The sequence below is a fragment of the Malus domestica genome, chromosome 10 (assembly GCF_042453785.1).
Source record: "Malus domestica chromosome 10, GDT2T_hap1".
Lineage (NCBI taxonomy): Eukaryota > Viridiplantae > Streptophyta > Magnoliopsida > Rosales > Rosaceae > Malus > Malus domestica.
The window spans coordinates 23,799,353-23,943,531 of NC_091670.1; the positions used below are offsets into that span (position 1 = coordinate 23,799,353).

At 38.0% G+C, this 144,179-nt stretch overlaps 7 protein-coding genes and 5 long non-coding RNA genes across 26 annotated transcripts; 4 read left to right on the top strand and 8 right to left on the bottom strand.

Moving 5' to 3' along the window:
* Positions 1 to 1,619: 1,619 nt before the first annotated feature.
* LOC139188617 (uncharacterized) lies at positions 1,620 to 2,210 on the bottom strand. Its single transcript, XM_070806243.1, has 2 exons — positions 1,992 to 2,210; positions 1,620 to 1,859 (listed from the first exon to the last, which is right to left on the bottom strand). The coding sequence occupies exons 1-2, from the start codon at positions 2,208 to 2,210 to the stop codon at positions 1,620 to 1,622; spliced, it is 459 nt and encodes a 152-aa protein (XP_070662344.1).
* Positions 2,211 to 46,824: 44,614 nt separating this feature from the next.
* On the bottom strand, positions 46,825 to 48,190 carry LOC114827646 (uncharacterized). Its single transcript, XR_003776758.2, has 3 exons — positions 48,007 to 48,190; positions 47,808 to 47,915; positions 46,825 to 47,568 (listed from the first exon to the last, which is right to left on the bottom strand). It is a non-coding gene; the product is annotated as an uncharacterized lncRNA (long non-coding RNA).
* LOC103429518 (TMV resistance protein N-like) lies at positions 46,971 to 55,866 on the top strand. Of its 4 annotated transcripts, XR_011572474.1 has the most exons (8): positions 46,971 to 47,596; positions 49,441 to 50,551; positions 50,698 to 51,033; positions 51,136 to 52,377; positions 52,456 to 53,119; positions 53,767 to 53,892; positions 54,686 to 54,945; positions 55,494 to 55,866. XR_011572474.1 is itself a non-coding variant. In XM_070807200.1 (6 exons), the coding sequence occupies exons 1-5, from the start codon at positions 46,971 to 46,973 to the stop codon at positions 53,116 to 53,118; spliced, it is 3,978 nt and encodes a 1,325-aa protein (XP_070663301.1). In that variant the 3' UTR covers position 53,119; positions 55,494 to 55,866. The 4 variants fall into 4 exon arrangements, 2 of the variants coding, with proteins under 2 accessions (XP_070663301.1, XP_028965617.2); XR_011572475.1 differs by lacking the exon at positions 54,686 to 54,945; XM_070807200.1 differs by lacking the exons at positions 53,767 to 53,892; positions 54,686 to 54,945.
* Positions 52,731 to 58,076, bottom strand: LOC108175205 (protein HIGH CHLOROPHYLL FLUORESCENCE PHENOTYPE 244, chloroplastic-like). Of its 3 annotated transcripts, XR_011572478.1 has the most exons (7): positions 57,525 to 58,076; positions 57,318 to 57,430; positions 56,510 to 56,700; positions 55,492 to 55,657; positions 55,296 to 55,340; positions 53,765 to 53,841; positions 52,731 to 53,087 (listed from the first exon to the last, which is right to left on the bottom strand). XR_011572478.1 is itself a non-coding variant. In XM_070807209.1 (6 exons), exons 2-5 carry the CDS (start codon positions 57,408 to 57,410, stop codon positions 53,788 to 53,790), a joined length of 387 nt encoding a protein of 128 aa, XP_070663310.1. In that variant the 5' UTR covers positions 57,411 to 57,430; positions 57,525 to 58,076; the 3' UTR covers positions 52,731 to 53,087; positions 53,765 to 53,787. The 3 variants fall into 3 exon arrangements, 1 of the variants encoding a protein (XP_070663310.1); XR_011572479.1 differs by lacking the exon at positions 53,765 to 53,841; XM_070807209.1 differs by lacking the exon at positions 55,492 to 55,657 and having other exon boundaries at positions 56,510 to 56,704.
* Positions 58,077 to 65,655: 7,579 nt separating this feature from the next.
* LOC103415068 (uncharacterized) lies at positions 65,656 to 68,881 on the top strand. The gene is made up of 4 exons (XR_011572536.1): positions 65,656 to 65,856; positions 66,004 to 66,171; positions 66,250 to 66,610; positions 67,844 to 68,881. It is a non-coding gene; the product is annotated as an uncharacterized lncRNA (long non-coding RNA).
* Positions 68,882 to 73,691: 4,810 nt separating this feature from the next.
* On the top strand, positions 73,692 to 86,599 carry LOC103424396 (disease resistance-like protein DSC1). Of its 6 annotated transcripts, XM_029109786.2 has the most exons (10): positions 73,692 to 73,901; positions 74,054 to 75,574; positions 75,928 to 75,982; positions 76,764 to 76,826; positions 77,007 to 77,072; positions 78,864 to 79,488; positions 82,863 to 83,973; positions 84,177 to 84,485; positions 84,586 to 85,587; positions 85,664 to 86,599. In XM_029109786.2, the coding sequence occupies exons 6-10, from the start codon at positions 78,872 to 78,874 to the stop codon at positions 86,198 to 86,200; spliced, it is 3,576 nt and encodes a 1,191-aa protein (XP_028965619.2). In that variant the 5' UTR covers positions 73,692 to 73,901; positions 74,054 to 75,574; positions 75,928 to 75,982; positions 76,764 to 76,826; positions 77,007 to 77,072; positions 78,864 to 78,871; the 3' UTR covers positions 86,201 to 86,599. The 6 variants fall into 6 exon arrangements, with proteins under 6 accessions (XP_028965619.2, XP_070663302.1, XP_070663303.1 ...); XM_070807201.1 differs by having other exon boundaries at positions 73,757 to 75,574; positions 76,764 to 76,822; positions 77,005 to 77,072; XM_070807202.1 differs by lacking the exons at positions 73,692 to 73,901; positions 74,054 to 75,574 and adding an exon at positions 75,722 to 75,842.
* Positions 74,321 to 74,908, bottom strand: LOC139188618 (uncharacterized). Its single transcript, XM_070806244.1, has 2 exons — positions 74,618 to 74,908; positions 74,321 to 74,515 (listed from the first exon to the last, which is right to left on the bottom strand). The coding sequence occupies exons 1-2, from the start codon at positions 74,906 to 74,908 to the stop codon at positions 74,321 to 74,323; spliced, it is 486 nt and encodes a 161-aa protein (XP_070662345.1).
* Positions 81,760 to 117,267, bottom strand: LOC139189016 (uncharacterized). Its single transcript, XR_011572480.1, has 2 exons — positions 117,109 to 117,267; positions 81,760 to 82,206 (listed from the first exon to the last, which is right to left on the bottom strand). It is a non-coding gene; the product is annotated as an uncharacterized lncRNA (long non-coding RNA).
* LOC103424389 (uncharacterized) lies at positions 87,417 to 92,475 on the bottom strand. 5 transcript variants are annotated; one of them, XR_011572477.1, is made up of 7 exons: positions 91,810 to 92,475; positions 90,035 to 91,686; positions 89,880 to 89,937; positions 89,698 to 89,764; positions 88,009 to 88,144; positions 87,726 to 87,774; positions 87,417 to 87,643 (listed from the first exon to the last, which is right to left on the bottom strand). XR_011572477.1 is itself a non-coding variant. In XM_070807208.1 (6 exons), the coding sequence occupies exons 3-6, from the start codon at positions 90,275 to 90,277 to the stop codon at positions 87,511 to 87,513; spliced, it is 501 nt and encodes a 166-aa protein (XP_070663309.1). In that variant the 5' UTR covers positions 90,278 to 91,527; positions 91,621 to 91,686; positions 91,810 to 92,465; the 3' UTR covers positions 87,417 to 87,510. The 5 variants fall into 5 exon arrangements, 3 of the variants coding, with proteins under 3 accessions (XP_070663309.1, XP_070663308.1, XP_070663307.1); XR_011572476.1 differs by lacking the exon at positions 87,726 to 87,774 and having other exon boundaries at positions 91,810 to 92,474; XM_070807208.1 differs by lacking the exons at positions 87,726 to 87,774; positions 88,009 to 88,144 and having other exon boundaries at positions 90,035 to 91,527; positions 91,621 to 91,686; positions 91,810 to 92,465.
* LOC139189017 (uncharacterized) lies at positions 107,975 to 109,514 on the top strand. Its single transcript, XR_011572481.1, has 2 exons — positions 107,975 to 108,774; positions 109,148 to 109,514. It is a non-coding gene; the product is annotated as an uncharacterized lncRNA (long non-coding RNA).
* On the bottom strand, positions 116,225 to 116,899 carry LOC139189018 (uncharacterized). Its single transcript, XR_011572482.1, has 2 exons — positions 116,549 to 116,899; positions 116,225 to 116,396 (listed from the first exon to the last, which is right to left on the bottom strand). It is a non-coding gene; the product is annotated as an uncharacterized lncRNA (long non-coding RNA).
* A 5,370-nt stretch (positions 117,268 to 122,637) lies between the features above and the next one.
* LOC139188619 (uncharacterized) lies at positions 122,638 to 123,072 on the bottom strand. The gene has a single exon (XM_070806246.1). It carries the CDS (start codon positions 123,070 to 123,072, stop codon positions 122,638 to 122,640), a length of 435 nt encoding a protein of 144 aa, XP_070662347.1.
* Between the last annotated feature and the right edge of the window lie 21,107 nt (positions 123,073 to 144,179).

Genomic DNA, 144,179 nt, shown 5'->3' on the forward strand with positions numbered 1-144,179 from the left:
AATTAATCACAACCGTTATCCACATTCACAATTCATAAACTCACCTGGGGCTTACCTGAGCATCCACAACACCACATTTATATATATATATATATATATATATATATATATATATATATATATATATATATATATATATATATATATATATATATGCAAACATCATATGCATATTCTAAATGTAAAACATTTGGCATGGCAATTTAAATCATAACTCATTTAAATGTATTTTCTGGGAAAGATACCAAGCATATACATATATACTTAAAATCAAAAGCCCACTCACTTGTATGTCGAAGGGTCGTAGCCCCCGAATCATCCTTGACTGCGTTCGTCCTCAGGATAGGTCTCACCTATATGCAAAATAACTGAATAAACGTTATTTAAAGCATATAGACAAAACTAGTTAATAACTTCTCATACATTTCTCAAATGGGGTGTTTAAATATACCAACGTGATCTACACAACCTCACGAACATCCCCATATTTTTAGAAAATTTTTTCGATGTCCCACGCGCCGGTAAGTGCACGGCAACTCGCGCGGCCACGTTCACGGAATCCTAACAGAATCCTTAACTGCCGTTATGAATATTCCGTCAAAATAAAGGAACATTCCATCCAAATTACCTGACGTCGTTACCCTCCGTTAAGAATATTCCGTCAACTTTGACAAAATATTCTTCTCTCTTCTCCGGTGAACATCGTTGGTCGTCGCCGTCGTCGGAAAACTGGAAAATGGTTAAACCTTCATTTCTCTTCCATTTTTAATCAAATTCCATGAAACTTGAACCAAATTGAAACTTAGGACGAATATAACACAATCTTACCAATTTCAAGCTCCAAAAATCATGGGATTTCGTCGGAGAAAGCACAATAATTCCAGCCAAATTTCAAACTTGCCAAACTCGACTTCCCGACGTCCAAAACACCTCGTTTTTCTTCTCCGAGCTTCGTGAAGACGTTCTAAAGCTTCCTAGAGGCTTAAAATCTTTTGAAAACTTCACATTTACATGTGCATGAACAATACCTAGAATTTGGGTTCTCGGGTTCTCGGGAAAACAAGGGTTTAACGTCTAAAGAAAGGTATGGTTGTGATCCTTAGCTTGCCAAGAACTCAAAGACACTAACTTTAGCCTCGATCCATGCCTAAATTGAATGGTTCAAGAATTGTCCGTACGCTTGTACGGACGTTGCAGAAAATCGAGAGAGAGAGTACATAGGGAAATTGATAGGTGTGTGTGTGGTCCTAGTTGGTTACTAACCCACAAAACAAAGTAACAAGCCTAAGTCTCCAAAAACTTAGGAAATATTAGAATTGTCCAACTTAAGTACATAATACACACAACACAGTTTAAAGTCCAAGGGTAATTTAGTAACTTCCATGTTTGAGACCAATTAATATTACAAAATTTCGGAACAGGCTATGACAATCTCCCCACCTTAAAAATTTCGTCCTCAAAATTCATACACAACAATACATCCACTAATAACCATAAAACAATCATGGATACATCTCTCTCATCCGATCTTCTGTCTCCTAGGTAGCCTTTTCCACTGAATGGTTTCTCCATACAACTTTCACCAGGTGCACTGTCTTATTCCTCATCTCCTTATCTTTCTAATCCAAAATAGTCACTGGCTCCTCATCGTAAGTCAAATCCGAATTAATTTCTGATGGTTGAGGAGGAATTACATGTGAAGGATCTGAGACATAATGTCGAAACATAGAAACATGGAATACATCATGTACCTTAGATAATTCTGAAGGCAACTCAAGCCTGTAAGCAACTTCACCGACTTGTTCGATGATCCGATACGGCCCGATGTACCTAGGGTTTAGCTTACCCTTTTTCCCAAACTGTACCACCCCTCTTCACAGTGATAACTTCAAAAATATCCAATCGTCAACTTTATACACTCTATCAGTAGCATGCTTGTCTGCCAGACTCTTCTGACGATCCTGGACCGCTTTCAGGTTAGACTTAATTACCTGAATATTATGAGTAGTTTCATCCACAATCTCCGGGCCCACCAAAACTCCTTCACCAACTTCTAACCAGCATAATGGCGTTCGACAAGACTTGCCATAGAGTGCCTCAAAATGTGCCATACCAATACTCGAATGGTAACTGTTGTTGTAGGCGAACTCCATCAAATTCAAACAATCATGCCAACCATCGCCAAACTGTAGCACTGAAGATCTCAGCATATCTTCTAACGTCTAAATGGTCCTCTCAAATTACCCATCTGTCTGAGGATGATATGCCGTACTATAAAGTAATCTCGTACCAAGAGCTTATTGGAATGTTACGCAGAACTTAGAAGTGAATCTAGGGTCCCGATCTGAGATAATATCAACTGAACACTATGGTACTTCACAATCTTTGATATGAATAACTTAGCTAATCAGCTTAATGAGTATTTTTCCTTCACTGGAATAAAGTGTGCTGACTTAGTAAGCCGATCAACCATCACCCAAATGCTGTCATAACCATTCTGTGTACGAGGAAGTTTGTACACAAAATCCATAGTAATATTTTCCCATTTCCACTGTGGAACGGGAAGTGGCTGCATCAATCCAAAAGGTTTCTTTCTTTCTGCTTTAACTTGCTGACAAATAACACACCTATTCATATACTCAGCAATTTCTCTTTTCATACCCGACCAATAATAAAATGGTCGAATGGTATGATACATCTTGGTACCTCCTGGATGCATTGCATATGCTGAAATATGTGCTTCATCAAGGATTTCTTTCTATAACTCTGCATTATTTTGAACATACATTCTATTCTCTTGCATAAGCATGCCATCAGTTTCTCAAATTTTGAAATATTTCTTCTTGCCTCGATTTCTTTCTTGAATTAACTCCTGGGTCTCTTCATCATCCATTTGGGCTTCAAGCACACGATCAATTAAAATTGGCCTAACTTGAAAATTTACAAGTAAGGCTTCCTCTCGATCTTCCACTCCTAACTCCACTCGAGTGGACCTCAAATCCGCAAGAAGAGGAACATGACAATCATAGATGGCATTAAGTCTAGCTGGAGTCTTCCTACTAAGTGCATCGGCCACTGCATTTGGACGACCAGGGTGATACTCAATCATGCAATCATAATCGCTAAGCAACTCAATCCACCTCCATTGCCGAAGATTTAGATCCCTCTGAGTAAAAAGATACTGAAGACTCTTATGATCAGTGAAGATCTTACATTTTTCACCATAAAGCTAATGCCTCCAAATCTTCAAAGCAAGGATGATAGCCGCTAACTCCAGATTATGAGTAGGGTAATTCTTCTCATGAGGTTCCAACTGTCTTAAAGCATAGGCAATCACCATGCCATGTTGCATCAATACACAACCCAGACCATTCAAAGAAGCATCATTGTAGACTTCAAAATCATCATTATCGTCATAAAACGTCAAAACTGGTGCATGAGTGAGACAATACTTTAACTGCTGAAAATTTTGCTCACAATTATCATCCCACTCAAACTTAACATCCTTCTTGGTTAACCTCGTCAATGGTAAAGCAATAACTGAAAAATCCTTAACAAACTGTCTATAATAGCCTGTTAGGCCAAGAAAACTCCATACCTCAGTGACGGTTCGAGGTTGCTCCCAATTCTCCACAGCTGCCACTTTTTAAGAACCCATTTGAATACCTTGAGCTGATATAACATGTCCCAAAAGTGTCACTTGATCTAACCAGAATTGGCATTTGCTAAACTTAGCATATAGCTGGTGTTCCCTCAAACTTTTCAACACCAATTTAAGATGTCTAACATGCTCTGCTCTAGACTTAGAGTATACCAGAATATCATCAATGAAGACAATGACAAACTTGTCCAAATATGGCTGGAATACTCGATTCATTAAATCCATGAAAGCTGCTGGTGCATTAGTTAACCCGAATGGCATCACAAGAAACTCATAATGACCATATCGAGTCCTAAATGCTGTTTTTGGGACATCTTCACTTTTAATCTTCAACTGGTAGTAACTAGACCTCAAGTCAATCTTAGAGAACACACAGGCACCTCGGAGTTGATCGAACAAATTATCTATACGTGGCAACGGATAACGGTTCTTAATTGTTACCTTATTCAATTGCTTGTAATCGATGCTTAGCCTCAAAGTTCCGTCTTTCTTCCTCACAAATAAAACTGGAGCTCCCCAAGGTGAAGTACTAGGTTGAATAAATCCCTTATCAACCAATTCCTGCAACTGAACTTTTAATTCCCTTAATTCAACAGGAGCCATTCTATATGGAGTCAAAGATATATGATCCGTACCTGGAAGTAAATCAATAGTGAACTTTACGTCTCTATCTGGCGGCAATCCAGGAAAATCATCAGGGAACACATCCGGAAAATGCCTGACCACACGTACATCCTCCACACTATTAGGAGCATTATCATTCAACACCACATGAGCCAAATATCCCTGGCAACCTTTCGATAACAACATTTTTGCTCTCATGGCAAAAATAACACCATGCCTCACCCCGTTAGGCTCTCCTACAAATGTAACTTTAGATAATCCATGGTGATGGAAAGTAACCGTTTTCCTGTAGCAATCTATCTTGGCACGATTGTAGTGTAACCAATTAGTGCCCAAAATCACATTAAAATCAACAATGTCTAACGGAATAAAGTTAGCTAGCATAACAACATCCTCCACCATCACTGGGCATCCTAGATATACCCGATCAACATAACATTTCCCCCCCTCTAGGCATAAAAAACTCTAAATCATATCCTAGAGGTGTAGGATGAGGTTGTGTCACTTGAGCAAATGTATGAGAAACAACAGAATGCGTAGCACCACAGTCAATTAATACTTTAGCAAAATGACCAAGAATATTTAACACACCTATGATTAAATCAGGATTGTTCTGAGCATCCTTCAATGTCATATTGTGGATACGTCTCTGAGCCTGCTATCGTCCATCACGACCTCTGTTAGTATGAATACCTCGTCCTTGTCTTAGCTGACCCGATTGTCTCGAAGATTCTGCACTGCTAGCAGTAATCTCTACCTGCTAGGGCTGTCCTCTCTGGTACCACTGGGATCCACCTGTTGAATGTGGCTGATATGGCATAGAATCTTCCGGATACTGTGGGTAGCCACCCAATAATGAGGGTCATGCGAGTACTGATACTGCCCTGAAGTATAAGGAACGGCGTCACCCAGGTTGTTGGGGCCTCTGCTGATTCTGAGGACAATGTGCAGCCCTATGCCCCATCTGTCCACAAGTATAGTATCCACTGCTGCCTTTCCTACACTCTCCAAAATGCCTATTATTACATCTGCGGCATAAAGGAGCACCTGAACCACCAAAATCCCTTTGCCTCTGAAATCTAGGGCTTTTAGGAAATCTAACACTTCTCTTATGACATTAGAGCTCAAGCCTCCACTGGAAGAACTGGAACTGACGCCACTTCTCTTAAAGCTTTAAGTCTTGCGAGGTCCCTGAGATGATTGACCTTTACCTTTATCATCTCACATTTGGTTCTCGTTCTTTTCTTCTTCATTTTCACTTTCACTGGGCATGTTCTCTGAGTCCTCAATCCGCAGTAAAACCTCATAAAACTCCTAGTAAGTAGCACAGAGGGTCGATGTCGCTATATAACGCCATTTCTTCTTAGTACCCAACTTGAAACGACGGAGCATCTTAACAAGATTAGCAGTAACCTCTGGATGATAGGGAGACAAGTCAGTGAATCTCCTATAATACTCATTCGTCGTCATCTTCCTCTGCTTTAATTGAGTAAATTCTTGCTTTTTGCGATCAATATACTTAGGGGGAATAAACCTTTTCTGAAACAACTGTTTAAACACTTCCCAGTCCGCAATTTCCTCTGGGGTCAGCTGATAGGACTCTTGTCTCCACCAAGATGCAGGTTCCGGACCCAAAAACTAGGTAGTCGTCTCAACCAACCTATCAGGAGGAAGATTCCTCTGACTCTGCATTACACGGAAAGTCTTCTCAATATGATTGATCCATTTCTCCGCTCCTTCATGCCCTTCATTCCCCATAAAATGATTCAGCTTTAGATTATACACGGTCTCAAGAGGTGTCATTTGAGGAGGACAGAGCGAAGATTGAATGACATTAGCTATAACTTCCCCTAATTGAGCAATATCAGGGAAACTAGGCTTAGCTGGGTAACGTGACTCTCTACGAAGCGGCATAGTTCTGATAGAAGACATCATAATGATTAGAATATCCACGAACTATACAGGAATGCAAAACCTAGGCTCTGATACCAAACTGACACACCCCGACCCGAATCAGGGCATGCTGGCCGTCACGTAAGGGTGATGTAGCCATGTGCACAGTGCAGAAGCAATAATGATAATAGAGAATACGAATAGATGAAAACCAACTCACAAGAGTACTAGTTAAGACAAGTACTAGAACATGTGGGAATATACAATTAAAGCGTGAGTAGCCTAAGTTCAGTCCAGAAAAACAAGTACTAAATAGACGAAACCCAAAGATGCCCTACCTGAGTGATAATTTGTCAAAACCTCCAATCAATCCTCGTGAGCCACCAACGAACAAGCTTATCTAAAACTTGGAGGGGCGCAAAACAGAAAGTGTGAGTGGGCAAAAACAAAGCTTTTCAAAACCATTTCATTTATCAAATGCTTTAACCCCTCGCCATAAAACATGTATAACTTTCCCAGATATGGAATATATATATATCAATTCATGCTTCACATACCCATATTCATAAGTATGCCATACCAAAATATAAAACAGAATAAGTAACTCAGGTGAAAATAAATTCATGGAAAATAACATAATAGCCGGAACCTCTGCAAAGGTCTGTACAACTGAATTCATAGTTCATTAGTTAATCTAGCCGGAGTCACTGGAAGTGACCTATACAACATTACACTGCACATGAGTCGGAACCATTGTAATTGTCTATACGACAGGACTGGGTGTAATATAATTATGCTCATTACTACATTCTCATTATAGTTATGCGATAAATTGCTAGTCACCTACGAGTCAAAACCACCTATAATGGTCTGTACGACAAGACTGTGCACCTAAATTGGATCCAATGTGAGCATATAGTGCGGGATGTGACATTATATACAGGCATGTGCCATATCTCTAGCTAAATCACTAACACCGGGGTTTATGAGCTTAATGTTTCTCAATTAATCACAACCGTTATCCACATTCACAATTCATAAACTCACCTGGGGCTTACTTGAGCGTCCACAGCACCATAATGATATATATATGCAAACATCATATGCATATTCTAAATGTAAAACATTTGGCATGGCAATTTAAATCATAACTCATTTAAATGCATTTTCTGGGAAAGATACCAAGCATAAACATATATACTTAAAACCAAAAGCCCACTCACTGGTATGTCGAAGGGTCATAGCCCCTGAGTCGCCCTTGACTGCGCTCGTCCTTGGGATAGGTCTCACCTATATGCGAAATAATTGAATAAACGTTATTTAAAGCACATAGACAAAACTAGTTAATAACTTCTCATACATTGCTCAAATGGGGTGTTTAAATATACCAACGTGATCTACACAACCTCACAAACATCCCAATATTTTTAGAAATAATTTCTGATGTCCCAAGCGCTGGCAAGTGCACGGCAACAAGCTCGGGCACGGGCAGGGAATCCTAACGGAATCCCTAACTGCCGTTAGGAATATTCCGTCAAAATAAAGGAATATTCCATCCAAATTACCTGACGCCGTTACCCTCCGTTAAGAATATTCTGTCAACTTTGACAGAATATTCTTCTTTCTTCTCCGGTGAACCTCGCCGGTCGTCGCCGTTGCCGGAAAACTGGAAAATGTTTAATCCTTCATTTCTCTTCCATTTTTTAATCAAATTCCATGAAACTTGAACCAAATTGAAACTTAGGACGAATAGAACACAATCTTACCAATTTCAAGCTTCAAAAATCACGGGATCTCGCCGGAGAAAGCACGATAATTCCGGCCAAATTTCAAACTTGCCAAACTCGACTTCCTGACGTCCAAAACACCTCGTTTTTCTTCTCCGAGCTTCGTGAAGACGTTCTAAAGCTTCCTAGAGGCTTAAAATCTTCTGAAAATTTCACATTTACGTGTGCATGAACAATACCTCGAATTCGGGTTCTCGGGAAAACAAGGGTTTCACATCTAAAGAAAGTTATGGTTGTGATCCTTAGCTTGCCAAGAACTCAAAGACACTAACTTTAGCCTCGATCCGTGCCTAAATTGAATGGTTCGAGAATTGTCCGTACGCTTGTACAGACATTGCAGAAAATCGAGAGAGGGAGAAGAGAGAGAGTACACAGGGAAAAGGATAGATGTGTGTGTGGTCGTAGTTGGTTACTAACCCACAAAACAAAGTAACAAGCCTAAGTCTCCAAAAACTTAGGAAATATTAGAATTGTCCAACTCAAGTACATAATACACAAAACACACTTTAACGTCCAAGAGTAATTTAGTAACTTCCACGTTCGAGACCAATTAATATTACAAAATTTTAGAACGGGCTGTGATAATTACCATTTTGTCCTCCTTATGTAAATATTGTGTATCAAAAGTGAGGATAAAATTGGAAAAATAAGTATATGATTGTCATTTTCTCAAAAAAAAAGGGTAAAATAGGAAAAATAGGGATATGATTGTTATTTTATCATAAGGTACAAAATTACTATTTTGCCCTCCTTTTGTCAATAGTGTGTGTCAAAAGTGCAAAATAGAAAAAAAAAAGGGAAAAAAGTTGACAATGAGAGTTCTCTTAATAGTATAGATAACTACAAATTTCATTTTTAAGTTAAAATTTTAATAACCTACATAGAAATATATTATTACATTAATGTTAGAGACTTTGATCAAAAACTAAAAATCACAAAGGTTTCAATAAAAGAACATTTGTAGTTAGGGATCGTATCCAAAGTTTCCCTTAAATTAATCATCTTTTAAACACGAAGTCTGAAGTCAAATAAAGCATCAAGTGAGAAGATACCCAGTCCAACCAATCTTTAAAATGAAAACTAATGAAAATGGCTTGAAAACTTTGAGTTTTAACGATAAGGACAAAATAAAGGGTAAAATGAATAGTACCATAATTGACTTTTTAGTGTAAAAATATGATTTTTCGCTAAAGTGAACAGTACCGTGAACTTTTCGTTAAAACTCTCATCTTTAAAGCCTGAAGTATTGGAAACTATCTGCAGAGGGTTTCCGTTCGGATTGAGGATCTCCTTTGATTTCTTCCACTCAGCACAGATATAGAGTCAACAACCATGAATCATACTGTTCTTACAGGAATATGGGAAAGTTAATTTTGTTAGAAACTGTAGAATTCAAATCCCCAAATTCCATGTAAATGCTAAAGCGTATATGTGATGTGAAGGGAGCGGATGATAACTTTTTAATTTTCACGCCATTGGTACCTACGGGTATTTATCAAATATAATAAAAAATTAACCCTTAAGTATATCCAAATCTCACTTAAGTAGACACAAATGCTCTTAAATTTAATATTCAATTAACTAAAAAATAAAAACCCTGTTAGATGAAGAATTAGAGAAAACCCTAGACTTAAGAGATGGTAGAGATCTGTGCATAGGAGAGTGAAGGCAGAAGTTGCTAGTAGGAAACGGTGGAGGCTTGTGCAGCTTAAACGACGGTGAGTGTAAATGGTTCATGTTTTTGCATTGTTCCCCATCTATGTTTTCTCTTTGTTTTTGTAGTTTTTCTTCAATCAAATATTTATGAAAGAATGTACTTTCAATCTTTGTATTGTAATGTTACTTATCTCAACTTTTTTTTTGTACGAAGCAATCTCTTTAGAATCTCTAAGTCTTCGATTATAATTGTTTCATATTGACATATATGCATTTCGTCATATACTGATAATCTTCTATATATGAAATCAGTTTGTGTATCATAGCATTGTTTTTTATTGGTCCTTGTGAGTGCAATTAAAAATTTCTGTAATTACTTGTTTGTGCAAAGGTTCATGTTCCCTGCTAATATTGTACATAATAAACCTCCTCTTTGAATCTTCTAAATATAAATAATAATTAAAAAAAAAGATGAAATAAAGCACCCCGTCAACCCCCCAAACCAAAACCCAGAAACACATAACCCCCCAAAATCAGAAACCCAGAAAGAACCCCCACTCGCCCGCGACCCTCCTTGTGCACCCCCCAACCCGTGGCCCTCCCTCCCTCCACACCAACCTTCGCACCCACCCTCTTCCCTTCTCTACACACCCCCACTCCTTAAATCCGGCGATGGCGAGACGGGATCTGGAGGGGTTTTTTTTTTTTTTTTTTTTTGGGGGTTTGCAAGGAAGAAGAAGAAGATGGGGGAGATGGGTTTGGGGGTTGCGGGGAGAAGAGAGGAGAGATGAGGATGAGGGGGATAAGATTTTGGGGGGGGGGGGGGGAAGCGAGGTGAGGTCGCCGCGGGTGTGGGGGGGGGGGAGGAGGCTGAGGTCGCGGGGGGGGGGGGGAGGTGAAGGAGGGTGAGGGGATTTTTTTTTCCCCTTCTTCCTCCCTCCTTCTCTTCTTCTTGCTACTGCAGCAGGTTTTTGGATTTTGGGTTAAGGATAGGGATTTGGGTCGCTGGGGGGGGGGAGGAACTGGGTTTTGGGATTTTTTTTATTTTATTTTTCCTTCTTCCTCCCTCCTCTTCTTCTTCTTGCTGCTGTTGCAGGTTTTTGGATTCTGGGTTAGGAGGGATTTGGGTCGCTGGGGGGGGGGGGAGGGGTTAGGGAAAGTGGGTTTATTTTTTATTTTTTTTTAAAGAAAATTCAGGTTTAAAAAAAAAAATTTGCCACGTGGCAGACATTTGGCAGCCACGTGGCATACATGTGGCAGCCACGTCAGCATTTAACGGATCAATGGATGAAAAATGTAACGAATGTATTATTTTGAAATAAAATAGTACTTAAGGTATGAAAGTGAAATGTTTTGAAGATGTTGTATGAGGTTGTAATAAACCTCAAAACCTGAGGGGCTACTGTGTAATTTACCCATTAATTATTCATATCAATTGAGAGCAGTTGTGTTTATTTAAGTGAGATTTTGAATATATATGAAAGTTGTTGTGACATATATTCTAATATATATTGTGATTATGTAAATCCTAGGTAGATATAGATTAGGAATCCTTTGGGATCTTGAAGATCTTTCCTAATAGACTTTGTATTATTTGGAGAGCAAGTTTATCTCCTCCTTATTACTATAAATAAAGGCATAAGGACTGGGAAATCAACACACAATTCCTCAAGTCTATTCTCTACTTTCTTTCTCTCCATGCCGCACCCCTCAGTTAAATATAGGCCACAACACATTATCAGCACGCTCTTCATGCTGTGCTAAAGAGAATTTATTCGTCTTCAATCAAAGGAGTATTACATTTCAATTATTTTTAATTGATTAAATTTTTTATTTTATTGAATTCATATGCTTTTATTGATTCAATTTATTTTTATTGTGTTAAACGTGATACAAGCTTTGAAAATGGAAAGACGAAACTGAAGAAAGAATTTTCTGCATCAAACCAGTTCATCAATATTATCACGCAATCAAGTTCTTCCAAAACAATGGTTTTTTATCTCGATATTTTATAGCCCTAATAGCATGAACATTCACCATAATGCATGACCCAACTTTACGTTTTTTGAATTTTAGATTCTACATAAATTGTGTATGCATTATACTCATAATTTTAAATTATGTGAATTGATATTGCTATGAATTAATTGAATTATATATTGTTATATATGCATATAATTGAATTGAAAAAAATAATAATTAAAAATTAGGATTTTGAGAACCCAACCCAGCGAGCCGCAGGTTTTGAGCTGAGCTGCCATGCGAGACACGGAGTTGCGATGCACCGGAGCACAGCTCTGCTGTGCTCCAAACACTAGGAAACAACTCCATTTTGGCATCATCCCCAACCCAGAAAAACCCAACTTCGCCTGAAGCCGAGATTATGGTTTTGCCATCATTCTTTTAGCTACTCGTGGGCTTTGGTCCAATGCTTTGGACCACCAATTATATTGCCTTTTTTTTTTTAGGCCTTATGGGTTTTTATAATTTTTTACCCAACCTTTAATTTTGGCCCGAAGTCCAAATAATTAATCCAATTATAATCCTAGGCCCTGAAGACCTATTCGCATATATTTTTTTTCTTTTGCTTTATATATTTTTGTTTTGTATATATTGCGTTTGTTTGCAGGTATTATGAACTTGAAATTCATACTTCCGAACTTGAAGTTTCGGAAAAGTGCTATAGAAACCTAAAGTTTCTTAACGTGCAACACACATGTTGAGATCCGAAGTTCTCCATGCTTAAATCCATTTAAACCAAACCATGTCTTAGAACCTGAATGTTCTAACTTTGATGTTTATGGAAATTTTATTTCCTAAAGCACTAATCACATTCTTGTTTCCACCATTCAGCGTAACGTCGAACCGTAATAAGTTCGATTTCATTGATTTGGAAGTTTCGAACAAGAAACTACTTTATGTGGATACAAGACGTGACACCCCTCTTGACTACGACTAGTTGCAAAATCATTGTAGCCAGTTATGGTGTGGAGAAGCTAAATAAGCCTCCGCCATAATCTTCATTCAAAGACGTATGCCTGAAGCATATCAAATGGAAGTATCTCACTATCGAGGACTCCATGGCCCTTTGACTCACATTGGACCATTTCAAATCATGCAAAGACAAATTCTTGCCCGAATCAAAACATGATTGAAACCTTTACGTCAATGAATAGGTACAATTTTGAGGTTTATATCCAATCGAATTTTGACTGGAAGAAAATCTTTCTTATCGTTCTATATCTAAATGGCTCCTGAAGTAGCAGTATAGAGAGCGGAGGTTTACCAAATTCTTGGATTTGATTACTACCACACTTGTGAGAGAAAGGTACCCTAACAATTTGGTTGGGAGGTACCGAGCAGTATAGACCCAGTTTCGGCTGGAGATTACCGAATGGTGGTGCCCTGCTTCGGCAGGGATGCACCGAAGGACATGCTTTGCTTCGGCAGAAGTGCACCAACAGTATTCCTCTACTTCAGTAGAGGCCTACCAAACAAACCCCTCCAACTTCGGTTGGAGCCTACCAAACCCAAGTCTGGGTTTGTCTCTCTCTCACAATCTACTTTTAAGTTTGTTTTACAACATATGGTAGAATCAGGGCCTACCAAGAGGTGGTATCACGCCTGAAGCATGACTCTTGGTACCTAAGACCTAAAAACTTCAAGAATAAGGGATGGTATTCCTGAACCTCAACCCTGCAGAATCTAAGTCCGTTTTGACGGAATCGATCATTGGTTATGCACTTTTCTGTGCTTCTACCAATGTTGTTGAGGTACCATTCGTATAGTTAATCCGTGAGACTAATTTTGCTCCACCTAACACATTTAGAAGAGCGAAATTTGACATGGAATGCCTATTAGCCGAACCCCTTGTATATTTGGTTTACTTTGTGAACAATTTATTTTGTTCTCGGATTTAAAATTGGTGTTTGGATGTCACTATTATTCTCGAATAAGAGTTAATTAACGAAAATTACTACATGTGACCAATATAATTAACTCATGCTTAGGTATGCTTTGTGGGGAAGTTAACAGTCTAGTTCTACGCTAACTTCATACTTAATCACCCCATGACAACCTTTCAGGCCTATCCAACCTGATTGTGGGGCATGGCATTGCCTTATATTGTCCAATGGTATTAATTTTACCATAAAGGGAAGCCTTATACTCACTTCGTTCTAGAAGAACGTCTTTTTGAGCTTTAAGGATATTCGAGAGTACTATTACCATTTTGAAACCAACATAGAAAATGGAGTAAAATTCCTTTGCACTTCCTACGAATATAGCCATAAGCGTCTTCTAGAGAAGATGGAACACCTAACGAGTGGATCATACCCATTTAGGGCCGCTATGTGGCCGGCCAGAAGCTTGGGATTCTAAAGGAATTTTCGTTGTGGATGTTTGTTTGGGATATCTAGAATGATATGTGATGAGCCATTTTAGGCATCCTTTTACCAAAAGTAAGGACATCATACCTGGACGCGTACTATACCTTAACACCATTCATCTTTTCTACAAAAGGATTCAAGGGGACATTTGTGGACTGATTTAACCACCCCGCGAAACATTTAGATACTTTATGGTATTGGTTGATGCTTTTACACGTTGGTCACACCTGTGGCTGTTGTCCACAAGCTACATTCTTCACACTGGTAGCTCAAATTAACAAGCTCAGGGCTCACCACCCTGATTATCTGATCAAATTTATTAGATTGGGTAAGTTGGAGAATTTACATCGAAAACCTTCGATGGATATTGCATGTCAGTTGGGTTTTGAAGTTAAACATCTAGTACCTTATATTCATACCCAGAACGACCTAACAAAAGCATTCATTAAACATCTTCAAATGATTACGCAATCGATTGGTCATACATACCAAGTTCCCGATCTCTGCTTGGGCCATGCAATATTGCAAGCAACCATGTTGGTTACCAGATACGAACTCGACTGCGCGATCTCTTTACAAAAATGGGTCATCAAAGAATGCTGAAAATCTATGTCGGTTATGATTATCCTTCTAATATTCGTTACTTAGAACATTTGACAAGTGATCTCTTTACCACTCGTTTTGCGGATTGTCACTCTTATGAGACAATCTTCCCGCCGTTAAGGGGAAATAAAAACGTTAACGTGCCTAAAGAACAACGCGAATTATCGTGGACGTCACCACTATGTCTCATCTCAATTCCAATCTAGATCGTCAGAGTATAACTAGACATTTCCTCTGATCTAACAAAAGTGACGAGATCACATATACCAGCTGCAAATGTGCTTGCAAACATGAATGTACCAAATGTACGACGGACCTTCGTCCCTGAAAGCAGGAATGCCACTACTGTGGCCGACTAGCTAATCAATTTATCCTGTGCTAGAAGCGTGGCAAATCACTCGGTTCGACGATTCACTTCCCAAAAAATGAAGGAACATAACACGAATGAATCTACCCATCGATCGCTGTCTCAATCATTTCCATGTCATGAGATTAATTCCGAATTACTCCAGAGACTTGAAGTCTTTGGTCCAGTATACTAGTTTGAATGAGATATGAAATTAGAATGAGATTATCATAGATGATGTTTCATTTATATGGTAACTACCGACATAAATGAAAAGCGACAATAATGAACAGCGTTCCAATGATTAGTGTCAACGGAGAACTGATCGGTCAACTAAAAGAATCAATCCATGATGAATGAGATGAATGAAATAGGGCGATATGACGTCTTATGGCGCAAGGCTTCTCTCATACGCCCTGTGATTGATTGTAGCATTACAAACGTGGTTGTAATATCTCTGGGATCCTAATACGAAACCTACATGGAGTTTCCAAATGACTTACATGTACTGATCCAAATAGTTCTAGACCACAAGAACACCCTCTCGGTTCTGATGAGGCTTTCACTTTATGGATGCAGAACTATCTGGGCGGATATGGTATACCCGTCTAAGTGAATATTTGATCAATTAAGGATATATGCCCTGTGTGTACAAAATCCGAAATTGCTAGAGTTGAGAAAGTTGAGAAAGTTGACTCGTACCTAAAGTCGGACTTTAAGATGAATGATCTTGGAAAAACTCGACATTACCTCGACCTTAAGTTTCAAGCTAGTTCTAATGGTATTCTGGTCCACCAATTGAACTAGACCCATAAGGTGTTACGTTTGAGTATACCCTGATCGTCTGTACGCTAGATGCAAATGAGACCTTTACAGAAGGTATGGAGCATAAGGTTCCATATTGGAATGTGAGGCAACCGTATCTAAGTACCATTGGAATTTTTTGTACTTAGCTCAATGCACTAGATCATACATCTTATGTGCATATAATCTTTTGGCATAAAACAGCACTGCGCCTACATGCCATCACCAAATTGGTGTTAAAGACGTTTTTTCGTTACTATGGATTTGGGCTTATCTATCCCTATGCATCTTAGAATAGATCACACCCCCTTGATCTTCGGAATGATGCCTACCTTATGGGATTCGCTAAATCAGACTATCTATCTGACCTCACAAGGTACATTCTCGAATGGTTATATCTTTACCATTAAGGAACACCGCAATATCTTGGAGGTCCGTGATATAGAACTTTTGTTGGGAAACCTTTGAATCATTCCAAGACTCACTGTATTTCATCACGTGAAAGATATGGTTGAGAACTCTTGTTGAGCATATTCGACCTCCTTGCAATTTTCATCTATTGTACAATCCCAACAACGTTCCATGAAGACAACGCCATATGTATCGACCAGATCATGATACATCCAACAAGTCAATGTCAAGGATATTGTGTCTACATCAGCATGAGCATTAGAAGATTGAAGTCAAGCAATCCGATCACAGACAACCTTACCAACCTCCACACAATATCACTGCCGAAGTCTACCTTCCAAAAACTTGTCCGAGGAATTATTATGCGTAACTTTCTCACTTGTGATGCTTGTAGTTTCATTTGGAAGTTTTGTCAAACTCAGGGGAAGTATCCAGAAGTATACTCACTTGACTTTAATGTACTCTTTTTCCCTACGATTAGGAGTATTTTTCCCACTGGACTTTTGCTACCTGACAAGGTTTTGACGAGGCACCCATCCTGGGTTGGTCATAGCTTTGTGTACGTTCTACTTGCGTCCCAAAAACGTATAGCTTTGACTTAATGCAACTTCTCAATTTTCTCCTTTGCCTATGGGCTTTTGTCCCACCTTGGGTTTTGCCACAGCAAGGTTTTGTGAGTTTTACTACCCATGCATTCTTCAGTTTGTTTTGAGACTCGTATTCACTACTTGTGCCAACTAGAGATGAGACGACTTCATCAATTGCTTCTACATTTGCCTGAAGATCTGATGCGCCATCTACTTGAGTATTTGCACACTCAAGGGGGAGTGTTGTGACATATGTTCTAATACATATTGTGATTGTGTAAATCCTAAGTATAGATAGATTAGGAATCCTTTGGAACTTCGGGCTTCTTTCCTAATAGACTTTGTATTACTTGGAGAGAAAGTTTCTCTCATCCTTATTACTATAAATAAAGGCATAAGGACTGGAGAATCAACACACAATTCCTCAAGTCTATTATCCACTTTCTTTCTCTCCATGTTGCACCCCTTAGTTAAATATAGGACGCAACAAAAGTTTTATAAAAACTGACATTTTTGAAAGGGAATTGTTATTAGCACTCCAAAAATCTTATTCTACACTCCATACTTTCTATATTAGGAAAGAAAAATACACTTGTGAGGAGTATAGAATGAAATTTTTAAAATGTCAATAACACTTCCCTTTTAAAATTAAAAGTTAAATTTTTACTATATTTGATCAATTCTCGATACCTACTGCACTTAAAATGTGGATCTCATTGTAAAAGGACACACTTAATGGGCTTGGCTCTGGCTGGACCCCTTAGACACATCACATAAAAAGAAGGGAAAACTAATGAAAAGGGCTTGAAAACTTTGAGTTTTAATGATAAGGACAAAATAAAGAGTAAAGTGAATAGTACCAGGATTGACTTTTTAGTGTAAAAATGTGGTTTTTCGTTAAAGTGAACAGTACCGGGTGCTTTTCGTTAAAGTTCCCTAAAAAGAAAGGCAATGTGACCATTTCTGATTCACTGCATCCAATCATGCAAATAATCAACTCAAGTAACAGTAAGTGTTAGTTTGACCTTCGTCACATGCTCAACTAACTTATTTTGCCCAAAATTATAGAAAGTTGTAGATGTAGGCGTAATTATATTGGCTAAAGTGATTGTGTTACTCCTTGTGCTCTCGAGTTTGAATTCTTCTTTCTTCAATTAGATTAATTTGAAGTAGAATACCACTTGTACCAAATAACGAAAGAAATCAACTAATGTTTGTGTGACTTTGCGCTAAAAGTCTATTCCGACATCCTTTACAATTGTGTTACATAATATTTGTAAAGTGACGAGTGGCAACTAGTTCAAATCATGAAGTGGTTTGATATTGCATTATTGAGATAAAACTCGCCACCTAGTTAAATTTTATGCTTAGTTTGTTTTTTTATACAAGTAATATTGAAAGAAGAAATTCGAACACATGACTTCGTTACACACCCCGACCAAGATCAAGGCATGCTGGCCGTCACGTGAGAGTGACGTAGCTATGTGCACAGTGCGGAAGCGATAATGAAAGGAAATATATGAATAATTAAAAACCAAATTACTAAAGTGCACTCCTAATCAGACCATAAAAGTCTAGGTGCAGTCCAGTAGGACAAGTACTAGTTATATAGTACCAGGAATGTCCTACTATTATTTAGATAAGTCAGAACTGCCGAAGTCCTCAAGCCACCAACAACAAGTTTACTTAAAACCTAGAGGGGCGCAAAACAGAAAACGTGAGTGGGCATAAACAAATGTTTTACAAAACCATTTCATTTATCAATATACTAACCCCTCGCTGTAAAACATGTATAATTTTCCCAGAATCAAGATGTAAGCATATACATATATATCTGAAATAATAACAATTCAATTTATGCTTCATATAATCATATTCATATGTATGACATACCAAAATATAACAAAGTAAACATTCCAGGTAAGAATGATTTCATAGAAATATGATATGTTAGCTGGAACCCCTGTGGTAGTCTGTACGGCTAAAGTCATAGCTCAAAAGTCAATCTAGCCGGAGTCACTACAATGACCTATGCGGCAATAAACTGCACATAAATCGGAACCACTAAAAAGGTTTGTACGACAAGATTGGGTGTAATATAATTATGCTCAATTCTATTTTCTCATAATAGCCAGGCAATAAATCGCTAGTCACCTACGAGTCGGAACCATAAATAAGGTATGTACGACAAGACTGTGCACTTAAGTTGGATCCAATATGAGCATATAGTACGGGAAGTGATGTAAATAAATAGGCATGTACTTCATATCTCTGGCTAAATCACAATCACCCTAGGTGCAGTTTTATGAGCTCACCATCATTCAATCACATCATCGATTATTTACATAACCAAACATAACTTACCTGAACTTACTTGTGCCTCCACAGCACCACATTTATATATATGCAACCATGAAATGCATATTCAGAATATAAAAGCATTTGACATATTAATTCAAAGCATACTTTCCTTAAAAATGCATTTCTGGGAAATATATCAAGTATATAAATATATACTAAAAACAAAAGCCCACTCACTGGTATGTCGAAAGGTGGTAGCCCCCGAGTCGCCCGTGGATTAGCTTGTCCTCGAGATAAGTCTCACGTATATGTGAATTAACTATAAAAACGTTATTTTAAAGCACATAAGCAAAACTAACTAATAACTTCTCATACATAGCTCAAAATAGGTATATGAATATACCACAGTGACCTACATAACTCCACAAACATTCCCATATTTTTAGAATATTTTTCCGAGCTCCCACGCACCGCCACGCGCCAGCAAAGGCACGGCAAAACGCGTCGATCACGCACGACCACGTGCCTGGCACGTGTAACGGAATAGAAACAGCGTTAGGAATATTCCCTGGAATATTCCGTTAAAACCCAACGGTAACCGTCCAAACTAACTGACAGCGTCAGCATATTCCATCCAAACTGACGGAATATTCCGTCTTCGTCCCCAGCCGGTCGTCGAAAAAATGGGTAAAACTTTAAACTCACTATTCTCACTCGTTTTTCAACCATTTTTCATGAAATTTGAACCATATGAAAGCTTAGAGTGAGAAGAATGGCATTATACCTATTTGAAGCTTCCAATCTCACAAAATCACGTCGGGGAAGCTTCGAAATTCTGACCAAAACTGTAACTCGACGTTTCTCGTGATCTCGACGTCCAATTTCCTCAAACGAACTACCCCGAGACTCGTGAGGACCTCATTAAGCTTCCTATGAGATTAGATTTCCCTAAAACACAAGGTTTTACGTGAGTATGAACATTGCATGAAAATTGGGTAACAGGTTCACGAGTTTTCAGAGAATTCCCTACCTAAAATTGGTGTCAAACGATTCGTAGCATCACAAGGAACACAATGGTGACAATTACACCCTCGATCTGCAAGGTTTGGGGTGAGTTGAAGCTCGTCCGTACGAAAGAGGGAAGAGAGAGAGTGAAAACCGAGAGAGAGAGAGAGAGTACGGGAGTGAGAGAGAGAAGGGAGGAGTAATGTGTGTGGTCCAAAACTAGCCAACAACCCAATCACAACCAAAGCTTCTTAGTTCCTAAGTGGTTCCAAAAACTTAGGAGAAGCTTAATTAATCGATCTCAGAACAAATCGCACACCACACATTTTAATGTCTAAGGGTAAACTAGTCATTTCACGTCATCGAAACTAATCTTCCGGGACGGGCTGTGACACTTCGTGCGTAAAATAAACTCTCTTAATAACTACTTGAGTTGTAAGCCAATTTTTATTTGGTTAACAGAGTTACAAGCCCTATGATTGTGTATGCTTGGTTTTGCAGTTACTTAGGCATGCAGGTTATATTAATTATTTTTGTTTCAGTAAATTTTGGTTTCTATATACTTAATCTGATTGAGGTACCTGGCCTGCCAATGGACAAAAGCAGACAACAAATATGGAGGCAGGGAATGAGGCTAGTGTTGCTCTAATTAAAACTCCAAAGGAGAGAAGAGAAAAACTTGCTTATAATTGCTTATCCTTTTCTTTATATATACCACTTGAGATTTGAGAAGCATAGGTAAGACAGCAACGGTAAGAAGCGAAAACAAAAAAATAAAAAAAATAATGTGTGTAACGTATGTTCATAATTCATACTAGTACTTGTATTTATAATAAGGAGAGTAACTAAGAAAAGTAAGTGAGGAGAAAAACTTATGTGGGGCTTTGCTTGTCACTGAACTTTGTTGAATGACACTACAATCCAATCAAAACTTGTCATGTCCAATCAAAACTCGTCACATGACAAGTTTTAAATATAATCTTTTATAATTTTTATATTTAATACCCTAATAATTATTTTTCCTACTAAATAACTATATACACCATGAGATCATCTAATGGTTCATTTTTATCCACTTCTACTCTCTCATTTTTCCTCCCAAATTTTCTCTATCGTCTTCTTCCCACTCTGTGTCATTCCTTTCTTCATAAGACTATGGGCCAAAAAAAATTAAGACATTAAATTTTTACTTCCCAAATTTTCTCTACCGCCTTCTTCCCCACTCTCTGTCTTTCCTTTCTTCATAAGAAAATGGGTAAAAAAAATTAATTAAGACATTAAAATTTTCTTCCCAAATTTTGTCTACCATCTTCGTCCCCACTCTGTGGCTTCGCAGGCGCTGTCAGTTGATTTTTCTCTACCAGACCTGCTTGACTTTTCTTATGTTCACGCAACCCCTCCATTAAAGTTTATATATCTAAAGGGTTTTCACCTCTAAAATAAAAAGACCAATTCCTCTAATTTAAATTAAAAAAAAATCCATGTTAAACTAACATAAAAGCTTAACGGTGCCGTTAGGGTTTCTTCTTACTGTTCAATGTTGCAAACTCTCATCAAAGCAGCAGCAGAGCCAGAAATTTAGGCTATGAGGGACCTTTAAATCGTATGAAAAAAAAATTAGACAAAAAAATATAGCAACATAACTAATGAGAGAGAATTAAAGGCTTCTTTTTGTATTAGCATAGAAAGTTTTAATCAAACAAGAGTGGTAGACCCTTAACATGTATGAAAAATTTAGTATTGAGATAATTATATCGTAGAAACATAACTTGTTACGAGCTTTGATAATAAAATTAACATTAATTTCAAACAAAAATTTAAATGCATGACTCAATACTATTATTATGAGGTTTTTCTTCAACATAAATTAACCTTGTTTTGTATCAACAACCAAAAATGGATTGTTGATAAAGAGGGTTAGTTCTTATAAAACACATAAAGGAGGTTTAACTAGCAAGTTTTGTAACATCCCACATCGCCTAGGGAGAGTGATCCTTAAATGTATATTCTCATCCCTACCTAGCATGAGGCCTTTTGGGAGCTCACTAGCTTCGGGTTCCGTTGGAACTCCAAAGTTAAGCGAGAAGGTGGCCAGAGCACTTTCATGATGGGTGACCCATTGGGAAGTTGCTCGTGAGTTCCCAGAAACAAAACCGTGAGGGCGTGGTCAGGGCCCAAAGCGGACAATATCGTGCTACGGTGGTGGAGCGGGCCTGGGAAGTTGTCCGCCCTGAGCCGGGATGTGACAAGTTTCGAACCCCTGGCGTGTAGGAACAGGAAAACCCTAATAACCAACAAATTATATATACTAAAACTCAGTTTCGGTTACTATTCATTAACAGTGATTTGACGAGTATGCCCTTTATTTGCCACTCATCTAAGGTTTTTAACTTGTGTTGCACATTGAATTTACTTATTTACCCCTTCTATACACGTGTTGCTCATCGTGAAGGCAAGAAGGATGGAAAAGCCAGGGCTCTTCCATTTGCTTCCAAAACATATTTCTCCAGTTCTTCCGCTCTCTCGCTCAAGACCCGAACCCCTGGTCTCTGCAAGTAGGTTTGTCTCTGTCTCTCTCACATCTTTTTTTTCAAGTTGATGTCGGATTTCCTTTGCATGAATACTTCTCTGACATATTTGTTTCGGGTTTGGTTGTGGGTTCTCTTTTCTTTGTTCAAATTTTGGTGATTTCAAATTTTAAAATTTGGTTTATCTTTGTCCAATGGTTTGGTCCATCTTTAGTATTTTCACCAGAGATCTCTGCCAATACTACTCCTCTCTCGGACCAGGTACGACTCATCATCAAAAACTGTTTTCAGTTTTTCATCTGGGTTTTCTGAATTGCAGGAGGTTTGCTTCCATTTTTCCTGCTTTGGCTTCAAACGGACGCCTAAACCCCTTTACCACTCTTAGCACTTTCTATTCCATCTCCGAGTAAGAGAATATGATTCCAATAACAATATCTCTAAATTTCAATTTTTTTTTTGTCTCAGATTTTACCTCTTCCTCAGTCCCCTGGTGTTCATTATTTGAATTTTTTTTTTGGATAAATTATTGATATTTCGTTGACTTGAATTGATTGAAGCTCTTCATTTGGATGCAGCCATCCCATTACGTCAAATTACAACCCCAATTGCTTCAGGGTTGTGGAATTTGAACTGTTTTGAACCGAATCAGGTATCTTTTTCTTTTATGGAGAAAATTGTTAATTTGAATTTGGTGGTTCATTTAAGAGGCACTTTTTTCTTAATTGCTTGCAATGATGTTAGGGGTTTGCTGCATATTTGCGTATTTAAATGTATTTGTTATGGTTGTAGTTTCTTTATGTTTCGTAATGGGAATAGGTATTTTAAAGTTATTAGATACATATTATTTGAGCAAGATAGAGGAGATTGTTGATAATTTTAATTTATGATACCTTATGTCATAGGCTATTTTTTTCATCCTTCTAATATTTAAATGTTTTTTAATATGAATGGTTTTAGAAACTTGATTCATATGGGATTTAAAGTTTAGGACCTTTGTTCTTAAATAAGGCAATACTCTTCAACTTATTTTCATTGTTTTTATCTGTAGTTCAAACCACGCCTATATTTTGTCCTCTCATTTGCACTAAGACTCATTTACACTAAGACTCTCATTTATTTACATTAACAACTTCCATTTTCCCAATTTGTAATGTAACAGACAAAAGAAAACTTACATATGAGAAGAAATGCAGAACCCCACCCTTGGACACCTATTTGGTTACTCATGTATGCAATATTACTCCACCCTTGGACTATTTTGTTCCTCATTGTAAATAAGGTTGAAAATGAATTTTCATATCTATGTAAATAGTACCTCAACCTTGGACACCTATTTTGTTCCTCATTATATATATATATCCTTTTACATGTTTTATATTGCTTTAAAACCCGCTGCAACGCGCGGGCATGCTTGCTAGTAGGGTCTATAACTAAGAAACACTTCAGGATGGGCCCGTGCCCATCTTGGTCTTCATGTTGCTCTGCCATTGCATCAAAGGATCTCTATAAAATATATCAGCAAATTTATTTATTTTTATTATTTGAGAATATATGCAAGTGATGTGCTGGGGAATGGAATGTTGCTCATAACTGAAAAAATGAACAAACAGCTAAAAATGAAATATGTGTTGGATTTTTCTTTTTTCATTTCATGATAGTTGGAGAAGAAGGCTTAATTGTTTCTTCTCCTTATTCTTATGAAGAAAGGAAGGATGCAGAGCGGGGAAGAAGACGATAGAGAAAATATGGAAGAAAAGAGAGAGAGGAAAAGAGAAAGAAAAAAAAGAACTATTAGATTAATCTTATGGTGTATATTAATTAGTAGGAAAAATAATTATGAGATTTTAAAATATAAAAATCATTAAAGATTAAATTTAAGACTTATTATGTGTCGGAGTTTTGATTGGATTGTAGTGTCGTTCAACAAAGTCCAGTGGCAAGTAAAACCCTATATAAGTTTTTTTAGTTTGGAAGTGCAAAAACAGTTGTCTCTATGTATTGATTTTTCATTAATTTGTTTTTTTATTTTTTTTGTCAAACATTAATTTGTTTCTTTGACCGATGTGAGTTTTTTTATATACGTAACATTATTTGGACCAAAACCCTAATTTGTGAATTTATATTGGAGTTTGTATATTTTTAGAATTTATATAGTCTATAAAATTGTCACCCGTACATATTTAAGAGGCAAAAAAAAAAAACATTGGCTAAATAATTCTACTACATCACAGATTCACACACATTAGATTGGTTGTCATAACTGAAAAAAGTCTCATTTCCCTTTATCTTTAGTTCTTTGACCAGTAGATAGATAGAGATGAAAAACTCAAAAAAAAGCTCAAAAGAACACAAGCACGCACGCTCACATACAATGCAAAGCAAAAAAGAAGATTAAAACAACACCTGTAAGAAAACAAAACCCTACAAGAACTATAAAATTAAAATTAAAATTACTAGAAAATAATTCAAACACCCTTAACTTTCTCGCATACATAAGAGCAGTTCCACCGTGGTGTTTAGCGCGGTGGACTGGTGATGGAACAAGGCCAAATAGCCTGGCCGACCTGCCCCAGCATGTGCCAGCCCAAGGGAGAGGCATGCCACGAGTTGCCAACTCGAGAGCCCGAAGGCAAGCTAACGCAAGGCTGACGTTGCCTAGACGTCAGCCATTTTTTTTATTTTTTTATGTCAAGCCTCGAACTCCTCCAACATCGCGCCGATCTCGTCCACTATCCCCATCCTTTCCACCTCCAGCGGTGGTCACAGAGGAGGAGGAGAAGGAGTTGACAGAGGATTCGGAGCATGCGATTCCGGTGTCTGCGATGTGAGAGACGAAGACTGCACAGCGGAGGACGTGGCGATGGAGGAGAAGAAGGGGAGGGAAGGATAGGTAGCAGAGTAGTGGTTGGCGAGTAGGGAGAGGGAGAGGGAGAGGAGGGCAATGGCTATAATTTTGATGCAAGTCGGAGTCTTTAGCATGTCGGTGGTGGTGGCCGAGACGGTTGTCATGATCGGATTTGATTTTCTCGGGAATGCGAAGGAAACAACATGAACAATTTGAAGGGAAAACAGGAAAAATTAAGTAATTTAATTAATTAAAAATTAAATGGAAAATTAAATAATCGCCAAGTATACTTTGCGAAATTGCAAATCTTATCCGAAATTACAAATAAAATTATTTTGTATTATTTTATAAATTAAAAAAATAGTAATATTTTATTGTCAATTGCCAGGGTTATTCAGTGTAGGGGTGGAGATGCAAAAGGCGATTACTGTTTATTAAGGGAGATTACTGTTCACTGGGTGGATCGCATAGTGGATAACCCTAGGGGGCCTCCACCACACTGGAACTGCTCTAAGAGGAAAGAAAAATTAAACTTCCACAATGCACATACAGGCACAAGTACATTTTGTTTTTTTGGACCATTGAGGAGTTAATGGTGGGTGGTGATTGATGAGTTGAAACCCTAAAAGTAATTTTGTCTATATTCTCTCTAAGGTTCCTCAAATTTTGCCATTATCTTTTACTTTTGGTTGCTTTTTCTCCAATCTATAATATATCCAAAACACTTGCAGCCAAAATAACTATTTTCATATGGAAAATGATTTCCTCAATTATGTTTTCTCCTTCTACGCTGCTCCCTTTATATTTGTTTTTTAATTTTGCTTTGATTTATTCAATTTGATCTTTTGAAAAAACTAAAAGGATGTGTGAGTTCTACAGAACAGTCTAATTTCAATTTCTCCAACTTCAGTTGGAACTTAGAACCATAAAATCTTGCCACACGGATCCTCTCCGGAGCCTAGGTATCCACACATCGGGGCAGTCGAAATTTGATCTAACGGTTAAAACAAGAGAAGTTAGTAAAAAGTTTTAAAAAGTACAATTGCTTTTGGTCGTTGGATCAAATTTCAAAGGTCCTGATGTGTGGATCCCTAGGCTCCGGAGAGGATCAGTGTCCAAAATCTTGGACAAAAATCTGCCTATCTAATAGAAAGAAATATGGAAACTTTAACGAAAAGTTCCCGGTACTATTCAATTTAACGAAAACCCACATTTTTACACTAAAACGTCAATCCTGGTACTATTCACTTTACCCTTTATTTTGTCCTTATCGTTAAAACTCAAAGTTTTCAAGCCATTTTCATTAGTTTTCCTAAGAAATATAGCCTTCAATTTATGTACATAAATACATTTTGATAACCAAACTGGTCCCTATAAATGGGGGCAATAGTTGCGGCACGAAGTAGTAACATTTTCTACACTAACTTGCTATAACAAAATTTGGTTAATCTCAATTTACTACTTTGAAATTTTCTGATTTTCAACATTTGATATATTAAGTTTTTTTCTTTCCAGTCTGGTATCAAAAGTTATAATTCTAAGACACTTTCATACATCTGTAAAGTTTTCTGTCAGAACCTCCATTAACTGATGACGTGGCATCTGTGGATAATGATTGGGCACCATGTGTAAGTCTACGTCGATATTAAGAAATTTAAAAAATTTTGAAAAAAAAATTCTCTCCCCCATTGATCTCCACTATCGCCTCGACTGCAAAACAACTTCCTTGCGATTAACGAGAAGAAAGAAAGAAGAGTAAATTACATAAAACTACCTTAACTATTGGGTCATTAACAGTTTCATACCTCGTCTTTAAAAAGTTTCAATGTCCTACATTATCTTCGAATTTTATTGCAATGTCATACCTTCTATCAGTTGTCTGTCAATTTCTCTATTAAATGCTGATGTGACACACTTTATATTAAAAAAAACTAATAAAATATTATTAAAAACTAAAATACAATTATTTAAATATTTTTATAATAAGAATGTGGGACCCACCCACCTTCTTCCCTCCCACCCCGTCTCCCCCTTCACTCCAGAACCCCCCATCTGCGCCCTTCTCTCTCGGTCTCTCCCCCTCTCTTCATATCTCCTTCTCGTTCATCTTCCCCCCCCCACCCCTGCAACCCAGAAAGGAAGAAAAAAAAAAAAAACCCAAGTTCGTCTCCCCCTTAACCCCCTGTAACCCAGAAAGGAAGAAGAAGAATAAGGAAAAATAAATAAAATAAAAACCATCTTCATCTTCCCTAACCCCCTTTCCCTGCAACCCACCCCTTTCTTCCCCATCCGGTCTTCCCCTTCCCTTCTCCTTCGCACCCACCCTCTTCCCTCCTCTACACACCCCATTCCTTAAATCCACACCCATTCCCCCCATTTTCTACGTGCCCAATTTCTCCACCCATGGAAACGGTGGAAGATGGGATCTGGGTTGCAGGGAAAGGGGGGTCGGGGTTCGGGGAAAATGAAGATGGGGTTTTTTTTTTTTTTTCTGGGTTGTAGGTAGTGGGTGTGAGGGTGGGTGCAAAGGAGGAGGGAAGGGGAAGACGGGAGGGGGAACAAAGGGGTGGGTTGTAGGGAAGGAGGGGTTGGGGAAGATGAAGTTGGGTGTTTTTTTTTTTCCTTTCTTTCTTTCTGGGTTGCAGGGGCAGGGGGGGAGACGAACTTGGAGTTTTTTTCCTTCTTCTTCTTCTTCCTTTCTGGGTTGCAGGGAAAGACGAACTTGGGTTTTTTTTTCCTTCCTTTCTAGGTTGCAGGGGGTGGGGGGTATGAAGAAGGGGGGAGAGACCGAGAGAGAAAGGGGGAGAGACCGAGAAAGAAGGGCACCGGGGGGTGGTTCTAGAGTGAAAGGGTTGACGGGTGGGAGGGAAGAAGGTGGGTGGGTCCCACCTTCTTTTTATAAAAAAATTTAAATAATTGTATTTTAGTTTTTAATAATATTTTATTAGTTTTTTTAATATAAAGTGTGCCACGTCACAAGTCACGTTAGCATTTAACAAAGGAATTGACAGACAACTGAATGAATGTATGACATTGCAACAAAATTTAAAGATAAAGTATGACATTGAATCTTTTTAAAGACAAGGTATAAAACTGTTAATGACCTAATAGTTGAAGTAGTTTTATGTAATTTAGAACAGAGATAAGAGTGAGGAAAGAGAGAGGGAGAGAGTCTCACAGCTATTTTTTTGGGAGAGATTGTTGCTCAACTAACGCTTCAACGGCATAAAAAAAAAACGCTTTTGAAATCGCCCAAATTTTTTTCTTCTATTTTCTCTCTCTCTCTCTCTCGATTTCCCCCATTTGCCAAAATTAGGGTTAGGGTTTCGTTGAGAATTCGTCCGGATTTCGATCGCGCCACAAATTTGTAATTTGAAGAGGAGGAGGAAGGAGAAAATCGGGTCCTCAGGTTCGAAGGAGATCTGGGCTTTTGTTTTTCTTTTGGGTTGGTTTTTTTTACGAGAAAGTGAGGGAGCAACAAAATGAGCACGTCAAGGTTCATAAAGTGCATCACGGTTGGGGATGGGGCTGTGAGCAAGACGTGTTTGCTTATCTCCTACACCAGCAACACCTTCCCCACCGTAAGTCTTCAATTCCCCAATTCCAAATTTCCTTTGATTGCGACGGCGGTGGGTGGAGACGGGGCAAGCTGAATTAGAAGGAGGGACAGAGATGCGCTGCATGTTGGTGGATGTGGTGGCCGGCGGCTGCAAATTTTTGGCGGTGGCGTTTGTAGCAGAGGCAGAGAAGAAATGGGATAGAAAAGAATTATTTATTTATTTATTTATTATTCTTAATTTTTTACATTTTGAATATTCACATGAACCTATATTGATACGTGACGTTCAATTATTGTCCATATAAGTATCACGTTAATAGTTAACAGAAGTTCTGATGAAAAACTTAACGGATATATGAAGATGGGTCATATGTTGAAAATCAAGAAATTTCATAATAGTAAACTGAAATTAATATAAGAAAATTTTACATCTTAATTTTCACTGCATTTTTTCACCGGATGCTATCAATAGAAAATTATGATAACAAAAGTTGGTCACAGATATTACAGATATAGAAACTTTCAAGCATTGCCCCGAAACTTTGCTCAATGATTGACAAAATAAACAAGTGACGACAAGGAGATGCGATAAAAAAAATACGTGAACCCAATTGAGGTGTGATACATCTGCATGAGTGTTATCGGGTATCATTGGACTTGTCGTTACATACACGGCTTCATTTACAATTATACAATGTCATATTTTTCAGAAGTAAATAGTAAAATGTGCACTCATCAATGATGGAGGTCAGTATTGCCACGCCGTTCTCCGAAGTGGATTAGGATCTTTTGTCACTTTTCACAGCTCATTTATGGACGAGAATCTTAGGGATCAATTCATTTTAGTCGTTCATCGTAAATTGTGCGGCCAGCTTTCGTTAAATACTTTTTATGTTCAATTTTAAATAAAATAATTTAAAATATTTTCTGACTGCATGATAACTGATAAACAGATATGATGAATTGATTCCCACGATTCTACAAAGAGAATCCGCATAAGATCCTATTGCCTCATTTCTATCATCCGACCCACCCTCGCCTTGCAAATATTCAAGGTCACTTTGGGCCGACTTCCAAATGAAGCCCAAATTAGTCGAGACAGGAAGGACTTGCAAATGAGGAAAACGAGTGTTTTTGCGAGAGTTGAGTTGATTTGATCAAATTCAAATCTGTTGTAAATAATGGATGTCCACTCATCCACTCAACAAGTGGATGTCCAAGAAGCTTGCTCAACACTACTCATTTTTTCTATAAAAGCAAACCCCACACAACATCAAGTGGGAGATTCACGGGAGAGAAAGGAAGGAAGAGAGGAAGAGAGATAGGAAGGAAGAGAGAAAAGAGAGGAAGAGGAGAGGAGATAATAGAAAGAGTTATCTTTGTACTCCTATTATTCCAAATTATAATGAAAGCATCACTGCTGCCCCGAGGACGTACTCCAGTCACACTGACTGTAGAGGAACCTCGTAAATTTTATGTCTTGTTTATTTATTCCACTGCACACACCGTCGATTTTACAACACGTTATCAGCACGAAAAGCTCTCATGTCAGTGGAAAGCACAACACCATAAATTCGGTGAAGCATTATCTACCTCTCACCTCCGTCAGCTAAAATCTCACAGAGTAGAGACGGCAAGCCAGACATGTCAAACAGGGAAGATCATTTTGTCAAAAAATTCCATCAACCTTTCTTTTATCACTCTCACTATTGATGCGCTAATCATTATCCCTGCTAAACCTGCAATCTATTTTCTCTCTCGTGGACAAGATAGATGGAGAGATCTTACAGACAAACAAAGGTGAAGCAAAACAAGCAAAGGTATGTCCATTTTTCGTTTCTCCCACCGCGCCAAAAACGCCCCACTGAATTCTGGTGCGGATTGAAATTTACAACGATCTGAAGTCGTCACGAGATAAGAAAACTCGTACCTGACAACTGGTTTCCAGAGATCCAGAAGAATCTCATCAGACTTGGAAACCCAGATCGCGTCGTTTTTTTACGGATCTCGAGGACTCACAGTAATTCTAGCCTTGAGTTTTACATTGCTCGGCCTGGCGCCCATGGCCACCGTCTTTTGATGGCGTTGTAGTCCTTTGAAATAAAGCTTGGCGTTTCAGACCCTATAATTCTTTCTTTGTCTGAATTAAGCTTGAAAATCTCCAGAGCTCACTGTTACCTACAAGAAGTTGAGAGATAAATAAGTAGGATGGTTTCTGCTCAGGGTAAAGAAAAGCCAGCGCCATTAAACTCCAGAAGAGCTCCTTTGATGCGTTGGAATTGTGCACATAAAATAATGAAAAGGGAAATGGGGCCAAAGATTTGGAAAGGTGCATTGCACCATGTAAAAACACTTTCACAAGTTCTATTTATTTAAAGCAATTTATTTACAGTGGGTATAATTATTACCCTTTGCTTTAAAGCTTTGATATTTATGTGCATGGTGTTGGTTTAAAACCCATGTCACAAGTTCTATTTACTTTAAAGCAATTTATTTATCATGGACGGTTTTACCGCCTACTGCTTTAAGTTTGATTTATGTGAATGGTGTTGAATTAAAGCCCTCGTCACAAGCTTTATTTACGTAAATGCAATTTATTCATTATGGCTGGAATTAACGCCTATTGCTTTAATTTATTTATTATACTTATTTTTGTTATGATAAGGACATACTGGACCTGAAGTTCCTTGATCAGATCACAACCTGCAGTTTCTTGATCTTCAACATATAAAAATGATTGGACCTGAAGTTCCATCATGCAAAAGGATCAGGCATGAAGTCCCTTGATCCTGAAGATCAGGACATGAAATTCCTTAATGAGTACCGTAAGTTTGAAGTGCCGTAGTGCCTCAACTTAATTGTAATAAGCGACATAAGAGTCTCAATTTACAGACTATTTAATAAGGACCATAAGTTCCTTATGTCCATACTCAAAATGGTTTAGCAGAAGCATTTATTAAGCGGATGAAATTGATTACCCGCGCTCTGCTCATGAAAACGAAATTGCCAGTTTTTACATGGAAACATGTCATTTTACATAATTCACTATTAGGTTTGGTTGAGACCAGTTACCAAACATCGATATTTCTCAGTACAACTCGTGTTTAGACACCAGCCAAACATTATACATTTACGAGTTTTTGGTTGTGTTATCTATGTGCCTATTGCATTGCCACAACAAACTGAAATGAAGCATCATTGCCAATTGGGCATTTGATGTTGAACACTATCTATCATTCAATATTTGGAATCCTTGACTAGGGATATGTTTACCGCATGATTTGCGGACTGTCATTTTGATAAGACAATTTTCCCGCTGTTAGAGGGAGAAAATAACATCATTCCAGAAGAATAATAAGAAAATATCATTCCAGAAGAATGATAAGAAAAGACTGTTCCAAAATAACGAAGAGAATTTGTCTTATTTTGATTCACGAAGAAATCAACATGAAAATGAAGTAAGAATAATTGAATGATGCAACGATATATCAATCAAATTCCAAATGCATTTAATGATGCAAGAAAGTGATGAAATCACATAGATTTGCTGCAAATGTGCCTACAAGAATTAATGTCCCTGTTGGACAATATAGTGAGGCAGTAAATGATTTCTCTGTTGCACGCCTGAAGCGTGGCAGACTTTTAAACTCAAAAGGTTTAGTTATTTGAAAGAAGAAGAACATAGCACTACTGAACTATTGCATTCCCGAAGCATAATTGTTGCATGCCAGAAGTATGACAGTCGTCGCATGGATACACGTCCCAGATAAGACAATCCGCGGACATGGGAATGTTGATGTCTCATGCATGAAGCATGATAGATGTATAGGTTCCAATGACTCAACTCCCGGAAATGGAGATTAAAATCCAAGCTCTATAACGCTCAAGAGGAGGTTATGATCCACATTCTCTAAATTATGACTATCCTGGAAGAGATAGTGTCATGCCTTTTAAGAGGCAATGGATATCCAAAGAAATGAAAAGCTTTTATGCATGCGCATGCACATGAGGATATGAAATCACGGATTGATGATAACCAATGGTAATTTTGGTTTTTACAAGTAGCTACTAAATTCATCAATGAGCTGTGTTAATATTGAGTCACGTTCTTTTATTTGTCGACAAAAGGAAAATTATTGGCCAAAATGGAGAAAGGCAATTCCATTACAATTTTGTAAGAATGTGGAAAAATGGACCTATATATTTGAATACAATACAAATAGCCAGAAGATGTTGAACCAAGGAGGTTACATATGGGCATTTGTAATACAGTGTAATACACTCACATGATATGACACAAGGTTACTAATTGAAACCTAAAATTATACTCTTGTAAACGAGTTCATATCAATGGAGAATTATATACGAAGGGTTGTGAGTCGCCCACATCATATCTCCATAAGTAAATCCCTCAAGTATACATGGGAGCAAATTGCTCTGTATAAATTCCAAAGGAAAATGTGTCATAAAGTGTAGAAAATCCCTGAAGGATTCAAATTGCTTAAAGTAAGCCCCCGAAGGGTAAAGTATAAAATATGTACTCAATACCAATGAATGGTATAAATTGCCTTAGTGAGTACTATCATTATGATATTGTTGCAACATACTAAAATCTCTTGCAAGAGTCAATGACATTAAATTAGAACTCATGAAGAGTTGATGATATTAAATTTAGACTCCTGAAGAGTCAAGAAAGATTATAAAGTGTTGAGCGAAATATTGTCTCGAGCTGCAGATCGAACAATCTACCAACACGAATCTTATTCATGATGTTAAAGAACCATATGGATTGAAGATTATGAGTTGAATACTCAAATGATGTAGACACTAAGAATAATCATTTATCTTCGGGAGGGTAAAGATAAATTAATATTTGATCTAGAAGTACCACATCTTAGTGAAGTATATACTTTATTGTATTTAGCACAATACATTGAATGAAATAAAGATTATCTATGAATATCTCCGAGAAATTATAGATATGTACATACACATGAGTTAAAACAAACAAATAGGATGGAGCCTTTACAAGGGTTGCTCATGTGAAGCCTCAGTGCTCGGAAGTACCCCAGAAGGGGGAGGCACTGGAGATTGATCATGTGGCACCCCAGTACTTAGTAAAACACCAGAAGAGGAAGGCATCAGTTGCTTTCGAAATCTAGCAACGAACCTCTGGTGATCACTTTGAATCTGACTTTCGAATTCCTGCAGCTGGTCGAGCTTTCTTTTCATGCTCGTCGATTAATTATTTGCAAGCACGTGTAACACTCTATTCTCGTGCTTGAGCCCTCTGATCTCCTGTTTAAGACTTGCCACCTCAGCCATCAATGATTCAACTTGGCGAGTTTGAGCAAGTAGGCATTGGCCCATATTAGAAACAGAGCCAGTACACTGAACACTGAGAGCTAAGGAGTCTTGAACGGCCAACTCGTCAGACCATTTTGAAAGGATTCTGTTATCCTTTGGAGTGAGAAGATTCCTAGCTACCACAGTAGCGATTATGTTATTCTTCATCACAGAGTCTCCAACCGTAAGAGGACCATTAGTAGATAAGAAGGACGGACGCCATATGTTATCCTGACGCTGCTCGTCTATATCACTCCTAAGACTCAAATCTAAGCAAATGTTAGATGGGCAAGTCATTTTCAAAAAAAAAAATGATGAAGGAAAAATAAGGTCAAATAAAATTTCAGAAATGCAAGAAAGGGGAAATTTCTTAGCCAGCAACTTTCTGAGCACACTCTTGAACACAATTGATGTCTCTATAAAAGAAGAGGCAACAGAGCCACTTGTTCAAAGATCGAAGCGCCACGGCTCTCCGAATTTCAAAAGCCAGATTTTCCTGAATAAAGTTCGTTGGCATTTTTCAGACACAATCTCAGCTTTTTCGGATATCGCGTGCAACTTTGTCAAAGATCTCTGACAAGTTGAAAATGCGTAAATCTTACTGGTTCTATTTACACCACTGTTGCTGACAAGAGTAAAAGCACAGCATCACCACTTGCTATTGGGAAATCTCTATATATGTCGACCTCCGTTCTCCATAACAAGGCAGACCTACAATAATGTCCAACTCTTCCTCATCTCCGAGAATGCATCTTCAACAAAGCACCTCGAAATGCTCAGTTTTCTTCCTCTCCGAGAATACCTCTTCAAACAAGTCACACCATAGCAAGATTATCTCATATCTTCAAGGACGAGAGCAAAAGTATCTCATATCATGTAATCTCCCTGTCTTTTCTTTTGTCCTTGTTCTTACATGCAAAGACAATGATAAAGAAAGCAATATGTCGGAACCTCCACTCAAACTCCCAGTAAGGAACCGACTGCCTGGAACCTTTCCTGATTGCTTACCTAGCTCTCGGGTAGTCATCTTCAACTGTTGTTGGAGCTGGGTCTCCAGTCACCAAGAAGTGATGAACCATCCAAATGTAAGGGTTGCATTCCACTCCTGCGTCAGAAGGCAAATACTGTAGGAGAAGATGCCACATATGCATGGGGGAAAAGCAAGGAAAATACTACTTAAGCAAGGGAAGCAAGTAAGGAAAGTGAAAATAATACATTGAAGCATGTGGAGACAAGCGCAACAAACACGTGCTGATTCATCCCCGACAAAGCCGAAGATCACTTGCCACGTGAAGCTCTTCACGATACAACTTCATTCAAGATCAAGCATCGAAGGTCCTTGAAGAAATCACAAGTCCGATTCAAGATCAAGTGTCCACCACCCTTGAATCAAATTCCGCTCCAGATAACAGGAGTAAATTCAGATCTTCGATGCAAGTCTAGCAAAAAGTCCTACAACCCAATTCAAGAAAAAGCCTGTGGAAAGTTAACAACAAGTAAAGCACCTCTTTCGACAACTCTTTTCGCTAAGAGATTGAAGCAGAATGATCAACGATTAGCCTAAATGATTTGAAATCAGGGGGAGTATCCAAGACAGATCAAGATTTTAACAAGACAATCGAAGACTTATGGCCATCCAAGGGGGAGTGTTGTAAATAATGGATGTCCACTCATCCACTCAACAAGTGGATGTCCAAGAAGCTTGCTCAACACTACTAATTTTTTTCTAGAAAAGCAAACGCCACACAACATCAAGTTGGAGATTCACGAGAGAGATAGGAAGGAAGAGAGGAAGAGAGATAGGAAGGAAGAGAGGAAGAAAGAAAAGAAAGGAAAATGAGAAGAGATAATATAGAGAGTTATCTTTGTACTCCTATTATTCCAAATTATAATGAAAGCACCACTGCTGCCCCGAGGACGTACTCCAGTCCTACTAACTGTAGAGGAACCTAGTAAATTTTGTGTCTTGTTTATTTATTCCACTACACACACCGTCAATTTTACAACAAAATCCATTGCATTGGGAATTCTACCTTTTATGTTTTTTTATAATAATATAGAGATGCTAGGCGGACTTGCTTAAAGCGAGTCTGATGCAGAACACACGTCCTTAAGAGTTCCAATGGAACCTGCAATTATTTATAGAATTTATTTCCTTTTTTAACCCTATAATATGTTAGAGCATTAAATACTTGTCTTCTGTTAATTTGTTTGACTTTGTTCTTTCTTACTTTTTCCACTGTCATCTTCCTCACCGCTCCGTTCACAGCCATCAAACCCAGTAACCACCACTGCCGCCTCTCTCTCTCTCTCACCACTGTTAAGAGTTTTAGTTAAGTTTAATTAAGTTTTTTAATTAAATAATGCTGACTGGTTATGTAGAGACCTAGTCAAGCTCAAGTCCTAGTTTGTAGGAGTCATGGTTGAGCATGTTCACCACGACAAGGTTTGCTTCCGTTGCTTAGGATTATAATCTCCACGAAATCTGCATGAGATCATGGGAGAGAAGTTGTTATTTGTGTTCAATATTTTCCCTTTAAAATTGTAATCTTCCTTCAACAAATTAATGAGAAGTACAGTTCAATATTTATGTGAGTTTTCATTCAAAAAGAGATAGCTAGGGTCCTTGAGTTCTGGGATATAGAAACCAACATTTGGTATACGAGCCAGGTTTTAGGGGTCTCAGAAAGAAACAATGTCGAGTGAGAAGGCAACTGAAAGCTTTGTGCAGCCAGCCATTCCTAAGTTCGATGGTCATTAACACCATTGGAGCATGCTGATGGAAATTTTCCTAAGGTCTAAATAGTACTTTGACCTTGTGGAAATGGGAATTGAAATACCTGAAGGTATCTTGACAACGGCACAACAAAAGAAGGTTGATGAACTAAAGCTGAAAGATTTAAAGGTAAAGAATTACCTATTCCAGGCGATTGATAGATCCATTCTCAAAACCATTCTCGAGATGGACACCTCCCACCAAATATAGGAGTCAATGAAGAAGACGTACCAAGGATCCCAAAAGGTGAAGCGAGCACAACTTCAAGCTATAAGAAGAGACTTTGAGACTCTTCAAATGAAGAATGGAGAATCTGTGAATGAGTTTATTGGAAAGGCTATGTTAATGGCTAACAAGATGAGAATCCATGGTCACAAAATTGAAGTTAATGAAGTCATGGAGAAAATCTTGAGATCAATGGATCCTAAGTCTACGTGGCCTACTCCATTGATGAGTCAAATGACATAGAGGATATGTCAATTGATCAGCTACAAAACTCCTTGCTAGTTCATAAGCAGAAGCTCAATCGCAGAGGCTCCCAAGAGAAAGCTTTGAAGGCTTCGACCTTCACTGAATCTTCAAGTTCAAGAGGAGGAAATGGACGTGGAAGAGGTGGACGTGGTCGTGGAAGAGGAGGTCGAGGAAATCGAGATGGTGGACGGTTTAGGAATAAAAATGATAGCAAATCATCTTATGTTTCTAAAAAGGATAATGATAGTCAAGGCAAAGGCAAAGGCAAAGAGCGGTTTGACAAATCACAGGGTGAATGTTACAATGTGGTAACTATAGGCACTACAGAAATAAGTGCTACACCAAGATTCCTAAGAAGAAGGGAGATAAGTCAAATTTTATTGAGAAAAAGGAGGAAGAAACACTGCTGGTTGCAGCAATCACATGAACAGGTGTAAAGCATCATTTGCTAATCTGGATGAAAGCTTTCGTACCACTATAAGCTTTGGAGACAAGTCAACAGTGAATGTGATGGGAAAATGAGAGATTCAAATCAAGACCAACAATGACTTCATTGAGACAATTTCAAATGTCTTCTTCATTCCTGATTTGAAAACAAACCTTCTAAGTGCTGGACAGCTTCAAGATAAGGGGTATAGGATCACCATATTTCAAGGAAAATGTGAAATATATTATCCAAATAGAGGTTCCATCGCTGTGGTGAAGATGTCACTAAACAAGTTGTTCCCCGTTAAAGCTTAAGAGTGCAAATATGTCACATCCCGGCCCGAGATGTGGTGTGTGTCAAAATACTTGTTTGGTTGCAAAGAAAGATGATGAAACATGGTTATGGCATCATAGGTTTGGGCACTTGCACTTCAATGGATTAAAAACACTCTATCACAAGAAGATGGTGACTGGTTTGCCTAAAATCACAAACCAGACCAAGGTCTGTGAGGAGTGTGTCATAGCAAAGCAGCCAAGAGAAACATTTCCAAGTGGGAAAGCAACAATGGCTCACTCAGTTTTGGAATTGGTTCACTCGGACCTATGTGGACCAATTAATCCAAGTTCAAATGGAAGGAAGAGGTATTTCATCTCATTTATTGATGATTTCAGTAGAAAAACATGGATGTATTTCTTGCATGAGAAGTCAGAGGTATTTGATGCATTCAAGAGCTTCAAGGCTCTTGTTGAGAATGAATATGAAAAGAAAATCAAGTGTTTGCGCACTGATCGTGGAAGAGAGTTTTGTTCGAAAGAATTTGAAGCTTTATGTGATGAAAGTGGAATAAAAAGGCAGCTCACTACAACTTACACATCGCAACAACATGGGGTCTCGGAGAGGAAAAATAGAACCATACTCAACATGGTTCGAACCTTGCTAGCAAAGGGAGAAGTTCCAAAACAATTTTGGCCTAAAACAGTTCTTTGGGCAATTCATGTTCTTAACAGAAATCCCACCTTTTCTGTTAAAAATATGACACCCCATGAGGCTTGGAATGGGAGAAAGCCCGCTATAGAGCATTTCAAGGTGTTTGAGTGCATAGCATATGCACACATTCCTGATGAGAAAAGGAAGAAATTGGACAACAAAGGTGAAAAGTGTGTGTTTCTTGGTGTAAGTGATGTATCCAAAGCTTACAGGTTGTACAATCTTGAAACTTAGAAGATCATCATCAGTCGGGATATGGTGTTTGATGAGAATACAACATGGAGTTGGTCTGCAAACAAGAAAAACAACCAACATGTACAAGTTGATGAAGAAAACACCACGGCTCCAACCCCACCTCAAACTGAAGAAGTACCATAACAAGTTGAAGAAGAAAGATATAATTTAAAGGGTGAAGGTTCAAGAAAGAGGCCAGCTTGGATGATGAACTACGATACAAGCTACACAAGCTTAGATGATGACAATGCTCTCTTTGCACTGTTTGTAGACAGTGATCCGATCACTTTTGAAGAAGCTTCAAGGGAGATGAAGTGGAAAGAGGTGATGGAAAGTGAAATAAGGTCCATTGAAATGAACAATACTTGGGAGCTGACACATTTGCCTAAGGGACACAAAACTATTGGCGTAAAATAGGTCTTTAGAACCAAAGTTAATGAGAAAAGAGAAATAGACAAGCACAAGGCTCGTTTGGTGGCAAAAGGATACAAGCAAAAACATGGCATTGATTACAAGGAAGTGTTCACTCCCGTGGCTAAACAAGATTCAATAACGTTGGTAATCTCACTTGTAGCTAAACATTCATGGTTGATTTATCAATTGGACGTAAAGTCAGCGTTCTTGCATGGAAAATTGCATGAATAGGTGTACGTCGATAAACCACAAGGATATGAGAAGAAGGGAGAAGAAGGAAAAGTGTATAGACTGAAGAATGCACTTTATGGACTGAAACAAGCACCCCGTGCTTGGTACAGTCGAATTGATGATCATTTTGGAAAGCTACAATTTCAAAAATGTCCCTATGATCACTCACTCTATGTTAAGAGTGAAATTGGAGGTAAAATGTTAATTCTTTGCTTATATGTTAATGATTTGATATATACTGGTAACAATGTTGAAATGATGGAAGAGTTCAAGAGGTCTATGATGGAGGAGTTCGATATGACTGATCTCAGCCTCATGAGTTATTTTTTGGGTGTTGAAGTCATTGAAAAGGCTGTTGGGAACTTTATTTGTCAGAAGAAATATGCACAAGAAATCCTTGAGAAGTTTAAAATGGCTGATTGCAAAGAGATTGGAACACTATTAAAGCCTGGAATGAAGTTGTATAAAGATATCAGTGGAGCAGTAGTGGATAGTTCATTCTACAAGCAACTCATGGGAAGTCTTATGTATTTGACTTTCACACAACCTGATTTAATGTATGGAGTGAGTGTCATCAGTAGGTACATGGAAAGACCAACTGAAATGCATTTGAATGCAGCAAAACAAATTCTGAGATATGTAAAGGGAACAATCGATTATGGAATGTTCTACAATAGTCAAGGAGGTTCAGATTTTGTTGGCTTCACTGACAATGACTACGCTGGGGATATTGATGATAGGAAGAGTACTTTAGGACATGTTTTCATGCTAAACTCTGGAGCAATTACATGGTCCTCAAAAAAGCATCAAATCGTGACCTTATCCACTACTGAGCCAGAGTTTGTAGCAGCTGCCTCATGTGCATGTCAAGCTATTTGGCTGAGAAGAATGCTGGGAGCACTTAGTGATAAGCAAGAAGGTTCAACAACCATTTTTTGTGATAACATTTCTGCCATAAAGTTATCAAGAAATCCTATAATGTATGGAAAAAGTAAGCATATTGATGTTCGGTTCCATTTTTTGCGAATTCTGTGCAATGATGGTGTAGTTGAGCTCGAGTATTGCAAAAGTGGAAATTAATTGGCTAATATACTCACAAAGTCACTCAAGTAGCCCCTTTTCGAGAAGATGATGAAGCTACTTGGAGTGCATTCACTTAAACATCTTGAAAAGGAGTGAGTTGAAACCCTGGCAGAATATGAGATGGTTGAAGAAGCTGATGAAGATTTCGTGATGGTATCTAAACCCTAAACTATTTTTCAGTAGAAATCAGTTTAAGGGAGGTGTTAAGAGTTTTAGTTAAGTTTAATTAAGTTTTTTAATTAAATAATGTTGACTGGTTATGTAGAGACCTAGTCAAGCTCAAGTCCTAGTTTGTAGGAGTCATGGTTGAGCATGTTCACCACGACAAGGTTTGCTTCCGTTGCTTAGGATTATAATCTCCACGAAATCTGCATGAGATCGTGGGAGAGAAGTTGTTGTTTGTAATCAGTATTTTCCCTTTAAAATTGTAGTCTTCCTTCAACAAATTAATGAGAAGTACATTTCAATATTTACATGAGTTTTCATTCAAAAAGAGATAGCTAGGGTTCTTGAGTTCTGGGATATCGAAACCACTACAACCTCCATCACCACGACCAATCTATCCAACCGTCACATCTGCCATCAGCACCGCACTACCAACCGCCACGCCCCAACAACTAACAACATAATGGATGAACTCAAAAACCACCAAATCCACCATGAATTAATGACCTCAACCATCTAGAAGAAAACCTTGAAGAAGCTGTTTTATATAGAAGACTTCTCTGATTTCATAATTTAAGATCCAAATTTTTAGTTTTATTAAATCATCAAATTGGGGAAACTTAAAAGAGAGCATTGTTCTTCCACAACACAAGATGTAAGTTTTTACCTTGTGCTTGGTGTTAGCAAAGAGGTAAAGCAGGAAATAAACGTACACCAAAATTACATTCGAATTTTTCATTGACATTTTACAAATAGCGGCCACGTGTTTAGTGGTGAAGCTACATAGAAATAAGGAGGGGCGACCGCCCCTTCCCTCATCGGAAATGAAGCCCAGGAATGAGTATCCACCCCTCCTCTCGCTAGAAATGAACCCCTGCTTTCTGCTGCTGCTGCGCGCTGTAATTCAGTTTTCTGAAAACCCCAAGCCAAACGGTGTCATGTTAGACGTAGAAAAAAGAAAACCCCCTTAAGTAGAACGATGTCGTTTGTATTCATTGAAAAATGTAAATAAATAAGACTGACATATGGGGACCACTCGTCCAAATTAACCTTATTGAAGCCCCCACGAACCAGCTCGAGAAGACAAGCCAACCTTCAAGCCACTGCCCAGATTCCCCATTCGCGCCTTCGCCCTTCCGCTCCAAGTTCCAGCCTTTAAGCCAAGCCACTGCCCAGCTTCAAAGGCTTTCATAGCTTACCTGAATTCCTCTCCAAAACTTGACGACAACAATATATAAGCTTATAGCTTACTTAAATTCCTCCAAGCTGGCTCCTTCATCTTGATTGAACCTCCAAATGACATAAGTCAAGAACACTTGAAACATGAGATTAAAGTCTAGTTTGTATAAAATCCCGAATTAAAAAAATAAAATTCCAAACCTGATTGCATGTCCAAATCCTTTACCTAAACTTGTTTGGCTTGACTCACTAAATCCGTAGGTGAAAACATTTTGTCAAATTGACGAGCAAAAAGAAAGTTACGAATTTTCAATGATTTTTTTATAGGGAAAACGGAGGGAAGCTGAGCTTTCCGGAGAAATCGGATTGATGAGAATAAGAAGAACCATATAGCATTCTGGTTTAAAATTAAACCCACGTGGCTGACTAAACTTGTATCTTTTGGGACTTTGTAATGTGGTGAAACTAGATTTCACCTCATAAGCAATTATGAAGACGCATAGTAAGTTTTCATCAATAAAAAAAATTAGTGATAATTTTGGTGAATTTCAAGAGTTGTGAAAACTATAAGTTAGTGTATAAGTTTCTTACATTGGTTTTGGTATTACCGGTTGCAACTACTTCAATGGAAAGAGCATTTTCTACTATAACTATTGTGAAAACACCATTGCGTAACAAAATGAGGGATCAATGGTTAAAGGATAGCATGGTTGTTTACATTGAGAGATATTTTTGCTTTTATTGATAATGAGCCTATTATGTGACGTTTTCACAACATGAGACGTTGCCAATAACAATTGTAATTTATTTGTATTCATAAATTATGATCGACATTAATAATACCTACTATATATCTAAAGGGCGAGTTTGTGAGGACTAGCTTTTGAGGCTAGTTCCGCTAGAAAACCCAATAATATAGGTATAAAATGTTTTCTTAATGACCATTAACTTTAGACATGACAATTTCTTACATTACCTGTTAACACGTGTCATAAACAACACAAAAATAACAAATTTTCGGTCAACACGATAACTAATCGGGTTGTTATCGGGTCACACAATAAAAACCCGTTAACAACGGGTCCTTAACAGGTTTACACGAGAGTGACACACAAATAACCTATTTCGACACGTTAAGAAAAAAGTTATTTTGATGATTTTAATTTTTTAAACTACTAAAAAAACTTACTATAAAATACAATAGTCATAGTGTATATGTATATAATGTATATTAAAAATGTATGGTTGTATTATTATTCTATATAAATTTAAAAAATTCAAGTTATATTTATTTATTTATTTTTATAGTTTTTGTTTTCTAACATTTATTTTTATAGTATACTATAGGCAAAGAGTAAGATTAAAAAATTATAAAACACATTAAAAATAAAATATCGAGTAATTTAAAAATACCAAACATATTAAAAAATTATAATAATTAATTTACAAGTGCAAAAATGGTGAAAAAAAAATATGCAAACGCTCGTGATCGCATCCTCAACACTTTGAGGATGGGTACATCGTTGTTTGAATTTTTAAAACCATACAAACCCTCATGAATAGTATTTTTAAGGGAGTTCAAAACAAAATAAAATTCATAATCATTAATATACAAGTCTGAAAAAAATGTGAAATCATATATAAACGATCGTGATTGCATCTTCTACGCTTAAACGATGGTTACATGGTCGTTTAGATTTTAAAACTCCAAATCTCATGAATAGTGTTTTTTATTTGAGTGAAAAATTAATAAAATTAATAAAAATTATTTTAGATTTTCTTTTTTGAAAAGTGATCTTTTAGCGGATGTAGAAACCTTTTCATATCACATTCCGATATTTACCATTAATATCACATGGTTCGGATCGTTCATATCACATTCCAATATTTACCGTTAACTAAAATATAAGTTGATGTTATATAGTTTCTAGAGACTTTATAAACTTCAAGCAATCTTTTCACTAATGTAAAACTCTGAACGTAATATCAATGATCTAACAGTTCATCTTCTTGCATCCTCTAAAAGATCATGTCTTAAAAAATGGAGTTTTAACGAAACACTCCAAGTACTGTTTACTTTTAACGAAAAACCATATTTTTACATTTCCCCGATACTATTCACTACACCTTTATTTGTCATTTTTCATTAAAACTAAAGTTTTTTTTGTTTACTTTTCGTTAGTTTTCCTTTTAAAAAAAGGAAATCTGAAAAAAAAATTAAAAAATAAAAAATTTGGTGAGAATGGTTCGTTTATAGTTTATGAGATTATAGTGGTGAATTTTGGAGTTAAGTCCGAAAGTTGAAAAGCTTGTCATTACGAGCGTTTGTATATATTTTTGTTTATATTTTTCACACTTCTACATTAATTAAAAAACTATTAAAAAAAAAACCTTACTTATACAATAGCCATAGGGGTTTAATCTCATTTATGTGAGATTAAATCTTTACTGTTGGATACCCTTGAATATTTGGCATTTTGTAGTAATGCACTAATGTTTTTTAATTAGGCTCTTATTTTAAGATATGTAATACTTGAAAGACAAATGTTTATATATATATATATATATATATATATATATATATATATATATATATATATATATATATATATATATTATGTTTTGAAGTAATATTTAAGTGACAGTGTAGTATGCATATACTAATTTAGTATTATGTTGTCCATTTTTTTTGTCAAATTATGTTTTTCATTTTCATTATTTATTGGTTTAAAATATATTTCCTTTAACGAGTAACAGGTCGAGTCATATTACCTAATAATATTAACAGGTCGGGTCATATTACTCATTTACTTTAACATGCATTACACGCCCGACCTGTAAAAATATCGGGTATGTCATAAAAAAGACACCAACACGAAAAACACGATACGAATGTCAGGTCTAATTGACTTTGATTGTTGCACTTTATTATGTTAAATATTGGCCAGCTTTGAAAAATTCTAAGATAAATAAATATTTTGCACACGTTACTGAATTTAACATTTGAATATAAATGTGTCCATCACTGAATTTAACATTTGTATAGAGTAGAAATTGTCCAGTAGCACTAGCAAACTTCCTCGCATCAGGAGGAGGTGGGATATTCATTCTTAATTTCACCTTTCTTTCTTAAAATCCTCAACTAGGGGCATATTATAACATTATCTTCCCTTTTTTTTTTTTTTTAACAAACTATAGTATTTACATTAAATAAATGGGTGGGAAGTAGATTAAGCCTTACAATAAACAATAAGCTTGCCATGATAATGTGGTTCAAATTCACTTTTGGCGATAATCAAACCTAAGACCTCTCACTTACAAATAAAGAAGAATACCACTAGTCCGTAATAATAAATGAATTAAACATTTTCTTCCGTCTGAATGCACACAATTTATATGCCGAATGTATTTAAGCAATTTAGTCGTTTTATTTTTTATGTTTTTTTTGTCTAATCTCTATGATTTTCTTGGACCGTTGTTTGTACGCATATTTTATTGAAAGATGCCTTACAAAGAGTGCTTTGGGCAAAATTGTCGTTTAATTAAGCAAATTTAAATGAAAATTTTAAAGTAGTAGCATTATCAAATACTTGTTAGGTGACTAATCCTTGTCTCTCCAATTTTTTTTTTTTTTTTTGGCCTCCTGGCGTGTTTGTAACTTTGTGCACATACTCGGATTTGGATCCTTTCTTGAGCAGAGGGTTCGAATCCTGCTAACCAAGCAACACGGATCGTCTGATCAAAATCCAACGACTGCAAACAGAGGGGCCCTCTAAAAGTTATAATAATTGCAGCTGTTGGATTGTGATCCAACGGTTCGTGTTACTTGGTCAGCAGGATTCAGACCCTCTACTCAGGAGAGGATCCAAATCCCACATACTCAATAAGAAGTAGACCTAGCGTCTGTGTCTTGTTTCCCGTGTTCGTGACATACTCAATATCTTAATGGGTCGTGTTGTATAATATCCGTTAAAATGAATGGGTAATATGACCGGATCCGAACTCGACCCGTTAATACTAACGAGTAATGTGACCTAACCAGCTACCCATCAAAGAAAATATATTATAAATCAATGAATAATCAAATGAAAAAGCATAATACCAAATTAGTATCTACATATCACATTATCACATAAATATTACTTCAATCCATAAAACTCATTTGTCTTTGAAGTATTACATATATAAGAGTTTTTTAATTAATGTAAACGTGTGAAAAATATGCAAATGCTGATAGTGACAAGCTCTACAACTTTTGTGAAGAAGTTAACTCCAAAGTTCGCTACTATAATCTCATAAATCATAGAGTTAAACTTAATCATTGATTGTCGTTTATATTTCCGCTCCATTCTTTTATCGAAATTTGTTATTTTTCAATTTTTTTTTTTTTGGATCATGATCTTTTTACGGATGAAAAGAGATGAACAACTCGGATCGTTGATATCACGTTCAGATTTTTTAGGCGACTAATCCTTGTCTCTCCAAATTTTTAATTTTTGTCCTCCCTGGCGTGTTTGTAACTTTCTGCACATACTCAATAAGAACTAGTACAATTTCAAATTTTCAGCACTAAAATCTGATCTAGTCCAGATTCGCTCTCTGCTATCTGTAATCAAATACTCGCTTTGATCGCTTCGTTCTCCTTTAACAGATAGAGAGATGGAGTTGATTGGGTTCATTCAAGTTTTCAACCTCGTCGTCATCGCCATTGGGACTCTGTTGTACTTATGCTGCGGATCATTAACATTTTCTTCTTCGTCTTCTTCTTCTGGTGCTGGTGATGCTGCTGCTGTTGATGATAAGGATGATGATGTTGATATTCCCCCTCTTCCAGAAAAGTATGATGTGTTCATTAGTTTCAGAGGCGAGGACACCCGCAAAACTTTCACCAGCCACCTTCGTGCTGCCGTACTTCGCAAGAAATTCGAAACCTACATAGACTACAAGCTGAAGAAAGGAGACGAAATAGGACCCGGTCTGCTAGAAGCAATCGAGAAATCAAGGCTTTCGGTGATCATTTTCTCCAAAAACTATGCGTCTTCCACATGGTGTTTGATTGAACTTGTGCATATACTCAAATGCAGAAAGAAAAAAGGCCAGATGGTTGTACCCATTTTTTACAACATCAATCCATCAGATGTGCGAAAACAAAAGGGGAGTTATGCAGATGCATTTGCTCAACTTGAAAAACGTTTCAAGGACAGTATGGGCAAGGTGCGCGAGTGGAGGAAAGCTTTGAGGACTGCAGCCAATCTTTCTGGGTTTGATTATTCAAACAACAAAGGGTAAGTAACTTTGTAACTTGTATGAATTTCTACTTGTGACTATTTCTTTTCAAATTTTTATTTTTATTTTTTATAGGAACCATATTCATTATTTTAAAAGTAGGAATGTAAAAAAGCTAGAGGGAAATTTGTGTTTGTTAAGTCTGCTTTTGAAAAAAAAAAAAACAAAGGGCCATTCAAAATGGAAAAGCATATCAGTTGAATTGCATACCATCCGCCGTAGAAAATCCAGAAATCCTGAAATTCCAACCCCCGAATTCCTCGCGCGGCCCTGAAACTCCGACCCCTGAAATTCCGCCACTCCTTCCTCTCCCTCTCCCTGCGAATATTATTGCACACCCTTTATCCAAAAGAAAACCCACAGATATTTCACCCAAATTCTTCAGAATTAAACCGAAATTTAATCGCACCTGTTTAGTTCTGCCAGTCCGCATCGGGCCATGCCTGCACCACCGCTCCTTTCTCTCTCCCTCTCCCTGCGAAGGTTGCGTGAACCATAAACTTTCTGGTAGTGTCAGCTCCCAAGGGGCAGAGATTGGGTGGACCGAGTTTGGGATTTTTGTGGTTTTTTTTTTTGGGGGGTGGGGGGGTGTGTTAGGGTTTAGAGAGATTGTGAATTGAGAGATTTTTCAATGTGACTGGAACATGATGGTATATCACATGTCACAATATAAATGGTAATATACGTATGCTAAATATAGTCATCAAGTAAATTAAATATTATAAATAAAAAATAAATTAAATTAATGCTAACACGCTCTCTCTCTCTCTCAAACATTTCTTCCTCTTTGCCTTTACGAAAAAGAAATCCTCTTAGCCGTCGCTCCTTGCTCCGCCTTAGGGTCAGCAGTAGCCCGACTCCCACCTCTTTCTAGCCATCCTTCTGTCTCTCTCTTCCTTCTCCAATCTCTGCATCTTCCATCTTCCCCCATTCTTTCCCCTTCCTTCCCACATTTTTCTAGCCCTCCTTCCATCTTTCTCATCCATCTCCACCCTCTGCTTCTTCCCTCTTCCCCTTCTTTCCCTCATCCTTCCCCCATCCTTAAAGTTTTTAGATTTCTGAACCTTTTCTCTTTTGGTCTTTGTTTTGGTTTCCCTTGAGTTTTGTTCTTTGAACTTTGTCTCAATTCCCATGAGTTGGTCTTAGATCTGGACCTTCATGGCCCTATTATGCTTCGGTGCTACTTTACGTCACTCGTCCTCAACCACCAGCCTCTGCTACTCGGCCCGTGTGCTTCTCCTCGGGTGTTGGGTGGCTGTTAAAGTGCTTTTAGCACTATTTGGTAGGATTATTGGAGCACTCACTGCGCGGGTGGCTTGCTCATCCCCATTTTCCGTTGATCTAGTTGTTCCATTGGTTCGTTCTCTCAGTGATGGTGGTGGTGACTTTGCGTTGGAGGTGCATCTGGTTGTTGCTGGTTTCCATTCCAGTCTTAGGGTTGTTGTTGTTCAGCTGGCCACTTTTGAGCCTATCTACTGTATTTTCTTATTCGTTGTTGGGCTTATTTTTAGGTTGTGGGCTGCTTTTTCATTGTACTTGTCTTTTTATTTAATGGAAGTAAGTTAGTATGACAAAAAAAAGATATTATATTAAATTCACTTTCATATCATTTTTAGTCATTTAAAAAAACACTCAATCACTATTTTTTTTTGTTAAAAGCACTTTAACAAAAAAAAAATTACTAAACACTCAATTGTTTTATTTTACAGTTGGTTATTCTAAAGCAACTTTTTGAAGAAAAAAAAAACCCAATAATACCAAACTAGTCTTTAAGCAATCCTTATAGACTAGTGAAGGCATTGCTTACCATATATTGCTTGTCATCCATTATCATATTTTGCAGGACGGAAGCTGATTTCATTGAAGAAGTTGTGGAAGATATTTCAACGAAATTGAAACGTGAAACCTCATATGATTTAAGGGGCATGGTTGGAATTCAAAGCCGCATTGAGCAAGTTGAATCTTTATTAAGCACTAATAATTGGAAGGGTGTTTGCACTGTAGGCATTTGGGGTATGGGTGGTATTGGAAAGACCACCCTTGCTAAGGCTGTGTTCAGGAGACTCTCTTCTAACTTTGATGCTTGTTGTCTTCTTAAAAATGTTAGGGAGAAATTAGAGCAAAAAGATGGAGTCGATCAATTGCAAAAAACACTTCTTAGAGAGATCTTAAATGAAGAAAAACACTCCATAGATTCGACTTCTGTTAAAGAGGGGTTCAGTCGTACAAAGGCTCTCATTGTTTTTGATGATGTTAGTGATTCAATGCAAATAAAAGATGTAGCTGGAGGTGAACTTCACTACGGCGATGGAAGTAGAATCATCGTAACAAGTAGAGAATGGAGCGTACTTCTGAATGCTGTTACAGATGAAAAATATATATACGGGGTTGAGGAATTAAACACTGATGACGCTTTTTGGCTCTTTCAATCTCATGCTTTCAAGGATAACTCTCCTAGAGCAGAATATACGGAGTTGTCCGCAAGGGTGGTAAAATATGCTGGAGGCATTCCACTGGCTCTTGAAATTTTGGGTTCCTTATTCCTTCCATGTAAGAGCAAAGACGAGTGGGGAGATGCATTGAATAAACTGAAAAAATTTCCCAGCAAGAAGATTCAGAATGTGTTCAGAATAAGCTATGATCTGTTACAAGAAAATGAGCAGGAGATATTTCTTGATATAGCATGCTTTTATAAAGGGTATCGTATTGAACATGTAAAAAAGATGGTAGACTTTGGCCAAATGCACGGTGGTTTATGTGCGGCAGATGGAATTAGAGTTCTCCGTGATAGGTCACTCATAACTATTGATTCGGAATGGGAAACCATAGATATGCATGATTTGGTACAAGAAATGGGTTGGGCAATTGTTCGCAAACAATGTCTTGAAGAGCCCGGAAGACGTAATAGGTTGTTCCTTGCTGGGGATGTTTATCATGTATTGAAAAATAACACGGTAAGAGCCGCAATTGCATTCACTTTTTCTTTTAAACAATAAAGACAAGAAAGAGATCAATAAGTTATATCCCTACAAATGTAGTTTCGATTGAATTTTGCTGTATGTTAATGTATTCACATTTGTACTTTGTTGTTGATTGTCAGGGAACTGAAAAGGTTCAAGCCATACACTTCAACTGGTCCGACATTGGATCTGAGCAAAACTTGGATCGTGCAGACTTCGAAAATATGCAGAATCTGAGATTGCTGAATGTTGATAGTTCTAGTTTGGTCTTGAGAAATTCTCCGTTTTACTATTTTGAGACTTATGGAGAGTACTTTCCAAACCTTACTCTCTCTCTTCCCAGTTCTCTTCGTTATCTTTTCTGGAAGGGATATCCTTTGAAATCTTTGCCCCCAAAATTTTCTCCTGACAATCTTGTTGAGCTTCATATGCCCTACATAACAAGAAGTAGTGTAGAACTTTGGAATGGAGGCCAGGTATATGTGCTTATTATAGTTTTTGTGTAAGACAGAAGTAGTGTAGTACTTATTCAGACTAAGTTGTTAATTCTTACATTTTCTCTTTAATTTTTATTACAGAATCTTGTGAACTTAAAAGTGATCGATCTTCGTTACTCCAAGCGTCTAACTGCACTTCCAAACCTCTCTAGGAGTCCAAATATCGAGCACATAGATCTTTCCGGATGTGAAAGTTTGGTTAAAATTCCTCCACATTTTAAAAATCTTGACAAGCTTACTTATCTTGATCTTTCAGATTGCAAGAGTCTCGAGTATCTTCCAGAGATGCCTGGCAATATTGAATTCTTATGTTTAAGAGGCAGTGGCATAAGGGAGTTGTCATCAGTTTGGTCTCATGAAAAAAAATTTTCTTCCTTGGATATTGGATTTTGTGAAAAACTTAAGAAACTTCCAAGCAGCAGTTGCAAGCTGAGAGTCTCTGGTGCCTTTAGTCTAGCGGGCTGCAACTCTCTTGGCAATTTTTGGGAGCTTCCCAGGGATATTGGTGAATTAGATTTGTCTAGCACAGCAATAGAAGTATTTCCCACATCATCAATGGAGTGTCTCCTTCGTCTCACCACACTTAAACTGAAGAATTGCAAAAATCTTGCGAGTCTCCCAACGAGCATTTGTAAGTTGAAATCTCTTGAGGTACTTGATCTCACTGGTTGCACTGGATTTTACGAATTCCCTGAAATATTGGAGCCAATGGAACATCTGAAGTTTCTTTGTTTAGAAGCAACGGCAGTTGAGGCGCTTACGCAGTCAGCTGGAAATCTAATTGGGCTTCAAACATTAGATCTTGGTTGGTGCAAGAAACTTAAAGCTGTTCCAAGTAGCATCTACAAATTAACAAATCTTAAAACTCTCAGCTTAATCAAGTGCACGAGCCTTGAATCTTTACCAGAGCTCCCAGTTGAGGCGCTTCCGCAGTCAGCTGGAAATCTAATTGGGCTTCAAACATTAGATCTTGGTTGGTGCAAGAAACTTAAAGCTGTTCCAAGTAGCATCTACAAATTAACAAATCTTAAAACTCTCAGCTTAATCAAGTGCATGAGCCTTGAATCCTTACCAGAGCTCCCAGTGCTAAGTCGTCTTCAAGCAGATGGCTGCAAGTTACTGAAGACAGTGGCAAGTTCAAGAACTGCAATTACCCAATGTTGGAATATATATGAATTGCTTCCAGAGCAACTTGCCTTTTATAATTGTCGAAGCATGGGTTATTATGATGAAGCAAGCAGCAACATAATGGCTGATGCACAGCTTAGAATCATGAGAGTGGCAACTGCGTCTTCAAAGTTAAAGGAAGAAGAGGTAGATTACGTATGTTTCTCTCTCTCTGTCTCTCTCTTTGTCTCTCTCTCTCTCTGTTAAGTAACAAGATGTCAAACAATGTTGCAGGAAAAGTTTTCTGAGCCCTTAGTTACCATTGTATGTCCGGGATATAAAATTCCAAATTGGTTCGTACACCAAAATGAGAGGGCTTCAATAAATGTTAAGCTTCCTCCAAATTGGTTTCGTGAAGGTTTCTTGGGTTTCGCTCTATCTGTTGTTGCATCCGATTTCTATGTTAAAAGGGGTCTGCTGTTTAGAGGCAAGTACAATTTCAAAACTGAAGAGGGGGAAAGTCATGAAATCAATTGTTCTTTCTATGTTCCGTTTGAAGATGGAAAAAATTATGGTTCCACATTCTATTTTAGGCATGTGTTCGTATTGTATAAAGACCTTGAATATGAAGAGGGAGCAAAATGGTCCTCTGCTTTTTACGACCGTGTCACTGAGGTCTCTGTTCACTCCTACGAATTGAATAGATTCTGTAATGTGGAAAAGTGTGGGATATGCTTGTTGTATGCCGAAGATGCTGAGAAATTAAAATGTGATGTTATGTTGCGACAAGAACAAGATGAGCCTGCAGCAAGTGGGAGTGGTGATCTTGAAGCCAATGGAAGCGATGAATCTGAGGAGGCAAGTGGAAGCGATGACTCTGAGGGAGAAAGTGGAAGCAACGAGTCTGTTGCTGGTCCGGGCCTCACCTACGTGTTTTCAACCACAAATACCATATAAGGTACGTAGTTGAAATTGACAATTGAACTTCTCTTAGGAGTTGTCTTAATTGTTTTATGTTTCTAATAGTTTTCTACTTCTTGTTAGGGTATGGCTTCAAATCCCCTCTAACTTATTATACTTTTATTTTTTTTTTTCTTCAATATATATTCAAAACAATGTCTTTTTCCATGATAGTAGTAATGCTAGAGTAGAAGTAACATTGTTGTTTAAAAAAAAATTAGAATATGATTAGGAAATGTCTCTACAAGTTCTTAAAAAGCAATTAATTAGAAATGCATATCTTGAAAGGAATATTATGTGATATAGAACCTCTGCCCGCAGCATTTCTAAAATCCTAAGTAACTTTTGATGAACGAATGATGATTAATAAAGTATATCAATAAAGTTATAGGGAGACTATTACTTCTTTGTGATTAATCCTACACCTTTGCATGCAACATTGATATCTAGCATGAACTTGATTCATATAAAAAAATATTTCATACATAATTTTACGATTTCAAGCTCTCTCTATACAACTGTAAGTACAACATGTGAAAACGAGGAATTTCAACTTAAAATGCAAAACTAAAATGAAGAAGTTATAGTTCTTCTATAATCTTGATCCCAATATTGTTTTCATCAAATATAAAAATACACATACAGATTTGCCCGTTATAGACTTTGTCAAGATGGTGCAAGCTTCTGTAATGCAACCAATGGTACCTCAACAATTAGAAGCTGAAAAAACAAAATGTGTACAAGATTTAAGCATTCTGGATCCAGAAAAAGGTAAAAACACCCACCTACTTTTTAAAGCTTCTATTGTTCTCAATCCAATAGAGAACCTTCTCAATTATTAAAATAAAACCTATAAAAAAATTCCCTTAGAGCAACTCCAGCGTTGCTGGTTGCTCGGGGGGCAGGCGAGGAAAAAGGGCCCGACAACCGGGGGATGGGCTCCAGCGTATGCGAGCTCGAGGGACAGGCCAGGCCTGAGCGACAGGCCCGGCAAGGATTGCCAGCCCGAGAGCCTGAGGGCTGTGTGACGTATGGCTGATGTGCGGCATCGGTGCATGCGCTCGGTGTTCTCTGCGTCCTCCTTCCTCCTCGTCCTCCTTCCCCTCCAGCTTTGACGAGGATAATAACGGATCTGGGCCGTTCGATGGAGAGCACAAAATCGCGAGGGTTGTAGACGGAGATCGGAAACCCTTTCTCGACGATGTTGAGGGCGAGATTTTGCCCCATGACGATGAGGCCTACCAAGCCTATGTGCGACAGAGCTGCTGAAGCTTCCATCGCTGCTGCTGTGTGTGTGTGAGAGAGAGAGAGAGAGAGAGAGAGAGAGAGAGAGAGAGGACCGGTCAAAATTAGGGAAAAATAATAATATTTTATGGATTGGGTGAGAAAAAAAATATTAATATTTTATTACCAATTGCTAGGGAGAGGGTTCCAAGGATGAAGATGCAAATGGCAATTACTATTTATTAAGGGCAGTTACTGTTTACTAGGTGGATTGAATAGTGGATTGCCTGGGGGGAGGGCTCTAAGGGTGGAGTTGCTCTTATGTCTCTGTGTTTTGTAGTTGATTCTGTCACATTAACCACTCTCTTTAAACATGCTTTGCGATACTTCCGTTCTATGTACAGCAGCCATTACGTATTTCATATATGTAATGAATGGTGGTACAAGAGATGTAACAACTAAAGAGAAACACGACACAACTCTCACTGTCAAGACTCCAGAAGAAAATGTGTCAGATTCTAACGATATTCCAATCATCGCTCTGATAAAGAAAACATCCCCAAGAAATTCCAAATCCACCTCTGATGCCACCAAAATAAAGTATGTATTCTTTGACTTACAATTCATACACTTCAATAAAAATCACTAAAGTACCATTCAAAGAGTGCATTAGATAACTCAAATTAAAAAAGTCTACTTTCTTCTCAGCATAGAAAAAGCCGTACTTAGCATTGAAATTATTGAAAGTACAAGGCATCACAGAACCAAAGATTAACAGGATCCACAACCAATACAAATCAATTCTTCTATAAACCAATCAAGTAAAATAAATGCACACTAAGAACATCTACAATTATATAAATAAGAAATTTCAATACGCACCATAGCAGAAAATCAATCACATATAATTACTCTTTAAACCCTGTTTAAAAGCAGAAAAGAAAACTGACCTCTTCTGTAGAAGCGATGAGAACGAATGAAAAAACAGAAAGCCCCTGTTAAAAAATCCAAAAACAAAATATCAAAATGAAAGAACAACCAAAATCAATCTTAAAAATTGTATGCAAAATATTTAGATACATATAAAGATGGCATAATTGTACCATTATACTATTCAACGGTAAATCTTTCTTTATATATACTCACAGGTTCAGCAATTACAAAACTAGCAACAAAACCGACCAGACCAACTTGAATTCAAGTGATGGGCTTAAGGCCAGTGTTGGAGACAATGGACTCTTTGGAGTTTGGAGTCTTGGTACTGTTATTTTCAGAAAAGGACCTGAAGCTTCCGCTGCTGATACGTTGGAACCTAAGACAGAAAAAATAGTTCAATGGGGCACATTCACAACCCCCCCCCCCCTCTTCTTCCAAAAAAAAAAAAGCCTGATCAGATCTCTGCACGCAACTGCTCCAATGTAATCTATCTGGCAGCAACTTCTATCCCAATTACTTAAGAGTCTGATTCTCTTTTATTAGCACCTTAATCCCTTTTTAATTATATTGTTTCTCACTTTGCAATTCATCTCTCTGCAACTTCCTAAGCTAATTGCTAATCTGGTATCTCTAATATTGCTGCTGACATGAAAAATTGAAAAATGTTATTTTGCCAAAATCACATAGCTTATTTTGAAAGGTAATTTTGGTTACTATATCTGATTGACTTTCTCATTTCTTAAAGCTATAAAGGACAGATGAGCTACATCCTAATACCGAAAAAAAAAAAAAAAAAGTGTTCAGATAACATGACGAGAGGTAAGGATAAGCTTTTTCACTTAGTAGCTAGTACTAACGTAACGTCGAAGTAGATTTTCACAACTCACAACCAAACACAAGAAACTACAATGATGGAAGGATAGCTAGTCTTATGAAATCATGTCCTTGGAAAGATTCCCTTCCGAACATATGCATACCTTTTCAGAGTGTGTGTGCTTTAGATGCATGCCTGTGTTTTGAATGATTTTTATACATGCACTTCTTATAATTCTGTCTAGTTTAGTTGTTGTTTCTGATAAAGAAAGTGAATGAAAGTGAAGCACAAATCTGAGAATAAGAATAATAAGAAGATACGGAAATTAATTTGAAACATCAAGCTAACAGTGAAGCACAAATCTGGATATGCCAGTAACAAGATAGTAAGAGAGAAAGTTTAAGTGAAACGTACTTGCATGAATCCACATAAATGAATTATGATGTAATTTATGCCTGAATCCTGGAGAAACTTTTCAGTGAAATACTTGATATCCATAAGTGGAACTTCGGGATGCTTGTCACAGTTGTGGATGGAATAGAACACAAATTTTTGGATTCCCATTGCTTTCACACATTGTATAAGAGCAACTTTTCCTTCCCAACCTATCTAAATAGAAAAATTGGTTAGATGAGACCAAAAATGCATGGAGGACAAATTAGTGAGTCCGGTAATGTTTACTGCAACATATAAAATAACTTCATGATTTCTGAAGACCTTTAGATGGATACACGAACCTCTAAATTCAATTGGAGCATTTTTTAAAAGGTTGAACAATCCACAGACCATTTCTAATTTATTCCAATTTCTTCACTGAACAAGGAATTGTTAGACCGAGTCAGGCTTATCCACAATCCAGCTCGTGTTTGAAACTCATCTGTTAGTCATTCAAATGAGACCTAGACCTATCAGACTTATCCTCAGATAAGGATTGCAATCTAGAATGACTAACAGATGAGTTTGAAGAATTCAAACACGAGCTGGATTGTGGATAAGCCTGACTCGGTCTAACAGGAATAACATAATTACACAAAAAGGAGTAAGACAGAAGCAATTCCATATGACAAATGCCCGAACACTGTAAAGCAAGTAGGAAACAAAAATTAGACAACGATATGCTTAGATCTACGTTTGTAATGAACGAACTGATCATACAACGAATGAATTGCTCATCCTCATTATTAATGATAACAGAAAACTAATAATTATTAAAGAAACTCACCTTTTTTATGGGCTCTTCTGGATGTCCCGTGGCGCAATCGATGATTGTCTCTGGTTTGCTAAGGTCTGCCTGTTCACCAACACATGAGCACATCACATTCACTCTGCAAAGCGCTTGAATGTTCAAATAAAAAAAACGAACAAACAAATCAATTTCCTAACAAAAAAAGTCCCAAAATTAAGAAATCAACATATCCTAACCAAGCACCTTACATCACATCCTTCATCAAGTGCTCTCCTCACAATCTGCCTCCCCAGAGTCCCGGTGGGGCCGACCACCAGTATGTTGGTGGGTCAAACGGGTCTCCCCGGAGCAAGATTCACAGCCCCAGCTCCCGTCCTGGCCGTACATTTCATGAAACGCCGCGTATTGATCCCAACACACAAAAATCAAAAATAAGAAAAAAAGGGTTCTTTTCAAATTTGTAAATAAAAAAATGGGTTCTTTTCAATCTTGTGAATTGAAGTGGCAAAACGAAAGCTTTCCTGTTGAAGTGAGGAGGAGACAAACCAGTGGCGGTAGAGGTGGAAGATTTTGACATAGGAAGGAGATGGTCTGGAGCTAAAGTCCGGCACCATGAGAGTGAGGCTTCGAACGACGGCGTTTTGGAGTCATTGTGATGGAGGTTTCCGGGCGTTGCCAGCTGGGTAGGAAGCCTCCAAGCCATTGCCATTTTCAAGCTCTCTCTTTGTTGTCACTGACTGGACAGACCCCCGATCGAATGGAGTACTTATCAATTATAACCAAAATTTAGCCTCTAAATTCACAAATGTCAGTTTACAAATTTTTCAAATATAGCAAAAAATCTGATTGAATTCACCTAAATACCCCAAAATTAAAAGGGAACTTTAACAAAAAGCATCCGTACTGTTCACTTTAACGAAAAACCATATTTTTACACTAAAATGTCAATCCTATTACTATTCATTTTACCCTTTATTTTGTCGTTATCATTAAAACTCAAAGTTTTCAAACATTTTTCATTAATTTTCCTAAATTCAAAACGAGTTTTAACTAAACACTTTCTGATACTATTTACTTTTAATGAAAATAATATTTTCACTTTTAAAAGTCATTCTTGGTACTATTCACTTACACTAAATTTTTATCATTTTGATTAAAACTCACCGTCTTCAAATTATTTTCATTAATTTTCTTAAATGAAAATCCATGTTATTGGGATTCTCACCAACTGCCGCTATCCCTTCTTTATATTCTTCCTCGATCTGTGCAATAAACAAGTCTTCAAGCCAAAGCCCTATTTCAAAAACTTTAAACAAACACACCAAAACCTAATTTGGTTTCTTCCCAATTTGAGTGGTAGCTTGATGGGAACTTCCATCTTCTGGGTTAAAGACTTTTCAAAAATAATAATATTTATTGATACTGTAGATCAAAATAAGGCCAGACAACCACTATGATTCTCTGCACCGAAAATTGATATTCAATAACAAAATAGCAATAAAATCAACGGAATTAGAACATAAAATAAAGAAACTAACCGGACTATAGCAATCGGATTGAAGAGGTGAATTTCAACCAAAAAAACAAAAATCTAAAAAAGGCGTAATATGTCTTAAAAATTAAAACCTAATTGCAATAAACTAACGTCAATATATACAAACTCGTAACAATATGAAACCTAAAAACCTGTATTCGTTAATCCTTTTTTAATTGCTATCCAATTAGCTCAAGTATTTACCAATGAGAACTTGTAGAGGCGGAGCCTCTTTAGTTTCCATCTATTTTCGTTTTGTTGAACTCCAGTCTCCATCTTTGGACAAACGCAAAAGATCAAACAGGTTTTAGCTTATTATTGTAAATTAGTTTTATTATAAGGGTATATAGGCCTGTTCAGGCTAGTTTTCTGATATATTTGAAAGATATTATAAAAATTAACATTTTTGAAATTAGAGACTAAATTTTGGTTATAAACGATAAAAACTCGATTGAATGATGGCCAATAGGATTCTTTCCGGATCTTTTGGTGATGATTTTGGGAATTTATGAGTCGTGTCCCTTTATCCTATATTGTACGGTTAGTTTTTGTCAAGTATTGTGTTTATTTAAATAAAAATATTTAAAATGCTTTCTGACATGTACTATGAATAGACAAGATTGATGAATCTCCGCGATCATCACAAAGAGAATCCGACGAGGATCCAGATTTGAAAGATGAAGCTCAGTGTTGCCACGTCGTTCTCTAGAGTGGATTAGGATTTTCTACACTTGTCACAGCTTGTTTCTATTATCATTTTCTATTATCCGTACCGATCCAACCCGACCCAACCCTGGCAAATATTCAAGGTCACTTTGGGGCTGTCTTTTAAACGAAGCCTAATTAGTGAGACAAAGGAAGGATTTGGAAAAAAAAACGAGGAGTACGAGTGTCTCTATATGGAGTAGAGTTGATATGATCAAATTCAAATCCCTGAATTGTGCCCCTTTTCATTTTTATAATAATATTACTTTAGTCTAAAATAATATATACAAAAACCCAGTTTTGGGGTTACTGTTGATCTATAGTGTGAGGATGCATTTGCCCTTCATATTCTCCTCGCTCTACCGCTTTTTGGCTTGCTTCGTACAATGGAAAGACGGTTTTGCCGTTCTTTCCACGCGTCAGTCATCGTTGAGCTCTTCACTTCAAGAGTCTTCTTTTAGGTTTAGCCTTTTCTTTGTTCTGGTGACTCTCTGATCAATGTATTACTCTCTTCGTCTTGCCTTCTGTTTTTTCTCAATCCTCCGTTCATCTCAAATATACTGTTTTTTATTTCACAAAATACTTAGGAAAAAGTTTCTGATTTTCGTGTTTTAAGGGATTTTCGTTGTGTCTCTGCTTTTGAGGGGAGTTGTGCATCCCTGCAAACCTACAGTTGTGGGCGTTTTGTCGAAACTCATAAAATTGGTTTCTAGGGTTCCTAAACTTGCAATCGCGGGCCAAGACTTCACAGATTTTGTCTCTTTTGCCTTATGGGATTATCAAACAGGTTTTAGCTTATGATTGTAAATTAGTTTTATTATAAAGGTATATAGGTCTGTTCAGGTTAGTTTTTTGATATATTTCAAAAACTTAAGGAGAATTTTGGGATTTGAGGGTTACTACTGTAAATTTGTACGTCATTTTGGGATTTTGGCTCATCCCTTGATCAAGCTGTTGAAAAAAAGATAATTTCAAGTGGTCAACTGTCGTGGACACCGCTTTCTCAACTCTCACATAGGGCCTCACCTTCACTCCGACCCAGCCCTTTACCATCGAATGCGATGCATCCGATACCGGCATCAGGGTTGTCCTATCCCAAAACCAACACCCAATTGCCTTCCTGAGTAAATCTTTGGCGGACAAACATAAAGCTTTATCAATCTATGATAAAGAAATGATGGCAATTGTGTTCACGGTCCAAAAGTGGCATCCTTACTTGATCGGGCACCCCTTCACAATTCTGACCGACCACCAGACATTGAAATACTTTTTAAACCAGAGGATCACCACACCAACTCAGCGGAAATGGCTTCTCAAGCTATTGGGCTACAATTATACCCTAGAATACCGGCCGAGTTCCTTGAACACCATTGCCGATGCTTTGTCCCGGCAACATGAATGTCTCGCACTTATAGGTCTCTCTCTACCTATCTTCGATAGCATTTCGGAAATACAAGCAGAATATGCTCAGGATTCCAAGGCCTCGGCTCTCCTCCACGCTTTCCACAACAACCAGCAGTCGCGCACCTATTTCTCTTTTCATATGGATCTTCTGTATTACAGAGGTGGCATCTTCACTGTGGCTTCTTCCCCGTGGCGACATCGAATTCTCCAAGAATTTTGCTCTTCACCTGCAGCGGTCCGCTCGGGATTTCTTCAAACTTATAAACGAGTTCGTCGAAACTTCAACTAGCCGGGGTTAAAAAAAACCATTAAATCCTTTGTTTCAAGTTGTGATACCTGTCAGCGAACCAACTTTGAATCCATTAAACCACCGAGGTTGCTTCAGCCACTACCCATCCCTTCTCAAATTTGGACCGATATCACCATGGATTTTAATGAAGGTCTTCCCCACATTCACGGACGCAATGCTATCTTAGTGGTAGTCAACCAAGTCTCTAAGTATGCCCACTTTATTGCTATCAAACACCCAGATTCAATAGCCAAGGTGGCTGAAATCTTTCTCTGTGACGTATTCCGCCACCATGGCATGCTCGTGACCATCGTCAGTGACAGGGATCTTGTTTTCATCAGCAACTTCTGGGAGTTCTTCTTCAAGCTCCACGGAATGTAGTTTTGCCACATGAAAGTGTTGGATGCTGCTGCTCCACTCCCTCAACGCTCATTTTTTACACATCGCATCGTCGATCCGATCCCCCTTCCAATCCGCCAAACAGGTTCGTCCCCCTCCCAAATCCCTAATTCGTATTGTTTATTTATGTTCGAATTTTGATCTTTTTTTTTCCATATTTCCGGTAAATCATTTGTTATTCCTCCTCATCTCTCTCAGTGAAATTTTCAGTTCTTAAATCGTATTTTGTTTCTGATTTTTGTTTGCGTTCAGTGTGATTTTGTGTGAAAGAATCGTAGATGTTGGGAATTTTGAGGCAAAAAGTGGGAGCTGGAAGCTCATCAGCTGTGGTACACTTATTACTTCTGCAATTTATGAACTTTAATTATATAAAACACTTGATTAATTTATTATTATGTGATTTACTGCCTAATCTTTGTGCTTGTTCAGATTTTGGGGCAGAGGATCCACCCCGCCACGTCGGCAGTGAGGGGTTTCGCATCCGTTGGACAGCATCTCCTCCATTTCGACCTCTCCTTTGGAAAACCATCGGAGATCTCTTCAGGTTTCTTTGTCAGAATCTCTGGAGAAAGAAATTTGATTTTTTTTTTTTTTTAAGTTTTTGGTTTGTGGGTTTTTACTTTTTGACTTTCTGTGCAGGTAAAGAGGTTTCTTCATCAGTTTTGTGCAGCCAAATTATGCTTTTGTTCTGACTATCCATCAATATGCTGATTTTATTTTTTAATTTTTGGTTTTTCCTTGATTGGCTAGGGAATTACAACCAAATGATGAATCTTCAGTTTACTTGGGTAAGCGTTTCTTCACATATAATTTGGCTGACCATTTTAACTGTCAAACCATCAGGTTTTTGTTTATCTAATCACTCCAAGATTAGCATTTTAGGAGATTATGATATGGAGTAAAAAGATGCAAAAGCTTATGATCTAGCAGCAGTCAAGTATTGGGAACCATCCAGTTGCATAACTTCCCAGTAGTCATCCTGTTTTTGCATTGCACTTTTTTTGTTTCAATCCATATATATATATATATATATATATATATATATATATTGGTTATTAAAAATGCAACTTTGGGGATGATTAATTGATCAGTTGGAAAATTATTAAAAAAAGAACTAGAGGACATGAAGAATGTGACCAGACAAAAATATGTTGCTCATTTACTAAGGTAGATCTTTGCTTAGTTCATGCTATTAATCATGCATTCCGTAGAGTTATATATACAAATGCGTTTAAATGCTAATCAATTACTAACGTAATGCTGTCTTTTCTGGAAAGCCAGTGGATTCTCAAGAGGGGCTTCAATGTACAGAAAAATTACAAGGTCTTATTATCTATTCATAATTTTGTATAATAATTTAGATCAAATATCGATGAGAAATAATATATATATATCAAATAAAAATCTCTGAAATCTCTTTGTTTTGTTTTTTTTTCTGTGTAGCAGACATCATTGGAAGATGGCTAGCTAGGATTGGAAGGGTTGCTGGAAATAAGGAACTTTATCTTGGGACATCAAGTGAGTGATTTTTCGAACTTTATTTGTGTTTTTTCGTATCTAAAAAAATTCCTAATATTTTTAATATAATCAGCGAACCCACGATTTCATGTACTACTAGCTATGCTTGGTTTTTGTATGATTCCCATTATTTGAGGCATCTAAGTAAAGTTTTGTTCAAAGTAGGAAAATCAGTTTAAACTCAAGCTTTTTTACAAGCTTGAGTAGAGATTTTAGTCTGATCATAATTGATAACTAAGATAGAATCAGGGTAATACAAGTACTTAAACATGCCAATCGGTCTACATTCTATGAACACATATGACAACTGAGGGGTTTAACCCTCAATTGCAATCTCATTCGTAAAGCTTTTGCTATCCCAACTGAGACACGTGTAATTTTGTGTTTACACCATACTAAACAATATTTTTTCATGTGTAAAATCAAACATCTAATGTACATTCCGCAGAGATAAAAGCGCAAAAATTTGATGACATCCTATAAAATTGCCAGAAAAAGGTCCTTTACAACTCATGCAAAACCGGACTCCTTTCCCCATAGAAAAACACTAGGTAAACACAATCTATGCTTTTTTTTATTCATAATACAATTTTATTGTGATATAATTTTGTTTCATGTATTTCATTCTTTTTCTTTTCCCTTGCCTAGGATACCTCCTTTAAACAACTTTTCACATTCTTCTATAACATAGTGTTTACATCTTCTAAGCATTTTTTTAGCATTTTTTAAACCCGCATCCCGCGGACTTTACTTTCTAGTATATATCTAAAATCAACCAGGGAAACGGTCAATGCATGATGAACCTGGGTGTCCACGTATGCAATTCTTGTGGGGGCATCTGTTCCCCATACTGATTTATCTTCTAATATAGATAAGCTTTTTCACTAGGTAGCTAGTACTAACATCAATTCACATCTCACTACCGAACCCAAGAAACTGTAACGACGAAAGGATATAACTAGCATACACAATTATTGATTGTTTTATGAAATCATGTCCTTGGAAACATTCCCTTCCAAGCATATGATCATTCTCTACGCATATGCATACCCTTTGAGGGGGTGTGTGTGCTTACATTTGTAATGCAAGAACTGATCATATAAGGAATGAACTGCTCATTCTTATTTCCCGTGATAGCTTCAACAGTTGGGAATTAATTTCTAGGCTGATTACAGAAAACTAATAAATTAATAATACACAGGAACTCAGCTTTTTGATCGGCTCTTTTGGACGTCCCGTGGCGCAATCGATGATAATAAAAAATCACTAAACCGACACATGATGCGACTTAAAAACTTTGATTTTGTGGTAATTAGTTGCAAAATAAGATTATGTACTTTGACAAATAAACTATCAACAAAGAAACTCACCACTTATGGTGCTCCTTCCACTAGCCATGTGGATCACGGCTATCTCCATGTTTCCCTTTCATAAAGTGCATGTTTTGTTGATAACATTCCACCGATCACATACACTACTACCAAATTTCCTTTGGTTGGCGTTGGAGTTTTCATTGAACTTATCAACGACTTTAGCCCACAAAACTTTTTTATTTTGATTCTATTTTGATTCGTGCGAACAGAACCATCTTCGCTAATAGAAACTCATGCCAAATACAAGGCAACATTTTCCTCAAATGACCAATTACGACCTCTAATATGATCTTCTATCATCTTGAAAATTTTGGAAATGGGAATAAATGGTTTTGGAAGATGATAAAAAGAAAAGTTGGATAAATTGTAGGAGAAAAGTGAGTTTTGTGTGGATGTTTGAACAAATACATAGGTATTTATAGAGTTTTTTTATGAACTTTGAGTTAAATAATTTTTTTTTAAATTTTAGCTGTTGAATTTAAATTTAAGTCGTTAGATCTTTTTTTTATTGTTAGATTTGATCATATTCAATTTCAGCCGTTGTATTCAATAAATTTATAAATATAAAATTAAAAAAAAGAAATATAAACCTGGACCGTTGGATTCAATAAATTTATAAATATAAAATTAAAAAAAAAGAAATATAAACCTAGACCGTTTGATCAACTAAGGGCCCATTTAAATCGTGACCGTAGGATAAAAAAAAAGTAGCCGTTAGGCTCATTAGCTGTTGGATTTAAATTTAGGCCGTTATATCTTTTTTTTATTGTTAGATTTGATCATATTCGATTTTAGCCGTTGTATTCAATAAATTTATAAATATAAAATTAAAAAAAAAGAAATATAAACCTGGACCATTGAATTCAATAAATTTATAAATATAAAATTAAAAAATAAAGAAATATAAACTTAGACCGTTGGATCAACTAAGGACCCATTTAAATCGTGACCGTAGGATAAAAAAAAAGTAGCCGTTAGGCTCATTATTGCATCCATCAAACAAGTGAACGACAAGTCACTTGGGTGGGGTCGGGTAGCTGCAGTGCCTGGCGCGTGCCAGTGCGTCTGTGAGTTGTTTCTTGGTGTTTGGGCTTTGACGCCCCCTCTTTAACACGTAACCTTATTTTAGCCTAAGAGTTGGAATGAAATGGGAAAATGGAAGGTAAGTTGAGACTTATTCAAAGGGTTAGAGTTGGTCTAACATCATATCCTTCACCAAGTGTTCTCCTCACAATCTGCCTCCCCCAGAGTCCCGGTGGCGCCCACCACCAGTATTCTGGTAGGTCTGACGGGTGGCCCCGTAGCAAGATCGACAGCCCCAGGTCCCGCCCTGGCCTTATATTTCATGAAACGGTGTGTATTGGTCCCTGCACACAGAAGAAAAAAAAAAAAAAAAAAAAGGTTTTTTCAAATTTGAAAATAAATAATGAGTTCTTTTCAAATTTGTAAGTAAAAAAATGGATTCATTTCAATTTTGAGTTAAAAAGTGGAAAAATGTAGGCCTTCATGTTGAAATGAGGAGGAGACGAACCAATGGCGGTCGAGGTGGAAGAAGATGAGGAAGGAAGAAGATGGTCTGGAGCTAAAGTCCGGCACCATGAGAGTAAAACTTGGAACGATAGCGTTTTGGAGTCATAGTGATGGTGCCTTCCGGGTGTTGTCAGTTGGGTATGAAGCCTTCAAGCTATTGCCATTTTCAAGCTTTCTCTCAGTCTGTCACTGACCTTACACTTTTTCATTTCGGAGAGGGAGAGGGAGAGAGAGAGATGGAACGATGGAGCTCAGTGTTGCCAAATCGTTCTCCAAAGTGGATTAGTGTTTTCTGCCACGTGTCACAGTGCATTTCTGTCTTCCGACCCGACCCGACCCTGCCAACATTCAAGGTCACTTTGGGCCGACATTCAAGGTCCTTTGCATTGTTAATTGTGCCCTTTCTTTCTTTCTGTTTTTGTTTTCTGATAATAATCTATATATGAAGAGAAGATAAAAATAGTGAAACTTTCTGTTGGATATTATATATTATAGTATAAAATATTGTAATATATAATTTTAATAATTGAATGAAAAATAGTGTTAACCAATTTCTTAGAAAGGTTATGTTGTTTAGGTGTATTCCCTTGATAAGTGATGTATACTTATAGATGAAAAGTTACATCTCTTTATTAAGTAGAAATTGGATTCTATATAAACCCATGAAACCATTGGTATTAAATATAGAAAATTAGAGTTAATTTTTACTCTTGAGAAATAGGGTTTCCCCACTTCGTTTCTCAAATGATTCGTGTGTCAAATTCCGAGTCATGTCTTAAGAGTACGGAATATATAAAGTTCGCCAGAGTCCGAAGATTGAAGTGCTTTGACTTCGGATTATAGATTGTTGAATCCTGGGAGATGGACGCCTACCAAATTACAAGCACAAGAGTAGAGGCGAAATTCTATCTTTAGGACATTGCATTTATGAAAGCCTCAATCTTCAAGTTTGTCAGTTTTTATAACTTTATCTCTAGTTGTTTATATTAATCTCATATATAAATTAATGTTGTGAAATTTCTTTATGATTATTATTATTATTGGAATTCTTTTATATTTCTCATATTTATTAATATTGCTCTATCAATCTAAAGGTTAGACTAGAGAGTAAGTTGATCATCGAGGGGAATGAGGCTAAAGCCAACATAACTAATGAATCAGCCGAGTGGAAACCTAACTTAGTTGATTGGAGATCCCATGGTCTAAGTTCAATAAGCAAACTGGTTAGGCATGATTCAAAGAAGTTAACATACTATATACCTCATTCCTATGATGGAAGAAGTGTGTTGTCTGTAGACGTTTTAGGTTGTATATTTATACTTAATGACAGTGATATCTTATAAATAAGAGGAATAGAGAAGACTATTTTTAATCAGTGGTCACCTATGTGAGAGTAGAAGTGGGTCGCTTCTATGAGTATGAGATGGCTAAATTCTCTAAAGCTCTCATGAATCCGGGATTTGTTCAGGACCAAAATGAACACAACCTTATGAACCAGAATATATTAGGATTAGTGATGTGTGTTGCTTATTGTCTCGGTTTACTATTGCAGTGAACAGTTCAAGATTTTATATTCACTGCGTCATCAAGTAAATCCGATAAGTATTCACTAGGGTAGGTTCAAGTTCAAAAGACACCTCTCCCGATGCATCTCTTGTCCGCCTGTACTCTCAAATTCTTCCTGATTTTTCATTCATGTGGGAGATTGTTGGAAATTATATATTATAGTATAAAATATTGTAATATATAATTTTAATAATTGAATGAAAAATAGTGTTAACCAATTTCTTAGAAAGATTATGTTGTTTAGGTGTATTCCCTTGATAAGTGATGTATACTTATAGATGAAAAGTTACATCTCTTTAATAAGTAGAAATTGGATTCTATATAAACCCATGAAACCATTGGTATTAAATATAGAAAATTAGAGTTAATTTTTACTCTTGAGAAATAGAGTTTCCCCACTTCGTTTCTCAAATGATCCGTGTGTCAAATTCCGAGTCATGTCTTAAGAGTACGAAATATATAAATTTCGCCAGAGTCCGAAGATTGAAGTGCTTTGATTTCGGATTATAGATTGTTGAATCCTGAGAGATGAATGCCTACCAAACTACAAGCACAAGAGTATGGGCGAAATTCTATCTTTAGGACATTGCATTTATGAAAGCCTCAATCTTCAAGTTTGTCAATTTTTCTAACTTTATCTCTAGTTGTTTATATTAATCTCATATATAAATTGATATTGTGAAATTTCTTTATGATTATTATTATTATTGGAATTCTTTTATATTTCTCATATTTATTAATATTGCTCTATCACTTTCATCATATCGAAATTATTAAGATAAATTGTGATGGTGCATGGAGGAAGGTAAAAGGTGGTTTTGGGTGGGTGGCAAGGGACTTTGCCAGAATTTTCCGTGCAACTGGTGGGATTGGAAATTACCCTTGCACATCTAGTTTGATGGAAAAAGCGGATGCAGTCAGGGCGGCCCTTACAGCTACCGTGGAGAAAGGATTTTTGGATGTATAGGTCAACTCTGACTCAAAAATTCTTATGGGGATGATTAATGGTACTTTGCAATCGGGGGTAATGATTGAAGGTATCCTATTTGATATTAGATGATTACAACAACAATTGAGGTCATTAGAATTTTATTTTGCTCCCCGTGTTTGTAATAGGACAGTGCATCTAGTAACATCTTTAGTACTTAAGGAAGGTGACATTCATAGTTGGAATGGGTTTGATCCGGAGTGGCTGTTGAACCAGAGTGGTTGTTCAACACTCTGGCATCTGATGTAAATGTTTCAATTCGAATTTAATCAAAGTTTATATCGTTTTGAAAAATGGAGTTTTAACGAAAAGCCCACGGTACTGTTCACTTTAACGAAAAACCACATTTTTACACTAAAAAGTCAAATCTAGTACTATTTACTTTACCCTTTATTTTGTCCTTATCATTAAAACTCAAAGTTTTCAAGCCATTTTCATTAGTTTTCTTTTTGAAAAACTCATGTAAGGTAGTTAGTAAGTTCATTATTTTTAGGGAATTGTTATTGGCACTTCAAAAATCTCATTCTACACTCCAAACATTCTATATTTGAAAGAAAGAAAAAAATACACTTGTAGAAAAAAAAAATACACTTCCCTATTTTTAATCTATTTTAATAAAAAATAATAAAATCTTAAATATGTAAAATAAAGAAAAAAGTAAAATAATAATAACGATAAAGAAAAAATAAAGGGTAAAGTGAATAGTACCATGATTGATTTTTTAGTGTAAATATGTGGTTTTTCGTTAAAATGAATAGTACCGGAAGCTTTTCGTTAAAGTTTCTATTATTATAACCTTTTTTTTTAACAAACGATATCATTTACACTAAGAATAAAGGGATGAGCTTAATCTCACAATAGGCTAACAATAATGCAGTTCAAATTCGTTTTTGGTAAGTATCGAACTTAAAACCTCTCACTTCAAATGAAAAAGAATTTCACTAAACTATAATACTAAGTTACAATATTTTCTTTCCGTTTGAATGCACAGTTTCTGCACCAAAAGTGCTTAGCAATTTCGCCTTTATATTTTTTTGGTTTTTTTTGGGTAATTTGTCTGGATCGTCGTTTGTTCACATACTTTATTAAAAGATGCTTTATAGAGAGTGCTTTGGACTTATCTTTTAATTTTAATTTTTTATTATTTCGTCTTTATATATTTTTGGTTTTTTTTGGGTAATTTGTCTGGATCGTCGTTTGTGCACATACTTTATTAAAAGATGCTTTATAGAAAGTGCTTTGGACAAATTTTTCTTTCAATTTTCACTTTTTATTAAAAGACGCTTTATAGAAAGATGCTTTATAGAAAATGATTTGGACAGATTTTTCTTTTAATTTTCACTTTTGGTTCCTGGAGCGTTTGTAACTTTGTGCACGTAGCACGATTTCAATTTTTCTTTAATAAAATCTGATCTAGTCTCAAGTGCAACTATAGTTCAGATTCTATTTATCAGGTGCTTTGGACAGACTTTTCTTTTAACATTCATTTTTAGTTCCATCCCATATTTTTAGCACAATGTTTTATAATATTAGCACGAGAATTAACGTTAAACTGTGAGGTGACGAAGAGTTCTTAAAAGTATCATTTTTTAGAGTATCCTTAACATTTCTATTGTAAGCGCCAAATGAGTAATTTTTCGTTGTTATCACCACTTTGCATTGTGAATTGTGCCCTCTTTTTTTTCCTAATAATAATCTATATATAAAGACAAGATAAAAATGGTGAAACTTTCATCATATCGATATTATTAAGATAAATTGTCATGGTGCATGAAGGAAGGTAAAAGGTGGTTTTGGCTGGGTGGCACGGGACCTAGCCAAAATTTTCCATGCAACTGGTGGGATTGCAAATTACCCTTGCGCATCTAGTTTGACGGAAAAAGCGGATGCAGTTAGGGCGGCCCTTGTAGGTTCTGTGGAGAAAGGATTTTTGGAATTTTAGGTCAAATCTGACTCAAAAAGTCTTATGGGGATGATTAATGGTACTTTGCAATCGGAGGTAATGATTGAAGGTATCCTATTTGATATTAGATGATTACAACAACAATTGAGGTCATTATAATTTATTTTGCTCTCTGTGTTTGTAATAGGACAACGCATTTAGTGATATTTTTTGTGCTTAAGGAAGGTGGCATTCATAGTTGGAATGAGTTTGATCCGGAGTGGTTGTTGAACCGGAGTGGTTGTTCAACACTTTGGCATTTGATGTAAATGTTTTGATTCGAATTTAATCAAAGTTTATATCGTTTTGAAAAACTCATGTAAGGTAGTTAGTAAGTTCATTATTTTTAGGGAATTGTTATTGGCACTCCAAAAATTTCATTCTACACTCCAAACTTTCTATATTTGGAAGAAAAAAAATACACTTGTGAGGAGTGTAGAATGTGATTTTTGAAGTACTAATAACACTTCCCTATTTTTAATCTATTTTAATAAAAAATATCTTAAATAAGTAAAATAAAGAAAAAAGTAAAATAATAATAACAGCCAATTGTCATACGTGTGAGCATGTAGTAAGAGGCTACTATATGTATAAAATGTTCTCTTGCTAGAATATTACCATTAAATTTGATTATTGCAAATTAACTATGTTGAATATTTGCTGTTGGAATAACATGAATGTATAACACTTATTGTTGAATTTAACAATTGAATATAGATGTGCATGTGATCTGCTTTAAAAAAGCGATGTATAATTAACATTGTTGTATAGAGTCGAAGTCGTCGTCCACCAGCACTAGGAACTTCCTCGCCTCCGGAGGATTAGCTGGGATTCATTCGTAATTTCACCTTTTTTTAGTCTTTTAAGTCTCCACTAGGCCGAAAGTGATTGAGCAATTTCTCCTTTACATTTTTTATGGTTTTTTTTTTTGTCTAATCTTTGATGATTATCTTCGATCACCTTTCTTTCTTAAAGTCCTCCACTAGCCATTAGGATATCCATAACATTTTTTTTAAACAAACGATATTATTTATACTAAAGAAGAAAATATGGACTTAACCTCACAATAGGCTAGCAATAATACAGTTAAAATTCACCTTTAGCAAGTATCAAACTTAAAACATTTCATTTACAAATAAAAAAGAATATCATTATATTGTAGTATTAAGTGATAATATTTTCTTTCCGTTTGAATGCACAATTTTTGCATCAGAAGTGCTTAGCAATTTTGCCTTTACATTTTTTTTGGTTTTTTTGGGTAATTTGTCTGGATCGTCGTTTGTGCACATACTTTATTAAAAGATGCTTTATAGAAAATGCTTTGGATGCTTATTGAAAGCTGCTTTATTAGAAAGATGCTTTATTGAAAGCTGCTTTATAGAAAGATGCTTTATGAAAGATGCTTTTATAGAAAGTGCTTTGGACAGATTTTTCTTTTAATTTTCACTTTTTGTTTTGTAACTTTGTGCACGTAATCAATAAGTAGTAGTACGATTTCAATTTTTCTTTAATAAAATCTGATCTAGTCTCAAGTGCAACTATAGTTCAAATTCTATTTCTCAGGCGCTTTGGACAGATTTTTCTTTTAATTTTCATTTTTGGTTTCATCCCATATTTTTTGCACAATATTTTATAATGTTGGCACGAGAATTGACATTAAACTATGAGATAACGGAGAGTTCTTAGAGAGTATCATCTTTTCGAGTATTCTTAGCATTTCTCTTGTAAGAGCCAAATGAGTAATTTTTCGTTGTCATCACCACTTTGACATGTGCCCTTATTGATCCACTCATTTTATAACACCTCTATTTATTTGTTAATGTATAACATTTGTCTTTTACGATACAAGATTAACGTCTGCATGATAGTGACACTTTTAGTCATAAATTCTAGTAAATCACAATTGTGCTTAAATTCACTAAATATGAAAAAAAAATACTCATGTAAATTTGTTTAACCCATAACTCAATGAGATAACATATCATCGAATGATCGTCATATCGAAAAATCTCTCTATACGGATCAAAACCGTTTATAGTTTTATCATTGAGTAAAAAAAATAAAAAAAAGAGGAGTTGTTGAACACAAAAGCACAGAAAAGACCGAAGCTTTTCGGAGTGGTAACTATTTATAGACCAATAGAAACACACTTTTAACAGTAAAAAAAAAAAAAAAAAAACTTTCCCATTTCGTGTAAAAAGAAACCAAGAAAAAGCCAGTCAAGCACTCTTTCAAGGTCAAGAGTCTATTGAGCCAATAGCACTAAATTGCAGTCCTCAAGTCATCGCTAAGGTTATCTCCAACTGAAGGATTCAGAGGGTCAGAAGGTCAAAAATAGTCTAAAATCATCTCCAACTGAACTGAAGGCTAGGCCAGAGGGCTTGTGGGTCCTACAGAATCTGAAAGGGCCAAAGGGTTGGCCCAATCCAGCCAACCAACCAGCCCTGAACTGGCCAGAAATTTAAGAATTGTTGCCGGATATAACCAATAGCATTGTTATTAATCATGTCGGTTATATCCGACATGAATTCTTAAACAAATTTTTGAATCCAACGGATTTTTGAATTTTTTATTTTATTTTATTTTTACAGTTTTATTTTTTTTTTATTTACAAATTTTTTTTCCTATAACTTCTATTTTTTTCTATAACTTCTTATAACTTCTATTTTACAAAATTTGTTTCTTATTTTTTTTAAATTCCATTTTTTTTCCTATAACTTCTATTTTACAAAATTTGTTTCATAATTTTTTTTAAATTCTACTTTTTTCCCTATAACTCTATTTTACAAAATTTGTTTCATATTTTATAGAAATTCTATTTTTTTTTCCTATAACTTCCTAAGCCATTATACAACATTAAATTAAATTAAGTAACATAAAACAAATTAAATAATATGAAACAATATTAAAAAACATTAACGAACATAAAAATTATACAACATAAAAAAATATTTAACAACATAAAACTTAAACGCCTACTCCATGCTTCTTTTGGCCCAAAGATGTGCAACAAGATCATGTTGTAGGTACTTGTTTATGGCACAAGAACGTATCATTCTATAGCGCCTCATGTACTCATTTATAGAGATACTACCAATTCTTGGATTGAAGGGCAAATTAGGCCCATCATATATTTTTGCATGAGCCCTTATTGACCTATTTGGATCTTCTTGGTCGTCATCAGACTCTCCATCAATATACTCATCTCGCTCATCCTCCACCATCATATTGTGTAATATGATGCAAGACATCATGATGGAGTCTAAATTTTCTCGACTCCACCCTTTTGCCGGTTCGCTGATGATCTTCCACCGTGCTTGTAGAATACCAAAAACTCTCTCAACATCTTTCCGGTATGCCTATTGGTGTAAGGTAAACAACTTTTCCGCATCATTCCTAATGTTTGGAATTGTTTGGGCTAGTGTCGCCCACTTTGGGTAGATGCCATATGCCAAGTAATACCTCATATTGTATTGACGGCCATTGATGTAGTAGTTAAGTTAAGGTGTTTTACCTTCCGTCAGGTGATTGAAGAGGGTTGAATGCCCAAAAACTGTAATGTCATTTTGGGATCCAAGGACTCCAAAGAAAGCATGTCAGATCCATGTGTCATATGAGACAACCGTCTCTAACACAACAGTTGGCTTTCTCAACCTTCCGCTAAAGCCTCCTTACCATCCGGTGGGATAATTCTTCCAATCCCAATGTATACAGTCTAATGACCCTATCATGCCCAGAAAACCACGGTCTTCAGCTTTGCAAAGGAGCCGATTCAAATCTTCTTGATTTGGCTAGCGGAGGTACTCGTCTTTGTAAACCTGAACAATTATGTCACATAATTGTTCAAAAGAATCAAGGCATGTAGACTTAGACATACCATGAGTTTCATCCATCGAATCAGCTGGGGAGCCATAGGCCATCATTCGAAGTGCAACAATAACCTTATGATGAGGTGATAAATCAGGGCGGCCTGCTCTATCCCGCTTCTGTCAAAAATATGGATTGACCGGCTAGACATCACGAAGTAAACGCTTGAAGACATGATGCCTTATCCTGAAACGATGTCTGAAATCCTCTTCTGTGTACACCGATTTGGGGTTGAAGTAGTTGTTCATCAAATTGGCATGCATCATCGCTCTGTGTCGTGGTTTGTAATAGCAACCAGCAATAGAGCCATCCCATTGAGGTTGTTCCTCAGTTGGTTGACACACCATGGCCGCAATCATGGCTGCTGCTCTGTTTTGTTCGTTGCACCTTGCTTGAACTTCTTCATCAGACTCCTCATCTTCTCGTCTCATTTGCTCCCATTTTTCTTCCAATTTGGAATTGGATGAGGACCCCCAGTTGGAATATGAAGTGGATCCAAAGTTGGAATTCATTGTAAACTTGAATTGAAATAGATTGAATTCAAAGTTGTGTGAATTATAGCCCAATATCCACCCTATTTATAACAAAAAAAAATTCAAATCCAATGGCGTGACGTCAGCTACCAACAGCTAACTGACGTTACTTAGCCGTTGGATTTGAATTTAAGTTGTAGTTTTTAAATAATAAATTATGTTTGGCCCTATGACCTTTTGGTCCTAGTTTGGAGATGGTTTTTTATGACATGGCTAAAACGAGCCCTATGATCCTTTGGTCCTCGGTTGGAGATGGAAGCAAATATGACCCTGCACTGTTAATTAAAATTTTAATTTCTTGGAGAGACAGATGGTTAAAACGAGCTATCTGGCCAGCCTTGGTTAGAGAAAGCCTAAATTGGACAAAAATCGCCTGCCTTCTTTGACCCGTCGCCCTCTCTCTTTTTCTGTCTTTTCTTCTCCAATCACATCCAAACGTTTTTTTCTGCAAAAATCCATCTCCATTCACACACCTTTATACAATTTTCCCAGAAAAAATTATTGGGCAAGTATTTTTATATAAATCGCATGTTGCACTTGTTTTTTGGTTGACCGGAAAAGTCTTTGTCTTTGTGGAAAAAGAAGGAAGCTTTGCTGTGGGAGAATCTTTGATTCATCTGTGTTTTCTGCAAGGGAATATCTCAGGTGAGTATTTTGTAATTTTCCCAGAGCTTTGAACTTTTAGGTGGATTTTTGTATGTTTTGGGAGACTTGGGTCAACTCAATTGGATCAAGTCAGTTTTTTGAGCTTGATATGTGTTTGTTCTAGTTTGTATTTTGTGAATATTGAATATGCTTGTTTTCATTAGTTAAATTGCTGCTTGGTACACCTGTTTCTGCATCTTTTGGTAGAGAGATGATGAATTGGGTTTTGCTTCCTGTGTTGTTTCCATAATTTGTTTTCAAATTTGGGGTTAGTTAAAGCTAAAATATTGTAAAACTTTTGAGTGTTTATTGGTCTAATTTGGGTTCATTTCTTGTTGCTTTTGAATTTTCAGGGCTTGGTGTTTACTGATGCTGGGGTTTTGTGGAATTCAGTATACTTGAGCTCTGGTAATAAAAAATAGCGAATTTAGGCGATTTTGATGGCTTTTTCGATGTATATGTATCAGAACTAATTTTATTTAGATAGGGCTACGATGTAGCCATAACTATGAATGCTTAAATTGCGGTTACAAAGTCAACGATGATGTAGATAATAGTATAGACACTCATTGTTGTAAAGCAAGTTTGTCTATCATGGTTACAAAGTCAAGGATGATGTATATAACGCTTTCTCTTTGTTCCTATTTTTTAATTACATCATAAAATTCAGCTACATTTAGATTATAATTTAAGATGTATATTGTGTTGGATAAAAAATGGAGTGTGTTTTATGAATAAAATTTTTGTATAAGAATGCCCTGGTATTTACATGTATATGTGTGTATGCTTAGGAAAATAGTCATTTAGGTAGCTGAGTGAAGTCCGTATGATGATTACGATTTGGGATTTATATTTAGTTATATTAAAAAAAATATTTGGTTAAAAGAAGGGGGAAAAATAAAGAGGAACATAAATTATGTGCTTGGATAGAGATTTCTTAATTTAAAGTGTGTTCTTTGTAATTTTTTTTAATCTTTCTTAGAAACAGAGCTTAAGAATAAAGAGGAAGAAAAAATATGTGCCTAGATAGTGATTTCTTATTTTAAAGTGAGTGCGCTTTGTAATTTTTTTTAATGTTTCTTAGAATTAGAGCTTTCTCAGTTATTAGTGCTTTGAATGAAAAAAAAAATCATTGTAATTAATATTGGTCCCTTGGGTATCTGATTTGTAACTATATTTTCTATTGTAGATCATTGTCAAAGCAATTTATATAGCTACAGAGTGCTATTGCTAAGATTGAAAAAAAAAAAAGGTGAGTCCGGCTGCTAAGGAGCGTTAAGTTTGGAATTTACAAATTTCTGTTAATCATTTTGATAAGTGTTTATATAGATATGTGTGTGTGTGTGTTGCCATTGTTTTGAATGAAAAAAAAAATATTGTTATAGTGTTATTGTTTTGTACATCTTATTTATGACTTCGTTTTCTATTGCAGATTAGTGCCACAACAATTTATATAAGCTACAAAGTGCCTTTGCTGAAATTGGAAAGAAAAAAAAGGGTGAGCTGACAAGTAATGTCAAATTTAGAATTTAGAAGTTTTTTTAATTATATTGATAATTGTTTATAAATATATATAAATGTGTCTTGGTATTTGTATCATTCTTCAAATTTTGTTTGGTATATCAAATGTCATTCCATGTTAAATTTGTATTTCCGTTTATGTATTTTGTAGTGTGGTTCAGCTTTTTTTTTCTTTTCCTTTATTGGTTAAAACACCTTTGGTGGTAGTTAACAATTTTGTTACTTCATAGTTTAATAAATTTATTGTTCAATAATATTTATGTTGGTTTTTCATTGGGTTTGAGAACGTGGCATTATTTAACATCAAGTTGGTTTTGTTTGCGTTGCAAGATTCTCTACACAAAAGGTAAGTGATTTAAACTTCTAAAATTATTGAGTTCAAATTTATACCATCTGGTTTAATTTTATTTTTTACAATTAGAAGAAAGTTTCATATTTTGTTTAGGTTTTATTATATCAAATTGAAATTTTAATTTCAGTAGTTTGTTTGCATTTAATGTTATATGTGTTGTTTTAATATGTGTGTTGCATCTTTGTTAATTTTTTCCTTTTTCCCAATTTGTTTGCAGTTGTTTGCTTTTCAATTGGTCATAACAATTTGTTTGCAATATGTCTAAAAGATCTATATATGCATTAACAAACGATGTTGTAAAGCAGAAACAAAACAATGGCAATGAATATAATCTCTTTGTCAATTATGGTCACCAACCAAAAAGAGTGTGTAGAGCCAGTTATATTCAAAATTCTCAAATCGCTGTTCTTATTAAAACGATTGCAATTTATTAATTTCATCTATAGTCACTTTTATAATAAGATATTATACTATTATTTCAATCCTTTTACACAATTGATTGGAAATTTGACTTTCCTCTTCTACCATTTTTTGCCTTTATCGAACCTAAATTCAAAATCTATTACCCTACAATTTAAGCACTTTTACAAAGTTATCAATGCATTTATTCGTTCGACTTTAAACACTATTCAAGGGTTATCCATGTACTCATTACACTAGATTCAACTTTGATGATTTTTCAAACATAATTATCTAAATAATTTTTAATCTTGCAGCAACGCGCGAACATTACTATCTAGTATTATGTTAATTATCGGCCAAATTTGATTTGGCACATATTACTGAATTTAACATTTGAATATAAATGTGGACCCAAGGCTTTAAAAAACAATGTACAGTTTAGATTTGTTTGTATAGAGTAGAAGTTGTCCAGTAGCACCAGGGCACTTCCTCCCATCAGGAGGAGGAGGTGGGATATTCATTCTTAATTTCACCTTTATTTGTTAAAGCCCTCAACTAGGATATATTGTAACCTTTTCTTCCGTTTGAATGCAAACAATTTCAACGCCGAATATGCTTGAGCAATTTCGTCTTTTTATTTTTTACGGTTTTTTTGTTTGGTATTTGATGATTTTTTTGGATTGTCGTTTGTACGTATATTTTATTGAAAGATGCCTTACAGAGTGTTTTGGACAAAATTTTCTTCTAAGCAAGCATATTTGAAAGAAAATTTTAATGTAGTAGCATTATCAAATACTTGTTAGGTGACTAGTCCCTGTCTCTCCAAATTTTTAATTTTTGTCCTCAGCTGGTGTGTTTGTAATTTTATGCACATACTCAACAAGAACTGGTACAATTTCAATTTTTCTGTACTAAATCTGATCTAGTCTCAAATGCAAGAGTATTTCAGATTCTCTTTCTGCTCTCTGTAATCAAATACTCTCGCTTCGATTGCTTCATTCTCTTCTCTAACAGATAGAGGGATGGAGTTGATTGGGTTCTTTCAAGTTTTCAACATCGTCGTCATCGCCATCGGGACTCTGTTGTACATGTACTGCAGATCATTGACGTTTTCTTCCTCGACTTCTTCTTCTGGTGCTGCTGATGCTGCTGTTGATGATAACGATGATGGTGTTGATAAGCCCCCTCTTCGAGAAAAGTATGATGTGTTTATTAGTTTCAGAGGTGAGGACACCCGCCTTACTTTTACCAGCCATCTTCATAAAGCTTTGGAAAGGAAGAAAATCGAAACCTACATAGACTACAGGCTGAATAAAGGAGACGAAATTGGACCCGCCCTACTAGAAGCAATAGAGAAATCAAGGCTTTCGGTGATCATTTTCTCCAAAAACTATGCGTCTTCCACATGGTGCTTGAAGGAACTTGTGCATATACTCAAATGCAAGAAAAAAGACCAGATGGTTGTACCCATTTTTTACGACATCAGTCCATCAGATGTGCGAAAACAAAAGGGGAGTTATGCAGATGCATTTGCTCAACTTGAAAATCGTGAGGACTCCAAGGATAAGGTGATCGGTTGGAAAGCTGCTTTGGCGGAAGCAACCGGTTTATCTGGGTTTGATTTTTCAAACAAAAAAGGGTAACGTACTTTGCAACTTGGTGTCAATTTCTATTTGTGACTATTTCTTTTCAATTTTTATTTTTTTATTTTTATAGGAATGGATATTGATTAGATAGACTTTAACTAGCAGGGTACCGCGCGATGTTGTGGGTTACAACAAAAGTTAGATAAAATATAAAATCCACTAATATGGTAAATATTTTGAAAATATTGCTACAACCATTTGTATCCAACAAAGTGCTTAAAAGATTCAAATTTACGAACAAAGCATAATCTTCCAAACCAATACATATCTCAAATATGGGAGTCTCAAAACCTTTTTCATTTCTTTCCCTCCAAAGAAAGCTTTTGTTAGGAGGACAGAACACATTACTCGTGCTTAACACTCAAAACACCTAACAAAAACTCATGTTTCTCCACCTGAAAAGGAGTTGAGAGACCTGGAAAGCTTCTGCCAAGCAGCTCAAGCAAACAACTATTTTGATATCTGTCTGACCAAAGTGCAGTGACCATGAAAATATTGCTTTCAGGGAAATTAGGCAGATTGTAACTTATCCATAGTCAATGCAAATATAATACTATTTGATAAAATTCTGATGTAACTTATCCGTGGTCAATACAAATATAATGCTATTTGATAAAATTCTAAACCATGACCGATTCATCAAATTATCTTATGCACCATGAAAAATTTACACTATTTGTTTCCCTCCAATGCTTCATTATACTAATACTATAGACATTGTGTATACCTTTCTGAAAACCCCATACAAAATCATCTTTTTTTTTTGGGAAATGAATCGCCACATCATCAAGCAAACTGTTATTCAAATGAAAAAAAACATTTTACCCTATTTTTTTTTCCTCCAATGCTTCATTATCTAATCCTATAGCCCTTGTGTAATACCTTATACTAATCCTATAACAAACAGTACCAGAAGTGTTTCGTTAAAACTCCCATATACTAATCCTATAGCCCTTGTGTATACCTTATTGAAAACCAATCATCTTTGTTTTTTTTGAGAAATGAATCGCCACACCATCAATCAAACTGTTATTCAAATGAAGAGTAAACTGTCATTTAACCCCCTGAACTATCACGTGAGTTTCAATTTCCCCCCTGAACTATTTTTTTAGCCAATTGACCCCCTAAACTATGTTAAAGTGGCCAATTAACCCCCTACCGTTAAGTATCTTTAACTCCATCCAATTTTCTGTAAGAAAGTGTCATGTGCTTGGCACATGATCACTTTTTTACATCTTATGTCTAAATCTTTACAAAGAAAACATATAAAACAAATATTAAAAAAAAAAACATACAAACCCTAAACTTAATCATTCAAAATAATAGAAAAGGTAAGGCTTTTTATATTAACACCCCATAAAATGTTGAATGCACCCCATATTAAAATTTAATATTAAATGACTTATTTACTCCACTATGCAATGACAATTTTGACCGTATTAGGTTTTAAAAAAAAAATTATAAATACACCCCAAATCACTTTTAGCGTATTATTTATCTTCTCAACTATCAAAACCCTCCCATCCTCCATTGTTGAACAAAATCCTAACCAATGAAACTACAAACATGTTGATTGAGAAAAATTGTTTTTGACGAATGAAACACGAAATCGATGTTTTTGAAGCTTCACATGAGGTAAGACTTCACATTTTTTATTGTTTTAGTGATTTCGATGACATCGATAATTATTTAATCCTGCGTTTGTTGCATTATTTAAATTTATATATTCATATTCATATTCATCTTTTAGGGGGTTTTGATAGTTGAGAAGATAAATAATACGTTAAAAGTGATTTGGGGTGTATTTAATTTTTTTTTTTAAACCTAATAAGGTCAAAATTGTCATTGCATAGTGGAGTAAATAAGTCATTTAATATTAAATTTTAATATGGGGTGCATTCAACATTTTATGGGGTGTTAATATAAAAAGCCTTACCTTTTCTATTATTTTGAATGATTAAGTTTAGGGTTTGTATGTTTTTTTTTTAATATTTGTTTTATATGTTTTCTTTGTAAAGATTTAGACATAAAATGTAAAAAGGTGGTCATGTGCCAAGCACATGACACTTTCTAACAGAAAATTTGATGGAGTTAAAGATACTTAACGGTATGGGGTTAATTGGTCACTTTAACATAGTTTAGGGGGTCAATTGGCTGAAAAAATATTTCAGATGGGAAATTGAAACTCACGTGATAGTTTATGGGGTTAAATGACAGTTTACTCTTCAAATGAAAAAACTAGTCAATACTTAATAGCAAAACCATAAACCACACTCAATAAAATCATTAACTAAACCACATATTCAACAATTCATCAAAAACACCATCAAATTAAATACCTTTAAACCACAAAATTCAAAAGAACAGACTATATAATTAGTGAGTGCAGACTTTCCGGGAGTCGGGACACCAATTAACCCAACAGACAACGCCCTTCGTCCTCCGCCTTAACCATTTCCTCCTCATCCCCTGATTCCTCATCATCTGCAAGCTTCAATGCCACCTCTAGAAGCGCCTTAGTGATAACCAAGTTAATAGGCACAAGTTCAAACTTGTAATTCATATGAATTTTTTCGGTAACCAAACAAATGGATGTGCGAATTAGCCCAGATCCAGAACAATTAATAGCGAAATGAACAGACCCAAAAGCTGAATTGAGCTAAGAATGCATGAAACTTTGAGATTGAGCAGGGTGGGGTGGTGGGTTTTACCTTGTTTGCATACGTCCTTCCTTCATGAACGAATCTTGATCTACAGTTGAAAATTTCACTGCTTTCGCTGCTGCTACTGAATCGGCTTATATTCATGCTAATTCCTCATTCTTCTAATCTCAATCTTGGTTTTGAAATTGGTTCCATAGCACATAAAAGGGAACAAAAATAAGAGACATTGATGTCAAAGGGGAGAAATTTTTAGTTACGACAGAACATAAGTAGTACATCATATGTTTTAATAGAAGTGATGAAAAATTTTATTTTTTAAGTTATTAACTTTTTATCCTATATATCTCACCATTTGTACAGTAAAACGTGATGTATCATCCTATATGTTAGTTACTCTGAAAAATCACTTCTTCCGGAGCGACGGAAGAAAGCAATATCAGATGACCCACACGTCGGCAAAATCGATAACACCGGGGCCAAAGGGCATATTAGTAATTTTACTGTGCAAAATGAAAAATAAAAAGAAAATTAAACTGTGAAACAGAGGCAAAAACGTCAATACATTGTGCGTGTACATTGTTTTTAAATTGGGTTTTAGTAAAAACTAATTTCTATTTATGACTATCCAATTTAAACAATTCTTATAGACTAGTGAAGGCAATACTTACTATATATTGCTTGTCATTCATATTCATATTTTGCAGGACGGATGCTGGTTTCATTGAAGAAGTTGTGGAAGATATTTCAACTAAATTGAAACGTGAAACCGCATATGATTTAAAGGGCTTGGTTGGAATGACAAGCCGCATCAAGCAGGTTGAATCATTATTAAGCATTAATGATTCGGTAAATGTTCTCACTGTAGGCATTTGGGGTATGGGAGGTATTGGAAAGACCACCCTTGCCAAGGCTCTGTTCAAGGGACTCTCTTCTAACTTCGAAGCTTGTTGTTTTCTTTACAATGTTAGGGAGAAATCAGAGCAAAAAGATGGAATCGATCAATTGCAAAAGACACTTCTTAGAGAGATCTTAAAGGAAGAAAATCTCTCCGTAGCTTCGAATTTTGTTCGACAAAGGCTCAGCCGTACAAAGGTTCTCATTGTTTTTGATGATGTTACTGACCCAAGGCAAATAAAAGATGTAGCTGCGGATAATCTTCAGTACGGCAATGGAAGTAGAATCATTGTAACAAGTAGAGAAAGGGGCGTACTCTTGAAAGCTGTTAGTGATGAAAAATATATATATAAGGTTGAGAAATTAAAAACTGATGACGCTCTACGGCTCTTTCAACTTCATGCTTTCAACGATAACCCTCCTACAGCAGAATATATAGAGTTGTCAAAAAGGGTGGTAGAATATGCTGGAGGCATTCCACTGGCTCTTGAAATTTTGGGTTCCTTATTCTTTCCATGTAAGAGCATAGACGAGTGCGAAGATGTATTGAGAAAACTGAAGAATTATCCCAATTCAGAAATTCAATATACGTTCAGAGTAAGCTATAATAGATTAGAAAGAGATCAGCAGGAGATATTTCTTGATATAGCATGCTTTTATAAAGGGTGTCATATTGAATATGTAAAAAAAATGGTAAATTTTGGCCAAATGCATGGTGGTTTTTGTGCGGCAGATGGAATTAGAGTTCTCCATGATCGGTCTCTCATATCGATTGATTCAGAACAAAAAACCATAGATATGCATGATTTGGTACAAGAAACAGGTAGGGCAATTGTTCTCGAACAATGTATTGAAGAGCCTGGAAGACGGAGTAGGCTGTTCATTGCTGAGGATGTCTATCATGTATTGGAAAAAAACACGGTAAGAGCCACAAGTGCATTCACTTTTCCTTTTAAACAATAAAGAAAAGAAAGAGATGAATAAGACACCGTGTACTTCCTATGAGAAGACAGCTAGAGAAAAATCAATTACAATAAATAAGTCATATTCCTACAAATGTAGTTTTGATTAAATTTTGTTGCATGTTAATGTGTTCACATTTATGCTTTGTTGTTTATTGTCAGGGTACGGAAAAGGTTCAAGCCATATTCTTTAACGAGTCCAGCACTGGAAAGAAAAACTTGGATCGTGCAGACTTTAAAAAAATGTATAATCTGAGATTGCTCAATGTTGATAATTCTATGTGGCAAAATGCTGACAGTTCTAGAGAGTACTGCAAATTGAACCTTTCTCTCTCTCTTCCCAATTCTCTTCGTTATCTTTCCTGGAAGGGATATCCTTTGAAATCTTTGTCCCCAAAATTTTCTCCTGAAAATCTTGTTGAGCTTCATATGCCGGGCAGCCAAGTCACACAACTTTGGAATGGAGGCCAGGTATATGTGTTTATTATAGATTTTGTGAAAGATACTAGTAGTGTAGAACTTATTCAGACTAAGTTGTTAATTCTTACCATTTCTCTTTAATTTGTTACAGAATCTTATGAACTTAAAAGTGATCAAACTTCGTTATTCCAAATGTCTAACTGCACTTCCAAACCTCTTGGAGAGTCCAAATATTGAGCACATAGATCTTTGCGGATGTGAAAGTTTGGTTGAAATCCCTTCGTATTTTAAAGATCTTGACAAGCTTACTTATCTTGATCTTTCATGGTGCAAGAGTCTCGAGTATCTTCCAGACATGCCAGACAACATTGAATTCTTAAGTTTACGTGGCAGTGGCATAAAGGAGTTGCCGTCGAGCATTTGGAAGTTGAAATCTCTTGAGGGCCTTGATCTCACTGGTTGCACTAGATTTTACAAATTCCCTGAAATATTGGAGCCAATGGAACACCTGAAGTTTCTTCGTTTAGAAGGGACAGCAGTTGAAGAGCTTCCCCAGTCTGTTGGAAATCTAGTTGGCCTTCAAACATTAGATCTTGGTCGGTGCGAGAAACTTAAAGTTGTCCCAAGTAGCATCTACAACTTAACAAATCTTAAAACTCTCAGCTTTAATGGCTGTTGGAAACTTCAAAATTTTCCTCAACCGACTGGCTCAGTTGGTTTGCTTTCTCTTGAAGTACTAGACCTCGGTGAAAGCGGAATTTTACAAATCCCTGAGGATCTCATTTGCTTAACCTCATTATTGGGTATTAATCTGAATGGAACCAAAATTCGGAGCGTACCCTCAACCATCAAACAAGCTTCTCAGCTGTCTTGCCTCTTCTTAATCGAGTGCACGAGCCTTGAATCTTTACCAGAGCTCCCAGTGCTAAGTCGTCTTCAAGCAGATGGGTGCAAGTCACTGATGACAGTGTCAAGTTCAATGACTGCAATTACGCAATGTTGGAATAGATATCAATTGCTTGAAGAGCAACTTCTCTTTTATAATTGCGGAAGGTTGGGTAATGATGCAAGAAGCAGCATAATGGTTGAGGCACAGCTTAGAATCATGCGAGTGGCAACTGCATCTTCAAAGTTAAAAGAAAAGGAAGATTACGTATGTCTCTCTCTCTCTCTCTCTCTCTCTCTCTCTCTCTGTGTGTTAAGTAACATGATGTCAATTAATGTTGCAGCAAAAGTTTTCTGAGCCCTTAGTTACAATTGTATGTCCGGGATATGAAATTCCAAATTGGTTCGTACATCAAAATAAGGGGGCTTCAATAAATGTCAAGCTTCCAGCAAACTGGTTTCGAAAAGGTTTCTTGGGATTCGCTCTATCTGTTGTGGCATCCGGACACCAAGATAAATCGGGAAAAGTCGCATCCGGACGTCAAGATCAACCAGGTATGCAGTTTGAGTGCAAGTACAATTTCAAAACTGAAGAGGGTCAAAGTCATGGAATCGATTGTCCTGTCTTTGTCCCGTGCAAGGGTGGAAATGGTGATGGTTGCAATTTAGATTCAAAGCACGTGTTCGTATTGTATAAAGACCTTGAATATGAAGAGGGAGTAAAATGGTCATCGGATTTTTACTGCCGTTTCACCGAGGTCTCTGTTCACTTCGAAACGAAACCTTTCCAGTACAACTATACGGTGGAAAATTGTGGAATATGCCTGTTATATGCCGAAGATGCTGAGAAATTAAAATTTGATGTCATTTCGCGACAATAACAAGGTAAGTCTGCAGCAAGTGGGAGTGTTGATCCTGAAGCCAGTGGAAACAACTAATCTGAGGAAGCAAGTGGAAGAGATGGCTCTTGATGAAGAAAGTGGAAGGGATGAATCTGAGTAAGCAAGTGGAAGCGATGAGTCAGAGGACGAAAGTGGAAGCTCTGAAGCAATGGAAGCTGCTAGGGAGTTGCCCTCTTAATCGTCTATTGAATGAGTTCTTTGTAACCACTTTTTGTTCTGCAATTTATTTGTACTTTATTTTGTTACAAGTTCTTTTTAACCACTTTCCGTTATGTAATTCGTTTATGTTATAAATAATCTACGATGGTTATGAGGACAGTTCATGTATAAATATTGTACTCTATGTACATTTGAGTGTTAAGGAAAATCGCTTTTCTACATGGTATCATCTTTTCTTGCCTAAGTTTCGATCTTGGAATCCCTAGTGCTTTCCCTCATGGCTGCTTCAATAGAATTTTGCGGCTTAATTTTCATGTATTGCATAATTGGGAATATAATACATACAATCCTTGTTCTCCAAGATAAACCAAAAAAGGACATAAGAAAAATACTTACTAATAAAGGACTCTAATATTTACACAATATTTACATTCTTATTCTAAAACCAACTCACGCAACAGCTTCTTCCTCTTATTCTCTTCCTCCTACTCCAAACATTGCCACCCTTGTTTCTGTCAAACTAACAGATACCAACTACCTTCTATGGGAAGGTCACTTCAAACCTTTACTTCGTGTGACTTTTACGGAACCTGTTCTCTCTCAGATTGATGGTCTTGCCACATCCCAAGCTATTTGGGTATGTCTGGAGCAAAACTTTTCTCCAATGTTCTCCGGATTCGTCTATTCTTGTTGCTTAATGGGATGCCGATCGGGCAAGGTGTCTCGACACTTGTCAATCCACTATTGGCTACTGTGTTTTCTTGGGTCCTAACCTCATTTCCTGGAGGGCTAAGAAACAACGTACTATCTCCGCTCTAGTGCTGAGGCCGAATATCATGCTCTTGCATATACTTCTTTCATATCGGTTTCATTGGCTCATTTCCAAACTTGTCTACTCACAGGCATCAAGTTTGTCGGGGAAGTGTTAGGGAGTTACCCTCTTAATCATCTATTGAATGAGTTCTTTGAAACCAATTTCCTTTATGCAATTTATTTGTACTTTATTTTGTTATAAGTTCTTTGTAACCACTTTCCGTTGTGTAATTCATTTGTCATTTATGTTGCAAGTAGTCAAGGATGGTTATGACGACAATTCATGTATAAATATTGTACTTGGGTACATTCAATTGTTAAGGAAAATCACTTTTCCTACAGAAGCGATAACTCGTTTGAGGAAGCAAGCGGAAGCGACGAGTCAGAGCAAGCAAGTGGAAGTGATGAGTCTGTTGCTGGTTCAGGCCTCTCCTTGTTTTTAACTTCAATCTAAAAAATAATTAAAGATCAAAAATTGAGTTCACCCAGTATTCAACCACAATTCCACAATACAAGGTACAATATAAGGTACATAGTTGAAATTGACAATTGAACTTCTATGTAAGTACTAGCAATTGAGCCTGCACAATGTCACAAGCTTTAAAACTCTTTTAAATGTGTGAAATTTAAAATTTGTCTACATCTATCTCAAAATCTATTTACATCGTAATGTTCATAAGAAACAAAATATAGGTATAGGATATACAAGAATTCATGTTAGCGCGCTGTGGTGGGTTTGAAAATTTCTCATGTAATTAACAAATACAAATAAAAAGAGGCAAGCAAAAGAGTCCATGAATTTCCATATTGCGTACCAAGTTGGCAAGAGTGGAGGAATCTCTTTCTTAAGTCCATGAATTTCCATATTACGTATCAAGAAAGAGATTCCTCCGCTCTCAATGTACCAGCTCAAAAGAAAGAGATTCCTTCACTCTCAATATGGTTTATCGTCTGCAAATGCAATAAAAGAATCAGAAACATTGCGAAACTGCCAATTGTTGCATGGCCCAAATATTTATTTGAGACAGAAGATAAGGTAACATGTAGTCTCGAGTTGACAAATATGTAATTTGAAAGTCAAAGAATTTTCTTATTCGAATAATGAAACTAATTTTACGTCATTTTAAGTATTAAGAGATTGGCTGCCTACTAATTTAACATAAAACTCAAATCCACATTAGGCTTACTTTCTTATTCGAACCGAAAAACACAATGAAAGAAGAAGTAATAATAACATCGGTTCTAGATATATTCGTCATGTAAGAGTTCATTCATGTTACGAGTTCACTCATCAGAGTTCATTCATTAGCTAAAAATTGAAATTTCAGATTGACCCGTTACACAGTAGTCATCCTCATCAACGTAGATGTCATTCCCATTTCCTCTTCTTAGTAGATCTCCCGAACATTTTTGTACCTATAGTTTAAGGAAAGAATTCTAACCCGCACAGAATCGGGTCCCAAACATACCCTTAATTATTGTATTAGTTTCTTTCATTAAGAAATACCAACTGAAGTGGAATTATTGGGTTCTGTTTTCACTATTTTCTGATTACACTTCTTAATTCATTTCCTATTTTCTAGTCAGATTCCTAATCTAAAATCCGACTTTTATGATTGAGAAGTGAATCTGACCACAATACCACTTTGTCAAATGGCATATTCAACATGCAGATATAAGTTCTATTCAAGTTTATAACAAATTCATATGAACATTTCCAAGTAATTCATACATAATTAACTTCAAAATAAACATTTTTTTTAGCAAATTGGGCTAAAACACCTGCTCTACAAAAAAATTCTTTAAATACTGATTTCAAGCAATTCAGTAACTAAATGCTTAACTTAGAAAAATACTCAAATTTCAGCAATTAGATTTCTAACATAACTTAAACATTACAAATTTAACTAATTACATTCATCCAGAATATAGATTTTCACATAATTTCAAAAGGTTCTCTCTTAATCACACAATTTGAAGAAACAAAAAAACCAAATACATACACGATCACAAAGCTTAATAACAGAACAGAAATTTTAGACATGCCATCAGCCCAACCAATAGACCTTCCCAGAATCTGAAAAGCGTTTCTATAAATCCTGATCTCAAGGCAACCCAAAAGCTGAATTCTTAGCTTAAATAAAGATGCAAAATTTTACTTTTTGGAAATGCCATTACCTGAAAGCTTAAGCAAAACCCATGAATCCAACCGCGCAAAAAAAATGCAAACTTTCTCATTGGCAGATCATTCATAACCCAAAAATCATATCTTAAGCAAAACTCATGAATCCAACTTTAAAAGGCCCAATTCTAAACCCACCAAGAGAAATAAAATATCAAAAACAGTTCATCGTCTCTCTTTGCATTTTAAATCATATGGTCTTGTGTTTACTCGAATGAAAAAAAAAAAGTAAACACAGAACTTATGATAAAAATTCAAATAGGCTAGAAGCCAGCAAGCGAATGAATTTATAAATTAGATATACTGCCACAGAAATAATGACCTTGGTATTTCACAAACTTTGCATAAGCTGATCCTGAAGGCACAATTTGAAGCACCAGTCTTGAAAACTGCAAATAACCAACAACTTGTTAGAGCGGTAAAAACTCTATATATAATGCCTGGTTTTGACACTGTAAAAAATAATATAAAAACAGAGCGATCAATTTTCATCAGTAAACATACCCATAACCGTAATGTCAGCCCAATACTTCTTCAGCAAAGCATCAACATTAGCTATAGCCTGTAAAAATAAAATAAAAATCAAACTTTTTACCTGGATCATCACACAATGGCAACTACAAAAAATACCCAGATAAAAACTGAATGAAAAAAATTACCTGTCTCATGCCCTCGGAGTGATAGGGTTCCCATCGGTGATGAGCAACAGAAGCATGATATACAACGACCCAACGCCGAATTATCATCCAATCATATTTTACACAGGTAATAAATATTTTATATCTATACATATAAAAAAAATTCAACTGACAACAGCACCACATCCAATTTGAATCTATAATGCTATGATAAAGAACGAAGTAAGAGTTAGTTACTAGAAACCCAGATTCTATTGGTGTCATTACCCAATCTTGTATTCGATCATATACCAAGATATTGAAGCTAACATTTTTAATCTAAAAGCCTAGAAATCATAAGAAAAACAAATGTTGAACTCACAGTAATCTCAGCCAGCAATGACCTCTGTATCCCCAAAAAATTATAAATTAATACATAGTCCATACTCCATACTCCATACTCCATACTCCATACACAAACCAAAAAATAAAAAAATAAAATAAAATAAAATAAAATCTTTTTCAATCATTTTCTCATCAACCAAATTGAGCACAAGATTGGGAAATGATTAATCACCTGTATGGGGAACTTCATGGCCAACAAAGCCTGACACGATCTCCCATAATTTCCTCATAATTCATTTTTCTCATAATTTATTGGAAAAATGCAGAATTTGGATGGTTGTGGTCCTTACATACATGTCGAGCCAAAAATAATCACAAGGCGACACGTGGATTTTTGGACAAAAGAGGGCAAAAATACTCTTAAAGTACAACGGGATTCCTATTCGCAAGTCATTCTTCAACCAAATAAAAAATGCCCAAAATAGATAACAAATTCAAAATTATTTCATCCATCCTCATCCTATATTTTCTACAAGGTAATCATTCCATAACTTACAAAATATTTCACATAAATCACATAACCCCCAAAATATTTATTCCTAAAATGTGTTGATTAACCAATTAATGGATTAATTGCCTAATTAATCCATTATATCACACATTAAACCATAAGTTATACCCTCTCCTATAAAAACCCTATTTTCTTCTCCAAAAGGCACTTCCAACGCTCTTGAAAAACTCTCTAAACATTTTTCTCTCTAAATTCTAACTTTGACATCGGAGGTTCTTCGGCTAAAGCCCCCATTTATCGTGGGTGCGTGAGACTTTTGACTTTGATCCTAAGATGTTGATTGTTTTGTAAGTATAATTTTGTCCAAGAAGAAGAGGAAGAAATTTGCATCCACAATACACAAATGCAAATTTGGATGTTGTAACTCCACTGGAAGATCAGGCTACAAATTCAAATTCAAAACACAAAAACCACAATTAAAGACAATTCAGAATTCCCAACACAAAAAAATCCAAATTAAACACAAAGTTATGGTGCTTTCAGAGACATATAGCTTAGGAACGCGAAAAACTGAAACCTTCTGAAATGCGCAGAAAGAGAGAGAAAATACAATTGGGGTTGAATTTTACCAGAGGTGTTTCGGAAGAGGTGCAAAGAAGAGGAGATCGGCGAGAGACAACTTGAGAGCAACGGTGGTTTAGCTTTCTAAGAAAGAAAACTGGAGAGGAAAAACATACACAAAAAAGGAAACCAAAGTGTTAGAAATACCAACCTTTCACTGTGTCAATAACGAAAACGGCAAGGCTAATTCAAACCAGTGATCAGACGCAGCCCACTCCTGAAAGCAAAACCATCAATCAATTCCAAAAAATAAACTGCAATCGCAAAATTAACTGACCCAAATGGGCCAAAATAAAGTGCAATCGCAAAATTGACGGACCCAAATGGGCGGAAAACTCACCAGGAAACCCAACCTTTTCTGGGTTTAAAATTTTCTTCGAATCAGGACCGGATTAGATTTTGTTGAGCAAGAGAACGTTGTTATTCGTGGTTTCTGGGAGAGAGTACTGAAGAGATTTATACTGGGTTCGTGGGTTTTGAGCAAGGCGATATTGTAGTCTCTGGTTTTTGAAACAGAGAACTCGAGAGATTTCTGGGAAGCAAATGGAAAACGAACAGCAGAAAGAAAAACGAAGAGCCTTTCCATCCCCCTTCCCTTTCTTCGACGACCGACACGTGCACAATAGGGGCAAACGCATAGAATTCCATCTTCTACCAAATATTCAGCTCGCGGAAATAGAAAAGGTGAGAAAAATGAAAATATTGAATTCAACTCACACAAAACCAAAAAGGAAGACAGACAGATTGCAGACCCTTTCCATTTGGCAAGTAATGCCAATTATACTAGAAGTATGCCTAACTTACAAAAGCCTAAAATCCTAGAAAAACAGGAGTAGAGGAAATGGGCTCAATACAAAAATTTACCAAATAAGAATGATGAATCCGTTAAAGTAGGAAAGTTTAGGCATTCACCAATATTCCCACTTGAACAACATTGAATTTAGCATTCGTCTTCAGATGTCATCTAGATCCATTCGTGGAGAGTGAGTGAGGGCTTAATAATCAAAACCATGTCTTTTACTGCTAAATTATACGTAAGAATCGTTAGAAAAAAGGCAAAGTGAAAAAAATAAAGGAATTGAAGAACTTAACGTAGAAACTCTAAAACAAACCCAAGTAACCCACATGCCAATCCAACCAAAATCAAATCGAATACCTTTCAAGCTTCATATTACAAATTATCAACAAACCATCAAAAGGAAAACCAATTCAACCCACATTCCAATTCAACCAAAATTCAACAACTTTGCCCGAAATTAGATCAACAAAAAGAGAAATAGGGGAAAACCCACATGCAATAGGAGAGAAATAGAGAGAGATTTTAACTAACTTACCACTGTGTTGGAACTTCGAAAACACGAACTCTAGCACCAGTTCCTCTTACGCTATTGACAATGAAGTTGTGGTTCAAAGAATCACAATCAATCAAGCCTACTTGTAAAGAAAAACAAAATTTAGAAGGCATTTGTTTAAGTAAAGATGCAAACCTTCCCCTTTTTGACATGAATAATAAAAGAGTTTGCGACAAAACCCATTCCGAAAACTATAGCAGCATGTTCCTTTCTGCTTTTCCCTTTTACTGACTTCCATAATTATCCCCGTATGCACCAAAGAAACATAAAATGACAACCAATGTGATAGGTTACAATATCTGAACTCACTATTCTATTGCAGGCAAGGCAAGAATGTTTACCAGCTTGGCTTCCTGCACCTTGACAACACGCAGAGAAATTAAATATTTCTGTTCGGGCAAGAAATTTGGCTAGTGAGCGATCCTGGCTCGAGCACACAGCTCCCCGAGGAGTTAGCACTTTGGTTGATTGTCGGGCTCCTGCTTGTCACGATGCTGCAAGAGAAGAACAAAGTTAGTTCTAAAAGGCGCCTTTGTGGGGCCTTAGGTGTAGGCCTTGAGGCTTGCAATCAAAACCAACTAAGTGATTAGGCATGCCACTGCCATCTCTATAAGGCAGATGTAGAACAAGTGTGTTTTAAGCCGATTACTTGCGCCCCAAGTTATTTCTGACTTCTTGTTTATCAAAGGATTGTTGTAGATGAGTTAAATCTACATTAAGTTCTTTTCTATGCCTTGAGATCAAGGATTTTTAGTTATCTTGTATGTTTAAGGGATGAAGGTCCAGATCTGATCAAGTCATCAGTTTAACTGATTTCAATTTTCTTATGACGATTAAATCATTAAGTGAACTAGATCTGAGAACTAATGGGGGTTTGAGTCATCAAAAGACTGGAAACAACTTGAATATAAACTGGGGAATGCATTATAACACCAGATCTATTAATTGAAAGACAAAACAAAGAGGGTCGGGTAAGATTTTACCTTGTCGGGCAAGGTTAAATGTCTTGTGGTCTTTTTTCTTTGTAGTTTCAAAAGGATTGAGTACTATAAGGGATGACTGGAAAAGAGTTTATACAAGAAAGATCGACACTACAACATTTAGGAAAAGGTAGCAGAGCTTTTACATAGACAAAAAATGCCTTTCTAAGGAAATATAAGGCTAAAAGGGTGCAGAGTCTGGACAAAGCACAACTTTCTGGGTGTTTGCTTGGCTGAGAGACAAGTTGTATGTTTGTTTGTTTGATTGGTTGAGTGTCCTTTTCTTTTGGCCCTCTTCCTCCTTTTATAGACGAATTAACTTGATTTATGCTGTTTCTGTTCTTGCCCGAAAGTAATTGGAGGGTAGGGAACCATCAATATTTTACATGCTATGCCATTCATAAAGTGCTTTTGGGCTGAGAGTTGATGGATTTCCATTGGTTGTCACTTCTTTTGTAAGCACCTAATCTTTGCATTTAATGGGGAGCCATCATGTTGTCTCGAAGTGGATACCTAGGCTTGGTGCTGGGCTTCGAGCAAAAACTCTTCTCATTGAACTCTTTTGGGCTTTCTCTCATTTAAGCCCAAAGTTAAATATTAACCCAAACAGTGCCCCATTCAATCGTTGTTAAGCCTGCAAACCGAGGCGTTAATAATGATTGAATAGCCGTCTTCCATTAACCCCTGCCGCGCAAATGAAGAGGGTTTTATAGCGAAGAAACTAGTGATGGTTCATGCAGCTTTAAGTACTTTTGCTATAAAACCGCGACTCCATTGGCCAAACAAATTGGTCGGGCTTCGGGATGAAGGTGTAAAAGATTTGAAGGGGTTGCGACAGCAAATGGAAGTTGGATACGCTGAAACATTTTCAGTCAATAATCACAATGTTTAAGAAGAGTCGGACAAAAATGTAGGCCCCCCATTCTAGGATAACTGCCTGAGTTAGGGATGTAAAGCCTTCAAGTTAAATCTGATGTAACTTTCAACATTTGCTGAAATGAACAAGATTTCTTTAAACTATTTTGTTCTTGCATTTTCTCTGAGATCCATAGGCAAAAACTGACTTTAGACCCCATGCGACGCTTACACTTCTTCTTCAATGTAGCAGTCCCTCACATCCCACAGGGTTGGGTGATATTTTTTCAAGAATTTGACATTGATTGGATGCTTCTGTAAGCCTCCCTCCAAATCTGCTAAGTAATATCCACCCTTACCCAATACTTGGTTAATAATGAAAGGACCTTCCCAAGTCGGGCTCCATTTTCCAAAGCCTCTGATCTGAGCTTCCAAAGGAAGAATTGCCTTCCATACTAACTCTCATTCTTTGAAGTTCTTCAACTTAACCTTTTTGTTGTAGGCCCAGGCAACAACTTTCTTGCCTTCTTGAATTTTATTTAGAGCTCTTCACTGTGTAGCCCGAATTGATTTTGAATTTTGATCGAATTTACATTAATTTCCATGGGAATCACAACATCTTGCCCGAAAGTCAGAGCATAAGGAGTAGTTCCAGTTGTTGCCCTTTTGGAAGTTTTATACGCCCATAACTTTTCTCCCAACTTCTCATGCCATTTCTCTGGATTCCTGACTACCATTCTTTTAATAATGCCTACCAAGATCTTATTGCTGGCTTCAGCTTGACCGTTCGATTGGGGGTAGTAAGGACTAGACTGGATCATCTTTATCTTGAACTTTCTGGAAAATTCTTCTACTTCTTTCGAAATAAAAGATGACCCGCATTCTGTGACAATTGTCTCGGGCACCCCAAATATATGTAAGATCTTGGTTTCGATGAATTTCTTGACCGTAGTTGAAATGTTAGTTTTTACTGCTAAAGCTTTTGCCCATTTAGTGAAGTAATCTGTTGCTACGATTATGAACGTGTGCCCTTTGCTATAAGCTGGGTGAATCTGCCCAATGAAGTCCATTGCCCATCCTCTAAAAGGTCAAGGCTTAGCCACGAGGTTTAAGGGTACTGAGGGCACATGTTGGAGTGGTCCATGTCTCTGGCATTCTTCACACATTCGGGCATAAGCTTTGCAATCTTTCTCCATCTCGGGCCAGAAATAACTGTATCTCTTAAGTAGCCATCTCATCTTTGTTCCTGCCTGATGTGCTCCACAGATCCCCTTATGCACTTCGACCATTACCCTAATTTATTCTTCTTAGCCTAAGCATTTTAACATTAGTCCATCTGAAGTCTTCCTTAGTAGATTTTCTTCCCACAAAACGTACTTAGTTGCTTGCTCTCTATTCTTTTTACTTGTGGGGAAGGATGGGTCATTTAAATATCGAAGAACATGTGTCTTCCAATCTTCAATCTCCAATTCTTCAATCATTACATCTAGGCTGAATCCCCTTTCCAAGATGGAAGGGAGATTTCTTCTTTGGACCTATATGTCCCCTTCAAACTTTCTCTCTTGGATCTGTACTCTAGAGGCCAATTATGCCATCTCGTTGGCAATCGCATTTGCTTCTCTAAGGATGTAGTTGGCTGATATTTTAGTGCCCCAATAGCTTAACAATTGGGTGGCCACTAAGTAATAATCAGCTATAGTGATGTGTCTGCATTTGTACTCTTCATTCAACTGATTGATCACCAACTCTGAGTCACCGAATACTTCAACTTCAGTTGCCCCCAATTCTATCAAGATCTTTAGGCCAATTATCAAGGCCTTATATTCTACCCAATTGTTAGTAGTTTCTTGATAATCCAGGAGGAAAAAATAACAATGGTGAGTACCTTTAGGATCGATAATAGGGATCCCAGCTCCAGCAACATTTTGGGTACAAGATCCATCAAAATACAGGTTTCATGGAGTAACTCATAGGCTGGATATCCTTTTTACCTCCTGCTGGATCCACTATTTCTTGCCCGAGATGGCTTTGCTTGGTGGGATCCAGAGGTTAGCCACCTCTAGAGTTTCAGGGATGTTAATTATTTCTTTTTGGGACTCTTGGTGCTCGGCCAAAAAGTCTGCAATTGCCTGCCCCTTGACTGCCTTTTAAGGTACATACTGAAAACTAAATTTAGACAGTGCCAGAATCCACTTTCCAATTTTTCCTGTCAACATTGGTTTTGACAGCATATATTTGATCACGTCGGTCTTGGCAATGATGTGGATGTGGCAAGGCAACATGTAATGCCTTAACTTGCAAACACTAAAGTATAAAGTCAAGCATAATTTTTCCACTCGAGTATATCTTGTTTCTACCTCAGTAAGGATCCTATTGAGGTAATATAGGGATTGTTCCTTTCCACATTCGTTGTTTTGGGCTAGCAAGCTTCCAATTGACCTCTTCGAGGCAGAAATATAAAGTTTTAACGGCTTTCCCCTCTGAGGTGGCATGAGCACTGGTGGAAAGGCTAAGTAAGCCTTTATGCTATCGAAAGCTTCTTGGTGTGGTAGGCCCCATTCAAACTCTTCTTTATCCTTTAGCCTTAGTAGAGGAGTTAGTGGCTGAATTTGCCAGCTAAATTGGCAATGAATCTCCTCAAGAAGTTAATTTTTCCTAGTAGCTTTTGTAGTTGCACTTTATTGGTGGGGGCGATGTCTCTATGATTTCCCAAACTTTGTTCTTGTCAGCATCCACTCCTCTTTGATGCACGAGGAATCCCAAAAAGTTGCTCGATCTTACTCCAAAAACACATTTCTTTGGGTTCATTTTTAGCTTATGGATCGTCATTCTTGTCAAGGCTTGTTTGAGATCCATCAAATGCTGCTATTCAATTTTGGATTTTACCACGATGTCATCAATATACACTTCCATACTATGCCAGATTAAGTCATGAAAAATGGCATTCATCGCTCTTTGATAAGTTGCACCGGCATTTTTGAGCCCGAATGACATTACTAAATACTCATATGCTCCTATATGGCCTGGGCACCTAAAAGTTGTTTTATGTATATCTTTTTTAGCCATTTTTATCTGATTATATCCAGCATTCCCATACATAAAAGATATAACTTTGTGCTTGGACACTGCATCTATGGATAGGTTAGCCATAGGCATGGGGTATTCGTCTTTAGGCGTAGCTCCATTAATGTTTCTATAGTCAACACAACATCTAACTGCTTTAGTTAATGCTTTCAAAACAGGTACAATGTTGGCCAACCACTCAACGTATTTGGCAGGCCTAATAAATACGGCCTTCACCAGCCTTTTGATCTTTTCCTTGACATTCTCTTCAATTTCTTTGGACATTCTTCGTGGTGCTTGTTTGACAGGTTTAAACCCCTTCTTAATAGGCATTTTATGTTTTACCAAGGTTGGATCTAAACCTGGCATCTTGATGTAATGCTAAGCGAAACAATCTTTGAATTCATGTAGAAGGTCGACAATCCTTGCCCAATCTTCGGTTTCCAACAAACCACTAATATGTATTGGTCTTGGATCCTCCTTAGTTCCTAAATCAATGGTCTCCAAGGGGTTTTGTACTTCTGGGGCTGGTTTGTCTCGTTCTGCACACAAAAACTCAACTAGTTCTGGATTCTTGGGCAAATCTTCTGGTCCATCTAAGTCATATATACACTCAGCTATTTGGATGGTCGTTTCTAACTCTTCCCAAAAAGACCTTACTTCTCTGTTCTGGCTACTTGAAGCCCGCTCCTCTGTTTTTCTTCTAAGGCTAAGTTATCCTTTTCTTGTCTTTTCTCTCTCCCATACACCAACAGTCTTTTTATTAAGGACCTGACTGCAACCACTTGGTCTTTCCTATTCTGTTCTGACATCAATGGTGTTGGGGGTTAGGGATGATATTGGGCCGATCTCATTCTTCCCTTGTAAGGGGTAACCCTTATTCTAGAAGCTTTTGGGCCATCACCTTAGTTGGGAGGCCGTTCTTATCAGCTTCTGAACACTGAAGAATCCCAATACTGGGATCGTAGAAGTTGGCTTCTGCGATGTTGGCTATAGGTAAGAATGGTCGTGATTCGGCCTCCACTATTTCTGAAAACCCAGGTCCCGTTTCCCTTTCTTCATGGTAGACAACCACTTGTTGATGCAAAGTAGATGGCACAAAGAGACTATGGTGAATCCAATATCTGCCCAGTAAAGCTTCATAAGTAGAAGTACTGTTTACAACAAAAAAGGCCAGCATGATTTGTTTTGAACCCAAATCGACCTCTAATGGTAATATCCCATGAGTTCGGGTGATAGCTCATGTGAAACTAGAAACTGTAAGATCCGTAGGAATAAGATTTTTCTCGCCTTTGCACATTTTCTTCATCTGCTTGTAAGGTAACACATTAACTGCGGTCCTTCCATCGATCAAGACCCTCTTGAAATGTACCCCTTCCAGGTAAGCAGTTACGTATATGGGTTTGAGATGGTTGGCTAGGGTCAAACTCGAGCGAACAAAAACCATTTTGTTCGAATATATTTTCTCAGGCTTCCTTCCTGATTGCTCAGGCGTGCTTGTTTGGTTGGACTCTCATTGTCCAGTTTTTTCAACATTAACATGCGTCATCATTGGTTCTGCTGCCAAGTAATCACCTTCCATTGTGGGTAGTTGATCATGCTCGGCGCGAAACACAGCTGATAAAACATATGCCATGTTTACGTGGAAGTTGCTGGGTCCAGGTAAATCTTTCCCTTGCCCTAATGTTGTTCATAAACTCCTCCAACCAAGTCTGTGCTTCGGCAATTGTTCTGGAACTTCGCAGATATTATCCATTAACAATGGTGCGGGCAACCGTCTCTCGGGTGAAATAGTTCCAAAGGAGATCGGTTTTGGGCTCCATTTTGGGGTAGGCATCATCATCATATCCTCTTGAGCTCTTCATTCTTGCTGTTTGCCTTCCTCTTCATTCTTGTTGTTTGCCTTCTTCACCTCATTCTTACTCCTCCAATGAAGCTGATGTCTTCTTTCATAAGGAACGTTTTTGAGTTTTACATTCTTTGAGGTTTCCAAAGTAGTGGGAAGTTTCAATGAGTTTATGTGGGCTTTATGCTGCCTTTGGACCCTCTTGATCATGGAGGCTCCCATCTCTTTAACAGGTCTCCCGTCATTTCTGATTATGTACCATTTTCACCCAAGTCAGGCAAGATTTTTCTTTGTGATCGGGTTCGTGGTCCTTCCTTTTGTTCTTACATCTCAATCGGCATAAACGGGTTGGGATGGCCTCGCATCCACCCATCTTGGTATCTTGGCCTCCTTATCCTCTACTTCCTCAGAAGCTTCATAGTTCCTGAACACTTCTGACAAGTTTTTAGGCTGAGAGTCTTTTCCCAACCTTTGGAAGACATTCCTAGAGGTTTCCTTCTCAGCTGCCCACATGATTTTCATGTGGTTTTCATGTTCTTCCTCTTTTCTCCTTTTAATCAATTCATAATCAATGACAACTCCAATTGCTGGTACTTTTAGTTCGCATTCACCTTGACTCCTGTTGTATATCACTACTCCTTTGATTATGACAACCTTAGGTTTTTTGGGCAGCTTGATAGCTCCTTTAGTTGGTCTATCAACTGGTCTTCTTTCCGCCTTGACCTTCCACGTGGCCTTTCCTTTTCCTTTCTCTGCCCATGTTAGGTTGATCATGCTTATTGGGGCTTCTAGAAAATGATCAGCACCAGTCATTGTATCAGTTTGTGGTTATCCCAATATCTATTTTATTTCTAGCTCGCATCTCCCTTTGCTATCTAATGAAAATAACAAGGGATTAGGCAACTCTGGTCCCCTGACTTTCTTCAACACTGGCTGATCTACTTCAAATCTTTCCTTGTTCTTTTCTTTATTCCTTTTTTCCTTAAGTAAAGGAAATAGAGGAATAACTGACTCTTCCATAGGGCTGGTTTCTTTCTTCGCCTCTTTAACATAATCATTCTCTGGAGTATGGTACTTTAAATCCAGCCTTCTTTGCCGATGTTCTGTTAAGGAACAAAGTCTACTTCCTTCCTCTCTTGTTTGTAGATAGTTTCTCTTCACGCTCCTTACCACAGCCATCAAAGAAGTCTGCAAATTTTCATTTGTTACCTTTTCTCCTGATCTCGCAGAAGGGGTCGGGCTTTCCGTCAAGGCATATCCTTGCAAGTCTTCGGGGAGATTTGCAATGCTAGATCTTGGTGTGTACCAGGGTGGTTTTTGATTTGATTCCCACCTGAGGGTTTGCTCCTTCCTTTATCTTCTTGGCATACAAGATTTGTAGTCCCATTGGGCGTGCCAAAACTATGTTCGGGCAAGAAATCTGGCTGGTGGGCGATCCTAGCTCGAGCACACAACTCCTTGAGGAGTTGGCACTTTGGTTAATTGTCGAGCTCCTGCTTGTCGCGATGCTACAAAAGGAGAACAAAGTTAGTTCTAAAAATGCCTTTGTGAGGCCTTAGGTGTAAGCCTTGAGGCTCGCAATCAAAACCAACTAAGTGCTTAGGCGTGCCACTGCCATCTCTATATGGCAGATGTAGAATAAGTGTGTTTTAAGACAATTACTTGCGCTCCAAGTTATGTCTGACTTTTTGTTTATATGGGTTTAGTCTACATTAAGTTCTTTTCTATGCCTTGAGATCAATGACTTTTAGTTATCTTGTATGTTTAAAGGATGAAGGTCCAGATCTGATCAAGTCATCAGTTTAACTTATTTCAATCTTCTTATGACGATAAAACCATTAAGTGAACCAGATCTGAGAACTAATAGGGGTTTGAGTCATCAAAAGACTGGAAACAACTTGAATATAAACTGGGGAATGCATTATAACACCAGATCTATTAATTGAAAGACAAAACAAAAAGGGTCGGGCAAGATTTTACCTTGTCGGGTAAGGTTAAACATCCTGCGGTCTATTCTCTTTGCAGTTACAAAAGGATTGAGAACTAAAATGAATGACTGGAAAAGAGTTTATACAAGAGAGATCGATACTACAACATTTAGGAAAAGGTAGCAGAGCTTTTACATAGACAAAAAATGCCTTTTTAAGGAAATCTAAGGCTAAAAGGGTGCAGAGTCTGGACAAAACACGACTTTCTGGGTGTTTTCTTAGCTGAGAGACAAGTTGTATGTTTTTTTGTTTGATTGGTTGAGTGTCCTTGTCTCTGGGCCATTTTCCTCCTTTTATAGACGAATTAACTTGATTTGTATTGTTTCTGTTCGTGCTCGAAATCAATTGGAGGGTAGGTAACCATCAATATTTTACATGCTATGACATTCATAAAGTGCTTTTGGGCCGATAGTTGGTGGATTTCCATCGGTTGTCACTTCCTTTGTAAGCATGTAATCTTTGCATTTAATGGGGAGCCATCATGTTGCCTCGAAGTGGACACCTAGGCTTGGTGCTGGGCTGTAGGTAGAAATTCTTCTCATTGAACTCTTTTGGGCTTTCTCTCCTCTAAGCCAAAGTTAAATATTTACCCAAACAATTTCCCTCGCGCTGATCTCTGGAATATGCACGTCATGTTGGCTTACATAAGCTGAGGTTTTCTAAGAAACAAACTCTTCTAGTCTATGACCATTGTAAGTTTGTAAGAACATCCCCAATGAGGGTTTTATCCTCATTAAGGCTACCACATTTGTAGCTTTAATGAAAAATTTCATCCCCAATGGGCTGGAAAATAGGGCTACATCCACCACATGGGCTAGCTATAAAGGGCAATATTGTAACTACACCATCTAGAGATATTACTTAGTGGTTAAGAAATCTGTTAGTTTGTTGTATTTGTTTTCCTTAGTAGTTACAAGATACTTGTATATAAATACTAAAAGTGTAATATTATTCCCTTATGAAATGAAATCATATTTTATCAAATATGGTATCACCGGCCTTTTGTTCTCACGACTTCTCTCTCTTCGATCCAAACCTTCTCGCTTCTTTTTACGATCTTCTTCTCTGATTTCTTGATCGATTCTTCGATCGTGTTTGAGTTCTTCGATCTTCAGTCATCAATCTCTGGCAATGGCAACCTTTGCATCTCCTTCGTCTAAATTGGCTTCTTTAGTTCATCCTCTTCCAACTGCACCTCCAAATCCTAATTCTTTGATCTTTGCCTCAATCACGATCCAAAACATTGGATCCATGGTGCCAATCAAGCTCACCACCACTAATTACTTAACCTAGAGTGCTCTCTTTGCTCCAGTTTTTCATCACTACAATCTTACCAGTCTTATTAATGGATCTATGGTGGCACCGCCTCAGTTTCTTCTTGATTCTTTGAAAAATCGCATCCTCAATCCTGCCTATGTCTCTTGGTATGAGAACGATCAAAATATTCTCATCTAGATCAACTCCACACTTTCTAAATCCCTAATTCCTTATACAGTTGATGTGAATTCGACTCGTGAACTTTGGGCGAAATTGGAATCAAGACTTAGCACGGCTTCTCAATCTCACATCCATAAGCTTTGATCTCACATTTGTAATGTTACCAAAGGTGATTCCACTGCTGCTTAATATCTTCAACAAATTGAGTCAATTGTTGATGCCTTTAATAGTGCTGGTTCTCCGGTTGAAGATTCAAATTTGATCTTTGTCACTCTTCATGGTTTTCCCCTGAATATGATTCATTCGTTGATGCTATACAATTTCAACTCAGATCTACAACAATTGATGAACTATATGGTCTGCTTCTTGGGAAAGAGATCCAGTTGGCTAATCATAAGAAAAGCACATCTGAATCATCATTTTTTCAGGCTTTCAATATTATGATGGTATTCTTCCATTTCTTGCACCAAACCCTAACCCTCAAGCGTTTGTTGCTTAGGCTCCTTCTACCTTCAACAATCAAGGTCGTGGAAAGGATCACACTTACAATCGCGGCAATTTCACTCGTGGAAATTACAAATCCTATAATAATCAGAGATCAAACAATTACAATCGACAGAACAACAATAATCAGCATTATAATCGTGGAGGTCGAAATAATTTTTCTTCATCTAACAAGAAAACTTCTTGCCATATATGTCATCAGTTTGATCATGAGGCTTGTGACTGCCCTCATTGCATGAATCAGGCCTATGGTGGAAAACCCTCTAATTCAGCAATGGTTTCTAGCACCTTATCTTCAAATCCTACTTGGATTGTGGACTTCGGAGCCACCTCACACATGACCAACTCTTATGCAACTCTGCAAAATCCTAAAGCTTACACTAGTCCTGAACAAATGTACATTGGTGATGGCAAAGGTTTGCCCATCACTCACTTTGGCTCTATGGTTTTGAATGCTTATACTAATGCTTTTAAACTAAATAAAGTCCTATATGTGCCTGATTTGAAACATAATATTCTCTCTGTAAATCAATTTCTGATTGATAATCGATATTATCTGCATCTTTATCCTTCTCACTTCACTGTGAAGGACCTTTCTTCGGGGAGAATGGGTTTTAAAAGACCTGTCCAGCATAGTTTCTATCCATTCCTTTTCTCCTCTTTTACAAATGATCATCATAAAACACTCATTGCATCTGTGAAAGCTTCAAGAGATGTCTGGCACCAACGATTGGGTCACCCTTTTGTCAAGATTATCAATAAGCTTGCCTCTCAATCTTGTATTTCAGTTTTATCTTATACAAATTAGTCCTTTTGTTTAGATTGTGCATTAGGAAAATGTTCTAGGCTTCCTTTTGTCTCTGCAAATTGTACAACTAGTAAGCCTTTAGAACTTATTCACACAGACGTTTGGGGACCATCACTTATAGCTTTTTCTTAAGGTTTTAAGTACTATGTCATTTTTGTGGATGACTATACCCGATATTGCTAGTTCTATCCTTTGAAATGCAAGTCTGATGTACTGTCCACTTTTATGCAATATAAGTATGTGGTTGAAAACTCTCTATGCACAAAGATTGTTGCTTTAAGGTTTGATTCTGGTGGAGAGTACTTGAGTACTCCTTTCTCAACTTTCTTGGCTACACATGGTATTCAACATCAACTTACTTGCCCCCCCACCCCTGAATAAAATGGGTGTGCAGAATGTAAACATCGCCATTTAGTTGAAACTACTCACATTCTTTTGGCAGCTTCTAAAGTACCTCATATCTACTGGGTTGAGGCATTTCACACAACAATCTATCTTATTAACAGATTGCCCACTGCATCAAGATCATCTCCTTGGGAAGCTCTGTATCATTGAGCACCAAACTACAATTTTTTGAAAGTTTATAGATGTGTCAGTTTCCCATGGTTAAAGCCTTATACTTCCTCAAAGTTGGATCCTAAAAGTAAGGCCTATGTATTCCTAGGCTACCGTTTGAATCATAAGGGCTACAAGTGCCTTGATCCTACAATCAACATAATGTATATCTCCAAGCACGTTCTATTCAATGAATCAAGCTTCCCATTTCACCATATATCAACCTCCTCACCTACCTTTCCAAATTTAAAGTTCAGGATAAACCATTCTATCCATTTTTACCTTTACATTTACTCATTTTCTTGCACCTGTTCATACCACTTTAACCTCATCTCATCTGTCCTCCTCCCTTTAACCTACCATTTCACCTGTCAATTCCACCAATACAACCTCAAGCTTTTCAGTGGCAGTCTCACAACCCATCACCACCAACCCCATCCAACCCATCAACACTCATTCAATGCAAACAAGGTCCAAAGTCTGGCATTTTCAAGCCTAAAGCCCTCACTGTCACTAAACACCCCCTACCCTTTCATCTCTCAGTGGATTATATACCTACAACTTACCTTCAAGCTTCAAAGTTTTCTCATTGGTGCCAAGCAATGCAAGAAGAAGTCAATGCCCTTATCAACACTGGCACATGATCACTTGTCCCTAAGTCTTCATCATAGAATATTGTAAGATGCAAGTGGGTTTTCGAATCAAGAGAAAGCCCGATGGAACTATAGACATGTACAAAGCCCAGCTAGTTGCAAAGGGATTCAATCAACATGAAGATCTAGACTACACTAAAACCTTTAGTCCGTAGTCAAACCAATTACTATTAAGCTTCTACTCACTCTTGCAGCTTAATATCATTGGTTTTTAAACCAACTCGATGTCAGTAATGCCTTTTTACATGGTACACTTACTGAATCAGTTTTCATGCAACAACCTTTTAGTTATGAAGATTTAACTAAGCCATCTCATGTCTGTCACTTGCATAAACCCTTGTGCGGTTTAAAACAAGCTTCAAAAGCTTGGTATGAGAAGCTTTATGGTGCTTTTCACTCTCTTGGCTTTGTAGGCTCTAACAATGACCATTCTCTATTTATCAGAAAGGTTCCATATGTGGTTTTCATCCTAGTTTATGTTGATGACATTTTGGTCACATGTCCTAATTCTGCAACTTGTCAAAAAGTGATTCAGCAACTTAGCTCCATGTTTCCAATCAAAGATCTTAGACCTCTGCATTATTTTCTTGGACTTGAAGTTAAAAGATCATCATTAGGCATATTCATATCTCAGACCAAATATATCTTGGACCTGTTATCCAAAGCCAACCTGACTGGGGCCAAACCTTGTAGTACACCACTCAGTACCTCTAAACTTGATCATGAATCTCCATTACTTGAAAATATTTCTGAGTATCGTTCATTATTTGGTGCTCTTCAATATCCTACATGGACAAGACCAAATCTCAATTTTTCAGTCAACCTTGTATGCCAATTCATGCACAACCAGAATTTCACATTTCCATGCAGTTAAGTGAATCCTAAGGTACCTTAAGGGTTCTATTGATCTTGGTTTATGGTTCTCCTCCAAGTGTTCCACCACTGCCACCATCACAACTTTCTCAGATGCTGATTGGGCCAGCTGTGCTCTAGATAGAAGATCAACTGGAGGTTATTGTGTTTTTCTGGGAAATTCATTGATTTGTTGGAGTGCTAAGAAGCAACCAACTGTAGCACGATATTCCACAAAGGCAGAGAACATATCTCTTGCCAACATTACGTTTGAGATTACCTAGATATGCAAAGTGTTGGTTGATATTGGCCATTGCTTGCCTAGTTCTCCTCAACTATGGTGTGACAACATTTCTGCCATATCCCTTGCCAAGAACCCTATTTTCCATGCTTGGACAAAGCATGTGGAAATAGACTATCATTACATTCAGGAAAAAGTCTTGGCAAAACAGATTTATGTGCATTTTATTTGTACTCAAGATCAGGGGGCTGACATTTGTACCAAGTCTCTTTCCAAGTCAAGATTCATGTTCCTCCGTGACAAACTTCAACTTTGAGTCCCTCAGTTTCGTTTGAAGGGGGGTATAAAGGGTAATATTGTAACTACACCATTAGAGATATTACTTAATAGTTAAGAAATCTGTTAGTTTGTTGTATTTGTTTTCCTTAGTAGTTACAAGATACTTGTATATAAATACTAAAAGTGTAACATTATTCCCTTATGAAATGAAATCATATTTTATCAAATACTAGCACTTCAATTCTTGAGTAGCAAAAAGTTAGGCTACATCTAGCCCCATATAAAGCCAAAAAACTTGTCAAAACAAAGTGACTACTGAATCACAAATGCGCGTATTCATAGAATTTATTACAAATCACTATCAGCTCATGAACCAATTTCTTGAGGTAGTACATCACCAAGTGGGACTGAATCATCATCATCAAGTACTTTATTTAAAATACGGGTCAGTTTTCTCAAATTTTCTGAAGAATACTAAAGCTTTTCAATTTTGGTTGCGATTCCTTAATAGAATACTGATTCTTAATCACATTTATGATAAAAAACAATGGAGTGCCTTCTAGCAGTTTTACGCACCTTGAGAGAATGGCTTGGCTTCCCAGTGAGTGCCATAAAAAAGGTGGTCTTTCCACAGCCCGAAGGGCGAAGGAATAAGTTCATCCTGCAATGATAAGAACCCAGATTTGTTTGGTTTTTTTTTTTTTTTTTTTTTTTTACCAGAAATTACAGGAAAACTAAAAAAAAATTGGAAACAAATTTATGTCAAAGATTAGGGAATCTGCAAATTGCTACCAGTCCATGATTTTGTGGAAGAAAGCCTTGACTTGGCTCAGAAAATAGACCCACCAGGTATTACATATGGAGGAAGGAGGAGGAGGAGAGAAGCCTTTGATACGGTTGCGGCAGAGAAGAGGGGCGACGTTGGAAGAGGGGAAATTGGTGGAGTAGGTGGAATTGAAGAGGCGGTCGAGGAGGGGTTTGGAAGATGAGGTGAGTGTTGTGCTAGGATAGCACCAAACCCGTTGGAACCAACTCAAGTTAACCCACAAGAAATTTATCAAATGAAAATGCAAGAACAAAATATTAAAGACACCAAGATTTTAACGAGGTTCCTCAACAGTCAGTGTAACTGGAGTACGTCCTCGGAGCAGTAGGAGCTCACCCAAAAAACCACTATCAACCAAATGGGAGTTTACAAAGTGTTGGCAATCTCACAACCCATAAGCCCAATACACCCAATAGCTCTCACACACCAAAGAAACAAATAGAGAAAGAAATATAATGAATAATTTCTTCTCTACACATATAGCTCAAAGCTATTACAACAACAACTACTTTGGTGGATGATTACTAACCAAAATGAAGCATCAACTTCTTCTTTCTTTTGGGCTCTCTACAACTCTCCTTGCTCTCTCAAAGATGGACTACTAAAAACTGAAAAATGGTGCACCCTTCCTCTTCTTTTCTTCTCCGAAACCAAACATATTATGGCTTTGAAAAAGCCATAAAACAAGCCACATTTCAATCCATAAAACAAGGAAACATTAGACAAGTTCCATGTTTTCCTCCCCAAAAAAAGGAAGGATGTTGTCCACCTTCTTTTTTTTTCTTTTGAATTGTATTGTTGTCCACTTGGCCACTTGGCCAATTATTCAACAGTGAGGAATGAGAGGTGCGGCAAGGAAGATAGAGAATTTTTCTCCATGCATTTTCTCTATGCGTCTTCTCTCTAATGGATCTTCTCAGATGCCTTGTCGTTTATTGGTTGATTGGAAAAATTGTTGTATTATTCTCTCTTCCATGCATATTCTGTTTTCTCACATTTGTTGCAAAAGAAATCAGGTGGTGGTATGTTTGGCAAACTATGGTGTTGATCATATTGGGGTTCAATGGTGAGATTCTTGTCCATTGTGTCGAGTTATGGGTTTTGCTATAATCTTATAGGAATTCCAAATTTTCGTTTCTCTTAGGAGTTGTCTTAATTGTTTTTTGATTCTAATAGTTTTTTACTTCTTGTTAGGATATCGTTTCATGTCCCCTCTAGCTTATTGTATATTTATTTTTTTCTTTAATATATTCACAATAATTCTACGATAGCAATATTGGAGTGGAAGTGATATTGTTCTTTTAATAAAAAGAAATAGGAGTGATAAGTATGATAGGTTTCTGGTAGAAGTTGAATGGCTTCAATCTAATTATGCTTGTAAAATTTTTGGTGAAAATTATGTTTGTAATTTGCATATTGAAGAGCTCATTAATTTGCAGAGGAAAATTTTCCCCATGGAAAACCAGATACAAAATTTTGAAATTTTTGTGGGAGAAAGAAATGAAGGAGAAGTAAAGGGCCATCGTTTGATGTTCCATGGCTATCGAAGAGCATGGACAACAACAACAACAACAAATACTTATCTCATTAAGTGACTTCGGTTGTATGAATCTTAAAACGTCACTACGCTCGATTTTGCGTCAAATTTTCCGTTAGCTCCAACTTCTCCATGTCTTTTCTTAAAGTCAATATTCCAAGTCTTCATAGGTCTTTCCCTACTCATTTTGCCCTATGATAAAAGAAAATAAATCAAGGTGTATGGAGGAAGAAATTAGAGAAAATTAAAGACAAATATGAATTATGTTTTCTTTTCGTTGACGTAAAAAAAATAAGAGTAAATTACATTTTCTCCCTTGGATTTGAGTACAATTGCAACCTCATACAATATTTTTAAAATATTTCAATTTTATACACAAACTTTTATTTTGTTGTAATTTCATACATCATTTAGTTAAATCGTTAATTTGACTGTTTTGTGATGACGTAACAAATATATGACCCACATATTTGATGAAGTGCCATAAAAAAATTTGATTATCAAAAATCAATTTAAAAAAAAATAGCCCACACGCCAATCTTCCCCCACACCACTACCCCATTACTCCCTACTACCAACTTAGCCCACACGTCACATGCTGATTACAACCCACTCGTGCCTCTTCCCGTCCCCATGTCCCTCCATCATATTAAAGGACTATATTTGCTTGCAGGTGACTCTGCCACCATATCCATCCTCGATTTCGCAGCCCGATTCAGTAAAATGTACGCGGTATCCCATTTGTTACTATTTTGTAAAAGGTACACCGTATCCCATTTGTAACTATCTTTCTTACCACTGTTTATCTCACAATCGTCTTTCATATATCTACTCCGTCAGTCGGTGTGTGGAGCCGCCTTTCATATATCTACTCCGTCAGTCGGTATGTGGAGCGATCTTCTTTTGCAGAGGCTGTGAGTGATCCTAATTGGCGCCGTGTCATGGACGAGGAACTTGGTGCTTTACATGCCAACCGTACTTGGACCTTGACAACAAGCCCCCCCCCCCCCCGGGGGCGGCCGCGGCAGGGGCAAAGTTCATATTGCTTGTAAGTGGGTGTACAAAGGTTAAGCGTAGTTTTGATGGTTCCATTGAACGCTACAAAGCCCGTTTGGTTGCTAAGGGTTTTATGCAGGCTGAAGGTATTGGTTACCATGATACTTTTTCTCCCATTGCTAAAATGATCACTGTGTGTTGTCTCCTCACCCTTGCCGTTAGTCATCGTTGGTCCCTTCATCAGCTAGATGTTAATAATGCTTTCTTGCATGGTGATTTAAATGAGGAAATTTATATGTCCGTTCCCCTTGGTCTTCGGCGTCAAGGGAAGAACCTTGTATGTTGCCTCCACAAATCCCTTTATGGTCTCAATCAGGCATCTCGCTAGTGGTTTGCCTATCTCTTCAATAAGATTAAGTCCCACCATGACTCTCATTCCTTGTATTTACTTAATAAAGGCCCTTAATTGATTGCATGCAATTAAGACTCCAATATGTTTATTTCCTTAAGGCATAATTCAACTATTCTCTCATCATTTCTCGGCATAATTCATTGTCATTCACAAAATGGTTTTACATGAGGATGTTAACATTGTAAAAATATATTTGATTATTTTTAATTGAATTGAAAAGGATACAAAAGGCCTTTTATACAGACTCATTCTCTTGGAAGAGAATTAACCTAGCCTACAATTTAGCTATACAAAAAAGGAAGATTTTGTACAAATCAATTACAGACTTTGTTTCCTATTCTAAGCTAAGATATCAGGGATCTTGATATCATTGACTTCTCAACACTCCCCCTCAAGTTGGAGAGTGAACGTCGAGAACTCCCAACTTGCGTATGATGGATAAGAAAGCCTCATTTCCTAATGCCTTTGTGAAAACATCTGCAAGCTGGTTTGAAGAGGGAATGTATCTTGTGACAACCGAACCATCTTGTATCTTGTCTCGAATAAAATGACAACCAATCTCTATATGTTTAGTTCGTTCATGAAAAACTAGATTAGCAGCTATATGGAGCGCCGCTTTGTTGTCACAATGTAGCAAGGCCGGTTTTGGGTGAAGCAAACCTAGATCCTTCAGAAGATATCGAAGCCATGACAGTTCACAACAAGTTCCAGTCATGGCTCTATATTCGGCCTCTGCTGATGATAAAGAAACGGTCTTTTGTCTCTTTGACCTCCAAGAGATCAACGAAGAACCCAAAAAGACGCAATAACCTGTAGTTGACCTTCGTGTCGTAGGACATCCTGCCCAGTCTGAATCACAATATGCACTTAAGTTTAAGTTGTTTTGAGAAGAGAAAAACAAACCCTGTCCAGGCGTACTCTTCAAGTATTTCAGGATTCGGAGAGCTGCTTCCATGTGCGGTTGTCGTGGTTCATGCATGAATCGGCTCAACACATGCACGGGATAAGTGATGTCTGGCCTTGTAATAGTTAAATAGATCAATCGACCAACCAACCTTCTATACTTTGCCGGATCTTTAAGCAACTCACCAGTGTTAGAAAGTTTAACATTCTGCTCCATAGGAAACTCCACTGGGCGAGCTCCCAAAATACCACTATCTTTCAAAATTTCTAAAGCGTATTTTCGCTGAGAAATAAAGATCCCTTTCTTTGACTGAGAAACCTCTATTCCCAGAAAGTACTTCAAGTTACCAAGGTCCTTGATTTTGAAGTGACCATGAAGAAATCTTTTAAGAGCATTAATTCCTTCATGATCATTGCCAGTGATCAAAATATCGTCAACATAGATCAGGAGGGCTATAAAGGATTGCCCTTGCTGCCTCGTAAACAAAGAATAATCTACCTTTGATTGGATATAACCAGCGGATTTAATTGCTTCTGAAAACTTTGCAAACCATTGCCGGGACGCTTGTTTCAAGCCGTAGAGGGATTTATTAAGGCGACACACGATATTCTCCCCCTGTCGCCGAAGACCAGGAGGAAGGGTCATATAGATTTCTTCATGAAGATCACCATGAAGAAAGGCGTTGTGGACATCAAGTTGGTGGAGAGACCAGTTGCGGGCAGCAGCGAGGGCTAACAAACAACGAACAGTGACCATCTTAGCAGTAGGGGAGAAGGTATCGTGATAATCAACACCTTCAAGTTGAGTGTAACCCTTGGCTACAAGGCGAGCCTTATAACGTTCAATAGAACCATCAGAACGATGTTTGATCTTATAAACCCAACGACAACCAATGGGAGTTTTGCCGACAGGGAGAGGAGTGAGTGTCCAAGTATTAGTGGCCTCCAAAGCACGGAGTTCAGAGTCCATGGCAGCATGCCAATGGGAATGAAGAGCAGCCTGAGCATAAGTGTGAGGTTCGACCTGCCGACTGATAGAAGCAAGGAAAGATTGTTGTTGAGGTGAGAAACGATGATAAGTGAGAAAATTAGCAAGAGGATACCTTGTACCGGTGGTAGGACCTGTCGACGAAGAGGATGAATCGATTGGTTGGGTAGAAGGCAAAGTAGGGCAAACATAATCACTGAAGTGAGCGGGAGGAGCTGAGCGACGGTCAGAGCGGCGAAGCACGGGTGCAGAGGGCACGGAAGGTGCTGAAGGCACGGGCGCTGGGAGCGCTGATATGGCAGGATCAGGTACAGAGGGAGATGTAGCATCAGACGCGGGAGGAAAAGACTCAACAGGTGACACGGGAGAAACAATGGGTGCGGAAGGATCAGTGTAGTCAAGAAGGGGTTAAGGTAAGACAGGTCCTGGTTGGTCATCGGATGGGGATTGATGTTGGTAAGGGAAAATATGCTCGTGGAAAATAACATCACGGCTTGTAAAAAACTTATGGGTGGTGAGGTCGTAGAGTTTATAGGCTTTTTGGCCAACATGATACCCTAGAAAAACACACTTATGAGCACGGGGAGCAAACTTATGAGAAATGTGAGTATTTGTGGCATAGGCAAGACATCCAAAGACTCGTAAGTGGGAATAGGTAGGGGATGTGGAATAGAAACGTTCAAAAGGTGTAGTGTTGGAAAGAACTTTGGTAGGGAGACGATTAATAAGGTGAACTGCTGTGAGCACACATTCACCCCAAAAACGAAGTGGGAGGTTGGCTTGAAAACGCAAACTACGGGCTGTTTCAAGGATGTGACGATGCTTGCGTTCTACAACCCCATTTTGTTGGGGCGTATAAACGCAAGAGTGTTGGTATATGACACCGTGTTCTTGGAAAAAATCACGAAGGGAGAAAAACTCACCTCCATTGTCCACACGGATTTGACAAACAAGTGTATTAAATTGAGTACGAACATAAGAGAAAAAATTCTTAAGGAGGTGTTGGGTCTCATTTTTGTGATGCATAAGAAAGATCCATGTGAAACGAGAATAATCATCTACTATAGTAAAAAATATTTGGCTCCACAAGTAGAGGCAATTTTATAAGGACCCCAAATATCACAATGAATTAGATCAAAAGGTTTCTTGGTTGAAATGGTACTAACACCAAAAGGTAAACGACTTTGCTTGGCTAATGGACAAACATCGCAAGCATTATTAGACTGAAAAGGAAAATGTAACATGTTTTTGGACATAAAATCTAATCTAGATGATGACAAATGACCTAAACGTCGATGCCACAACTCTATAGGTGATAGAACGATATTGCAGAAACGCCTCGAAGTGCCATCTTGGACAGGAGCCAATGCCACCAAATAGTAGAGTCCTCCTCGTTGCTTACCCAAACCAATCGTCCTCTTCGTGGTCAGGTCCTGCAAAATACACCAAGTGGGAAAAAAAGTGATGGAACAATTTAATCCTCCAGTAATTCGACTCACTGACATCAAATCTACATTAAAAGTAGGCACACACAACACATCTCGTAGCAAAAAGGTAGAACTCAAAAGTAAATCTCCAGTTGATACAATAGATGCTTGTTCTCCACTGGGCAATAAAACTGGCAGCATATTAGTATTTTTCACACTATGAGTGAGCAGTTTTGGTGAGGAGGTGATATGGTCCGTCGCACCACTATCGATAATCCATCGATGGAGATGCGAAGGATTTTTTGACAAACCTTTGGTAGTGGTGGCAGCATTGGCTTGTGGGGCTGCAGATGCATCTTTGCCATTCATAATACTGAGAATTTGTTGAAATTGAGAATCTGATAAACCTGACATCACAGACTGCATCTCTTGCACAGAAGGTCCTTCAGAGGAAACTATGTGAGCTGACGATGAGCCGGTGTCTCGCTTGGAGCGATTCCCACCACGGGGATTGGATTTGTTGGTTTTATGAAGACGATGCCCAGGTGGATATCCATGCAACTGATAGCAAGTATCAATAGTGTGGTAATCTTGATCGCAGTGCGTACAATGCATGGGTTTACGAGTGGAAGAGCCTGAGGACTTGGAATGGTGGCCCTGGCGAACTGCCATGGCTGCTGTTGCAGTAGTGGTGCGAGAAAGGCTCAAGGAGCGCTGTTTCTCCTCCTGTGAGATTGAGGAGTAAGCTTGACGTACAGTAGGCAAGGGATTCATCAAGAGGATTTGTCCTCGAACAGCACTATATGAATCATTGAGTCCCATAAGGAACTGCATCAACCTATTCCTTTCATTTTGAGCACCACATGTGCATGAGGATGAATCGCTGTAGGAAGACAACTCGTCCCACAGACTCTTCAACTTGGTATAGTAGGCTGCAATAGAAAGTTGATCTTGAGAAAGACACGAAATATCCCGCTGTAATTGAAAAATCCGAGGAGCATTACTTTGGGAGTAGCGCTCTTCCAATTCGTCCCAAATCTCATGAGCACCAGTCATGTAGAGAATGCTGTCTGAAATATCTGAATCGATTGAGTTGATGATCCAGGCAACAATCATGTCGTTGCATCTCTTCCATGCAGCATGATCGTTCGGTTGGGTTTTTGCTGGTGGTTGTGGAACAGTGCCGTCAACAAAACCAATCTTGTTTTTAGCACTCAAGGAAATCTTCATGGCTCGGGACCAGGTGGAATAGTTGTCCCCATTAAGGGGTTTCGAGACCAGCACCATAGCTGGGTGGTCTGAATGATGAATGAACAGTGGATTGGAAGCATCAGGCTTGCTTTCGCTCGAAGTTCGATCATCGGCCATGGCTAATGATCAATGAAAAAAAACACGCTGCTTGTGATGAACAGCGGCAAAGAGAAACAACAGCAGAAAAAGAACTAGGGTTTCGGCCTAGCTCTTGATACCATGTAAAAATATATTTGATTATTTTTAATTGAATTGAAAAGGATACAAAAGGCCTTTTATACAGACTCATTCTCTTGGAAGAGAATTAACCTAGCCTACAATTTAGCTATACAAAAAAGGAAGATTTTGTACAAATCAATTACAGACTTTGTTTCCTATTCTAAGCTAAGATATCAGGGATCTTGATATCATTGACTTCTCAACAAACATCCCCACTCTTCGAGAAAAGTATGATGTGTTTATTAGTTTCAAAGGTGAGGACACCCGCAAAACTTTTGCTAGCCATCTTCATGCTGCCTTACTTCGCAAGAAAATCGAAACCTACATAAACTAAAGCCTGACGAGAGGAGACGAAATTGGAGCCAGCCTACTAGAAGCAATCGAGAAATCAAGGCTTTCGGTGATCATTTTCTCCAAAAACTATGCGTCTTCCACCTGGTGTTTGATTGAACTTGTGCATATACTCAAATGCAGAAAGAAATATGGCCAGATGGTTGTCCCCATTTTTTACGACATCAGTCCATCAGATGTGCAAAAACAAAAGCGGAGTTATGCAGATGCATTTGCTCAACATGAAAATCGTAAGGACACCATGGATAAGGTGATCGGTTGGAAAGCTGCTTTGGTGGAAGCAACCGGTTTATGTGGGTTCGATTATTCAAACAAAAAAGGGTAACTAACTTTGTAACTTGTATCAATTTCTACTTGTGATTATTTCTTTTCAAATTTTTATTAAGTAAAATGAACCTTATTCATGGTCAATACAAATATAACACTGAGAAACACAAATTAACCATATTTGACATAAAATTCTAAACCATGACCAATTCACCAAACTTACACAACTTGAAAATTCCCTCCAATACTTCACTATACTAACGTGTGTATACCTTACTGAAAACCCCATCACAAAAACATCTTTTTTCGAAAATGAATCACCACATCACCAAGCAAACTGTTATTCAAATGAAAAAACTAATTAATACCTAATACCATAACCATAAACCACACTCAATATAATCATTAACTAAACCAACACCATAAAAAAAATTTAAAAAGAGGGGTCAAATTAAACACCTTTAAACCACAAAATGGAAAACAACAAACCATATAATTAGTGAGTGCAGACTTTCCGGCATTCGGGACACCAATTATGCCAACAGACAATGCCTTTTGGTCCTCCGCCTTCACCATTTCCTCCTCATCCCCTGATTTCTCATCATCGGCACGCTCCAATGCCGCCTCTAGAAGCGCCTTTGCGATAACCAACTTAATAAGCATAAGTTCAAACTTAATCCACTCCTTAAATTCATCCTTAATATGTAACGTGAACGCTGATAAGTAACGTGAACGTTAATAAACTTTCAGCACATAATAATAATAATAATAATAATAATAATAATAATAATAATAAAAATAATAATAATAATAAGAATAAAGGTCATCTTTGCCTTATACTTGTACACTTCTATAAACACAATACACAGCTTATCCCAGCTGAAGCAGAACTTGTAATTCATGCGAACTTTCTCGGTAAGCAAACAAATGGGTGTGCGAATTAGCTCAAATCCAGAACAATTAACAGTGAATGAAAAGTGCCAGGAGCTGAATTGAGCAAAGAATGCATGAAACTTTGAGATTGAACAGGTTGGAATGGTGGGTTTTACCTTGTTCGCATACAGAGGGACTAAATCTCTTTCCTTCATGAACAAATCTTGATCTATAGTTGAAAGTTTCACTGCTTTCGCTGCTGCTACTAAATCGGCTTCTACTCATCCTAATTCCTTATTCTCCTAATAGCAATCTTGGTTAAATTGGCCATAGCACGTAAAGAGGAACAATAATGTCGAAGAGAGGGAATGACACTTGAGCAAAACAATATCAGATGACCAACACGTGGGAAAATTTGATAACAGCTGAGCCAAAGGGCATATTAGTAATTCTACTATGCAAAAATAAAAAATATAAAGGAAATGAAACAGTGCAAGACAAAAACATCAATACACCGAGTTTACTTTTGTTTATGGTTTTCTTGTGAGACAAGGATATTAGAATTTTTTATATCCTTTAAGACCATCTCCAATGGTTGGGCTAAAAGCCAAATATTTTAGCCCGGAAAATTTAGTTTTTAGCCTAGAAACAACTTTTTTGCTCTAACCGTTCTAGCCTAAAATTTTAGCCCGGAATTATTAAAGAATGAACTTAGACTATTTTTTTTGTTAAATTATATTTTTTATATAAATAAATATGTACATTATCGTAAATTAATTTTATGAACATTTTAATCTAAAAAAATTTAAATTCCGATAAATATTGAAAAATTTAAATTCCTATTTCTGGGCTAAATTTCGGGGGGAATCTGGCCTTGGTTTAACATTTAGCATTTAGCCCAAATTTTCCCCTTGGGTTGGAGTGGGTTTGGGGGAAAATTTTGGGGGGTAGTTTGGCTTTTAGCCCACCATTGGAGTTGGTCTAAGGGTTAAGATTTAGATTTTATTAGAGTTTTTTATATCCTTTAAGAATTAGAATTTTACTTTAGTTTTCACTATATATAGTAGTGCTTGTATTAGTTAGTCAATAAATAGTGCTTTGCCGGCATACTATTCAACTCAATGATGTCGAAGAGAGGGAACGACACTTGAGGAAAGCAATATCAGATGACCAACACGTGGGAAAAATTGATTACAGCTGGGCCAAAGGGCATATTAGTAATTCTACTATGCAAAAAATAAAAAATACAAAGGAAATGAAACAGTGCAAGGCAAAAACATCAATACACTGAGTGAACAGTGTCTTTGAACTGGGTTTACTAGACTAGTTAAAGCATTACTGGGAACTTTAATGAAAAACTCTCAACACTGTTCACTTTAACAAAAAACCACATTTTTACACTAAAAAGTTAATCCTGGTAGTATTCACCTTACCCTTTATTTTGTCGTTTTTGTTAAAACTTAAAGTTTTCAAATTCTTTTCATTAATTTTCCTTACTATATATTGCTTATCATTTGTGATCATATTTTGCATGACGGAGGCTGATTTCATTGAGGAAGTTGTGGAAGTTATAGATAGTATTCTAGGGTTTTCATGAATATGTTTTTTTATTTTTTACATCTCACATAGAGGAATATATATATACTTATACAATCCCCTACCAACTAGGAAGTAGATATCCTAAATATATTAGGATATCAATTACATACTCAAAATATCCCTACATTCCTTATTCCAAATACAGACTCACGGCAACACTCCCCCTCAAGTTGGTGCGTAGATATCACGTAAGCCCAACTTGTTAAGTGAGTCATGAAACACTCTTGATGACACGGCATGAGTTAACACATCTGCCAACTGATCTCCAGACTTCACAAACAGAATATCAATCAATTTAACATCCAACTTCTCTTTAATAAAATGCCTATCCACCTCAACATGTTTTGTACGATCATGTTGAACTGGATTATTAGCTATTTCTCTCGCAACTTGATTATCACAATACAGCAACATAGCTCTATGTGGTTTAAACACAATCTCGGTTAAGAGGATTCTTAGCCATAACAATTCACAAATTCCATGTGCCATACCACGGTATTCAGCCTCTGCAGTGGACCTAGGAACCACATTCTGCTTTTTACTCCTCCAAGTTACAAGATTACCTGCAACAAATGTAAAGTACCCTGATGTAGAGCGTCTATCAGTAACATTTCCAGCCCAATCAACATTTGTGTATCCTTTTACTTCCAAGTGCCCATGCTTCCTGAAGATCAACCCTTTTCTAGGCGCATCTTTCAAATTACTTAAGATTCACATTACTGCAGCCATGTGATCCTCACTAGGAGAGTGCATGAATTGACTCACCACACTAACTGCATATGCAATATCTGGCCTTGTGAGAGACAAGTAAATCAATCTTCCTACTAGCCTATGGTACCTTTCCCTGTTTGCTAGAACTTGGTCAGGATAAATTGCTAGATGATGATTCTGAACTATAGGCGTTTCTGCAGGTTTACATGCCAACATTCCAGTCTCAGACAAAAGATCCAGAACATACTTCCGCTATGACAAATAAATACTTTCACAACAACGAGCAACTTCAATTCCTAAGAAGTACTTCAAGCCTCCTAAGTCTTTCATCTCAAACTCTGAAGAGAGATGCCCCTGTAACCTCTTCATCTCCTCGGTATCATCACCAGTAACTACCAAGTCGTCCACATAAATTATTAACAAGGTGACCTTTCCTTCCCTTCGTTTGATAAACAAAGTATGATCAGCATTTCCTTGTCTGTAACCATATTTCTTCATTGCATCGGTGAATCTCCCAAACCATGCCCTCGGCGACTGTTTGAGTCCATAAAGCGCTTTCCTCAACCTACACACCTTGCCTGTCCTGTTTGACACCTCAAACCTAGGTGGAAGTTCCATGTAAACCTCTTATTCCAGGTCTCTATGTAGAAAGGCATTTCTTTACATCAAATTGCTTCAACGGCCAATCAAAGTTAGCAGCTAAAGACAAAAGTACACAAATAGTGTTCATCTTAGCTACCGGAGCGAATGTTTCTTGATAATCTACCCTGAAAGTCTGTGTGTACCCCTTAGCAACCAACCTTGCTTTGTATCTGTCAATGGTTTCGTCTACGTTGTGTTTGATGGTGAATACCCATTTGCATCCCACTGGTATTTTCCCTTGGGATAGCGACTCTATGCTCCAAGTCATGTTTTTCTGTAGAGCCTCCATCTCGACTTCCATTGCTTTTGTCCACCAAGAATCTAGCAAAGCTTCTTCCACTCTTGTTGGGATTTTGATTCCATCCATTGTATTCACCATGGCTCGATACTTAGAAGACAATCGATGTGTAGAGACATAATTTGCAATAGCATATCGGACTTTTCCATCAGGAGAATACCTGTCTAGTGGTTTCCCACAATTTTGTATAGATGGCAACACATATGTACTTTCAATATTAGTCAAATCACGAGCTTCATTAGGTTGAGATAGACTTACCTCATGGATATCCTCGGGCACATGGACAGGTACAACCGGAGAGGAGTTATTTCTTGAAGTGTATTGGTCGTCCAAACTGTGAACTAATTGTTGCAATTCACTGTTGTCTTGATATGGTGTTTCTAACCGTGCACTGGGCTGTGCACCAAACTGCTCACCTGCTGCCATGCCGTCAGGCCCACTCCTAGATTTGGTCTCGCTGGCTGCTGCACAGCCTTTCAAAGATGGGGCCTTACTTACACTAATGGGTTCAGGCCCGTGGATTTCACCAGAAGGCAGAAGTCGGCCCTGCTGGCAGTCACCGTGGCAAGCATTCTGTTGGGTTTCACGTGGTTGCCCAGTAGGGAGATCAATCCAACTGTAATCTTCATATGTATTTAGCTCCCCCTGAAGGTTAGAGTTGGTGTGATCAGTGACAAAGAACATCTCATGCTCGGAAAACGTAACATCCATGGTGACATAGGTACCCTTTTTGTTGGCCAGTAAATCCCAAAAAAATACATCGAATTGCACATGGGTCCAACTTGCTACGTTGATTTTTGTGGAGATGTACATAGGTCACACATCCAAAAATACGGGGTAACAACTGAAGGGAAGAGGTTAATGTCACATGGTCAACAAGTACCTCCATAGGGGTGCAGAAATTATGTATTCTGGTGGGCATTCGATTCATCAAATAAACTGCATATTTAACAGATTCTGCCCAATAAGAGTGAGGGGCGTGAGCACCAATGAGAAGTGCTCGAGTGGTTTCCAGAATATGTCGATTTTTGCGTTCAGCGATCCCATTTTGTTGTGGGGTGTGTGGACAAGAAGTCTCTTGAAGAATGCCATGATCTTGGAAAAATTGAGAGAGTTCAGTACTGAGATATTCGCCACCATTATCAGATCGGAGAACCTTAAGAGGAAGAGAGTATTGATTTTCAACCATGTGATAAAATTGTTGAAAAATTTTCCCAACCTTACTTTTATGTTTTAGAGTATAAAGCCATGTCATTCTGGTGCAATCATCAACAAAGATAATAAACCAACGAACACCATGAATAGTAGCAACTGGAGAAGGTCCCCACACATCATAATGGACTAACTCAAACGACACTATTCTTTTATTTAAACTTAAATGATAAGAAGTACGGTGGCTTTTTGCCAGAATGCAATCCTTACACTGAAAATCAGAGTTTGAAATGCCACAAAATAAAGATGGAAGTAATCTTTTTAAATAACCAAAAGCGGCATGGCCCAAACGACGATGCCATAACCAGATTGTCTTATTCTTGTTTGACTGGCTACTGCACACTTGGTTCACTCTGCTTGCAGACACATCATCCACATAGTATAACCCTCTCCTCTTAGTACCACGCCCAATTATCGCCAGAGTCTGGATATCCTGAAGTAGGCAAAAAGTGGGAAACATTAACACAATACAATCTAATTGCTCAGTAACTTGACTAATAGACAGTAAATGATTGGACAATGACGGAACAAGTAGTGCATTGTGAATAGACAAAGATGGAGTAAGGGAAATAGAACCAGCTCTCGTGACATGAGCAATATCACCATTGGTTGTGATGACATCCTCTTTAGAAGGTGACGTCGTATGATAAAATAATGATGCGTCGTAAGTCATATGATCTGTAGCTCCAGAGTCAATTATCCAACCAATATCCCTCTTGGTAGACAATATTAAAACAATACTGATTTTACCTGAGTCTTTCGAGTTTTCATTCATTGAAATCTAGTTGATGAGAGATAATAATGGACCAGAGTCATCAACTTTGGATGTTGCTTCCAAGACCCGGCCTGCTGATTGGGCTTCTGCCGTGACTAGATGTGACACATTGGGCCTCGGTTGGCCTGCTGTGACAGCTGCAATGCCGCTGCTACCTGCCTTGTCTTGTTGGGCTTTAGGCCCAATGTGGCCGCCTACATTTGCTGTCATCCCCTGTCAAGTAGCTGCCACACGGACCTGACCCGAGGTACGTTTATTCCCCTTAGCTTTTAATTCTTTCTTCCTTTCCCAGTACCATTCTGGGTAACCATGAATTTCAAAACAGGTTTCCTCCGTGTGTCGGGTTCCATTATAGTGATTGCAATGGAGTTTATCTTTATCAATATCCTCCTGCGTACGTGATGACCGAGAGTTTCCAAAGGATGGTGAACGATAACTTTGCACTTTAGTTGCCATAGCCATAGAAGGTCATGCCGTGATGCTCTTTGTTCCCATCATAGTGGCCTGCCTCTGAGCTTCGCGTCGTACTAGATTAAAACATTCCTCGATTCCAGGGATAGGCTTTATCCTTAGAATCTCACTTCGTACTTGATCGAAACCACTGTCTAACCCAGCAAGAAAATCGTACACCCTATCCTTCGCAATTTCCTCTTTACGAGTTCTCAAATCTGCTCCACAAACCATACGAAGAGGACGTCTTTTGTCAAGATCTTGCCATACACCCTTTAATTCAGTGAAGTACAGATTAACTGGGTGACCATCTTGTCTTGTCCGTGTAGCCTTACATCGGAGTTCATAATATTGTGACTCATCAGAACCATCATAGAACATCTGGGTGACACTCTCCCAAATATCTTTTGCTGTGGGTAGGTCGATAAAGAGACCAAGTAGATGTGGTTCCATAGTTTTTAAGAACCATCCTCTCACAATAGCATCTTTAGTTGACCACTTCTCTCACAATAGCATCTTCAGTTGACCACTTTGCATATCCCGGATCATCTTCCTCGACCATCGGAATTTTCCCTGTTAGATACCCTAGCTTGCCGAGCCCTGAAGCATGAACCTCCATCATCTTCGACCATACTTTAAAGTTCGAGTCACTCAACCGATACCTTAAAGGAATGGCATTGATGTTGGTAGATTCGCCTTGGTTGGACACGGTATGCACGGGAATCAAGCTTGCCTTATGTTCTTCAGCCATCACACAACTTTTTAGAATGGGTTTTAATTAGATTTTCGCAGGCTTTGATGTTTACAAAGGCTGCAATTCAATTTGGTTGTTTCTAACACAGTCTGAGATTCAAACCATGAGAGAGTTTTACTGGGTTTTTGTGATTGTCAAAGGCAGGCCGAACCTGCTCTTGATACCAAGATAGTATTCTAGGGTTTTCATGAATATGTTTTTTTCTTTTTTTCATCTCACATAGAGGAATATATATATACTTATACAATCCCCTACCATCTAGGAAGTAAATATCCTAAATATATTAGGATATCAATTACATACTCAAAATATCCCTACATTCCTTATTCAAAATATAGACTCACGGCAACAATTATTTCAACGAAATTGAAACGTGAAACCTCATATGATTTAAAGGGCATGGTTGGAATTGAAACGTGAAACCTCATATTATTTCAAGAATGACGCTTTTCGGCCCCTTCAACTTCGTGCTTTCAAGAATAAATCTCCTAGAGAAGGATAAACAGGGTTGTCAGAAAGGGTGGTAGGTTATGCTGGAGGCATTCCACCTGCTCTTGAAATTTTGGGTTCCTTATTCCTTCCATGTGAGAACGAACAAGAGTGGGAAGATGTATTGAGCACACTGAAAAAATTTGCCCGCAAGGAGATTCGGGATGGGTTCAAAATAAGCTATGATCGGTTAGATGAAAATGAGCAGGAGATATTTCTTGATATAGCATGCTTTTACAAAGGGAATCATATTCAAGATGTAAAAAAGATGGTAGATTTTGGTCAAATGCGTGGTGGAAAGAGGGAAGATAATGGCCAAACGCATGGTGGATCAAGTGCAGCACATGGAATTAGAGTTCTCTATGATGCGTCTCTCATATCGATTGATTTAGAAAGGGAAACCATAGAGATGCATTATTTGGTACAAGAAATGGGTTGGGCAATTGTTCGCGAACAATGTATTATAGAACCCGGAAATTGCAGTAGGTTGTTCATTGCTGAGAATATCTATCATTTATTGAAAAATAAAGAGATAAAAAAATACCGTGTACTTGTGTTGACCCTAGAAACTACAAAGCCTACGTGGCGCGCAGGCCGAGTAATCTATAAGCTAACTACGTCCTTCGGTGAATGCGGGGCGTGCCAACTCGTCGGCCGAGCTCGGCCGAGGAGTAAATTTGTTGATGTTGCGTTGGATCGCGCTACTGACTTCTGCGTCTTGCGATTGCGGCCGAGAAAGGAACACGTCTCGGCCTCTTGGGCTCTCGAACCTGAAGACAAGGTTACTATTCTTACGAAGTTCAATATCAAATTCGGCTTTCAATGTGCCGAATGTAATAACTGTAACACCTCACTTTGCCGAGAAGGTTGATGAGATGACCTCGACCAATAAGGATTTAGAAACCCTTCTCGACCGAGACTTGGATAGGTAATTAATCGTTCTCGCCGCAGTGCTGTTGATGCCAACGGAAGGTACTGCGAGACCGACTGACTCTATGGTGACAGAGCTATCTATGTCGACTTAAGATATCACCGGTTGCTTCCACAGTGCTGTTGATGCCAACGGAAGATGTGTCAGCGAAAAAGGAAAAAGAAAAATCACAAGTTGTGAGAATTTGCACAGGGCAATTTTGTATTCATTTGCAGGGCTTTGAATGATGTGCAACCTCTTCTATTTATAGCAATGGCCCCCCCCAAGGTCGAGTTAAAAACCTACTCGGACTAGGTTTTCTTCCCCTGATCAGCATCAACTCGACCAGTCCTACCTTCACTAGGACTGTGAACTTAGTCCTTTAACTGAGCCGGATTCGTTTCCGGGTTCTGCCGAGACTCCTTATTGCACTAGGATTCGACCTCTTGCGTTATGACCTAGCCGACCTAGGTTTGGAGGCCCACGTACTGAACGATCCATGGTATTCTTGTCGCAAGGCCTTCCGGGCCGAGAATGACCCTACACTCGGCCCAAAACTGTTATTTTGGGCCCAAACATTGCCCCCTCGCTTCTGAGGTCCTCGGCCTGAATTCTTTGGCCGAGTTTCGGCCTTGAAGAAGTGAATCTACCACTCAGAACCCTAATGCCCAAGTTCCAAGGTGCACTTATTGAACATGATTGCACGATCTTGATTCTGTTAACCGAACTCGCCACGTGGCGTCCTCTAACACGACCAATCCCAATAATGACGTCCAAGGCGTGCGGCTGCCTGAACCGTCTTGCCATTATGACCACTATCTCAATCCGCGAGCCACTTCTTCAAGTCGTGAGCCCACTTGTCATCGTGCAGGCGTCGAAACGTCTTCCGCCATTAATTTCGCCGTCACACGTAATCGTGCGCCCCCAACATCTGAGACCTTCGGTCTTTTCAACTGCATTTCCCAAATGTTCATCATGATCATCGATTCTTTCGGTCGATTTTGCCCCTTTGTTTTGAATTTCAAACGGTTACCCTTCCTGCCAAAAGCCTATAAATACTGAAAATCTCTCATTCGCACTTTACGCTCCCAAAACTTTCTGAAAACTCTTGCTCTTATTCTCCAGTACATTTCTTTTTCTAGGTCTTCGTCCTCAAATCCCCCAACCCAGAAAACCCTTTTCCGCCGTGCTTTCTTCTTACAATGGCGTCCTTCATCTCCAAGCTTTCCAGGGAATGTGACCAGCATCAGAAGATTCTTGATCGGAGCTCGATCAAGACTATACGGTTTGAAAGTGACATGAGCACCGTCCACCAAATCTTGGGTCCTCTCTTCAAGGCTACAATACTGCCGACCATTACTGGCCTTCTCCAGGAGCAGTGCCTAACACCCTTGCTACAAGGGTTTGAATGGTCGAGATGGGATGCGGCGAAACCCCAAGGCTCCTGGCCCTCGACGACCACATCCTGGGCAGCCTAGGTTGTTCGAATGGAACGGCTCTTCGGCGAGCAATGGAAAGCCCTCGGTATCTACGACGACATCCTCCTCTCGTCAATGGATGTCGTTCACGACAAGGAGCTTATCCTAGCCGCCTTGTGCTTCTGGTGCTCGGCCACCAACACCCTGGTTCTTCCTCTTGGTCCCATCGGTCCCACCATCCTTGATGTCACCGCCATTCTGGGGACTTCGGCAACCGGGATCCCTATCGACGCGGCCCTCTCTGGGCACCCGTCTAATATTGACCTGAAGACGCTTTTTGATCGACGAGCCTTCGAGGCCTTGAACCGTGACGGTCAAATCCCGTCGAAAGAAGACATCCAGAAGCTCAACAAGAACTTCTTTAATTACAATACCCTCTATCTTCACTTCGCCGGCCGAGGAGAGGAGGACCTACGAGAGGGAGAGCATGAAGTCTTCCTCTTTTATTGGTACAACAAGTACATTTGTTGTACCAAGTCAAACAAATGCTTGGTCGAGAATATGCCGGTAGCCGAGGCCCTGGCCAGTGGTCACGTCCTGGCACTGAGCTCCAACATTCTCGCCCATCTCTTCCGCTGCCTGGCCGAGGCGACCCTCCACAAAATCGATCCACACCAGAATGGTCCCCTCTGGGTCTTCCAACTCTCGTTACAAGTTTACTTCGCCTCCCTTCGGCCGGCCATAGCTGACTTCTCACCAACGGAGGCGCTTGGGCCTCAGCTGGCCTCTCGACCGACACCTCCCCATCAACCCGAAGAGGTATTTCGGTACCTCTTCGCTCTCGACGACTTCTCCAACGACGAGTTCCTGATATGTCGTCGTCGAGACTATCCTTCCTCCATCAGGCTGCCTACCTCTACGTGGGGCGCGGAGGAGGACGCCGATCTCCGTCAGACCTGGGGGTCGTTTGTGCTTGCTCGCGACCTCCCCCTCGGCTGCGATGGGAAACGGTCGGGTTGGGAAGTATATCATCCGAACTTCCTTGCCCGACAGCTCGGCTATCTTCAGGGCTGCCCCGTCCCCCTTCTCTCCTCCCGGACAGTCCTAAGCCGTGGACGTGAACCTCGTTCTTCGGAGAAGGAATGTAAAACTGCCGCAAGAGAGTTCCAAGAGTACTGCCAAAAATTCCGCCTTCGACCGGCCACCCCAGAAACCCATTGCACTGACACCTTCGGTGAGTGGTGGGAAAATTACACCCAGGAGTTCTTTGGTGCTCCGGTCGAATAGGTGCTGAACAAACTCTTCGGTGACCGACCTAAGAAGGCCTCGGCCCCCCAAACTCAAGGTAATTGTTCATTTCTCCTCTTTTCCTTCAACCTTGCATATTGATTTGCCTTACTGAATTCTTTTTATCTTCTCAGGTAGTCGGCCTTCGAGAAAAACGGAGGCTGTTGCCGCGGCCACGGTCGAGAAAAAATCGGCCGTGGTTAAAAGGGATAAGGCTGCTGGTCGGGCCGTGCTGACCAAACGCCCTCGCCAAGAGGCCGAGTCGGTCGTCGAACCTCCACCGCCTGCCAAGCGGGTAAAACAGCTGGCAAAGAAGGGCGCACGGGAGATCCACGTCATCTCCAGCCAAACTACAGGGGCGACGACTCCCAGTGTTTCCCCTTTTCCTGCCGTTGTTCAACCCTCGGTCGAGAAACAGCCCGCCCCGGCCGCAGCGACAGTTCGAACGCAGCCTATCTCTGGGACTGGTACACCAGTTGTGCCTCCCTCCGTCGAGGAAACACTCGCTCCAAAAAAGGTGGTTTCTACGACCGAGGGAACAGCCCCTGGAAATCCAAAACCCTTGGTCTTCATTCTGGAAGAGAGTGAGGGGAGCGACGAGGTCCCGTTGGCAGATCGTCCTCACTTTCGTCGGCAACCTCTCCCAAGGTCTGAGATTGTGGTTCAAGCCGGCCCCTCCACGGCTGATCGTGGCAAGCGCCCGATCGAGGAACCGACAGTGGTGGCCGAACCCCTCGCTCCTTCTCAGGACCAGGATGTCCCTGCCTCTTCCGAGATGGCTGCTCCGGTCGGCCCATCTGCAGCCGACCGTGGCAAACGCCCGCTCGAGGAACCCGAGGCAACGGCGGAATCGCCCGTTCATCCCCAAGACCAGGGCTTCCATATTCTTCCACAAGAGGTTACCTCGGCCTTCGTAAGTACCTTCGACCATCTTTCCTTGATTGCTTTTTTTTTCTAGAATTCTAAACGAGGAAAATACTAAATGTCAGGTGCCTGTACATTCTTTTCACCGATAATTCTACGCGCCGAAGGGCGTTATCTACATTTCTTGGCCGCCTCAGTGGCCATCAAACGTAGATAATCTCCATCGGCCGCGTGAACTGAGAAGCAATCTGAGACACTGGGCTAGGCCATTAAGTTCTTTAAGTTCGAGCAACGATCCTGGAGACATGGCCGAGGTCTCCTCTCGGCAGGTTAAAAAAAACACAAAACCTTCTTGCTATTCTTGTCATGACTTCTTTTAAACTTAACCTGATTTGTACGTGCAGGCTTCATGGGAGGTCGAATTCAAAGCCCTACTCTCCAGCACAACTGCAGAGTCCGGTCATTCGGCTGCTACAACTGAAGCTGCCGATCCAAGCGCCCTTACCCAGTTGCGAGAAGTCTTGTCGCTTTCAACATCGCAAGTACTTGAGCGCAACGGTCTTGATCTGCTCGGCGTATGCCTGAACGACCTTGGAGCCGACGGTCGCCTGAGCGGAGATGCCATAGTTCGGGCATCGTCTGCCTTGGAGCGTGTTCGGGAGACATTTAGTATCTTCCAGACCGCTCTAAAGGCCGAACAGGACCTGCAAGCCGCCACGGCCATTCAAGACACCATCCGTCCGAAAATCGATGATCTTCGTGCAAAAGGGGAAGCGTTAGCCGAGCTTGACCGTCAGATGGCCGAACTAGCAAAACGTCGGTCGGCCATTGCCTCCGAGCTTGCTAAAGACTTCGAGTCAGGCGGCAAGGATCGCCTAACTGAGTATGCGGCAACCAAAAAACGGGTCGAGCAGCTGAAGCTGGACAAAAAGAATCGGCAGGCCGAAGTTATCATGGCCGACGTGCGGTGGTTGGAATTGAAGGCCCTGCTCAGCACTCTTCTACCGTCTTCTCCTTGAATGATTTTGAATGTAAACCAATCGACCTACCCATTTTGTAAATGCTTATCAATCTTAATGGACTGGTTTTCTATTCCCGCATTTTCCATGTGACCGGATAGTATTTCTTCAAAAACTTCCCATTGATTGGTAATCTGTGAACTACACCGGTTCGGTCTTTAAGATGATACGCCCATTTTCTGTATACTTTATGCACAATGAACGGCCCTTCCCAATTCGGCGACCACTTGCCGAACCTAGGGTCTTTTAGTCCTACAGGCAACACCGTTTGCCACACTAATTCACCCTCGCCGAATGTTTTCTGTCGCACCTTTTGATTATAGGCCCGCTCGGCAATCTGTTTTTGTGCCACCAATAAGTTATAAGCGTCAAGTCGCGCTTCTTCCAAATCTTCTAGTTCCTGTCTCATGGACTGATTATATTCGGCGCTAAACAAACTACTTTGTTCAATTAATCGCAACAAATTTATGCTCAACTCGACTGGTAGCACTGCATCGTGTCCGTAGGTTAATGCGTACGGGGTTGTCGCAGTCGCCGACCGGGGCGACGTTCGGTATGCCCACAATGCTTCGTTCAACTTCAAATGCCATATGCCAGGCCTTTCTTTTATTATTTTTTCGAGGATGCCTATCAACACTTTATTACTTGCCTCGGCCTGCCCATTCGCCTGTGGATAATACGGTGTGGACTGTTCCAGCCGAATTTTCAAATTTGCCGTGTATTCTTTAAACCTTTCGGCTGTGAAGATTGTTCCATTGTCGGTTATGATCGTTTCCGGTACATCGAACCGGGTCACAATGTGTTCCTCCACGAAGTCGCAAACCTCTTTAGATGTTAACTCGGCATATGATTTTGCTTCGACCCACTTAGTAAAGTAATCAGTTGCGACTATTATCCATGCATGCTTAGCAGCTCCAAAAGTCGGCGTGATTTTGCCGATTACGTCCATGGCCCATCCTCTAAACGGCCATGGCTTAATGACCGAATGTAGTGACTCGGCCGGGACCCTTTGTATAGGCCCATGGATTTGGCACTGTACGCATCCTCGTGCAAACTCGATACAATCTTTCAGTATTCTCGGCCAAAAATAGCCGTGTTGTCGGAGTAGCCATCGCATTTTCCGTCCGGATTGATGAGCTCCGCATACACTTTCATGAACCTCTGCGATCGCCCGAGCATTCTCTTGGGGGCCGAGGCATAGCAATAACAAACCATCTTCACCCTTTCGGTATAACTCGTTCTGGTACATGACATAGTTCGTGGCGTGGACCCGTGTCCTGCGACTATGTTTCCCGGTAGGATTGTCAAGGTACTGCATAATGGGTGTTCTCCAATCATCCGGTATCACCTCGGTTGTGCAAATCTCGACAGAGTCCTGCCGATCTAACAACGAAGGTAAGGACATAACCCTGGTGCGTATCACGTCGTCCCGTCGGAGAATTTGCTGGTTAACCAAGGCCGGGTATAACTGTCGTATCACTGGTATCTCTTGGCCTAGTTTGCCCCCCAGGAGTTATGCGCCGGAGGCAATTTGAGCCAATTCATCCGCGTCGGTATTATGACACCGGGAAATATGTTGAAATGTAATACCGTCGAAGGATTCGGCCAAATAGCTGGCGACCATATGGTAAGGTGCCAGGGTACAACTCATGCAACGAGCTCGGAGTCATCGAGGACGAGGGCGTGGGTTGCCCGCAGGTCATGGAAAATTCCAAGGCCGACGATTAGGGCTTCATATTCGGCCTGATTGTTGGTGCAGTCGAAGTCCAACTTAAGCGAAAAGAACCAGCGATCGTGATTCGGGGATTGAATAACAATTCCCATGCCCGCCGAAGATGACGTACTTGTTGGAAATGTGCCCTAAAGCCAATCATGTGATGATACTTTACGGACATTTCACATGTTAAACTAATCTAGTTTTACATATAAAGGGCATAAATTATTGTTTGAGCCGTCTCATATAAATGTTATATGCTTAAACGATAAAGTCCAAGGAATATGTGATTGGGAGAATGTAATCTAATGAAGTTAGATTCATGAGACCATTCTTTCGTAGACACATCCTAAATGTTCCTGATCATAGGATTGCCAATTGGGCGTTGACGGTCCGTTAAGATCAGTACGTACTATGTCTTCTCTCAGGGAGAGTGACTAGTCTCGAGTCATTGGTGTGTGTGACATCAAGACAAGTACGTAGGTGCTCAATAGAGAATGAGTACACTGAACGTGATCAACGAAGAGTTCTCATATTCCATGTCACATAAGAACTCATGGTTGGGATAATGCAAAGTAGTCCTTTGACCTGAGGCATCACAGTTGTCTTGTGGTTAAGTCCTTGATCTTTGATTATGTCAAAGTCACCCCCTCGGGGTGTCCACGGCATCGTTGGGGTTAAGCCACTTAGCTATGGAGACAAGTGAATGTGCAACAAGGGATCTCTAACCTTCAAACAGTTGAGGGAGAATACTCTATGATATGATTTGGAATCTCTGGCCAGAGTATGAATGAGATTAGGGAATGCGTTCCAAATCACATTCAAGGAAATCATATAAGCACACGAATCACATTGGATAGTAGACATGAATAAATAAACTATCATACCAAACAATGTGGTCAAGAGTATTAGATTAGAGAAGGACCGTATTGCATTTGTAATCCCAAACTGAATAGGTTCTCTATCCTCTTCTGATTAGCTTGGGTAACCATGATATGCTGCTAGGTGTCACTCATGGTTTGTGGAAGCCCTAAACGTGTGTAATCACTAAAGGGAGAATTGAAAATAGTTTCAATTCACAATCGATGTAAAATGGTTTTAATCGCCCACTACCTCGCTAAAAGGAACCTAATGGATCGCACACCATAAAAGGTGGAGATTGAAGATTAAACGGAAATGAGTAAGAATGATTAAATGGTTTAATCATTTATTTATGGCAAGGATTCATTAATATGTTAATTAATCAAACGAATAAGTTTGTTAAAGACTTCGGGATAGTTTTGGACCTTAAGGCCCAATGGGCTTCGAACGTCAAGCCCATTAACTTAAGTTGTATGACAATTTAATGAATGAAGATTCATTAAAGCCCAAAAGCCCAAAATCCCCTAAATGGCCGGCCATAGTGTGATGAATTAGGGTTTTGGTTATTTAGGTCACTTAAAGAAGTGACTATAAAAATGACTTTATAACTAAATATTCATTAAGTGATTAAGGGTTTATTTTGGGGAAAATTGGTGAGAATTGTCTCTCCATTTTCTCTCTAAAGAGGCCAACACCTTGGAGGGTACATCTAGCAATCCTACTACTCCAAGGTCACTCATTTCTTCTACAATCAAACCTTGGTGAAGAGACTTAGAGGTTCCCTATTTTGGGAACTTGGAGAAACCTATTTTTCCATCCAAATCCATGGATCTAAGAAGCAAGGAATGAAGGCCCTATCTCTTTGGGTGATTAGCCTTTGCTTATGCAAAGAGGAATCTACAAAGGTAATAATTTCAACTCACTTTGTTTTGAGTTGATTATTGGTTCACCAATCTACTAGGCTTTGAATTTCATGGTAATGTTTTGTTTTTGAGTGCATGCAAGCATGATTCCGCCTTTAATTGTTAATTGCATGCTATATGATGTTGCTCAAATGAACATGTTTTTCAAAATAAATCCTTCAAGTGGTATCAGAGCCTAGGTCTAGTAGTTGGTGAATCCTTTTGGGTTTTGTAGTTCATAAGTTTATGATTTAAAAGTTGTAATTGTTACAAGCTTTATTCTTGCTTCTTTGAATGTAAATTTTGTTTGAAAATTTGCCATCTCAAATGTTGTAGATGTAGTTCATATGAGCATGAATATTGGAGCTAAAATTTGGTGTCATGATTTTGGGGATTTTCGGCCAAATCCAAAGGGTGATTTTTTGGGTTCATGTTTGTCTTGTTAAAATGGTTTTAAGGTGACTTTTGGAACCCCTAAGTACCCTAGGATGTTAGCCTCATTTTGAATGATAAAAATTTGAGTTTTATTGCATGAAAACATTCATGGAGCTCTTATGGGTTTTCATGGATGTTCTTCATATGTTCTTGATGTTCTTGCCAAGAACACAAAGGTTTGTGTTTTGATTCAAAGTTTTGATTTATTTCATAAAGTTTATGATATATGTTTTTCAAATGATTTATCATGTATTTAAAGTGTTAAATATTTGTATAAATGATGATGGAAACATCAATCATCAAAACATATATTATTTTTATGAAAGTATTTAAAGTGTTAAATATTTGTATAAATGATGAAAGAAATATCAATCATCAAAACATATATTATTTTTATGAAAGGTGAAAGCACTACTTGATTGTTTTTGACAAAACTAATAAATCAAAACACCCACCACTCCTTTTTATCCCTAAAAACCGGCCACCCTAATAAAATAGGGTATTTTTGGGGCTTTTATGCAATTACATAAAGTTTTGATACTTTTGTGTATTTGTACTTTGACCCGAAAGTTTACGTTTTGACGTTAAGGCCTAAAAACGCTAAAGGACAAATTGTTTTGCTCCTTTAATGAAGTTTTTGAATTTATTTAAATTTTGGGTTCTAGTTGTATTTACATGAAGTAGTGACTTTTGTGTTTTTACAAAGTGACCCCAAAAGTTTATGTTTTCGCAATATGGCCCAAAAAGTTGTGGTTATTGCATGATGGCCCAAATAGGATGAGAACAAAATTGTTTTGTCTCTTTAAATGAGAATTGGATTTTCATTTTGTTTAGCTCCACTTAAATCAATTTTATGGATACAAAAACCAAATGAAAATGTTGCATTCAATTAATTAGTTAAAGCGTTAATTAATTAAAGGATGATTATGAACCTAAGCCTAATATAATTGAGCTATGTGAAAGGCGTTTCAAATTTGTTTGAACCATGGGAATGTGTAGATTAGATTTTGGTTGTAATTTGATTTGATCAAATGTTGTAAAAGGGCATAAGTCCTTCTTTACTTTAAGGTAATTTGTTTTATGCAAATGTTGTAATGAGCATAAGCTCATCCTTTACTTTGAAGTATTTCTTTCTTGCTTTATATGATATGCATGAAAATGAAGTAATTGGGTCCAACGCCCCTAAGACAACACGCCTTAATGTGATTAAACGCGTAACTAAAATCAATCTCCATCCCTAGACCGAGATTCAACACAAGGCTCGTGTTGAATCTAAACAAAGGTTCATAGTCATCCTAAGGCCCTAAGGCAACTATATAGTCCATCAAATGAATGCAAACCTTATGTTAGTAGTAACATATACTCTTGCTTTAAAAATCGTTTTAAAAGCATAGTGGGAGTATTATGTACAACTAAAACAATCATATGGACCAATAGTTGTAATAGGACCAAAATTGTTTTAATAGAGATTAAAATGTATATTGATATGTGATGAGACCTAAAACCCTCAACCAAACCAATATTAAGTTATAAGCGTGAGAGTGCTTTGAACACTCTTTCGTGGCCTTCCACCGTGGTAGGCTTCAATCGTGTGTGACTCATACACCGTATTCGTCCAATTCTGGGGTTGCAAAGTATGTGCTTACATTCAGGAGAAGCCTATACACATATGATGAAGTGAAAGGTAGGCAACTAGTGTGGCCAATATGGAGTTCTTCTGAGGCCATTCTTGAACCCCTACTTGAACTAGCATGGTGGGAATGACTTAACTAAGTGCAATGGTGCCAATATGGAGTTCTTCTGAGGCATCAGTCTCTAGAGGCCAAATGAGATGGGTACTTGCATTAGTTGCAAATGAGTAAGCGTACTCTCTCATTATTATTGTTGCTAGCCAATATGGAGTTCTTCTGAGGTGGGCTTGGTAATAGTGAGTCTCCCATAACCTACTAGGAGTTTCATCCAAAACTCTCGAATTCCAATGAGGGATATGGAATTTGCCAAAAATAGTGGGTGGTGCTATTTTGATTTAAAGACCCGAATCAAATGGCTTAAAATCAATCAATTTATATTCGTTATGTATTTGATTACCAATATATTTGCAAACGCTATCCAACACTTGACAAATAAAAGCCGAACGTTTAGTTTACGGACTTGGTACTACAAAACCATAGATTGTCTTTAATGGCTTGTAAAAGTACCAAAGTAAGTCTCATCCTCACAATCTTCCTATTGATAATGTATCATTAGAAGAATATGTTAGAAAAGGTCTATCATAAAGAGGACAACACTTTTAATGTCATAATTCTTCAATTACAAATTGTTGTATGAAGAAATAGGAGTTGCTTTGAACAACCCTTAATCAATGCAAACACTTAGTGCTTGTTTCTTTGTTACATGAACAAGGAACTTGAGAAGAAAGCACAAAGGCATGGACACTTTATGTGCCATGATTCTTCACTTACAATTTGTTGTGTGAAGAAATAAGAGTTGCCTTGTACAACTCTTTAAAGTTTGTAATTATGTTTAGAACATAATGGTTGGATGACAAAAATAGTCCATTAACATGGATTTATAATGATTTTGAATCATTAAGTGTTGAAGTGATAAAACCACTTAATGAGACGGAAACTAGGCAAGGACTTCACCTTTGTTTCCCTATCCTAATGGTTCACTAAGTTTATTGTAAACTATATAGTGAACAATAACCACATGCTCTCCAAAATGTTTGATGTGTATAACACAATTGAAAAAGGTTTCAAGAGAGATAGTGGGAGTTTAGGGACCATGACTAATGTAGTCAAAGGTGAAAGTCAAATAAAGAAGATAAATAACTCCAAGGGAACAAACTTTCTTTATGAAAGGATGGACATTGGAAGGGGTATTTGCAAGAAATGTCTTGCAAGTGTCAAGAACACACCTTTCGAAGGTGTTGTAAATTGTTCTTGAATAGTTCAAAACAGTTGGTTCTTCTACTTGAATGTATGATTCCGTATTAGTAACTATGTTTTACAAATCGTTGTAAAAGTGTGACTAATAAGAAGTAGAAGATATATGAGAGAAGAAAATGTGCTTCACATACGGAACGTGAATAAGATATAGATCTCTGCGAAAGCAGATAGTACTTACTTCCTCATATGAACTACCAAAGAAATTGGATTATAGTAATCTAATTGATTGTCTCTATAGTAGAGATGATATGGTAGTGTTAACTGTTTAGAATATAATGATGCTTAAAACCCAAAAGGTTGCAAGGTAGTGACTAATCCCAACTAAATTGTGATACCTCTAAAACATAAGTTACGAGTTGGTGAAACAAGGATGCTTTGGATCGTTAGATCCGGATCCAATACCTTCTTGTTAAAATTGTATAGAGGCGAAATGTTCGAATCTTTATTCTTTTGGAAAGAAGAAAGAATCACAAAGTTGTTGAGGTTAATTCACTTAGATGTTAGTGGCACTTGTCCACAACATAATACTACTCATGTTATATGACATTCACCGAAGATCACTCTCGGTTGGACTATAGTTTATTTTGAATAAACACAAGTCCGAATACTTTGCAAAAGGTTTCAAAGAATTCAAGAAATGTAAATAGATGAGTAAGATATCTAAAGTATTTACCTCCTTAGATTTGATCCAAGGAAAGGTAACACTTTAGATGAGTTTCCTTGAAAGATATCAAGGAAAATAGCATCATAAGATAATGTATTTCTCCATTAGGAGAAGAACGAACTCAAATAAGATTTAGTTCGTTAGATGTTATCTATTACCCATATATAGGATATATACTTCTAAAACAATATGATTGTCAATTAGAAGATCTTCCAAAATTTTCATAACTCCATAAGATGTAGTTGGAAAGAAAGACAAATCTTAAGCATGTTAAAGATTTGGGGTTGTGTGGTAACAAGCAATATTTGTTTGATAACAATCTTGTAGGATATCCTTAAATTAACTTTTGGATATCGCTTCTATAAACCAACTAACAAATGTTGTTTTGTTGGGTAGTTCATTGTAATTCTACAATGTGATTTGCCTAAAAGCAAATGAACGAGAGATAGAACTCGAAGAATGGGTTCTTTGAGAGACAAGAAAGTAATCAACAAATATAAAAACCTAGTTCCTATACCTCAAGCTCCAAGGTAGTCGATAAGGATTTATAAACCGTCTCAGTTGAATGGTTTTGAACTTTATGACTATGTCATAGAGTTGCACCTCTTAATTCGAAAGAAGTAAGAATGAAAATCCTTATGACTACACTGAGTGCATATACGATATATACTCAAGGAAATGGTAAAGTACCATTTGACTCGAAATAATGAAACCTTCATAGCTAATTGGTAGCTTAAGGTGACTACAATCAAAGAAAATGGTTGACTTTGAAGAAACCATCTTTGAGATAGTCTTAGTTTCAATTAATTCGAAGATTGCTAGCTACAACTAAATGGTGATTCAATAGTCTTGATAATATATGTCTAAAACTATGAATCACAAGACATGTAAGTTGTAGAGATCCATCCATCATGGATCTTAGCAAGTTAGTGGGAGCTATTTGCATTTTATGAGAAAAAGGATCAAATCGTTTGATTTCTCATAAAGAAGTAAATGAATCTTTTGTTTACTAGTTTTACAAAAGATTAGTGGGAGTTAATCATGTTCCTAAAAATTTAAATATATATGATATATTTATTTTGGAAATGAAAATAATACTTCTTCGTTAAAGTTATGACTTTAATACATTATATGAAGATAGAATGTATATGGGAGATATAGTCTATGTACATGGGATGGAAATCTATAATGATATATTTCATGATATAATTGGATTATATCAATCCCTAATAATAGACAATGGATGCTAGGAAGTTTCTCATATGATGATAAACTTCAATAAGAAGGACGATTCTAGTGAGACTAGCAAGTTGCCCTTCTCAAAGGGAACGTACCCTTTGACTCCCAAAGAAATAATGCGTAAATTGAATCCTTTATGCAGACGCAGAAAGGTGATTTATGTATGAAAAACATTGATATGAGTTGTACCTAGAACGGTACAAGATGATATCAGTGCAAGCCCAGGATCAGAACCATGGCAACTGTCAAGTGAGTCCTTAAGTATTTGAGAAATACTAAAGGATAAATTCCTCAAAGATCGAGGAAGAATCAAAGTGACGTAATGGAAGCGTAAATGTATTAGATTATGAATCTAATCCATCATTGGATGTTTCTTCATTATGAATGAAGAGATAAACAGATATCTCTTTATTATGACTAAAGAGATATTTGGATGGAAACATTAAAGTATGACTTTAGTGTGTTCCATTATGAATGCAAGATATATTGCCATATAGAAGTTTACAACAATGTTGTTTGGATGGGAAAGTTCATTTATGAACTCTCTATTCGGTTCCAACCAGAAAGTGTATGACACTAATGGGGCGATAGCTCAAGCCTGGGAATCAAGGTCTCATCAAGATCCGAACTCAAATGAGAGACTGAACCACATGATTGAGAATCATGTATAATGGTGACGTCGTTATTCTCAAGGTTGCTTCTATGGATAACACATATAGATGTCCACTGTCTAGGCCTACTATTCAGCCATTTATGAAATGACTACAGAAGAGGTATCATCAAGATGACCAAGCTGATTGGCTCTAGTGCAAGTGGGAGATTGTTGGAAATGTGCCCTAAAGCCAATCATGTGATGATACTTTACGGACATTTCACATGTTAAACTAATCTAGTTTTACATATAAAGGGCATAAATTATTGTTTAAGCCGTCTCATATAAATGTTATATGCTTAAACGATAAAGTCCAAGGAATATGTGATTGGGAGAATGTAATCTAATGAAGTTAGATTCATGAGACCATTCTTTCGTAGACACATCCTAAATGTTCCTGATCATAGGATTGCCAATTGGGCGTTGACAGTCCGTTAAGATCAGTACGTACTATGTCTTCTCTCAGGGAGAGTGACTAGTCTCGAGTCATTGGTGTGTGTGACATCAAGACAAGTACGTAGGTGCTCAATAGAGAATGAGTACACTGAACGTGATCAACGAAGAGTTCTCATATTCCATGTCACATAAGAACTCATGGTTGGGATAATGCAAAGTAGTCCTTTGACCTGAGGCATCACAGTTGTCTTGTGGTTAAGTCCTTGATCTTTGATTATGTCAAAGTCACCCCCTCGGGGTGTCCACGGCATCGTTGGGGTTAAGCCACTTAGCTATGGAGACAAGTGAATGTGCAACAAGGGATCTCTAACCTTCAAACAGTTGAGGGAGAATACTCTATGATATGATTTGGAATCTCTGGCCAGAGTATGAATGAGATTAGGGAATGCGTTCCAAATCACATTCAAGGAAATCATATAAGCACACGAATCACATTGGATAGTAGACATGAATAAATAAACTATCATACCAAACAATGTGGTCAAGAGTATTAGATTAGAGAAGGACCGTATTGCATTTGTAATCCCAAACTGAATAGGTTCTCTATCCTCTTCTGATTAGCTTGGGTAACCATGATATGCTGCTAGGTGTCACTCATGGTTTGTGGAAGCCCTAAACGTGTGTAATCACTAAAGGGAGAATTGAAAATAGTTTCAATTCACAATCGATGTAAAATGGTTTTAATCGCCCACTACCTCGCTAAAAGGAACCTAATGGATCGCACACCATAAAAGGTGGAGATTGAAGATTAAACGGAAATGAGTAAGAATGATTAAATGGTTTAATCATTTATTTATGGCAAGGATTCATTAATATGTTAATTAATCAAACGAATAAGTTTGTTAAAGACTTCGGGATAGTTTTGGACCTTAAGGCCCAATGGGCTTCGAACGTCAAGCCCATTAACTTAAGTTGTATGACAATTTAATGAATGAAGATTCATTAAAGCCCAAAAGCCCAAAATCCCCTAAATGGCCGGCCATAGTGTGATGAATTAGGGTTTTGGTTATTTAGGTCACTTAAAGAAGTGACTATAAAAATGACTTTATAACTAAATATTCATTAAGTGATTAAGGGTTTATTTTGGGGAAAATTGGTGAGAATTGTCTCTCCATTTTCTCTCTAAAGAGGCCAACACCTTGGAGGGTACATCTAGCAATCCTACTACTCCAAGGTCACTCATTTCTTCTACAATCAAACCTTGGTGAAGAGACTTAGAGGTTCCCTATTTTGGGAACTTGGAGAAACCTATTTTTCCATCCAAATCCATGGATCTAAGAAGCAAGGAATGAAGGCCCTATCTCTTTGGGTGATTAGCCTTTGCTTATGCAAAGAGGAATCTACAAAGGTAATAATTTCAACTCACTTTGTTTTGAGTTGATTATTGGTTCACCAATCTACTAGGCTTTGAATTTCATGGTAATGTTTTGTTTTTGAGTGCATGCAAGCATGATTCCGCCTTTAATTGTTAATTGCATGCTATATGATGTTGCTCAAATGAACATGTTTTTCAAAATAAATCCTTCAGTACAAGAGCCGTCAAAGTACATCGTCCAGTGGTTGTCGCGCGTCTGAACCATGCCGATGTCAACGTCGTTGCCCCCAAAACCGTATGGGGAGGGATGTTGAGCAAGGAAATCAGCCAATGCTTGGCCCTTGACGGCTTTCTGAGCTACATATTGCAAGCTAAACTCGGACAGTGCCATGGTCCATTCCCAATGCGGCCTTTTACGATTGGTCGGGTGAGCATGTAACGGATGACTTCGGTCTGGGTAATAACTTGGGTAACCGATGGGAGCATATAATGCCGGAGCTTGGAAGTGGCGAAAAACACGGCCAGGCACAGCTTCTCGATGGCTGGATAATTGATCTCCGGTTGACTGAGATTGCGGCTGAGATAAAAAATAGCCTGTTCTCGTCCGGCGTCGCTGTCTTGTGCAAGGAGGCAGCCGATGGACTCTTCGGCCGCCGAGATGTAGAGCTTAAGAGGCTTACCACGCCGATGAGGAACCAGGACAGGTGGGTTCGTAAGGGAGACTTTGATTTACGTAAACGCCGCCTGATGCTCATTGTTCCACACAAATTTATCGGAGTCCTTGAGTCTCAAAAGCGTGGAAAACGCTTTCATTTTACCTGCGGAGTTGGCAATAAATCGACGGAGGAAATTGATCTGGGCGAGTAAGGACTGGAGTTGTTTCTTCGTCGTTGGGGGTGGGGCATTGATGATTGCGCGGGCCTTATTCTCATCGACTTCAATCCTACGGTGATGCACGAGGAAACCAAGAAAATTTCCGACCGACACGCCGAAAGCACACTTGGCGGGATTCATCTTGAGGTTGTGTCGACGCATGCGGAGGAAAGCTTGTCGAAAATCGTCCAGATGTGTCTGTCGGCGTTTAGATTTGATGACAACATCGTCGATGTAAACTTCGACGATGGTTCCAATTAAATCATGGAAAATGGTATTCATCGCCCGTTGGTATGTGGCGCCGGCATTCTTGAGGCCGAACGGCATAACAACCCATTCGTAAGTCCCGAGTGCCCCCGGGCAACGGAAAGCAGTTTTGTGCACATCGGCTTCGGCAATGAATATTTGGTAGTATCTGGCGTGTCCATCCATAAAGGATAAGATTGCATGACTCGCCACAGCATCGATCAAGAGGTCTGAAATCGGCATTGGATACTCATCTTTGGGAGTTGCCAGATTCAGATTTCTGAAATCGATACAGATGCGTAGGGCACCATTTTTCTTTAAAACAGGCACGATATTTGCCAACCATTCAACATATCGAGCTATCCGAATGAACCCGGCTTTCAAAAGCCGAACCAATTCGTCCTTGATGCCGAGTTGTACTTCGGTCGAGAATCGACGAGGTGGCTGACGAAAAGGTTTGCATCCGGGCTTAATATGTAATTCATGCTCGACCAGAGTACGCTCTAAGCCGGGCATTTCATGATAGCTCCAAGCAAAACAATCTTTGAACTCCGTAAGCAAGGCACGAAGCTCGTCCTTCATTTGTTGGGGAAGTAACGTACTAACAAACAAAGGCCGTGGATCATCGGCCGTCCCAACATTAATCTCTTCCAGGGGGTCCTTCACTTGGGGCCGATGATCTTCGAGTTCGGCCGGGGCGGCTTGAATTTTATCAAGAGACAAAACAGGACCATTATCTCCTTCGGCAAGGAACTCGACGAGGTTAACGCCCGAATTTGGTTGTTTGGATATAGTATACCAATGGGCCAGCAGTCGTTCCATAGTAGATGAAACCGCGGCCCTACGTCTTTCCCGATCGGTGTCAAACATTAGCTTCGGGGAGGAAATTAGCTAATCCGAGTCTCGCCGAATCCTGCTGGATAGTCTCGGCGCCAACCTCGATAGCTTTCTGAACGGAAATCCGAGTCAACCGTCCCTCTTCATTGAAGCCTTGCAAAGTAATGTAGCCGACGTGATCGTCATAATACCGTGCTTGGATCATGTTAGCTTCGAAGGGCTGGCTATCGGCTGGATGAACAGTGACCGATTTGCCGTCCCAAAAGACAAGCACTTGGTACAATGAGGAAGGAATACAGCTGGTTTGATGAATCTAATCTCGGCCGAGCAGTGCATTATACTCGGTTTTGGAATCAACCACGAAAAAGGCGGTCATGTGGGTGCGACCGGTAATATTCACAGTTAACGGAAGTACACCTTTGGTGTGGGATTTGTCGCCGACAAAACTACTCATTGTGATTCCTGACGGAATAAGCTCGTCATTTGAACGGCGTAAGGCTTTCATGATGTTCAGAGGCATGATATTGATGGTAGCTCCACAGTCGACAAAAACTTTGGAAACTGGATATCCCTCGATGTGGGCCGTCACATACAATGGCTTTAAATGGTGAAGCTTGGCCGACGATGAGTGAGGGAACAATTCGGCCAAAACGGCCTTTAGACTATCATCTTTTGTTGTTGACTCGCCTTCAGCAATCGATACAAAATCAACATGGCCGGGTTCCTCGGCAACCACATCTCCATCAAGGAAATTTGGTTGAGCCGTGCTTGATTGAAAATCGGCAGGTAACACATGGACCATACTGATTTCCATATTATCCAGGACTGACGGGCCCATCTGGTCAAGACCCTCCTCGTTCGGTTGGTCGGCGACTACGGACTCAGTTGTCGTCAAAGTCGGACAACGAGACTCTTCTGTCCCTTCTTCAATGACGTCACTCGGCGGAGCTGCTTCGGCGACTTGTTGGTTCTGCGTGACCGCCTCAGGTAAGGTTGAGACTGACAACGTACTTGGGGTCAGGACCTGAACCTGCTCCTGGTAGTGTAGCCGAGCATCCCTAGTGCCGAGATAAGCATCTAGACGGGCAATACGTGCGATTTCATCGGTCGTAAGGCCGAAGAGAGAAACCGCCGAAAATACTTCAAAGTGATATCGTAAATACTGAAGGTCCTCCAGCGAGAAAGGAAGGTCGACTGCATTGATATCGATGTACGGGTCGACTTCAAATCCAAGGACACGAGCTTCTCGTATGTGCTGGAACCTGGCTTTCAATCCTGGATCTGAGGTCTTCTGGATGATCCGCTCAGCATCCGGACAAGTCAGGACCAGATCAATGGTGTCCTGGCATGCCTTCGGCAAACCATACAGATCGTTGGCCGAATGTTTCTTATGAAATTCTCGCATATACTCCAAAGACTCCCCAAGGAACGGGGGATGCAAATTCCGTCGAATTTTGACTAAAGGTTCTTGTATAGCTGGCGGGGATAATTTGCTTTCGGCCTCTTGCCTGAAATGTTCAAGGCGTGCCTTCATTTCCCCTGGTCGAATGAGGAGTTTGATCCGTTTATCAGCTTATTCAAACATGGTCTCGACATCTTGATCGACCAGTCGTTTCCCCTGAGCCAACTCTGTCATAATTGCTGGAGATGGTCGGTCATCATCAGTGGCAACTGTGT

Bases quoted from the DNA above. Each gene is read 5' to 3' on its own strand.
- LOC139188617 (XM_070806243.1), bottom strand. From the start codon at position 2,210: ATGCTGAGATCTTCAGTGCTACAGTTTGGCGATGGTTGGCATGATTGT. The intron at 1,860-1,991 runs GTAATTAAGTCT...GGGGTGGTACAG, and splicing joins AAACTACTCATAATATTCAG to TTTGGGAAAAAGGGTAAGCT.
- LOC139188619 (XM_070806246.1), bottom strand. From the start codon at position 123,072: ATGGAACCACATCTACTTGGTCTCTTTATCGACCTACCCACAGCAAAA.
- LOC108175205 (XM_070807209.1), bottom strand. From the start codon at position 57,410: ATGTGCTCATGTGTTGGTGAACAGGCAGACCTTAGCAAACCAGAGACA. The intron at 55,341-56,509 runs GTACGTTTCACT...ATTTTTTAACAG, and splicing joins ATTTATGTGGATTCATGCAA to GGGCTTTCTGTTTTTTCATT. The intron at 53,842-55,295 runs GTCAGTTTTCTT...TTGTTTTTTCAG, and splicing joins TCATCGCTTCTACAGAAGAG to CTTCTAATTGTTGAGGTACC.
- LOC103429518 (XM_070807200.1), top strand. From the start codon at position 46,971: ATGGAGTTGATTGGGTTCATTCAAGTTTTCAACCTCGTCGTCATCGCC. The intron at 47,597-49,440 runs GTAAGTAACTTT...CATATTTTGCAG, and splicing joins GATTATTCAAACAACAAAGG to GACGGAAGCTGATTTCATTG. The intron at 52,378-52,455 runs GTATGTTTCTCT...ACAATGTTGCAG, and splicing joins AGGAAGAAGAGGTAGATTAC to GAAAAGTTTTCTGAGCCCTT.
- LOC139188618 (XM_070806244.1), bottom strand. From the start codon at position 74,908: ATGAATTCCAACTTTGGATCCACTTCATATTCCAACTGGGGGTCCTCA. The intron at 74,516-74,617 runs GTGTACACAGAA...TATTTTTGACAG, and splicing joins ACTACTTCAACCCCAAATCG to AAGCGGGATAGAGCAGGCCG.
- LOC103424396 (XM_029109786.2), top strand. From the start codon at position 78,872: ATGGAGTTGATTGGGTTCTTTCAAGTTTTCAACATCGTCGTCATCGCC. The intron at 83,974-84,176 runs GTAAGAGCCACA...GTTTATTGTCAG, and splicing joins ATGTATTGGAAAAAAACACG to GGTACGGAAAAGGTTCAAGC. The intron at 85,588-85,663 runs GTATGTCTCTCT...TTAATGTTGCAG, and splicing joins TAAAAGAAAAGGAAGATTAC to CAAAAGTTTTCTGAGCCCTT.
- LOC103424389 (XM_070807208.1), bottom strand. From the start codon at position 90,277: ATGACACCAATAGAATCTGGGTTTCTAGTAACTAACTCTTACTTCGTT. The intron at 89,938-90,034 runs GTAATTTTTTTC...TTATTTTTACAG, and splicing joins ACTCCGAGGGCATGAGACAG to GCTATAGCTAATGTTGATGC. The intron at 87,644-89,697 runs GTCATTATTTCT...ATTATTTTTTAG, and splicing joins AAAGTTTGTGAAATACCAAG to ATTGAAGTTAAAAACAAGGA.